Source organism: Raphanus sativus, chromosome 9, assembly GCF_000801105.2.
Source record: "Raphanus sativus cultivar WK10039 chromosome 9, ASM80110v3, whole genome shotgun sequence".
Classification (NCBI taxonomy): Eukaryota; Viridiplantae; Streptophyta; class Magnoliopsida; order Brassicales; family Brassicaceae; genus Raphanus; species Raphanus sativus.
This window is the reverse complement of record NC_079519.1, coordinates 29641388-29780677: the sequence shown is the minus strand read 5'-3', so window position 1 is coordinate 29780677 and position 139290 is coordinate 29641388. Positions and strand designations below refer to the sequence as shown.

The following is a 139290-nucleotide window of genomic DNA, read 5'->3' as shown; positions in this document are numbered from 1 at the left end:
TCTGTGATGAAAACAAAGAGATGATTCTTGTCTACGAGTACATGTCAAACGGTCCTCTACGTGACCATTTATACGGCTCTAAAGAAAACGACCCTAACCCTATACCTACCTTGTCTTGGAAGCAACGCCTAGAGATCTGCATTGGCTCAGCGCGTGGACTCCACTATCTCCACACGGGTGCAGCACAGGGGATCATTCACCGTGACGTCAAAACCACAAACATCCTCTTGGACGAGAATCTAGTCGCTAAAGTCTCAGATTTTGGACTTTCCAAAGATGCCCCTATGGAACAAGGGCATGTAAGTACAGCTGTGAAGGGTAGTTTCGGGTATTTAGACCCCGAGTACTTCAGAAGACAGCAACTCACTGACAAGTCAGATGTTTATTCGTTTGGTGTGGTTTTATTCGAGGTTTTATGTGCTAGGCCGGTTATAAACCCACAGTTACCTAGAGAGCAAGTTAACTTAGCAGAGTATGCTATGAACTTGCATAGAAAAGGTAACTTGGAGAAGATCATTGACCCTAAAATTGTGGGAACGATTAGTAAAGGGTCGTTGAGGAAGTTTGTGGAGGCTGCAGAGAAGTGTTTGGCTGAGTATGGTGTTGATAGGCCTGGGATGGGAGATGTGTTGTGGAATCTTGAGTATGCTTTGCAGCTTCAAGAAGCTTCAGCTCAAGTTGATTTGTCTGAAGATAAGACTACAATGAATATCCAGATGGAGTTTTCCGGCGAGGAGATGCAATCTCCGCCGCATCCTTTGCTGTGAGATCGCCGGTTTTAAGTGTGATTCTTTGTTTGTTTAGCTTGGCTTTCATAAAGATGTAGGATTCAAGAAAGCCTTTGGTTTGTTTGTTTTTTTTTCATTTTTATCTTATTTTCTTAATGGCAGTTTCAGTTTAATTCTCTCCTTGATTTAAAGGAAATGAGACTTTTTTATTTGTGATATTTCTTTTAAAAGACATGGGGTTGTCTTGTAGGTTATGTTGTGTTACTTGTGTATAATTTTATTTTTATCTTTCTGATAAGTTTTTATGTCCTTGTCTGTGAGTTTCGACAATTTGTGTTGTGTTCAAGTATATATTTGATTTTGATATGCAACTGACTTCATTAAGGATGTTGCTAAGCTCTCTTGGAATCACTGTTATATTATAATCTAATGTGATCAGTGAATGTTTTATATGATTGGCTAATTTCTTTTGGGAAGCAATGTATTCTATATGATTGCAGAACTCTAGAGAATAAATACATTTTGCATATCAAGGTGATTTTAATTTCTGAACCCTCACCTACAAGACTTAAATTTGAATTCATATTCACATATACAATTGAATTGGAATTCATATCCACATATAGCAAATTTGATGGTAGACTTAGGAGAGTCTTCTGTATTAAAATCAAAACTCAGCAAATATATATATGAACCTTATAAAAAAATGCATACATATATGTGCATGCATCATTTGAAAAAGAATCAAGCTGTTTGTAGTTCGTTAATGAGAAAAAATAAAATCGTCTAATAACATGCTTATGAAAGAATTATAAATTTTCAGCATTTTTATAAATCTCTCTATGATTTTTATGATGATTTTGCTTCAAAATGTCTTCTTGTTCCTATAAATTTCAAGTCCATTTATAAACTAGATTATTCATTTTTCTTCAAGGTTGACTCAATTTTACCTTTTAAAATGGTTATTCTTAATTTAGGAGGAACTTTAACAAGGGTGTTAAACATTTCTCTAGCAAAAACCGTTAGATAAAGCTGAGAATCATAACTAGAAAATGGATTAATAAATAATGATCTTTATAAAAAGTTGAAGTTCTCATGTCTTTTTGTAAGCATTCACGTACTGAAATCGCACACACTGTCGAATAATTAAAATTATAATAAAACATAATGAAAGTTGGATGAGAGGTGTCTGCTATGAATAAATTTGATATATATATTTTTTATATCTTACTGGCCAACTTGTTCAAACCGAATTCTCATCTTATATAGACCCAATAATGAATGAAAATATATTATAGCTCGTCGGTTAGTACCCCTGTTCTAAAACGCGGGCGCCTAGCCGCGTAATCGGCCGCTTAGGCACTCTACTGAAAGTTACCGTGGCGAATAACACCTAATCGGGTCAAATAATCGTTTACCGTATAGTTTACCGCTTAAATCAATTAATCGGATCTTTTCGGAGTTTTAACCGATTTTTGGCCGACTAATTTTAAAACTTTTGACATATTTTGGGCTTTAGTAATCAAAGCCCACAATGCAATTAGATACCTAGAAGAAATAGTCTATTTATAGACAATCTGATTTGTCACTTGTGTTCTCTTTATCGATGTGGGAGAAGGTAATTCTCAACTTTTTGTGTTTTCTTTTATTTTTATTTTTTGTTTGACTTTTTAAAACAAATCAAACTCGTCTCTTTCTCAAAAACAAAAGTGTACCGGTTACTTCTTTTTTTTCTGCATGACTAAACTAATGGCATTTGTTTTATTTTATTTTTGAGAAAAATTAAATGGCATACAATAAAACTGATGGCATTTATCAAACAAAAAGTATTAGTTTATATGATCTAAAATGGTATTTGATGAATCTTGTATATATTTAAAATTAAAACTAGACCCTGCGTATACCCCGAATTTATCCCGATTTTTCAACAACTCGCTAGGTCCAGAGTAGCCGCACGGATAGCGCCTAGCGCGATTCCGAACAGGGGTTAGTACTATAGAAAAAATTGTTTGTTTTATAAGAGTTTAACCTCGTAAATATTTTTATGATTATGACAATTTTTTTTTTACATTATCACTATGACTGAGTTTTCTTTTGTGTCACAAATCTCACATTCATTATTTAAATCCTCAATATTTATGATATGCTTGCATAAGAAGAAGAAAATATATACGTTTTGCTATAAGTTATGGCTTGTGGTTTTAATGTTTTGAAAAAAATAACGAAAGTCTTTTATGTTCCTAAGTTTCTCAGTGGATTTTGACAAATTAATTGTGTGGATTATGGGAATTATGATGGATGCAACCTATATTTAATCACGTTTTATGTATCTCAAATCCTATATCAAATCTACAAACTTCGAGATAGATAGATCTGATGCTCTGATAACTTTTTCTCGAAGGTTTATAAAGGGACACGCATTATACCATCCTTTTGCAAAAACTAACTCACACATTCGAGGATTCGTCTATTTTTCAAGTTGATTGAATTACAATGTCTACATCATCTAGATCTAGCATGATAGAAGTGTCATGTTTTTTTTGTTGAAAAGAAGTATCTACTTCAAATATGAAACATTTTATAATCATCTACATCTACATCTAGCATTACAAAATGGCATACTTCAAATAGAATGTCTACATCATTTGTCCATGGCCGATTCTGGAGTAAAGCTGGTAATATTCATACTTTAGGCGTCAAAATATGTTACATATTTAAAAAGACAAAAGTTTACAAAATGACAATGGTGCAATGGTTTAAACCTCGCTTAGTATCTCAATGTTGCATGATTCTATATCCGCTTTATAATTTTTAAAACAAGATATCTGATAGTTGGACTTCAAAATATTTGGGTTGCAGGCACCAAATAGTAACTGGACCAACTTCAAAATATTTGGGTTGCAGGCACCAAATAGTAACTGGACCAGCCATGCATGTACATATAGCATGAGAGGAGTGTGATATTTCAAAATGAATGTAAGTCATCTGTATCTAGCATGATATATTGATATGGATGTCATGTATACTTTCAGGTATGAATGTGTTTCATCCAATTCATTTTTGGGATTACATTTAACAAGTGTATTATACATTCATTTTTTTAAGAAGAAACTGGACACATTCAAGATTTAGAAAAAGTAAAAGTACTGATTACAAATTCATATAAAGTCATATGGAGTTTCATCTGTTTTTATTCCAGGAAAAAAAAACAAGCCAAAATGGGAAACCATCCTAATGTTTGGCATTTAGTTTGGTCACAGATATTTATTTTTGTCAACCAAAAATCTCTTCCTATAATAAATGATTTTGATATGGAGATGCATCTTATCTGCAAATATCCACCATCAAAAATATCTTCAAAGATATTTCTCAAAAAGTGACGTGGCCTTTTCTCTATCTCTACCAAACTATCCATCCACACAACTTTTTCTCCTGCACTTTTTCCCGCCACGTCACCTCCTTCGTCGCCTAAAAATATCTCCCGAGAGGGCCCCACCATTATAGCTCGACGCGCACAATCGAAGTAACTTTCAATCTCCACCGTCCATTTTCATCTCTTTTCAACGCCTCAGATTACCATCTCACATTGTCTTCTTTTCGCGTCTCATAATCTGACCACCACTGGTCGTGTTTTTCTTTTCTCACTCCTCTTGTCGGAAATTCTCCTCTCTCTCTCTCTCTCTCATTTTTTCTTCATCTCATCGCCGGTGATTCTTTTTGAGCTGCCAACGACTCTTGAGTTAGCTTTGTTGCTTAGATTTAGTTTTTTTTTTTGACGTTTTCAATGGCTAAACGATTAGGTTTGGGGATTGAAAGAGTAAACCTTTGGCTTGTTGTGTGACAATAAGTGACTTTGAAGAGAGAAAGTAGGCGTCTTTGTGTAGGGACACTTGTACCGGAACCCTTGTTCTGTTTTTTTTTGGCCATGGAAGTGTCTTAGCACTTGTCTATTGTCTGGTTTATTTTTGTAATTTTGTATTAACTTTTATTTTTTTGGTAGGGAAAATTAGTTTCTTATTTTAGTGGGGTTTTTTTTTTTCTTGTGGTGAGTTTTATCTGTAAATCTGATGATGGATTTGAAGGGGGAGTGTAAGGGAGGAGGAGGAGATGGGTTTATTGACAGAAGCAAAGTCAGGATTTTGCTCTGTGACAATGATTCCAAGAGCTTAGGAGATGTTTTCACACTCCTTTCACAGTGTTCTTATCAAGGTATGCTTTAGAACTGATGGTTTATTCTTTTGTTCTTGTTGTCAAAATGATTCCAAGAGCTTGGGAGATGTTGCTGAGAATTTGTGGATGGATGTTTTTCTTCTGTTTGGAGCGCAGTGACTTCAGTGAAGTCAGCAAGGCAGGTGATTGATGCACTAAACGCAGAGGGACCTGATATAGATATAATACTTGCTGAAATTGATCTCCCAATGGCCAAGGGTATGAAGATGCTGAGGTACATCACTCGTGACAAAGATCTTCGGAGAATCCCCGTCATAAGTAAGCTTTGCTGTTCCTATTCTCCTTTTTTTTTTGTCCAGTTATGGGCTCCTTATGATGCATTTGCTTTATGCTAACGAATCTTATAATATGCCAAGTGATGTCGAGGCAAGACGAGGTACCTGTTGTGGTGAAATGCTTGAAGCTAGGTGCAGCTGACTACCTTGTCAAGCCTCTTCGGACCAACGAGCTTCTCAATTTGTGGACACACATGTGGAGAAGAAGACGCATGGTTTGTCTTGCTCCTATACTTTAAGTTAAAGGACCACTTTATGCGTTTTGATAGTGTGTTTGCTTTTGCAGCTAGGACTTGCTGAGAAGAATATGTTGAGCTATGAGTTCGATCTCGTGGCATCTGATCCAAGTGATCCAAACACAAACAGTAACAACCTCTTCTCTGATGACACAGATGACAGAAGTATTAGGTCCACCAACCCTCAGAGAGGCCATCAGGAAAAAGAGGTGAGAAAGTATTATGGAAGTTTTAAAGTCATCTGAAAAAAATGGCAAAGAGCTAATTTCTCATGCTTTTGCTGGTAGTGTCCTGTTGCTATGGGTTCTGTTTGTGCTGGTAATGGTGCTGATGCCACAGCCACTTCAGCTCCTCCTGCTGTTGCAATTATAGAGCCTCCACTGAATCATCATGAACCTACGGAAAGACGTACTAATCCAGGTGATTGGTTCGCTTTGATGTAGCAAAGAAAATAGCTTTGTTTCTGTGATTTCTTATATAGTTACTGACAGTAATTAACTTCCTGTTTTTGCAGCGCAACTTTCTTCAGTGCCAAAGAAAAGTAGATTGAAGATTGGAGAGTCCTCAGCTTTCTTCACGTATGTCAAGTCTACTGTCCTGGCTACCAACTGTCAAGATCCTCCCCATGTCAATGGGAATGGCTCACTTCATCCAGTTGTGGCGGAGAAGCTTCAAGTAGTGCCCAGTGAGGTGATCAACAAGACCAGACAAACACGCAGAGGTAGAGAGACCGAGAAAAACTATCCTCAAGGAGAGAACTTACAGAATGGTGGCGCCAGCTATCCAAGTTCCCTTGAGCGGCCTTCTCAAACGCTTCCCACGTCAATGGAACTTCATGGTAGGAGTTACAAAGAAGGAAATGTGAGTACTGGACAGGTTGCTGTGAACGGAAGTAAGGATTCATCTCAAGTTGCTTCCCAAAATGCCTATCCTTACTATATGCATGGGGTCATGAACCAAGTTATGATGCAATCAGCAGCCATGATGCCTCAGTATGGTCATCAACATCCTCATTATCCTCCGAATCATCTGAATGGAATGACAGGAGTTCCTTATTACCACCTTCCCATGAACACATCGTTACAGCACAATCAAATGTCACAGAATGGTCAGATGTCTATGGTTCATTATCACCCGTCTTCAAACGAGGTGAGAGTGAATAAACTTGACAGAAGAGAGGAAGCTTTGCTCAAATTTAGACGTAAAAGGAACCAAAGGTGTTTTGATAAGAAGATTAGGTATGTGAATAGAAAGAAGCTTGCTGAGAGGAGGCCGCGTGTTAAGGGTCAGTTTGTTAGGAAAATGAACGGCGTTAATGTTGACTTAAACGGGCAGCCTGAGCCTGACTCTGCTGACTATGATGACGAGGAAGATGAGGATGAAGAAGAAGATGAGAATAGGGACTCATCTCCTCAGGATGATGCTCAGGGAACTTAAGAAAAGAAACATCAAGAACTGAAAACCGCTGTGTGTGTGGCTTAGTTAGTTGATAAACATAAGATGTGTTTGATCATGTTAACTCGGATTCAATGAGTAATATGTATAAACTTTATCATTTTGCTCGGACGACAGAAGATTGCAAATTCAGACAAAGAAACCATTTGCATGTAAATCTGAGTTGCAAGTAATTTAAAACTGAAACCATAATCAGCTATTTATTTCTACTGTCATGAACATCAGTTCTGTGGTGTATGTGCTACTTTGTAATATTTACTAATGTATAACAAGCTTTCTAGCAACTAAACGGATCCCAGCTCTTTGCTGATAATCATATGGCTCCAGGGACAAGAAAGCGTCAAGGACAGTTCCTGGTTTCACCAAAGACTCGAGCTCCTCACCACTTGGGTTGCTTGAGATGAGTTTCTGAGTAGTAGTAGTAGTAGCTCCAGAGAACTCTCTCTGGTGTATCTCAGCTGCATAACGGTCCACATCTCCATTTAACCCTATCGGTATACTGCAACAAACAATACAAGAACAAATAATCACACATGGTTTTTAGATGAAACCAGTAGAAGAGAGACATAGGCAAAAAACTTACTGTATCCTTGCGGTAGGGCTGAGGAACCCTTTCATAGGAATGATCACTGGATTCCAGTCAGAACCGCTCCCTGAATCAACAGATATTGTCTTTGCAGCACTGTCACATTCTTGCAATACGTTGCAGAGACTTGGACTCAGATCAATCATAAAGTTCAGCTTCCTCCTCCCAAAACTATCCATAAATTTGCCACTGATTCCATACCGTACTTTCAGGTCAGGACAACGGAGCTGAAGAGGTTTGTTGTCTCCATGTAAGAGCTGAGGCTTCGTTATTTGACTCCCCTGATAAAGCGGGACCTGAACGGCTTTGATGCATGGACTAGATATCTCTCCAGGCTCCAAGAACCCTTCCTGGTCACCGGTTGCTTCAGGGGTAATAGCCATAGATGGCTGGTTTTGTTCTTCTTCCATGGGACTATCTGGTGGTAGAGTCTCGGAGGTTATCTCCTTGCTTAGAGTGCTCATATCAAAGGGATTCGTTTGAGATCCTGCTGGTGAAACAAATGATAGAATAGGTATAGCTGTAGTGCTCTCCGCTGTTTGCTCACTAACCGGAGATGTTCTTGTATTCCTGCGTCTTCTTGAACTTGTTTCTGGCGTAGTAGTAGTAACCGAGTTCTCTATAAGTTCATCTGGTAGACTTGACTCCTATTGAGAGAAACATACCAAGTTTCTGAATTAGCTATGGGATTTTGGGACGAAGAATAAACCATCTACAAGAGGTAGAGAGACCGTACCAAGAACAAAACAGTGGCACAATACTTGAGAACCTCAAAATTCATCCTGACATCATCCAGGCTCCTAAAGAGATACAAATCATTAGAACACAAACCACTGTAACGCATAAAAGCTTGCGTATTTATATACCTATGCGTTTGATTTCCAATACCAAAGTATGAAGCCAGTGTTGCCATCTGTCCAAACAAAGTCCACAGGAAAAAAACAGAATAAGCATCTAACCAATCTTTTAAAAATAGGGCTGCAAATTGGATTAAAACACCTAATTAGTAATTAGCGGTTTCTTCAACATTGCATAGAGCTAATCTCCATCAAGTAAAGAACTTTTAAATCAGTGTTACCTTCATATCACCAGCTCTCCTCCCAAACTTTTGAGTAAGTAACACCAAGGAGTCAATGGTTCCCTTTGGCTCTGGTGGATCCCTTCCAATCTCTGCAAAAGCTTCTCTTATCCTTGGAATATCAAACCTCAATATGTTGTGACCTGCCCATACCCTTCCTACATATATATACAAACCACTAAAACATCAACACAAAAAGAACAGAACTTTGTGGACTCAGAAAACAGAGCAAACAGAGACAAAAGAACATAGACAGTATCATCTCCTTTGTGGACTCAGAAACCCAAAAGAGTCAAAACTTTCATATCATTTAGCAACTCAACAACATTAGAGAAGAAATAAAGACCGACAGTACAAAACCATTCAAACATAAACACATCTAAACACAAAGAAGAACAAAACAGAGAGAGAGACAAACAGAGACAATTAGAAAAAAAAACAGAGCAAACAGAGACAAAAGAACAGAGACAGTATCATCATCTCCTTTGTGGACTCAGAAAACCCAAAAGAACAGAACTTTCATATCAATTAGCAATTCAACAACATAGAGAAGAAATAAAGACGACAGTACAAACCATTCAAACATCAACACAACTGAAACATAAAGAACAAAACAGAGACAGCCATCAACAACGACAAAAGCTCAAAACTTTGACAGTGTCTCATCTCCTTTGTGGACTAAGAAACACAAAAAGAACAAAACTTTCGTATCAAGTAACAATTCAACAACACAGAGACGTAAGAAAGACGAAAGTTTCAAACCGTGGAGGATCTCGTAGACGTCGTCAGCGATATCTGCAAAGGAGGGTTTCGACTTGACGTCTTCCCTCTTGATGCCGTTGCAATTCACGGAGCGTTCCGTGATGCGGCTGAGATTCGCGGGTCGGACGAGCTGTGTGTAGCTTCGGAGCTCGACTAGCTTCTTGGGGCAGACGAGGATGGAACCGAACTCGAGGATCTCGTGCTTCTGGCCAGCTCGAAACGGAATTGTCGTCTCTAAGTCGAAGAAGGCGATCTCTGAGCGGTTGTCCTCGGAGGGAGTTAGACCAACCATTGTTAACGCGGGTCGGGTTGAAATGAGAGGAAGGTGTGTAAAGTATCGAACTTTTGTCTTTTTGGATTTGGGTTTGGGTATTGAGAGTGGAGATTTATTATATACGGAGGAGGAGACTTAGGAAGGTGGGTTTTGTTATTTTATTCGACCAATTCTGTAGGTAAAGGCCATTTGTGTGATTTGGGTTTGCGTTCTTGGTCGGTGTCCTAAGAAACAAACCAAGGTTTTGTGTTAAATAAAGTTTTTTTTTTAACAATTTTGAAACTAAAGACTAAAGTTTTAGGAAACATATTCAAAGTTAAAGTTCAAAGATTCTGGAAGAAGAACATTATAAAGTACATGCTTGCTATCTGTCAAAAACAATAAGAAATAATATTGAGGATTAAAATGGGAACAAGATTATGAAAATCAAGTTTTTTTTTGTCAGCATGCATGTATGCTTGGGTTTCATTGGTATATTACTGGTCAAACAATCAAATTTAAGAGGGACTTTATAAAACTGAAAATGGAAAACAAAACTCAAGCTGTATTAGCACATTGTTAATAGAGATGGAACTAAGTTTATGTAATTGTTATAACGTCCTAGAACATTTAGAATTAGATTAGTTGTTGATATTATCCAGTGTTCCTAAAATCTAGGCACTATCTGTTCGACAAATTGGACCTAAATGAAATAAGTTTTTTTCCGAACAATCTTTGAAAAATTCAGTCTGAGCACCTATATAATCGGCGTTTAACTAGCATCTAACAATTTTTAAAACATTGATATTATCTACTTTGGAAGATTAGTCGGCCTTCGGCATAAATATCTCACTCTAGTAAATCCAAACAGTAACCAAAATAAACCGATGAAAGTATTGTACCATACAAAGCTGAGAAGATAGTTCTTACGTTGACCAGAATGGATGAATGGCTTGGGTATTCATTGTGTCATTGACTTTTAAGAAGGGAAAACTCTATTACTAGTCAAACAAAATCGAATTTAAGAGGGATTTTATAATAGGAACTGAAAATGGAAAACAAAAAGTCATGCTATGTTAGCAGCATATGTTAATAGAGTGGATGGTGTTTTCAGGATATATTTAGTATGATTCTTAAGCTTTTCCCATTTTAATCTTGTGATAACAAAATTTCGTTCAAGAGTTTGGACAGTGTGAATATGTTGATCCTACAGTTAACTTCTTCAAAATACTAAGTTAATTTAATAAAGTGAAGTCTTAGACTTTGTTTAAAAATTTAGAATTAGATTATTGTTGGTGTTATCTAGGTGTAGATATTTGGATATCTATTTGAGTTTGGTTTGATTTTTTTTCGAGTTTCAAAACTTTGAGGCTAGAAATTTTAGTTATGTTCTTTGGGTTTGTTTTGGAATTCTTTGGGTTTGTTTTGGTTTTGGATACTTATTTAAGTTAGGTAAAATTTCAAAAATATAAATATATTTTAAAATTTTTAATTTCAAAAATGAAATAATATAGAAGTATAATTTTGAATAATATATGACAAAATAACTAATCAGTTTAGATATTTGGACAAAGAATTGATAGTCGTTTCAAATTTTTAAATATTTTAAGTATCTTTGATTATCTTGGCTGTTTGAATACTTTTAATATTATCATGCATTTTGAATAATTCTGAATATTTTATAATATATAATTTTTTTGGATATATAAGATTTAAAATAATTAACATTTTTAAATATATAATTGTGATTCAAATATTTCTAGGTTTTCATAATATTTTAGTTTGGTAGGATTTAGTTTTGGTTTTTCAGATATCAAAATTTTAAATTTATTCAGGATTAGTGCAATTCGAGTTGGATTTGATTTGTTTTTCAAGTTCGAAGAACCTTTTACTGATACTAACCTCAGTGTAACATCAGATTTTCTTACCACAGTGGATTTGATCATCGTGGAAGCTATGCTCCTCGCAACGTCAAATGAGGGGGCAGCAGCCAGCAGGAGAAGATGTCGCGGCATCCGGAAAATTTTTGTCGCTGGTGCGTCTCTAAAATATAATATTTATTTTTCTACATTTATTAATTAAAAAAATTTAAATGATGGTGTTCGCCAATTTTTTAAAACAACAATGACGTTTTCGGAATTATTAATACGAATGGAAACTAAGGAGAATGAATACTTTGTCGTTATTTTCATGATTGTAAAGGAAAACTTCGAAAAATTAATACTTTGCAGTTATTTTCATGTTACTATCGCTTTTCACTGATCAGTGATTATATCTGACTTTTATGTTTACTTCTCATTGGCCTACTAATCTTTATCAAACAACTGACAATTACAAGCATTTCTACTCCATTTTCTCAATACAAGAATTATGACCAGAGAACAAACAAATTGAGTTTTTTATACATAAAATCCCAACAATTTCAAGGCAGAGATTCTACGGGCATCAACAATTTTCACCCATTTATTCACCAACACCCACACAATAAGGCATACATAGTCGTTACATGTACATTTGAAATATGCCGCAACATCAGAGTTGGTTGAATTTCAGTTTTTTTTCACTGATCAGTAGTGATTTTCCTGTTTTTATCATCTTTTAGAAACTTATTGATAGAGTCTAAAAAATGCATTGAAGGAAAAAGAAGAAGATTAAAGTTTAAACAAACTAGTCACACGTCATGGATTACCTTGTATCTTTAGAAGATTCATGGATAAGTCTGACATCTTCAAGCACGAACAGAACAGATGCATCAGAGCTTGTGTGCTTCTTTACTCACCGACAAACATTTATTTATTTGCCTAGTCCTCATGTATTCCAACAGATATATCGGCATGCAATTAATGTCCTGTAAGAAAAGAATTTGTCAAAAGTGTAAAATACTTTCTGCAAGTTCACAAGAAGTGAGTTTTGTCAACAGAAAATGTATAGTTTGCGGTTTACCATAACTACTTGACGCCCAATTCATCGATCGAACATTACGTTGCATTTGTCATAATCCTGTAAAAATATCAAATTTAGTCCCAAAGTTATATAAAGAGTATCTGATATAGAAAGAGATGTTTAACTTTAATTAGTACGAGACATTTTGGAAAGAAGTCCAAAAATAAATTTATACGAACTTATCTTCTAAATATAAAGTGGACAATATCATACTAATCGGATAATAAAGAGTTGGACATGGATTTTCACAAATCCAACAATTGGTATCATAATGTTAACGAGAAATCTGTCAAAAAAAAACAAAATATCTTTCGAGATATGAATATGAGATATGTGTGACAGAAATTAAGTTAAAAATCCCGCAAAGTCAATTGGAACACGAGATAAATATGATCTTTAGTTTAAGAAGGAGAATATGAAATATCAAACTAAATGCACATTGAAAAATTGGACAAAAAATATGATAAAAAAAAGATGTTCAGTTCTAATTAGAACTTAGTACTATGTCTTGTGAGAAGAAGTTCAAAAAATAAATTTATGCAAATTACTTCTTAAATCTAAAAATAGAATTTGCACATGAATTTTCACAAACCCAACATATCCACAGTATGAATTTGCCATCACGAATTTCCCGTGTTTTAGGATGGATGGCAAATTGGCAATGACTCTATCCCCTTACTGATCAATCAAAAATAAAATTGATTTTAAGAACTTATCTTTTTTTTTGTCAGCTTTTAAGAACTTATCTAATAAACCCTGCACAAAAAAAAAAATTCAAACGTTAACCGGAATAAACCGATGTAAGTATTGTACGGTACCAATCAATTACAAACCAACCTGAGAAGATAGTTCACAGTTTGACCAGAATCCAATCACCTCCTCTCCTCCTCCAGATGCTGAAGTTTCTTCATAGACCATCAACTCACATCTCCAAGCTCCAATCTTTCACCTTCAGATCGTTATCTCAACCTCCTTCTCCCTCAAAGTCACCACCTTTGTTCCCTTCTCTGTCTTCTTCTTCGAGTCTAGCAGAATCAATACTAAAATGCAGATCAGCAGAAGAAGCGCTCAAACTCTTCCACACATCTCCAAGACTCAACAACACATCGAACTCCAACGATCTCAGATCTCTCTCCGCATTAATCCACGTCCTAACCGGAGCTCAGAGGTACACGCACGCAAGGTGTTCGATGAAACGCCTCATAGAAACTCTCAAGCGCCGCCCTCACAGAGTTTTCAACGCCCTTGAGGATGTTAACAGCTCGAAGCTCGGTAACGGCGTGTTTAGTCTACTGATTATGGAGTTTGCTGAGATGGGTTTGTTCGAAGAAGCTCTCTGGGTGAGCCGTGAGATGAGAACTTCCCCTGATGTGAAAGCTTGTCTCACGGTTTTGAATGGTTTGGTTAGAAGGAGAAGGTTTGAGTCTGTGTGGGTTGATTATGAATCTATGGTCTCTCGTGGGTTGGTTCCTGATGTGTACATTTACTCTGTTTTGTTTCAATGCTGTTTCAAACAAGGCTTGTCCTCCAAGTTAAAGGTGCTTTTTGAGGAAATGGCATCTAGAGGGATCAAGGCGAATGTTTATGTTTTTACTATATACATCCGTGATCTGTGTAGGGAGAGTAAGATGGAGGAAGCGGGGAAAGTGTTCGACTTGATGAAGAGGAAACATGGTGTTGCTCCGAACTTGTTTACTTACAGTGCAATGATTGGTGGGTACTGCAAAACCGGTGGGTTAAGACAGGCTTACACGTTGTATAAGGAGATTCTGGTGCCAAACGTTGTGGTTTTCGGAGCGTTGGTTGATGGTTTCTGCAAAGCTAACGAATTGGTAGCTGCTAGGAGTCTTTTAGTGCATATGGTGAAGTTTGGGGTTGATCCTAATTTGCATGTTTATAACTGTCTAATCTATGGGGAGTGCAGATCAGGGAGCTTGTCAGAAGCAGTGAGATTGTGTTCTGAGATGGAAAGGTTGAGTCTTTGGCCTGATGTGTTTACTTATACTATACTTATCAACGGGCTATGTAGTGAAGATCGGTTAACAGAAGCAGATGGATTGTTTCAGAAGATGAAGAGTGAGAGGATCTTTCCTAGCTCTGTGACTTACAATTCGTTGATTCATGGGTATTGTAAAGAGGACAATATGGAGAAAGCTTTGGAGTTGTGCTCAGAGATGACAGCAAATGGTGTAGAACCGGACATCATAACGTTTTCTACTTTGATCGATGGTTACTGCAAGTTGAGAAACATGAAAGCTGCAATGGGATTGTACTCTGAGATGAGCATCAAAGGCATAGTTCCTGACGTTGTGACGTACACAGCTTTGATCGATGGGCAGTTCAAAGAAGCTAACGTGAAAGAAGCACTAAAGCTGTACAGTGATATGTTAGAAGCTGGAGTCCACCCCAATGAGCACACATTCGCTTGCCTCGTTGATGGTTTCTGGAAAGAAGGGAGAGTCTCTGATGCCATCGAGTTTTATCTGGAGAACAATCAAGCTAATAGGGCATGCTGGAATCATGTGGGTTTCACTTGTTTGATTCAAGGGTTATGTCAGAACGGCTACATTCTTAGAGCTACCAGGTTGTTTTCAGACATGAGATCTGGTGGGGTAACCCCGGACTTACAGAGTTATGTATCAATGCTAAAAGGTCATCTTCAAGAAAAGCGTGTTATTGATACAATGATGTTGCACTGTGATATGATCAAAACTGGTATTTTGCCAAACCTTGTGGTGAATCAGTTCCTAGCCATGCTTTACCAAGAGAATGGATATCAAAGATCAGCTTGTTTCTTGACCAACTTGAATCATTTAGGAACTATAAGGTAATCTGCAAGTAGATCTCTGTTATCTCAAGAGAAATTGTGATTTATTTTTGGTTCTATCTCTTGGCTGTAATTAGTGTGTCTTTTTTTTTAAATAACATTTGGTGGAGTCTTGACTTATTATTATTTAAACTGTGTTAAGGCTTGTTATCTTGTTGGCCATGTTTACATATTTGAACTAATCACACATTTCATCATTGGTGACGAGATTGAGCAATAACACAATTTATAAATCTAAGAATCTCATTTTATTCAATACTTATTTAAACTTCATTGCAGTTTATTTAATTAGAGAGATGGATGCTTCATGCCACACACACAGACAAAATCACTTCTTGCTCTGTCCACTGCCATGCAAGTTACTAAAGTAGCCTTGAGGGTTACTCTCGAATCCACCTCTTGAGATGAAAGCACTACCTTTGGACCCCGGTGCTACCATATTATTACCTCCTCCACCGCCTCCGCTCTTTCCACCACCGCTGCTACCGCTACCGCCACTGCTCTTTCCTCCACCGCCACCGCTCTTTCCTCCACCGCTGCTGCCGTTTTTTCCACTCATATTTCAAAATTTTGGTTATGTTCAAGAACTTAGAGATATGAGACTGTGCAAGTTTGTGACTTGAACATTGCCTATTTATAGTGGTACATAGCGGATTCAAACCGTTGGTCAAAGAAAAATGACACTTCCCAAGATTATTGTAATCACTGCCTGCGTTGTCTAATTACTTCATATCACCTCGTGAAAGGGATTAGTATCGAATTACATTTTACAAAGTAGTTACCATTTATTAGCGGGTTGAATTTATCAAACGGCTCTTTTGAATTCGTTTTCAGGCTTTACGGTACAGAGCCCACAAAAGTATTGTGCCTAACTAGTTTTGTATATTAGCCCATTGTCGCTCATCTATAACTGAGCTGTTGTTTCTTCCAACGATTAACATATATGAATATGATTGGTTAGAGAGTAACCCCAAGTTGAAAGCATAAAAGAGTATTGTAAGTTTGTAATATTTCCTTTTTGAACACTGGGTAGCGCACATTACACCATCACGTAATCTTTAACTCTATTACTTGTGATGATGAATTATCTGCAACATATGCGATATTGATGAAGCTTTATTACATATGAAGATTAACTATCCACATATAATGATTTTACCACTTAGATCGACGAATAATTTTGCATATTTGACATTCTCGATAAACATATTCTTTCCGCAACAACAAACAACCATAACGAACAGCTCTATCTACATTGAAACACCCCAAAAATTTAATTTGCAAGAAATTGTATAGTATGAAATCAAAACTCTAGATATAGATGTATAAACCTTTAAACTTTAACTAATACGCTAATGTGCCTCCACCCTTAAATGCTTCCTTAGCTAATGGATTTACACAACCATTACACTCACAATTGTTGCAGTCACCAACCCTCCTAGCCAACATTTAACTGTGTTTTTTATTGTTTGAAGTTATCAATGGGCAACAATAGTGATAGCAAAAGTAAACCGGTATAATGAAAAGTGCTACTAATTAAGTGCCCACACAAAAAGAAGTGCTTCCACAAATGTCATAAACGTGCTTACGATGAAGAAAACTATAATTAATTATTCACCTAAACACTGGGTTGGCTTTAGTTGTTCTAAGTTTGTTTGTTTTGTTAATGAGTATTGCATTACTAAAAAGCTAGCTTTTGCCCTCTTATTTGCAACAACAAAGGAAAGGCTAAATCATAAATGTATCACGTGGATGCACGTGTTTCAAATATTATGAATTTTGCTTATTTAAGAAGTATCAAGCCAGGTAATCATCTAATAACACAGTATTTTACACGATGTCACGGTATTTGGTTAAGGTAATCGGCAAAGAAAAATTTGTAGCCAATTAATCATGTTATATTAATAATTATTATATTTTATCATAATATTATGTCTTATATTTTTATAATATTATAATATATTAACACTGATAATTTATTATTGAATCATCATAATATCTCATAATCAACCAATCATAAATATTTTTTAAGTGCACCAAATTATAATTGTTGTACTTATTGTACAAATTGTTTAATAACGTTAGAAACTATAGTTATACACAATCGCAAATTCAGGCAGCCACAGCCGCAACGGTCATGTTTCAACGGGTAAGCTTAAATCAATAATTGTAACCAGAACGTAAAAGAATAAAGAATACTAACCAATCATTCGTGAACGATGGTACAATTCTCATATGGAGGGTGGGATAAGAAAGTGTAGAGATCATGGAAAGAGGCGAACGAAGATGCAAGATACCCATGGCACGAATGGGGTCAAATGAGTTATGATTTGGTCTTGTAAATTGCATTGATTTGTGCCTCTTTGTAAGATCATAGAGGCATTTTTACTATTCATTAAGAAAACAAAAAAAAAATGATTGATGGATGGCTGAGTGGGTCAAAAAGCCATTTACAAAAAAAACAAAGAACTCTAAGAAAATATTATCGCCTTTTTTTCTTTATTGGGAATTAGTAAGCGAATTTAGAAATCTAAGAGCATGATTATTGCATAGATTCTTAGTAAAAGTCCTTAATACACATATATGTATATGTATATATTATATATGCGTATATAATTGTTTGTTAAGGACTTTACGGAAACCGAAATCGAAAGTTCCTTAATTAAGAAACTTTCGGTTTCGGTTTCCGTAAAATTCTTACCAAACAATTATATACACATATATAATATATACATATACATATATATACATATATGTGTATTAAGGACTTTTGTTAAGAATCTATGCAATAATCATGTTCTAAAGGTTATCATGAGGAGATGAAAAGTAGTATTTATTAAATTATCAGGGTTAACACTGTGCCGTAATGGTAGTCTTCCATTTTTGGCACATAAATACTTTGATATTACTTTATACTCTCTCCGTTTCACAAAGAATGTCACTTAGACACTTTTCACACATATACTCCCTATGTTTCATTATAAGTGTCGTTTTAGACTTGTGCACACGGATTAAGAAAGCATTTAATTTTGCATATTTTCAACATAAAAACATCATTGCCGATACAATTCAACCAATAGAAAAATAGAATGGAGAATAAAGTTAATAAATTTTGCATTGAAACTCTAAAACGACACTTATTTTGCAACGAAAAAAATTCTCTAAAACGACACTTAATATAAAACAGAGGGAGTATTAAGAAACTCATTAAAATACATTTATGTTTTAATTAATATCACATATTTAACCAATAGTATTTTAGATAAATAATTTTATTTATAAGATCAATGCATTTTGCAATTAATTTTGAACTGAAATGTTGTATAAATTGCATTGGTATTGTAGAATGACATTCTTTGTGAAACAAAAAAAATATGTCAAAATGACACTTAAGCCGTTGGGTTACCGTTCTAATTATCTGTTTCCCCTCTTGATCTCTAGCTCTCATCTAAATTGTTTATGGACCACACAGACACACTTTACTTGGAACGTCTTTTTCGTTGGAGTTTTCTCAATCATTACTTTGAAATTTAATTCTTTATTCTACAACAGTACTGGAAAGAAAAAGAATGATGTGGTCGGTTCAAATACAACGAAAGATACCACCACCTTCATGCCATATAAAGTTGGAAACACTATATGGTCGAATCATAAAGAAGATCATGCATGATGAAAACCACAAAAGAGTATGATTGATGATTATAATGGACTTTAACTTTTAACGGAAAAAAAGACTATAATGATTGTAACATTGAAGTAAACATACGATAAACTTTACAAGCTTTATTAAAAAAAAGCATCGTGGCCGGAGACTCAATTATCAATTGGTCCGCCAGGTTACCATGCATGATAGAGAAACCCTAATTTTTAGCGGAAACCTGAGATAACCCTTATTTCACATCATATGTACAATCCCTACACTTGGGACTAACAACCATAATCTTGGACATATACTAAACAACCCATATAATAAAATACATACATAACTTCTTGTTCTGACAAGTTTCAATAGTTTTTGAAACCTTTCTGCTTGGGAATCGAAGATTCATATGAAATGGTTTCCGAGGGAATCAGAATCCGTGTCATATATAAAATCCGCATGGTCAAGAAGATAATTTGACCAACCCTCAATAGGATTGTCTTGATCATCAACGCTAGTTGATGAGACTTCTTGAGACACATCGGACATAAGAAGATCATGACCATAGTTATGATTCATGTTGTGCTCCTCATTGTGGTCATCTCTCCCGAAATTTTCGAGAAAATGTGAGAAGCAGTCCTGATCTATACCGAGATCAGAAGTAGTATTCATCTCATGCTCAGGGTAAAACGTTGTTTGGAGGAAGGGATCGAACTCGACGATAGTGTTTATGAGGGATGCGTTAGAATTATCCTCTTCATTGCGCACCTGCTCAAAGAAACCATTGGAAAAGCTTGTATTAGCACTCAAGCTACCTTCCATGGAAGCAGACAAAACTTCTTTCATGGAAGTGGCCTTAGCCGCAACTTTGTTCAAAAGCCTTGATGTAGAACACGATTTCTTCAAACGTTTCTTGGGAGTCAAGGAACCGTCCTCATGAACTGGTGTCCCATCTTTGCTGGTAGTCTCGGAAACCGTGTTTAAACCGGAGGAAGGAGGACGAGACATTGAAGGCATTGAGCTTGACCGGGAGTATTGCTTGTCGGAACTAGATGCATCGAGGGAATGCAAATTCTCAGGTACAGTAGGGTTGGTATTAGAAGCTAGTGGCTTGTGAGTCACGGGATCAATACCCTGTTCGATCAAACGTTTTTTGAGATGTGTGTTCCAGTAGTTCTTGATCTCATTGTCTGTTCTTCTAGGTAAATGTCTCGCTATGACCGACCACCTAAAGACATGAACAAATGAGTTAATATAAGATCGAAGACCGAAAGTAAAATTATTATATTTTAAGAAACTTTGTTATGGAAGAAACAGAATCAGAATGATAATCATTGGAGGACCCATACACACATGTACTTACTTGTTTCCACGAGAAGCATGAAGCATGATGATGATCTGTTCCTCCTCTGAACTAAACTCACCTCTTTTGACCTCAGGTTTTAGGTAGTTAGTCCATCTCAGTCTACAACTCTTTCCACACCTTTTCAACCCTAGTTAAAATTCAACATAAAACTTTCATTTTTTACCAAATATATATATATATATATATATATATATATATATATATATATATATGTGTGTGTTTTAATAGATATTAACCAGCTTTTTGAGGAATGTCGCGCCAGCCTCCTTCTCCATGTTCATGGATGTAAGAGATGAGTTTCTTATCTTCCTCGGTGGTCCACGCCCCTTTCTTCAGCGCTTCTCCGACACAACATGGCTTTCTTGACATTTTTCGATATATATATGAACACTATTACAATTTAATAACCTCTCAAAAACACTCAAGAAAATGAAAATGTAAAGAAAAATATACTGGAGGAAAATAAAATTTGATAGGATTTTTTTGTTTCTAAGATAAGAAAGAAATAGATCGGTTGATGAGAACTCTGATGCATCTGTATATGAAACTAATCGAGAAACGCTCTTGGGTCTCGCCCACAGAGCAGCTAGTTGTTTTCATGTTTTTCACTTAGACTCCAAATTTTGCTTTCTATTTGTTTTTGAAATATTACAACACTATGATCAGAATAAAGAAGCTCATGAAGGAGTAAGAGCGCGTGAACTGTGATGGTGGTGAACTTACGAGCTATAACCCTCTATATATATAGACACGTACATACTCAGGAGGCAGGATGTTATTATATATTTTTTGGTAAGTAAATTATAGATTATTAAATTGATCAAATTGATCAAATTGATCAAGTTGTTAAAGCCAGCTCGTAGTTACTTTTAACAAGAATAATTAATTTTTGCAAATTAATAATGTAGTATTTACTATATTTTGGTATGCATATTAATTTTGATATATTTTGGTTAAGAAATTATCGCTTTGGTTCTTGAAGAAATATCTATACTATTAAAAAGGAAGTACTTTTGAAAAGTCGACTTATGCAAGGTTGTTGGACCTATTCATCAGACTTAAAAAACTTTTGGTCCATTCCTTATATAATTTAAATATACACGCTAGCTAAACATTTTAAATTGTTTGGCCATATAATAAATTAACCTAACTATACAATACCAAATACGTCTATATTTTCTCCTACAATCAAGCGGAAGTTATAAGAAAACAAATTAAATTTGTATTAATCATATGTCCACGGTTTCCAATTTGCTATATCCACTTTCTTCCATTTTTTTGTAACATCCACTTTTTTTTTTATTATTTACACTTGCCATATACAAAAATTGTTCTAGACACTTTAATATCTATTCTACTAATTTAGCAATTGATAATAGTTGAGTCCAATTTAAAAATACATGGAACCTATAAATATAATTGCAACAATATATATATATATATATATATATAACTGTTTATATGCCGAGATATAACTGCAACAATAACAAAGAAGTTTCATAATGATAAATTCTATTTTTTAAGACTGGCATATTTTTGGTATATCGAATTCCTTATCATGGAACTTAAACTTCTATTTTAAAGGCCAATCTATATCAAACTCCTTATCATACTAATCTCAATTTCAAATTTTGTATATTTTTGTAGCTATTTTTATAGGTTCAGAGATGTGAGAGAAATATTAAATATATCCTCGAGAAAAATTAAATATTCAGAGATATAATTGGTTACATCTTTGATTTTATAAAAATCATAATTTCTTAAAAGATATAAAACAAAAAATATATTCATCCTTTTAAAGGCGGATCACAAGATTTGGTTCAACTAATTGAAAAAATCAATTTGCGGATGCGGGTTATGAGTATTTTATTCTGGGTGGGTGCGGATTAGTAGATTTTGGATTACGGGTATCCACCGACTCGAAAAGTATTTAAAAAATGTAAACACTTTTTAAAAAATATGGTAATTTAAAAAAATTTAAATATAGAATTTTTATAATAAATACATTTTTATATTTTTATAATAATTAAATTAAATAATTATTTTTAAAAATTTATAACCCACGGATAACCGTAAAATTAAATGGGAAAGGTGCCGGTACAAATTATTTGTTTGCGGATTGTGCGGATCATATTTTTGACCAAAACAAAATTGAATCCCACGGGTTACCGGGTTCGACTGGCAATATACATGATCAATTTTAAAATTGCTATTATTTAATAAAATGTATTTTGATTAAGATTCGTACACAAATATGATTATAAAGAAAAATACAAATATAATCACAAAAAAAAATTTACACAATCTAAATTAAAACAAAAATATACCCGCCCTTTAAAGGTCGGGTCATAATCTAGTACTACAGTTATATCACCTAAATGTAATAGATTCTCGCATATTCGTTATCATATGGCAAAACAAACTGGAGTTGGCTCAGTGACATAAATGTAATTTCTAAATATAGAAGAAGAACTAAAAATAGCACCAAGATCCAACTGTATTTTCTAATATCCTATTGTATTATGTGCAAATATTTATGTAAGCTTAAATATTTGGTTTATATCAAATATAACAATTGATTATTATATATATCAGACATTTAAAACTTAAATCTAATTTTACAAACGCAAATGCCAAAAAACAAACGTGTCAATAGTACTGTAGAAATAGTGAAGCGAGAAAGCGATAGACATTATTGTTTTTTTTGTAACGATAGAGACATTTGAAAAAACTAAAAAAAAAAAGCAATTTCGATGGCATTATTGTTGATCATAGAGAATTGAAGGTATATTGTAACATCACGTGTTATTTTCGACGTAGGTCCTATTTGTTTGCCACTCTTGTCATTATTCTATTATTGTTCGTCTCTTACCACCTCACGATATTCCCATTTCCTTTTTTTTTTTTTATCAGCAGCATTACAGATTCATATAGATTATGTGAACCAAACCAAAAGATCCGCATCCATGTGAATGACGTAAAACGATTGCTTCCTTTCACTACGTGCTAGACTGTCCGCATTTTTATTATTCGTTATGGGTACATGGATCACCTCTGAAGTAGTGAAACTACTCCTCAGACTTCGTATATCTTTAAAATAATTTGCAAAGGCTGACCACTCTTCTGGTTCCGAAACCATCTTCACCAAATGTGAACAATCCGTTGCAAACGTCACGTTAAACTGTCTTAAATTTCTCATACATTCCATTAACCAGATATTCCCATTTCCCTTCTCTATAATTCAATTTCTTGAACTAAAGTTAATTATCTTCATGCCTCTTGGGGTTCTCAACGTAACCTTCACCTGGTGAAACCCACCTTGATAGTCGTTTTCTAAGAGCATGACCAGTGAGTGTATCTTGGAAAAGAGTATCTAATTGTTAAAATGTTATTACTTGTAAACTAAATGAATTTATAGTCAAATTTAAATCATAAAAACAGAACAGATCAATGATAGAGTATTAAACATTTGTTGAGGTTCGCCTGCCAGAACTTTTCATTCTTCTTTTTCCCTCCACTCTTTTTATATTTTCTTCGGTTTATTTAATACTCCATCTAGATACTTTTCTAGATACACCAAAAAGGGTGATCTAAAGCTTAAATTTGTGATTGGAATAGTAGTGGGTGTTTTTAGTTATGTAACTACACATCCTTTCTATCATTTTAATTAGTGTTTAGAAAAAAGTTGTTTCAAAATAATTGATGTTTTCGTTATTCTAGATAGAATCTAATATTATCTGCATTTTGTAATTTAAATTTTGCGATCAATTACAAAATGCTATGTTTTTAATTGGTCGAATTAATTTTATTTAGTGATATTTTTATATAACTAAGATAAATTGTATAAAAGTTTAAATTTTCTAATTTATGTGCAAAAACTTTTAAAACTACTTATATTGAAACAAAAAGAATACTTTAGGTTTTTTATACCAGATCAGCCCTAAAACTTAGAAGGGACATATGCATTTATTAAGAATTTAATAATTAAAAAAAAAACAATTTCGTGGATCTATCATAAATTACATTTTGAAATTTTGAAAACAAATTATATATTGTTTCATTGAAATGTGTCTAAACTGCTACTATCCCTGTATTTTTTTTTTTTTACTTTTGACTAAAAGCATATTCAAAAAAACTATTTATTTTAAAGTTTACAAAACTCTAAATTTGAAGGTTTAAGATATTCTTCTCTAACAGTAAAACTTTAAATCTAAATTTAAAATTATTTGTATTTTACACTATAATCTTTATATTTTGTTACAATTAATATAAATTCATAAAAACTTTATAACACATATATAAAAATATTAGTAATATTAAGTAATAAAATCTTACATTAAACATATAAAATTATAAATAGAAATACATAACAATTATTAAACTAAAAGTAAAATACCATTATTCCATAATTATTTCCATAATACTCCATCTTTGGCTACACAAAATTGTTTCGGACAATATTTTAAAAAGTTTTGGAGGTTCCAGAGCAGATTTACCAGACCATTAATGTTGTTGTAATATTTAACTTTGTCTAATAATTATGTCTTCATATATCTTAGTTAAGATTTTTTTAAAGTTTATTTAGTAATATTCTTGTTTTCTAATTGTAGTCTTAAATTATTCTAAATCTTAATTAAAATTTTTGTTTAATTTTATGTGTATCATTTGAATTTATAAAAACAAAGTTGAAATATTTATGATACAGAAAAAAATTAAGGATTAAAACTATAAATGAAAAAATACTTAAAATTATAAAATGATGTATGTTAGTTATAAAGATTAAAATATAAATAAAAAGATGAAACTTCAAATTTGAAGTTTTGAATAGTGAAACTTCAAATTTGAAGTTTCATTTCTTAAAACTCTAAATTTAAAATTTTGAAATTGATTTTTGAAAACAAAAAAATTATATTTTAAGTTATATAGTTTCTTTTGAAGATGCTCTAAGAAATATGCTCTAAGAATATTACAACATAAGCTTACCTAATATGTTTTTTAGATGTTTTTAAGAAAACATCTAATACAACATATGGTGTTTTATCACACTAATTTATAGTTTAATATAATATCTATGTATCCCTCTATTATTAAAAGAGAAGCAAATAAAAAAATAATCTTTAATTGATAATTTATTTACATCTATGCCATTTTATATATGTCTCAGCTTGAGAATACATTTGAGAAGTCAAATTATTTTTTTGTATCTAGAATAATTACAAAGAAATGACATTGGACTTCCATATTTACAATTATTTTGGCTACATACATTTATTTCGTATGGTTTCAACGTTTGCTTTCCCCGTAAACTCTTCCGCATATGATCACAAAGATAATTTCCTATGGGCCTACAAACAAAAATTATTACATAGTTGTAAAAAACTAATACCCATTATGGACACATGATCTTGCTTTTTTTTTTTTTTGTTGTTGTCGGGTTTACACATGATCTTGCTAACAAATAACTTTTGTATATTCTCAATTCTTTAGGATTCATGCGTCAGTTAGTATAAAGTATCAGTAGTGACCTTGAAAAGCGAATATATATGATATGGTAATGTTTACCTTTTAACACATGAACCTGCTAAATGCTAATGAATATACTTTCTAATTTCCCAAATCTTAGAATGCTACGGTCAAAATTTAAAATACAAAGAATCAATAATGACCTTGAAATTGAACACATTTTTGGAAAATTTTTAGATGTTGTGAACACATGAACTTGATGTCACTTACGAAATAGAATAACATACAAATTCCAAAATGTTTCTTCATTCTACATTTTTCATATCGTTTTTAGTGTTTGTAAATAGAATGATAGCACATGAGAACATTCAATATGCTAATATTTAATAATTTTTAATATAATCTAGAACACAACTATATACATAACATATTATGGCACATACATACCATTTATTTGTATTTTATAGTATTTCAGTTTACATTTGTGTGCATTGTATCGAAAAACTGACGCATATATTTCATTCTTAAGATATATTTTATATATATTTATAATTCATCACTTTGATATAATGTTTTTGGTGTATATGAAACAAAACTATATGCATATATAGTCAAAACTAAACGTGCTCTATCATCGTTTTTTATCTTTTATGTAAAGAAATACTTTTTTATGTAAAGAAATACTTTTTCTCACCTTAACATTATTTACCAAAAAAAAAATACTTTTTCTCACTATATAAAGACATGTAATAATTAATAGAATAGTGTTATGCTAAAATAAAAACTATAATACTGCAATGAAAATGGTATGGATGGTCCTTTGCAAATTTAAGTTTTGTGGTGCACAATAAAACTTAATAAAGTTGTCGTACTGCAAATTTAAATTTCCATAATACCAAATATATGTTCACCTCATAAAAATCATATGATTTATTGCTTGATTTCGTGCTGTGTGATGCAAATCTTTGACATTAATTTAGGATTTGATTACAGTTATTTTCCAAAGTAATTTTCGACCCTTAAAGAAACTAAGTAATCCATTCATAAATTCATAATGTGTTTTAGTTAGGCTCTTTGACTACCTAATATTTAACATGGTCAAAAGCCAATTTGTAAAAATTAAATTGTGTCAAGAAAAACCATAGTCCGGTTAGTTAATCCAATTGAGTCTTTTAGTTATGAAATTCACGTTTTAATTTGAATTTTTTCAAGTTATGATGTATTTTTTATGTAACATAATTTTATTTTATGTGATGATATTTAATATTTATAATATAAAAATAGTTTTATCCCGTGCATGGCACAGATCTTCACCTAATATAATGTAAAATTCTCTCACTAATATATAAGTTACTATAATTTCTTACATATCTATCTTATTAAAACAGAAACATTACAACTTCTTTTAGGTGGATTTTAAAGTTGGACCTTATGTAATTAATGCTATATTAATATACTTATTATTAGACATGCCTTTTTATCAATAATTAATATCAACCATTACCATAGTTTTTCACTTCTTACCTTATTATTATATATATTCACTACGCATATTTCCTTATATTGCATATATTTTATTATAAGCTAGATACATCCACTAGCATATCTATAAGATAGATTATTAATAATACATCTACTAACATATAATATTATACGACAGATTACTAATAATACAATATATTATATGTATTCATTAACTTGCATCTATCAATATTAGCAATACTATGAAGACGACTAACTCTGCACTTTGAACCTATAAACCATGATATACTAATTTATAACAAAAATGATATTACTGTCACAAATTAGTTTTTATAAAAATTATTTATAACATCAATTTGTTATATAAGATAAATTTAATCAAGACCCAAATCTTTTTTTCCTGTTCAGAAAAAAAAAACCTACGAATATATACCATTAAGTTAGCCAAAAATCTTCCGAATAAATAGTAAATCTCACCAACCCAAAAAATGAATTGAAAATATAACAAAGATATTATGTTTGAAATTTAGCTCACTGGATCGGGTATAAATCTGTTCATTTCAGGTATGAATTCTTCGAGTTCTCAACATTTGGATCTAAGTAGGTATTTGATTTTTTTTGTCCGGGTCGATTTTTTTTGTTTTGGATCATTCTAACTTTTTATATTATAAATCTTAAATAATATATAACATGTATATAAAATATGTGAATCAAAAGATAAATCCGCGCAGACGCGCGGATCATGATCTAGTATAATGTAAAATTACATCTGCTGCGATCGATAGTTTTTCTGGAGACACGTTATTTTTGGCGTTAGGCTAGATGAGAAATTTCCAGGCGATAGTAATTAGTTAATTACACCATATATTTATTTGGAAAACCACCAAGCATGCCAAGACATATTTTTTTATTCACATTGATTCATACCTACTAAAAGGCTTACACCAATCGGACCATATCTTTCGAAACAGATTCATACCTACTATTGAGTAAGGACAAGTCTGGATTGTAACATAGAGGAGGGTGTCCTTTTTTCTTCTTTTATCATTTACTAGACCTTGATCCGCCCGACCAGGCGGGTATTTATTTTCTATTTTTAGTTTTGTGTTTATATTAAATGATGAATTTGTAATATTTGCACATAAATCCAGATTAAAAATTAATTTTTGCAGTTATAATAAAACTTAAAATTAAAAGCTTAATAAAATACTCTGATACAAAATTTAAATTTCTTAATAAAAATAATATAGAGGTGGATCATAATTTTTTCCAATTCCAAAATCTTAGCATCCCAATAAAACTAATTTATAAATACATAAAATATATAAACATATTTGTAACTATAATTTCTATCAAAATAGATTTGTTAAAGAAAAATAATTTAGCGCTGTTGTTGTTTATTTCTAGAGTTTGATCTGTGACCGTATAAATATTTGCTTTCATTTTTATTTTTTTTATTTGTACTAATGGTATAATATATATATTTGTATATTAAATGTATTACATAATTATTAATAGAACATTTTAAAACATAAAATTTTTATTTATTACGTTGAATAATGTATCACAATGTATAGACATGTGATTTTGATCGTCTATTATATCACAATGTATCATATAAACAAATCCAACATTTGTAACTAATTAGGCTTATATTATGAAACCATTATACTAATAATATATGAATAAATTATTTTATATTTTATTTATATATTATATAAATTGATTATGATGTGTGATTTTTATTATTATTTATACCAATAAATATTAAAAATATTTAACATGTTAAAATGAAGTATATTGGGAAATCTATTTTCATAAATATTTGATTAAAAAATCTATTATCTATATTATTAAAAAATACATTCAATGCTTAAATCTATTATTTAAATTAAAAAAAGACAAGCATACTTAAATATAGGTTCAATAAAAACAAACTTACTTAAATATAGGAAAAGACAAGCATACTTAAATATAGGTTCAATAAAGACAACTATAACTAAGGAAAATGCATTTACAAATCAGAAAAAGCAACTATAATTAAGGAAAATTAATTTATTATTTCAGTGGCATTCTAATGTAAATAACTTCAAAAACTTAGGGGTATTTTCAAAGTGTACTTCTATTTTAATAATATAGATAGATTTGTTATGGAGGGTGTCCTTGTTTCTTCTTTCTTAAACACTGATTTGTTCTCCGAAAATTTTATTGAATTATGAGAATTCACATTTGATTGCATCGCCTTGAATTATTTTACAAAAATTCACGTTTGACCAATTTTACTTGTACCATAATTCTCATGTAAATTTTTTCGTTAGTCATCATAATTGTTCAATGAACCATTTTTCTAATCCTAAAATCTGGATCTCTCTTGATGTAGAATTATCAAAAAATATTATTTCATGAAAAGGTCTATAACCTTATCGGTGGTGTTACAGGAGTATGTGCTTCACTACTTTCACGGTGATATCAATCTGAGAGGCAGCATTTCCCAGTGTCATGAGCTCTTTGTGGTTTGTTCATGGCAGTGTCTCCTTTCTATCTCCATTTTGCAAATTATACGAGTTTTGTCGGGTTTGATTGCAACAGTCTATTTGGATCCATTTTTAGGTTCTGGTTCGGTGGCGGCAGTAGCGAGTGCTTGCTCATTTAAGGTGGTGTTTCAAGCGTTATGTGGTGTTAACTACAATCCCGGCTTTGGTGCATCTTCAAAGCTTTGTGGTAAGTATTTGGAACTATCCTCTATTACTCGTCTTGCGCTTAATAAATGGTGACAGTTATGAGTTTTGTAGAGTTTATCGGGAGCTACTATTTCGAAGACGACATAGGAATTCACAACAACCGAGGCAATAAGGCGAACCTCAATTTTCCGTGATTCATCGTCTATGGTTGAGAGCAGTAACCAATTCCAAATAGTTTCAAAAAAATGGACTAGAGGATTATGCCGTGTTTAGTGGACGGGTAAAACTAGTTTATGATAGTTTGAATTTGGAGATTTTGTTAAAAGCGACCTTGTAATTAGATCTAATTTTCTGATTATTCGGACTGAAGGAATTTTATATATATATATAAATTATTAATGCAAACTAAATCAAACGATTAACCTAGAATGACTTCCAAAGAGTTAGGAGTATAGTCTACCAAATTATATCCCTAAGATCTATTCTCGTTAAAGACGATTGTCCCACAAAATTTTTCACTGACACTTAGAGCATCTCCAATAGTATTACCTCCATTGGAGTCCTTAAGAATAATTTTTTTATTATTTTTTTCAGGTTTAAAAAAAATATCAACCAATCTCATGTCGCCACATGTTAATGATTGATCCTTGTTTATTTTTTTTAGAAATAAATCCTTAATTTTTGGTGGATCCTACAAATTATTATAATAATTTAATGGTAAGGATTCACCCGCAATGACTTCCATCGCGGGTGTTCTTAGTCTTGATTCGTACTTGTAGTAATCTTAATGTCCATTGGGACAGAACCATTTGATGCAAGCATGCCTTTCCGAATATGTATCTCTGCCTCTTGGTCACTTAAGATTTTTTAATAAACATCTGGTTGATCTCTATGAACAATGCAAACCTTTAAGACTCAAAACTCATTTGAGAAAGTTTTTCGTTGGGTCTTATAAGCACCCATCTATTATGTATATTTAAAAGCAAAATAAAAATAATATCTGAGCGTTCAACGTTCAAGTGGCCTCAACATTTCCTCTATATATTATTAGAAGTTTATCTCGCTAACTAAAACTCATCACAATCCTTTCACAAACCACATAACTCGTGTGAATTTGTAACTTTTTGCTGTTGTTTAATCATATTCTTAACTACATATATTTTCTCAAAACAATTCGTTTCACATCAAGTTCAAAAAAAAAAAATCGTTTCACATTGCTTTTTTTCTTCGTTAATTTTTTGTGACGTTTCTTATTTTATATTTGGACATGTTGCCTTTTGGGGATTCATTTGTCTGTCATCCACTCACTACCTCAGTTATGTGTCTAGCATTTTCGACAGTTTATTTGTTTATTTGTTCCTTAATACGAACTAGATCTTGACCCGTGCGACCGCACGGGTATTTATTTTCTGTTTTTAGTTTTTTGTTTGTATTAAATGATGTATTTGTAATAATTGATCATAAATTTAGATCCAAAACTATTCTTTGCAGTTATAACAAAAATTTAAATTTAAATTTTAATAAAATATTCTAATATAAATTAAATTGTCCTAATTAAAATAGTATAAGTGTGGGTCATAATGCTTTTAAATTCCAAATATTTGGAATTTTTATTAATATAAATTTGTTAAAAAATAATCTCACTGGATATTTAATTATAAATTTTAATTTGTTTGTGTACTAATGTTATATTTGTAAATGTAATCATATTAAATTAAGTAATTTTATATTTTTGCGTTTAACGTAAAATGTATCACCGACACTGGAGATCACCTAAACAAATCTAACATTTATATGATTAGATGTATGTGTAAATATATAGCAAACAAAGTTTTTGAATGATAAATATTAAAGTATAAAATATGGTTAATATGCTATTAAACATGATACATTAATTATAAAATTTGTAAGAAAAAATTAATTGTTAGATTTTTAACAAATTTGTGACATATAAAAATTAAGATTAAAATTTATAAAAAAATTAAATGTAATATAATATATATTTGATCTAACTGCTAATTTATTATAAATGGGCTTACGTGTTCAATAATTTTCAGAATGGATTTTGACAATTAGTTTTCATAATTATTGTAGACTGATGAGAAAGTCAATAGAAAATAATTTTTCGAAAATAAATAAGGTGATTCAGTTTCTATATCTTGTAGTAGGGATGGGCGTTCGGATATCCATTCGGGTTTGATTCAGGAATCTTTGGGTTTTAGGTTTTTGGGATGAAAGGTTTTAGCCTCATTCGGATATTTATAATTTCGGTTCATGTTCTGGTTCGGATAAATCATTTAAATTTTTTTAAAAAAAATAAAATTTTTAAAATATAAAAGTAAAAATATATATAACAAATGAATTTGAATAATGTATGCCAAAAACTTAAACTTAACATAAAAAATGGTTTGGTTCGAATACTAAAAGATAGTGACGGCACAATAATTTTCCTACCATACCATATGCGATTTTTATTATCATTAAATGTGGTAAATTTAGAATTAGTAAATGTATTTATTAAACTGAAAAGACAGCATTAATAAAACTATAAATAATTTTGAAATTGATTTAATAGAGAAGGAAAGTTAAATTTTATATTAAGACAACATATTAACTCAACTAAAAAAGACAAACATTAAAATAGGTAACTTAATTTATATTAGGACAACACATTAACTCAACTAAAAAGATAAACATTAAATTAGGTAGTTTAATTTAATTCTCAGTGGCATAATAGTGTAAATAACTTTGAAAACTTAGGGACAATTTATATGGGTACTTCTCTTTTAATAATATAGATATACATTTTGTTATACTAGCAGCCTCATCGGTTGTCATCTAAAAAAGAGGTTCTTGATAAAAAACTGTTATTTTAATTAATTTTGTTTAATCAATTAAATTTAAATGTACATTAAATACAAGAGGTATTTATATATTGACAAGTGGCATGAAGGGTTTTAATATGATTCCCATATGGTGTTAGGGAATCTCCAACCCTACTCCATATTTTACTCCAAATTTGAGAATGGAGTTGGAAATGGAGTGGAAAATGGAGTGATGACCAAAAAATAAAAGCATTACTCCATTTATAGAATAATGCTTTTATTTTTTGATCATTCCTCCATTTTCCACTCCATTTTTAACTCCATTCTCAATTTTGGAGTAAATTATGGAGTGGAGTTGAGATGCTCTTAGACCATAATTATCTCAGAGTCCTTAGAAAGTTTTACAAAAAAAAATTATGTGAGCTCCACATTTTACCCAAAAATCGGTAATAGAAGTTACCAATTAAGGATCAATTTCGGTGGGTTTTTTTACAGTGCACAGATCTCACTTGGTTCATTATTTATTTATTTTTTTTCAGACAAAAAGAAATTGATTTTTTTTTCTATCTACTTACCGATAATCATGTTTTTCCTAATTTCTTTTGTTTTCCGATTTCCTTTAATAGTTAGAACCCCATAAAAACTTAGCAATGAAGGTGCTCTAAAAAAAAAAAAAAAATGAAGGTGCTCTAAGTAAGCACCACATCACATGAAGTTGATCTTTTGTTTACCTTTATATCGTAATTAAAAACACTTCTTCACGATATGTAGTATAGTTTCTTTCTCAAAGCTACTACTGATTCTTAATCCGGGCGTAAATTTTAGGCCTCATTAATGACGTTATAAAATTGCAATTATCGGAATTTGATTAGTATTCTGAGTTACGGTACGCTTAAACTCTCTGTATTGAGAACTGAAATCTTATACTTATACAGTACGTATATTATATAGGCTGATATCGTTACTTTATTAATCATTTTAATATCTGAGGTAATTAAGTAATGTTATAATACCACTTCTAGTGGCTATTATAAATTTCATTTTAATATCAAAATGAGAAGTTTGAGTTACAATTTTCTAAACAACAACCTTGGACTATCACATCGTATCATCGTCGTGTATGTATCTAATATAAAAATATTGTTTGTAATTTGTTTCGCTCATCATTCATTTGTCAATGAACTAATTTGATAAGATAAGACGTAAGAAATGAATTTTGTTTTTGCAAGTTGAGCTAAAGCCCAAAACGTGGGAAACAACCACTCACCCCATATTAAAATCGAAGACGCTTTTGTTTTGGATTGTACCTTTTCATATTAAATTTTTTAAAGTAAAAACGAATATTTTCTACTTTTTATTTTGAAAGGATTTTTTTTTTGTCAACTTTTGAAAGGAATTTAATGACCAAGGATCACTGGTTTCTGTTGTGCTGTCAGTGGTCACAATTATTTTTCTTTCTTTCATAACTGGTATTAGATAATGTTTTGGAACCATGCGCAGATTAGATATCACTCTGAAAAATAAAAATAAAAGATCAAAATAATTATTATATATAAATAATTGAATTAGAACATATCTTATGTATTCTCAATATATTATAGAAGACATATTGGAATTTATGAATTTTTATTGTGCACTTCATTCTTCTCATCAATATTTTGATTAATATATATATATATATAGGGATTTGTATTATATATATATATATATATATAACAAACATATAGTGATTGTATTATTATTTATATCGAAAATAATTATTTTTTTTATTCCAGGTTAAATTATGTCGATAATACCACACATCTTTTTGTTAATTCCACTGGTCAAAATATTTGTTTTTTAGATGTAAATAGAATAGAAGTAGAACTCGAAATGAACAATTTGATATTTTTATTTAAGATTTTAAAATTTTTTTTTTTTTTTTGTAACTTGGGCTTTCGATTTTAAAATTTGTTTGCAGATAAAATGTTTTAATAAATTTTTATTTGACACATTTCGATGTGTTTCTTCACATTTAGTTTTTTTTCATGCAATACCAAAATCTTTCACGTCAAATAAACTTACGAATGAACTTACAAGCACATCACAAAAACTTTTTGAAAATACCTCATGTTCAGATACATCAGTTTCCATATTCAACTATGGTTCTAACTGGTGACCAGAAAGGAATAATAGGAACAACCAGGAAATGAATGGAGAGGAAAAAAATAATAGGAATATTGTTCTCTATTGTTCTTTCCCGAATTTCATAAGGAATATATTTTTTCTTTGATTCCTTAAATTAAAAAAGGAATGATAAAAAATACTGAAGAAAAGATATTCCTTATAAATAATGTCGAATTTAAGGAATGAAAATGAATTAATTATTCTCATTCCTTATAAATGGTGTCAAGTTTAAGGAATAAACATGAATTACTCATTCTCACTCATTTCTTTGATCACCAGTTAGAGCCTATGAATGAAAATCCTTTTCACAAATAGTAACGAAAGAAACGAACAGATAGATAAATTTACCACTAATTTACGGAATCCCCTAATCACTTTTCTTTATTCAGTCAAAGAATATGCTCGCTTAATACTGTCATTTGTTAGAGATAAACTTCAACATCACTAAAAAGGAAGACATGAAAAAAAGAAATTATCCTTTAAAAAATTAAGATAACTAGAAAAATAAATTATCCTTAAAAGAATTAGGATAATTAGTTAAAGTTATTAGTATTAGGAAAAAGAAAATTTCTAAATAGGAATTGAAAATGAAATCTAATTCCTTTTATATAGATATCATCTTGGGTGATGAATCCATAACATATAATAACACAAAAACATATAATAAGAGATACAATAGCTTGTTTAATTTTTAAGAAGTTTTTTAAACGTTAATAAAGGAAGAACTCTTTATAATTAAAGCTATCACATGTTTAAATACTCGCTTGAACAGTTTCGTGTTTTCAAGTCACTTTATTTGGTATCAAAACACTTTGACAAAGATCTGCAAAAATACCAAATACACTTCGAATAAGAAAGGGATCCTTTAAGGTGGAAGAGGAGGTTATGGCGACACTAATCAGAAAGATCATGGAATCAGTGATGTTGTGGGCGAACATTCTCAAATGAACGAGATGTTATAGAAAACACATTTTCAAAAGAAACCTTACGATTACTAGTATAAGATGGTGCCAAGATGATCTGTTAAAGGAAAAACACACGAGATGAGTATGGTCCTTAATTTGAAGAAGATAATGTGAGATATCAAACTAAGTCTTACATTGGAAAATTAAACAAGAAATGTCTAATATATAAAGAAAAGTCCAACTTTAATTAGCACGAGACTTTTTTGAGTGAAACCCAAAAGTAAATTTATACGGGCTTGTCTATCAAACCCAAAATGGACAATATATATCGTACTAATCAGATAATATAAAGTTGGACATGGACTCACACACTTTCAACGATATCATTTTCCTGTGTATTACGACCTGAACTAGCTATTTCGTGATCCATGAACAGAAAACGGAAAAACATCAGAAAGAGGAACCCGTCATTTGATAAAAAAACTCTATGATATCAACTACGCCACCTTTCACAGGTAGGTATAGTTTTCAGGAAAAAATGATTTAATTAACCCAAGTTTGGTTTATGCTACTTGTCTTCATTAACTTTTTACAACTCTTAGTTACACAAACATGAAATACCAAAATAATAATTGGTTATGTGCTACTGTGCTACAAAAATGTTATATATCAGTGACACAATACGAACTGTCGATATTATAGGCACATTTGGTGAATTGGATTGGCTAAAGAGCAGACCATCAAGATCTCTTTTTGAGACGAAAACAAAATATGAAAAGCAACGAAATGATGGAAAGTGGTAATGATAGGTGCTCTCTATGCTAACATCATGTGGTTCTGTACTCTTTGCATTGTTTAATAAATGTATAATTGTTTATGATACACTAAAGTTCAGGGTGACCCATGCACACCATGTCCAAAGTGAAAAACAATTCCAATTCAAGCTCATTTTAGCATTTTGAAGTTTAAGTTGTAATTTAGCCTAATTTTTGTTTAATATAAAAATATCCCTTTATAAAAAGTTAGATGAAGCTGATCATCTCTTTGATAATTATAGAAGATTTATCTATCTTACTCTAGTTAGGTCCTTCTGATCTGTGTATACTTTACAACTAGATCTTGACCCGTGCTTTGGAAGCACAGAATATTTTACGATGAAAAATTTCACTAATAACTTAACAAATATTTTGGTAATTTTTAAAAGTGTATATTTAAAATATTTTTGCATTTAAATCAGTGTTTTTTAATTCAACCCGATTGTGATTATACCGGTTAATTCGGAGATCTGACAATTCAATTTAAGTTTTTAAAATATTCATATTAAAAGAATTACTAAAACCCGAACTTAACCGATTGAACTGTTGGATGACCGATGTGTAATCTAATTTGATTTAAATTGTAACAATTTCATAATTTGTAATCTTATACTCCAAATTTTAAAGTTCATTATTTTAAAATTTATGAAATTATGACGTTTCTACAAAATTTTAAAAAGAAAATGATAGATATAACATAACTAAGATTAATTATTGTATTGTTTGGAAACATTGATAGTAGTATAAAAAATATATTGTTTGGAAACATTGATAGTAGTATATAGAAATAAATATATTGTTTGGAAATGTAGATAGTAATATAAAGAAAGAAACATTAATGATTTAATGTAAGTTTAACTATAAAGTATAAAGGTGTATTTAATTTAAAAACTTACAAAATAAATGTTAGGTCCAACAGAATGTTTCTGTTTTAATAAGATAGATGTGTGAATAGTATCCAAATTGGATATTAGGACAATAAAAGAACTTGATAAAAAGTTGGTTACTAGATGGATGGTGATATTATCTAAAGATACCTTTATGCTATCAATAGTTTGATCACATTAGTTCTAGAGTAGAACCTTGTCCATTACAGATTCACGTTGTATTTATTTATTTTTTGCTAAACTCACTTTGTATTTCAAAGAGGTATCTTTTTTTTTCGGAACAATTTCAAAGAGGTATCTAAATGACTAAATCAATAAATCATTAGCTGAAAAGATAACAATAGATTCAAAACAAAAACTCAGATAACAACTCGAAACACAGAGATTATCAAAAATGCATGACTCATGAAAATCAAAAGCACGTACATAAAAGATCTACAAAAACAAAGAGGTAAAGTGGGCTTTGAGATTTTCATCTGGATGACCAAATCCATCACCCTCCTTGTAGAACAAATTGATCACTCGTGCAGTATTGAAGACTCGCATTACAATCTGGCGTGGCACAGTAGATAAGGCTTTAAAGAACTCGTCCATCATCATCTCATGGTGATCCTTAATTATCTTCTTCAATTCTATAACCGCCTCTTCTTGGCTTACACCATGTTGCTTCATGTAACAGTTGACTCCATTTGCCACCTCTCCTCTCTCCAACTCTTCTTCGAATGTGGTTATGTCGTTAATCAGACGAAAAACAACATTAAAATCCAGGATGACTTTAGGTCTAGAGGCAAACCACTCGTACATTATCTTCTCATCACAATCTTCCATCCCAAGAAAGCTGTAGACTGCCATATCATCCATTGCGCCTGTGACGATTCCAACCTCCATGTACTCTTCAAAGCTTGATACGTGACCTGTGCGTGCCCATTTTGCTATCTCTAGGTACCCTTTCTTTGTCAAGCTCTTTATCTATATTGTGTTTTCAAAATAAACATACAATGTTTACTATTGTTGGGTTAGTTATACAAACGACATTGTTTTAAGCCATCATCTGATACATCGTTGTTCCATTTGGAGACAAATGCTGACTCACCCATTGTTAACTAATGACTAACATTTAATTAGTCAAAATAAATAGATTTTTGTGTTACAGACTTACAGTAGAAGTTCAGATAAAATTCAAACAATTTCATGGAGTGCGCATAAAATCGCATTTACTGGATGTGAAATGACATGATCGAAATTATATGGGTTGAAATATGTTGTTTTCCCGTTAGTACCATACCTCCTTATTGTTTCCTAATAAGTAATAACACTAACGTACCTCATCTATAGTCGGCTGCACCCCACAAGGTCTTCCTAGCGAGCTCATCTGATGTTCGATGTCTTGCATAACCTCCCACAAAGTTCGGAAAATAATTTGCATATAGCTTGGTAGATCTTCAATGGTTCCAATATCCCATCTAGCCATTAACTCTATATAAGACCATATGACAAGAACGAGCTCAAAATATAACATTAAACAGGTTATACCTTTGCAAGGCATCAGTGAAACTTATAACTTCGGAAAGAGTGCCATATGCGTCATATGTGTCATCAACAACTGTCATGATCATGGAAATTTTGGTGCCTATTACTCTCGCAAGGGAGTATCGTGGCTCGAAGTATATACCCATCATGCCGAAATAGATCTCCACGTTTCTGTCCCGAAAGGTGTTAGGTAGTTTTGACGCAAGATCTAGCTCTTTCCACCATCTACAAGAAGCACAAGTCACATATAACAAGATTAATATAATACATATATATATGATTTGAGAAAATAGCTACAATGACGTTACTTGGTGACATATTTGAGCTCTTTGACGTAATGCAACTGGCAGTAACTGAAGTTGAGTTTCGCAAACTTGAGTAGATTCTCCTCGTGATCTTCTTCTTGTTCGTAGAAAGAGATATATTCTCTTGCAACTGCTATTTCTACGCAATGATATCTAGGTATGTACAATGCGTTTTGTATATGCTTAGAGAGATGTGGTTTAGTAGTAATAGTCACTGCCGCCAAGTGATTCCTAGTGAAACTCCGTGCTTCCTCCATTATATCCTCATCTTTTGTCTTGAGATATGATGCTTGGTACAACTGCAACATCCCTCTAACATCTCCAACTACACTTTCCTCGAACTTTCCATCATCTCCTTTGAATCTTTCAAACACATCTATAATAAATTCGATTTATATGTATAAATATAGTCAAAATAAAAAATATATCCATGTATGAGAATCAATAAAACTGATATAACCATATATATTAAGTTGTTACCACAAGGCATTTTGTGACCGTACAATCTGAAAACCTCAAACATAGTAGAGATTGTTTCCAGATCATCTTCCTTGGCAATCAAGCCTTCTAACTTCCCAAAAGCTTTGTTTAGAATCACTTCGATTTCGTCTTCGAAATAATGGGAGATCGCTAGACTGATAAGCAAGTGAATGAGACGAATCTTCTCCTTGTCACAGGTGTAGGGAGACATGAGCATATCTCGCACATACGGTTTCATAACCGATTCAATCTCATGCTCAATTGCGTTAAACTCCTACAAAGATGTGATAATATAAAATGCATGTGAATTGTGAAACATAGTTAAGTTATCACATCTCAATATCTCATGTATCTTAGCTACCATAAATAGTGTCACATGGGGTCATTATGTCTATGTACTTACAGAGCCGTCGACGGGAACAGAGAAGAAGTGATCTCCTAGAAAGGTGGGAGTAAACTGAGCCAAGGGACGAGTACTCTCAAGATCGCCACTAGTAGCCATTACAGAGAACGAATCTTGTTTTGTGGGTTGTCGAGAAACATTTTGGTTTCTAAGCAAACGGCTAGGTACAATAGAAAGTTTGGGCTTGTAACAGAGAGGAACTTTTTGAGCGTGAGGGAGGTTTTTAGGAGCAAAACTCATCATCATTCTTGAAGCTTGCATTTTTAGACACTGTCAATAAAAAGATAGAAACGAGACCGAAACAAAAAAAAATCTACTCTGCTCTATGTTCTGATGATGGAATAGATGGTTCACTTTGCTTTCACATCTCTAGAGTTCCTTAAATGGATCCAGGATCTAGTGTCATATTTTTAATACCAAAAGAAGTAATGATTTTGTTTTTGGTCACAGCTGTATTTTTTTTTTTTGCAACTTTGAGTACTTTTGACTTAGGGTAGATCTATGATCCTCTGCTCCTCAAAGGAGTGTTTTGCACTATGTATAAATATTTTATATACTACTAATTAATGCCAGATAGCTTTTGTTAACCATTTTGACATGCAACATGTTATAGAAAAACTTTAATGCAACATGTCTTTGTCCCCATCTATACTAGAATAATCCATACTTTACACTCTTTAACTTTGCATGAAGACTTGGTGAGTCTTTTCTAATTCTACCCCATATGCACATTTCTGAAGCGTGACAAGGGTTTTCATAACATTAGACATGTTCCGGGAAATAATCAGATGATCATTAATGCTCTTATTATATATCCATCCACTAACTTTCTTCCCATGTGTAACCCTTCCCGATATTGACATTAATTAAGTCAACAACACTTACTTCCGTTCTGCCCGGTGATGAATTTGACCCACACACCAAAATCTGGTGATGATTAGAGCAACTCCAACAGTAAATCTCTCCAATCTCAATGCCCGGGAGTATTATTTTAATTTTCTTTTTTCGTTTGACTTTTCCTTTTTCTGAAAAAAAAAAAAAATACCCAAACCTATCACGGACCGACACCTGTCGTAGAACCCACGGAACAGTTAAAGATTGAATTCATCCCACTGAACTCCCAAGGTTCAGATTCACTAACAAATACATATTATATTTTTTTTTTTGGAAACGTGTGAGCCTCCCCCCCTCCCCACAATCCTTCACAATCATTCAATGGAGATGCTCTTATGGGATATGAATTCTTCATACATCGAGATGTGTCAGATGACCACACCATAAGTGATCGTGCTCATCTCTTTACCACCAATGCTCAAATATACAACATGATCATAAGCTGTGTCTTTTTTTTTCTTCGAAAAAGGAAAACATCGTAATGGATTGTACAAAGAAAACATAATAAAAACCGTACTGCTCTTACTGGAAGATAAATAGTACACAGATTTGGTATCTTTCCACACCTACTACAAAGGAATCTTATTGCTCTTATTGGAAGACTAAAAAAAGAAACAACATTACACGTTTTCACGGCAAGAGTACAACGGAGCCAGATGTTATCCTATTCTCAAGGTCTGCGTGAGCATCAGCGACCCGGGACAACGGGTACTTGTGGTTCACACGAGCCTTTATAACCCCTGAAGCAACATTGGCGAAAACCTCACCCGCACACTCCAACAGCTCTTCTCGAGTCTCGTTGTATTGCATCATGGAAGGTCTCGTCAAGAAGAGCGACTTGGGAGCAAGATCGGACAACGGAACCGGGTCCGGAGTTCCCGAGGACTGTCCGAAGCTCACCATGTATCCTCTGCTCTTTAAACACGCTAAAGATCCCTTGAAGGTGTCTTTCCCCACAGAGTCGTAAACAACATCGACTCCTTTGCCTGATGTAATGTCCTTGACCCGTGAGACAAAGTCCTCGTTCTTGTACATGATAACATGGTGGCACCCGTCTTCTTTGGCTTGAGCTGCTTTCTCGTTGGTGGAGACGGTTCCAATAACAGCGGCTCCGAGCGCATTAGCCCATTGACACAGCAGAGATCCAACTCCACCTGCTGCAGCGTGGACAAGGATCGTGTGTCCACGTTCGACCTTTTACAAATACAGATAGAACTTGAGTCAAATACAGTGAAGAAGTCTTTATATTGGAAGCAAACTGACTTTGGTTTTCGGTTCGGTAATCGGTTAGTTGTTTAGATTAGATGCAGACTGACCTTGGTTTTCGGTTCGGTGATCGGTTAGTTCGGTTGTAATATTTCAAAAAAAAAAAATTTAAAACCAAGTTTCTAAGTGAATTAACCAAAATTTCAAACTGAACTAACCGAAAGTATTCAAATTAAACCGAATTTAACCAATATATTAATTGAAACCAAAAACTTCGGTTAGTTTCAGTACTACTTATAAAATCCAAACTACCTGAATACTGAACCGAAATTTTTGGTTCGGTTCGGTGAAATTTTGGCAGAACCAAACTACTGAACTACCCGAACCTGCAGGCCTAGTGACTAACCTTGAAACAACGGCGAAGGAGAAACTGTGCAGTCATACCCTTGAGCATGATTGATGCTGCAACGATAGGATCAACAGATGAAGGAACAGGAACCACTTTATCAGCAGGAAGTACTTGTTCTTCAGCATATGCACCCATTGGACTTCCAGCATAAGCAACGAGATCACCGATCTTTCTGCCAGTCAATCCTGAACCCACAGCTACCACTTCTCCAACAGCCTCCATACCTATGATCAGAAACGGCATATAATATAGGTTAAGAGATAGATAAACTTATGTTTGTGTAAAAAAGTTAGGTTGTAGAGAGCAGAACCTGGTGTGAAGGGCATAGAGTCTGGCTTGTAAACGCCTTTCCTGTAGTAAACATCAATGAAGTTAAGCCCAATGGCCTTGTTCTTCACGCGTATCTCACCTTCCTTTGGCTCCCCTACTTCCACATCTTCCCATTTCAGAACCTTTCAATTGCAAACAGAACCCACAGTGAAATACTGAGAATACAGAACAGGCAAAAATGCTAAAACCAATCACAAGCTTCTTTATCAAAAGATGTAACTTTCAAAACAGTGCCTACCACAACTATCCTGTATCTTATGCTACAAAGTAACCAAAGCCATGTCTGAAAAACACATCATTGATTCAGAAAAGCTAAATCAATCTTTTACTCAAGCTAATGGTTTAACAATTTGTTGAGTATTTAACTATTATTTTAAACAAGAGATTTTAAATGTATTACTAGGTTCCCTTGTGTAATAAGAACTATGGATTTTGAAGCTTATAGTAAATCCCAAATCAATCTCAAACCTAATTTGATTACAATGATCCCAAATCAGACACAGAAGTTAAAAATCGAAACTTTTAACTCACCTCAGGACCTCCGTGCTCGTAAACTCTGATACCTTTCACCATCTTCTTCTTCTCCGGCGAACCCTCCACCGCGACTGGACTAAGAGATTTTACAGCAACCGTGGACAACTGAAAGCTCGATGATTCGGCAAGGCTTTGACGAAAGTTGAGATTTTTAACGGGATTTCGTGGATAACCCGAGCGCGTTTGGTGAGGAAGTGACAGATGTCGTGACGACGCTTGAAGGCACAAGTGATTAAGAAGAGTCAAAGCTGCCATGTTCAAGTCTTCCTTCTTAACTTAATTTGTCTTTTCTCATCTTTATCCTTTAACTTTCAGCAAATACATTGTCACCCTATCAGTTAATTTGTCTTTTCTCATCTTTATCCTTTAACTCTCAGCAATTACATTGTCACCCTATCAATTTTAATACATTACAAAACGCACCTCAGAAGTCTTCCACATAGGCTAGCAAACATCTAAACCACATCCACATGTGCATGTGTGAAATAATCAGTAAACATTTTGTTTTTTTTCTTTCTCTGTAACAACATCAGTAAACATTTTGTTATTGGATTCAGTTCTGATAATTTAGATTTTGATTGTTTGTTACTTTTAAACTAATTATCTTTTTTTTCTAAAACTATTTTTTTCTAGCAATCATGATTTAAAAAAATTCCCATAAAGTCAAAAATTAACTAAATTAAAATTAAAATATAAATTAAAATATATAAGAATAAATCAAAATTAATATTTTAAAACAAAATCTGAATAAAATATTTTAAACATAAATTATGCCACATAACAAAAGGAAACACAAATTCACTAATTACCCAAAATCATTTTATTTCTCCTACTTTTTCTTTCTGTCTCTCTTTATTCTTTTTTTACAAATCTAATTTTTTTTTGGTTATCTGGAAAATAAATCTTATTAGAAAAATCGAAAATCAAAAACTACTAAACTAAGACGTTAATTTGTCAATTTATAAGCTTAGGTCTCAATTGCAATAATTAAATAAGAGGAAGGACAACTAAACAATTTGGAAATAGTTAGATTTGATACATCTCCGGAACTCTTACACGTGGCACAACAGAACATACGAGATTATCTGTATTTGTCTTTTTTTTTTTTGTCAATAACATTTTTTCTTCTCTGTTCCAGGGGGGGGGGGGATTATAAAGGTGAAACCTTTTGATCTCCTGGGGGAGGAAGCGATCAATTACTCTTCTTTCATCAATCCGCGGACTCCTTTGACCCTCCTCGTAGTCTTTGATCGTCTCCAACGAATCGGGTTTCGTTAGATTCGATCAAAGCTAAGGACTTTTAAAAGGTTTGATTATGATCGATTGCTCTGTTCTTCTGATCGTCTTTGTTTTGATTAGATGATATGGGTTTAGGGTTTTTGTTCCTAAAGTCATCTCCTTTTTGCTGTTAAAGACTTTGGTTTTTGGGCTTTTGCGTTTTAGTCTTTCTGTAATAGAAAGATGAAAAGGATTCTAGGGTTTGTTTCTTCTGTAGAACTTGTATATGATTGGGTTAAAGGTGATGATGTTAGATGGATTATACCTTATGAAATTGATTACCACGGATTGTAGTTGTGTCAGAATCAAAAGAGTCAAAAACACATGTCTTGTCTTCTCATATATGTCGTGATCTAGACAGGTTTGAAGTGGGGTTGCTTGAAGTAATTGATCAAATAGAAAATGTCTTCTCTCATCTCACAGCAATGGCAGGAGAGAACTAGTGGATTCTTTTCTTCATCTGGTTAGTTGATTTTTTATCTTTGTGTGTTTGTGGTTGAAAGGACTTACTCTGTTTTTTTTTATTGAAATTAGGAACGAAGCTAAGGGAAGCGAGGCAATCAGCTGGTAGTTTTGTCGGAGAAGTCGCCAAAGATGCGAAAGTGAACGTTGCTGATGTTGCAGAAAGAGTTGGATCATTGTTCAAAAGCAGGTGGGCGATTCTTCAGCAGCCTGCAACTAGACACGCCGTGCAAGAACACCTGATAACAGCTGCTGCCACCACCGGGACGTTGGTCAGGAAGGGTTTAACTGAGACCAAGGAGGTGGTCTCCGTTGGAAAGATCAAAGTGGAAGAGGTCTATTTAGTCGTAGCCAAGAACAGACTTAGTTTTATTTTTCTAAAATTTTCTAACAGCTAACTTCTTTGATCTTCTGTCTTCTTTTTTAGGCTGCAAAAAAGACTGCGCAAAAGAGCAAGACTCTTTTGACAGATATAGAAAGATGGCAGAAGGTATGTTTGAGCCTTAGATCACATTCTAGCCGTTGATTTGAGTTTGGTCTCTAACTTTTTGTTTGTTTATAAACCTGCAGGGAGTTGCCAGCTCAGATGGTAAGATAGTCGCCATTTAATGGTTCATTGAAAACATTGAGATAACTATCAATGATTAAGATTCTACTTGCCTTGTTGGAACAATGTGGTAACTTTCACTAAATAACAATTTGTTTATGATCAGTGTTCGGTGTTGCGATTGAGATCACTGTCCAGCGTCAGGAGTCAAGCAGGCCTATTCCATTTATACTGATGAAATGCGCAGATTATCTCATTTTAACAGGTGACAACTAATCCCCTCTCCTGTAATGCTCTGCTATAGCTCAAACCTTCTTCTCATACTTGCTATTGTTGTGGTAATCTCTTCTTCTCAGGACTTAACTCACCAAACTTGTTCAAAGCCGAAGGAGACAAGAAGTTGATCCAACAATTGGTTTCTGCTTACAATCAAGGTACCAACAAACATTCTAACAAGTTATCTTCTCTGACTCTGATGATGGCTTCTCTGTGCTAAACTAATCACTTGTTTGAACAGATCCCAGCGCGTCAATACCTGAAGGGTGAATCCAGTTGATGTAGCTGCACTCATGAAATACTATCTCGCTAGCCTTCCCACACCACTAACTACTTTTGAGCTTTACAACGAAATCAAAGACGCAAGGTCGAGCGTATCCAGACTGAGAAAGTCACTCCAGAAGCTTTCTAGTGTCAACTACAACACGCTTGAGTTCATAACAGCGTTGTTGCTTCGTGTGAGCCATAAAGCACAACTCAACAAGGTATATGAATAATCACTTAAACATTAGTTTTGTACAAGTGGGACTAGTCGTTTTTATTGCATTTTTGGATCAGATGGATTCACACAGCCTAGCTATGGAGATGGCTCCGGTGATCATATGGCGAGAGGAGAAGAGACCTGAGTCTTATAGGGAATATTGGAGACGGCCAACGAGGAGTCCTAAGAAAAGCATTGACTTTGAAACTGCTTCTCCATGGGACTTGCTCTCAGGTAAGAATAGCTCTTTATTACCAATTGAAGCAGAGTTTCATTATGGTCACATTTTTGCATCTTTTAATGGTTTTTACAGATGAAGGAGAAGGTGTTGATGCATCTTCATCGATCTCTCTGGATGATATCGTTCAAGTTGATTTTGGTGCGGTGGACGTTGTGCAGTGCCTGATTGAACATCACAATGCGATTTTCACTGATGCAGGGGAAACTGTGTGGAGGTGAAAAAAAACAATAACTGCTTAACTGATCTTTCTCTGATGATTCGAGATTCAAGTGTTGTGTGGCTTCTCATTTTCCGGACCAAACCAGAAGAAACGTATGCATTTTTGATATGGAAGAATGATGATGACTTAACTGGTGGCTTTCAGTAAATAAGCTTTGTTTCATATGGTTCTTCTCTAAACATTGTTTAGACCTGAGATGCTGTTCAAAAATAAGTTTGTTGGCTTTACAAGTAATCTACATTTGAATTGTTTCCTTATATATATATATCAAATAAAGCAATCACTAGCTAAAATGCAGAACCGGTCCAGGACATAAGAGCAACCTCAACCTTATTAGTAAGAGCATCTTTAATGGGATAAGTGGAGAGATATATATTAAATGTGAAAAGTTAATAAAATAAAGTAAAAGGTGAAATTTAGTGCCATGTCACTCTAATAATTTCACCAAAACACTTTTTGTGAAAACACCTTGAAATACACATTTCTAATCACTATTTTAATTTTTTCCTTTTATTATATTGTTCTAAGATGTGTTGAAATACACCAATAAAGATGCTCTAATGACTTTATTTAGTATTTTTCAAAGGGAAAATTCCATTAAAATACCCGAACTAAATTTTGTTAAGTTTTTTAATGCCCAAACTTTTTCACTATCCAGTTTAATACCCCAACTAATTATTTTGCTCATTTTAATATCCAAACTTTTAAAACTGTGCCCACTTTAATATCCGAACTTTATTTATTTTAATAAAAATACTAATAAGTTTCAAATAAAAGTTAAAAAACTCTAAAATTTACAAAATAAACTCAGAAAATTCTAAATTTTTTTGGTGTTTGAGAAATAAAAATAAATAAATAGTGTAAAATATATAATTTTGTAATAAAATTTCTAAGTTTTAAATATTGTATTTAGTTTGTTTTCTGAAATAAAAAAACGAAAATTATTTTTATCATTCAAATTCATTTATTTTTTTAAAAAATAAAATTTTCATTGTTTATCTACCTTCTTTTCTAAATCTTAAAATAAAATTAGAATTTTTAATATTTTTTTCTTAGATTTTTGAGATTTTATTAAGTTTTGTTTGAAATTTATTAGTATTTTTATTTAAATAAATAAAGTTTGGGTATTAAAGTGGGTACAGTGTTAAAAGTTTGGGTATTAAAATGAGTAAAATAATTAGTTGGAGTATTAAACTGGGTAGTGAAAAAGTTTGAGTATTAAAAAGCTTAACAAAATTTAGTTCGGGTATTTTTATGAAATTTTCCTTTTTTCAAACAAGAAAATATTAATATTTTGAGATGGTTTTGTTACATAATTAAATTTTAATTTAGAAAAGAAAAATAAACAAATAAAAAAAGACAAGTGTTTGAAGTTTTTATTACACTATTTGAGAACTCATTTTCATTCTCTTACTTAATTTCCTATTATTTTTGTTATTTTTATTATGAGAATCTCTGAGTAGTTTCAAAGGACATGTTCTAAGCAATTGAAACGTTAGCCAATGGTTCCTAAAACTTCAAATTTATCAAGAAAATGGTATTAAAATTCTTTATGATCTATGAAATCTCATAACGGATTCTGTAAGAGTTACTTGGAACTTTATGACAGAACCTTTGGTGGGTTCTCTTATCAAACCAATTATACCGGTAGCTTTCTCGACTTAAGAATCGTACAAATGTCAATATGAAACGAGTTTCCTGCTATTTTTTGTATGTTATTTTGAAGGTTTTTCTACAAGTGGCTGTAGCTTGTAGATAAAGAAACAGCAGTTCATCTGTTCATGTCTGGAAATACAGACGGCAAGCTGGTTCCCGATTGGCCAATCTAGTTTCTTTTCGGATTTGTCTGAATTGATCAGACAAAGAGACTGAGAATCATTTTCCTAGTAAACAACAGAACATATAAACAAAGTTGACTTTCTGTGATTTTAGTGATTATACTATATTATTTTATTGTGAAGACACGAGCACAGAAAGTTATGGGAATCCTAGCTTGGTATATCCTCTACGATTCCATAAGGACTAGTTGTTGCAAGTTTTTTTCATTTTTAAAAGCATGATTTGATAATATAATACATGTTATAAAGTATAGTAAGAAAATGGCAAAAAAAATAGACGTCACAAAATGGATGAGAATGTCATGCAGGCAACTATATGAATCATAAGAATGTTAGAGCATTATTATTGGTGGGCAGAGCCCTTAACTTTTTTTTTTTTGGTCATCAAACACTTAAGGGCACATAAGGGCAGCCCTTATCTAAGGGCTGCCCTTATGTGCCCTTAAGTGTTTGATGACCAAAAAAAAAAAAAAAAAAAAAAGAAGTTAAGGGCTCTGCCCACCAATAATGATGCTCTTATATACTATACTTTCAGGCTTGATCTCATTACGTACATATGGTATAGAATATAATAAAACCTATGTCCGTTATCATGCTCACAGAGAATCAAATCGTTAATGAAACAATAATGGACTGGATTCTAACATCTAAACATACATACATTACTTTGAGAAACCATTTTTCTGATTTTATTTCGATGTAATTTAAAGGTTTGACAGGCTGTTTCTTTTTCTCCTGATATGCTGACATAAAAACTGGATATTTTTATTTGTTTGACTTTGTTTATTTAAAACAAATAAAAACTGCAACATGAGGGATATACCAACGTAGATACTTTAATAGAAACAAAAAAGAATTCCAACTTGTGAAGAAAATTAATTAACTAGTGAGCTGACTATAACAGTATAAATGGGAGGGGGCTTATGGCGGCAGTAACGTGCTTTCTTGTGTCAATTCTTTGGTCTTGAAATAATGTCATTAACTCAACAAACCTAGGATTTGTCTTCTTCTTTTTTTCCTCATTGTTCTCTGCTCGAACAGAACTACTTGGTACGTTCTGGATTGCATGATATCTTGATCGCTCTGGTAACCTAGACTGGTCTTGAGAATAATACAATGAAACGTTTATCTTTAAGAAGCCGATACTCCCTTCCCTCCATTTCAATATACTTGATGTTTTAGAAAAGTTTTGTTATTTCATAATAGATGATATTTATATAAATCTATGTAAATTTAACTTTATCAAAAACTGTGTAACCAATTAAATTATTTTTATTTCTATTTATAATTAAATAAACTATTTTTAAATTGTAATTTAGTAATATTTTTAATAAAAAATAGGTTTCTTTAATATTTGTGCATTGTGGTAAAATATAAAGTAATATGGAACGGAGGAAGTATATATCAGTCACTGGTACATTTGCATCTTGGTTGAAAACTGCCATTGAATTCTCAATTTTCCTGTAACTTCTTCTGCAAGTTAAGTTTAATTTTCTTGCTAGAGTTTGAAACACATTGCACTTTTCTATTTTTTTAAGTTATAGGTAAAGCAATGGAAGAGAAAAAAGCAGCAAGAACATTAAGTGAACACCTATCTCTACCTCGTCCTCCACCTCATGCTGTAGCTGTAGCCATTAATGGAAAGAAGAAGAGCAAATACTCCGTCCTTTGGGCTCTTGATAAGTTCATCCCCGAAGGCTTCTCTGATTTCAAGTTGCTCTATGTTCGTCCTCCTGTCACTTACGTCCCTACCCCAAGTAAGCTGTGTGTGACTTCAGAATCTTGTAACTTGACGCACAAGCTATGTGTTTTGGCTTACAATAATCGAGTCTTTTCTTATTTGGTTTCAGTGGGGAATGCGATATCGATCACAGAGCTTAGAGATGATGTAGTATCAGCTTACAAACAAGAAGTAGACTGGAACACAAACGAGATGCTTTGTCCTTACAAGAAAATGTTCGAAAGGAAAAAGGTTTGTGTGACTTGCGTCTTAAGTCTCCTTTTCTTTGTTCTGTTCCCCCCACCCCCACAATCTAAAATCCCAAATGATATAAAATAGGTGCAAGTAGAGATCCTGGTGCTGGAATCACACGATCCTGCAGCTGCTATAGCAGAAGAGATTGCTCGCACTAGAGTCACTAAACTCGTTATAGGAATGTCTCTTCTTGGATTCTTCTCAAGAAAGATCGATATGTCTTCCATGATCGCAACCGCGGTTCCAAGATTCTGCACAGTCTATGTTGTCTCAAAGGAGAAGCTAGCTTCTGTTCGTCCTTCCGATTCAGAAGCCAGCACAAGATTCGAGAGAAGCAGTACCACTAGTGTCTCCACTGATAGTCATACAGTCCCTTCTGGTAAACGTTATTTAAAACAGAATCAATATGAATCTTTTAAAAAAACGTCAGTTATTAAACTTGCTCTGGCTGAAACAGAGCACTCTGTTTCGGAAGCGCAATCAAGATTCTCTCATTTATCGGAAATGAGCAGAAGCACGGTGGTTCAAATGGATAGGAGTTCAAGCGAGACGGAGCAGAGCGGTAATGAAGGGAAGAAGAGTATCAATAGCAGTGAGATATCTAGTGCATCGTATCACGCAATGAGCTGGACTTCTAAGTGGAGGGATCTTGAGGACAGGAGAGAGATCGTGAGCTCGTCTTCGAGCAACAACCACGAGCTGGCCAATATGGATTGGGGAGCAGTGGTTCCTGAGAACTATTCTTTTGTTTCTCATCAAGCTTCTAACATGTCTGATGGACTCCTCAGTGTCCATTCCTTGACCGATAATCAGGTAAGTTCATTGTCTTAGAAACTGTTATATTTAGAGAAATGTGAGCCAGAGTCCAAGTCTAGCATCATCAAACTTTCCTTTAAAATTGATTCTGTTTTTTTTTTCCGGAGAGACAGAACATGTTTTTGTTTGGTTCTGTCAAGTACTCTCTACACCATTAGTGGGACTAGTCCAAGTACATTTGGTATCTTTAAATTTCTGGTGTGTGATCTCAAACTGAATTCCACTTTAGAACTGGTAATAAAACCATTTTTGGGTCATTCTACTTAGGTAAACAAACAAGACTTTTATATCATGTCAAGTTTTCAAAACTTTTAACTTAAAATCAATTATGGATAGGTAGATTAGCCTAAATTTTTTTATTAGTGTTGGTCAATTTAAACTCTCCATTTAAGATTCTGAAACTAGAATCTAAATGTGTAGGTGGATATGAGCTTTGAGATTGAGAAGCTGAGAGCCAAACTGAAACATGTTCAGGAGATGTATGCCATGGCTCAAACTGAGACTGTTGATGCCTCTAAAAAGGTTTGATCTGATTTCTATAAACCGCATAGACTGTTTCCTTCTGCTACATTTTGTGTTCTCATTTTAGTTTCGGTTTTAGCTTACTGAGCTAAACCAGCAAAGATCCGAAGAATCGGAGAATCTTGTGGAGCTGAAAGAGAAGGAAGAAGAACTCATGATGGAAGAGGCTTTACATAGAAGAGAAGCCGAGATCAAAGCAGAACGCGATGCTAAAGAGAAGGATAATCTCCAGGCTTCTCTCGTCTCTCCAGGGATCCAGTACCAACATTACTCATGGGAGGAACTCGCAGCCGCCACTTCTGACTTCTCTGAAGATCTCAAGATAGGAGTTGGAGCCTATGGAACCGTCTACAAATGCAATCTGCATCACACCACCGGTGCTGTCAAGGTCCTTCACGCAGGAGAAACTCAGCTCTCTAAACAGTTTGATCAAGAGGTGAGAAAATCCTCTAAACGATCAAAACTGTTAAGTTCTTTTTAGACTTCCAACTTAAAACTAATTGACGATTAATATTTATATATATTATTATTTAGTGTCTTTTTAAGTTTTTAATGTGAGATTTTTTCTCCAACAAAAACCGACCAGTCTAAATGTTTTGTTTCTCTGTTTTGACAGCTTAATATATTGAGCAAGATCCGTCATCCTCACCTAGTCCTCCTGCTCGGAGCATGCCCTGAACGAGGCTGCCTCGTCTATGAGTACATGAACAATGGAAGCTTAGATGACCGTTTGATGCTAGTCAACGACACGCCTCCTATCGCTTGGTTCGAGCGTTTCAGGATTGCTTTAGAAGTAGCTTCAGCGCTCGTCTTCCTCCACAAATGCAAGCCTAGACCCATCATTCACCGCGACCTCAAACCAGGAAACATCTTGCTTGATCACAACTTCGTCAGCAAACTAGGGGACGTTGGTCTCTCCACAATGGTTAACCAAGACGACGCCGCTTCTAAACTAACGGTCCTCAAGAAAACCAGTCCTGTTGGAACACTATGTTACATAGACCCTGAGTATCAGAGGACAGGGATCATCTCACCTAAGTCAGATGTGTATTCTCTAGGTGTTGTGATTCTTCAGCTGATAACCGCGAAACCCGCGATAGCCATTACTCATATGGTGGAAGAAGTGATTGGTGACGATGCTGAGTTCATGGAACTGTTGGATGTGAAAGCTGGAGCTTGGCCTATTAGTGAGACTCGTGAGTTAGCTGCTTTGGGACTGTGTTGTACGGAGATGAGACGTAGAGACAGGCCAGACCTCAGAGATCAGATCATACCGGCTTTGGAGCGGCTTTGGAGAGTCGTCGACAAAGCTCAGAACTCGATCTCCAGAACTCCGTCGTCTGGTCCTCCATCTCACTTCATCTGTCCACTTCTCAAGGTTTAAACCTAATTTCTTGTACTGCAAGAAACCTAAATGCTTACTTGCTTATCAAGAAACCTAAATGCTTACTTGCGTGTCAAGAAACCTTGATTTATTCATGATTTAACCTAATATTTTGGTATTGGTTACAGGGAGTGATGAACCAGCCGTGTGTAGCTGCGGATGGGTATACATACGATCGTGAAGCCATAGAAGAGTGGCTGATAGAGAAGGATGTGTCTCCGGTGACTAAACTTCCATTGCCTAACAAGAACCTTCTTGCTAATTACACTCTTTACTCAGCGATCATGGAGTGGAAATCCAATAAACAATAGTGAGAGAGAGAGAGAGAGATATTTGACACTAAGCACGATAAATTCTATCAATGTGTTTACTATGTTTTTTTGTGTGTTTTACTCTGTTCTTCCTTTGTCTCTGTTCCGACAATTTACCTTGTGTGCAGAGATGTAAGAATTACAACAATAGAGATGGACAGAAAGTGTGTTTTTAATTATGATCCGTCTTGAAACTTGTTCATCTACTCAATTTCTTTGATTCATACTTTTTGGACATCTCAACTAATTAATCCACAATCCGGTTTCACCCTCCCAATCTAACCATAAAGTTTGTTGATTCTAGAATGATTTAAATCTTGGTGTACTATAATTTATAAAGGACACATTCGCAGAAGCGGTATGGTATATATCCTCTAGGATTAGGAAAAGTTTTCCTAGAAAAAAAATATCGAGTTTTAAAGCCAATATAAATACAGTTTACATAACCAATATACAATATACAGTTTTAGTGGTGGTTTCTGGTCATGCAAGTTTCACATGGATAGCAGCTACTAGAGTTGGTGTAGATTTGACCTCTCGATTGTTACTGATGTTGCTGGTTCTAATATGACTTGGTGATATTTACTTCAAAGTTGGGACTGCTCAAGACATTTTGTTTTTTAAGTCAGCTCCATTGATATTGAATTCTTCTGGAAAGGTGATAGGAATAGACTTGTGGACATATATGAGTTTTATACTATGTTTATGTCTTTGTTTTATTTTGTTTTATTTTGTTTGGTTTATGTTCTTTGTCTTTGGTTTCTTATCGACACTATGTATCTCAACTTTCTTCGAGTTAAAAAAAAAAACCAATATACAAATTTTTAAAATGGATATTTGCCTCTATCATATTTTTCAATAGGTATTCTTGCTTTTTTTTTGCTTTATTCGCCTTTTGTTCACAACAAAGTTAAACTCTGAAAGCAGAAACTTGAAACCATTCTTGGACAAGAACTTGTTTTGAGAACCTGATTATCTGTAAGACATGGGACAACACATAAGTTCCATTGTTACAGGAACTCTTTAGTACATATTTTGCAACACTTATTCACTACACTAATCTAATATTATCTTGGCTCTATACATGATGCTTCACATACTTAAGATATTTATCTACATTAGTCAAAGTTAAGCATGACTAGTTACATTAGTCTGATGAAGATGATGAATTACTGGTAGTTGTTCCTTGAGGCTCCGGTACATCGTTTCTTCTCCTCTTCCGGCAAGAATTGATCGGAGCATCATACTTACCTGCATCCAAAGGGAAGTTGAGCACAGCTTTTCTTCCCCTGAGCTTAAAAGCTGCGTAGTCATAAGCTCTTGCAGCATCAATATCACTCTCAAATGTCCCTAGCCAAAGCCTAGATCCTTTCTTGGCCGGATCTCGAATCTCTGCTGCAAATTTTCCCCATGGCCTCCTTCTCACGCCTCTGTAGTGTCTAGTCTCTTCGACCCTCTTTGGTCTTTTCCGGTTTGAGACAGTCTCAACCTCAGGTGATGTAGTAGTTGTTGTTGTTGATGATGATGATGATGATGATGCTTCCATTTGAAGAAACTCTCGGACATAGGAATCTGGATCAAGAACCGGTGAACTAGGCTCTAGTTTAGGAATTGGGTTAAAGGATTCTAGAGACAAGAGTCCTGAGACAAAAGCGGCATCATCAAAGAGAAAGTCTTCCATGAAACCATCAGTAATCATCAAGTCCTCAAAGAGATGCTTGTGTATAACCTCCGAATCAGAGCTTTCCTCAAAAGTTGTCATGTTTATGTTTATTTTCTTTAAGAAAACTCTGCAAGTGATATGTTTTGATCTTTCTTCTGTGTATATAAAGAGGAAAATCATAAACATGTATTTGGCAGCCATGGGTGTAAGGTGTCACAAGTCTTTCTCTGTCTCTATGGTTTACTCTGTGGACCCAAGCCTTATCCATTTATCATTTATGGAGACAAGTTAAGATCTTTTGTCAGGACTCATTCAAGTTGTGCCAACTTGATTTTGTCACTGATGATGAATAGTTCCACTAATATCTAATTTGAATCTTATAGAGTATATCCCATTAGATACCCCATGGTTAAATCTTAAGTTATTTGCATAAAATGTGGTGGTTTTAAGCTTTTCGGTGGTGACTATTTGTCTTAATTATCACTTCATTTGCTTTTTTTTTTTATTGTTTCGAACACAATCTATGTGTTTGCATTTACACGATATACATTTTTATAAACATTTCTAGTTTTGATAAATTCTTTTGTGAGTTATAAACGCAAACGTAAAATTTGTTTGTATTTAACGTTTACATTTACCATTAACAAATAATTTTGATTAAATTGGTTGAGGTTGATTCTTTTTAAATAAAAAATGAATAACATACATGACTTCTTCTTTTTTTACATACATGACTTTTGGCTGATACAATATACATGAGTTTTTTTTTTGTAAACTCAATATACATGAGTTTTGCAGTAGTAATGACTCGCAAGTTAAACTATAAATAACGAAAGATATTGTGTATTTTATTATTCGAGCAAAACATTTAGATATTATGTACGTAGATAACTTTCACCCAAAGAGGAGAGACAAATTCGTCAAATTCCTTTTCTTGTAGGGTTATCTTGCTAGGATATGATTTGAAGCAACATGATTTTTCATTCGTTCTACTTAATTATCTAGGGCTCCACATATATAACCAAACCTTACCCTTTTGCTCAGTTGCTTGACAATTATACTCGTAATCTAATATTATTAAAATTCCTCTTTTTAACGAATATGTTAAGTAATCCTTGATTTTATTTAATATGCAAGATATTATTGATTATATAATTTTATGGATGCGTTGTAGATAATCTTAGGCGGCATTATCCATTGATTAGTGTGTTCTACTATTGAAGTTTTGAAATCTAACTTTACGTCCAGATTTGTGTGTACTTAACTACTTATTGTGTTTTTTTTCTTACATTACTTACGTAGCTCCGATTTATTTGTTTATTGTCCCAATTTTATACTCTATTAAGACTACTAGCAGATGGGGAGTAAGATAGGACTAAGTGAAAAAAAAATAGAAAATTGTATCAATCTTTTCAAAGAATCACCGGTTTAGGGGTATGGTTGTTGATGGTTCTTGGGCTTGTGTCTGAGTGAAAGTCGTGAACTAAGCTAGTAAACGGAGATGGGTTATCTTCGTGAAGAGTGAAATTGGAAAGTTTGGTTTCCATGAAAGAACAAGGTGTATAGGGCCAGCGCCGGTTTTGAACCCACTCTCAAGAAACAAATAATTATTTACATTTCATTTTACGCCCCATAATTTATAAATTTATAAGGACATCTCACTTTTTTAAGTTTTGAAGATCTGAGCATTTATGGGTTTATTAGAGATGTCCTTATAAATTTATAAGGACATCTCATTTTTTTAAGTTTTACGCCCCATAATTTATAAATTTATAAGGACATCTCAATTTTTTAAGAACATCTCACTTTTTTAAAGACATCTCATTTTTTTAAGTTTTACGCCACTAAATTTTTAAGGACATCTCACTTTTTTAAGTTTTACGCCTCAAAATTTATAAGGACATCTCACTTTTTTAAGGACATCTCACTTTTTTAAGGACATTTCACTTTTTTAAGTTTTACGCCACTAAATTTATAAGGACATCTCACTTTTTTAAGGACATCTCATTTTTTATAAGGACATCTCACTTTTTTAAGGACATCTCACTTTTTTAAGTTTTACGCCACTAAATTTATAAAGGACATCTCACTTTTTCTAAGTTTTACGCCACTAAATTTATAAGGACATCTCACTTTTTTAAGTTTTACGCCCCATAATTTATAAATTTATAAGGACATCTCACTTTTTTAAGTTTTGAAGATCTGAGAGTTTATGGGTTTATTAGAGATGCCCTTATAAATTTAGTGGCTATAAACACCGTAAACTTTTTCATAATAAAATTTTAAAAAATAATTGAAAACCAAGAAAAATTAGAGAGTTTTCTCATCGAAGATATTTTGCAATAGCTCAAATTACATTTGCTTATAATCAATTGATCCTAGTATTTTTATAATATTAAAAATAATGATATAATAAAATATTTAAATTTTTAAGTTTTTAGGAGGTTTTTTTTTAAAAAATGGTTTAAGAGGTTCACATGGGTCTTTTTTCTTGTTTAGTTGCCATTTTTGTAACTTTTTTTAATATAATACTTTCATCTTCTCTTCTCTTATTTTCCCATTACGAATTTAAGCGCAAAGAAGGACAGACATATTTGATCAAAAAAAAAAAAGAAGAAGGACAGACATACAAAAGCTCAGAAAGGAACACAAGTGAAGCAAGACATATACATATGAAAAGAGAGGTTAGAACTGAAAGTACTTGAACCAAGTATGTAGAAAATAGACGTTCGGGAAATAATAAGACTTGAGACTCGTGAAGATTTGAGATGAGATTCCTGGTCCAGCCCATATAATTTTGTCTTTAAAATAACTTGAATTTCCTTATCACAACACGAATTTGTTCTGCAAGTAGAATTGTGCAATCTACTAGTTTTTTTCTTTCCAGATGGCATACATTACTGATTGAACGTTGGGCAAACACATCGTCTTAATCTTGTCATTTGGAGCACAAACCTGAGCCCAAGAGATTGATCCCATCGAAATTCATGGACAGTCAAAACTTATATGCCGGAAAAAGGACAGCAAAACCTCCTTTGAGAAATCACACCCGAAAAAAATAAATATGGTCACAAGATTCATCACAACTGTCACATAACAGGTAAGTGGAAGAAACATTCAATCCCCAACAACGAAGGCGGTTTCGCGTTGGTAATCAGTTACCAACTGAAACCCTTCCAAAAAAGCATGTTTTGGAATCCTTCATTTAAAACAAATAGAGTTATACCATCCGCTCCTAAATAACCTTCTTGATCTTTGTTTCTATGTGTATGTGTGGAAGTGTGACGAAGACTATGATCAATAAGAACAGATCAAGAAGATAAATTGAAAAAAATAAAAAGATAAAAAATGCATGTCGAAGCTTGTTAATTAATGGTATGGAACACAAATACATAATTACGACAAATATCATTCTATTTTTTTCTATTACATAAGTTTGTTATCATATGTAAGTAGATTTAGGTAGATACGTGTGTGTGTATATATATATCCAAAGTAATAGTTTTTTTTCTTTCGAACACAAAAGAAATAGTTTATTAAAATCTTTATTTTATAATGTTATAACAATTTTATTGAAATATTTACATGAATATGTTCTAAATCCTTCAAAGTTTCTTAAGCCACTCAACGAGCTGTGAGCTTCTTGCAAGCAGCCATACATTCTTCTTTCTTAACCCAACATTTTAGTGTTTTCTCTCCTTGGACACAACAAGCACAATATCTTCCTACTCTTGGTAAGGAACATTCTACAGAGAGGCACCGTCTTGCTTTTGCTTCTAGACCATATGCATCTCCCGCTATAAGAAAAATAGCATTTTAAAAAATGAGAATTAATATAATATTATATGCATAGTTGCATGTTTTTGATGATAAATGATCGAAAGTAGAGTGTCTTTTATATATGAATCATTGTATTGTACATACATTGATATAAAAGAACGAGAAAAATCATGATGAAATACATGATAGCAAAATGTGATGATAACATTATCGTAATACTTTTCTATAAACGATGGTTTACTATCTGATTTTATATTTCCTACTTGTTTACTCTCTGATGGTTGTATTTCCTACTGATGTAAAATAGAGACTATATCATATATATATATGTGAGACCAACATTATTACTCTAGTATCTAAAAGGGGATTTTAATCATATATGATTATTATTTTAGTAAAAAACAACTAATTAATTTAATTTGAATGTTTAAGATAGATTAAGCAATCTATACATAATAAATTTAATTAAAATTCTTAAATAATATATCATAATATCTTGAATAAAATAATTTTTTGTCTCCCTCTTTTTTTTTTCTTAAATATTCATTGAATTTTATGGATTAAGTTTCTCTAATTACTTATGCATTCATTGTATGGTTTACTTATTTATTTTATTTTACACAGGATCAAATATTTTTTGTTAAAAAATATAAAAAGGTTTAAAAGCTATTAAAACTTTGCCTTCATGAGATACATAATCCCTTAAAATATTCTTCAAGAAGATAAAATATTATAATAAAAATCATTTTTATTTAAATTATTACTTATGGATAGGAAAACTAAAATAACTAAACTATATAATGAATGCATAGCCAATTAGAGAAATTTCATCCATAAAATTCAATGAATATCTATGTAATAAAAAATGAGAAGAGAGAAACAATATACTTTATTTAGGATATTATGAGATATTATTTTAAGACCTTTAATAACATTTGTTAATGTATAGATGCCTTACTCTATTTTAAAGATTTACAATAAATTTATTAATTATTTTTATTAAAATAATAATTTTATTTGATTTAGAACTAATTCTAGATACTATAGTAGTAATTAAAATTGTTCTTACATATTTTTTATATATGTACAATACATACAAGATATTCTATTTTCAATCATTTTATCATCATTGACATTGCAACTATGCACATACTGTTAAATTCTCGGTTTAATCATATTTCTTTATATAGTTAGAAATGCAGATGGTTTAGAATTCAAGAGAAAGTGCAGCAATTTCTTTCTCCGGGACCTGCATGTAAAAAACCTGGAATGGATTGTTTTTGCTGTAATGACGCACCGGGAAAAAAAGTTAACATGTTTTGTTACAGAAGCCGAATGTATGGCTCGTTATCCGAACCCAGCTATTTAAGTAGCTTAAGGCACTCTAATAAATTCGAACATATTCATGTGGAATATCTCATAAAATTATAAAATAAATTTATTTTCTAAAATAGAATATTTTATGACAAATAAAATTTACGTATGTTTCAATAAAATAGATAAATATGTCTCTAATTTTTTATAGGCCAGATATTTTTTTCTATATTTTTTTGAGGGAAATATAAAAATAAAATTTAATTATTTCATTCTTACAATTCAAATATATGTGTGAATAATATCAATCATTAAATTAGTTAGCTATTTGAAAAATAATTTATTCTTTAATAAAATATTTATAGTTTATATTTAGTATGTGATATAACATTTATAGTATGTCATTTTCGAATAAATCTGTTTAATTTTATTGTAAAAATTAATTAGAGAATAATAGCAAGTTTGGTTAGAGAATAAAGATAATTTTGGTTAGAGAATAATCTAACAAAATAAATATTTTGTAATTAATTAATTAATAATTATTAAGTGGTATAAGCTGTAATTATTATGTTAAATAAAAATTTGTTTTGAAAAAGTGTTTCGACTTTAATAATATAGATATCCATGCAGCAAATAATTAATTGTCATTCCTCTCTTTAAATGACCATCTGATAGGTTAAAGACTCTCAATGATAACATGCAGAATACATTAAATTCCCATTCGAATACAAAAACTGTTAAAACCGGTGCAAGTTTCTAACCTAGAATATGTTTTCTTTTGATTATCTAAACACCCGTCTGGATACATACAAATACACTAAAGGATATCACACATGCAAAGACATTCATAAGATATGTCGACCACATAATCCATACCATATTTTAAGCATACAAGACAAAGGAAGTTACATTTAAAAAGGGTACCAAGCCTAATAACCTTGATATTTCAAACACTTAAACTACTCCGAAAACCTTTTAAGTTGGGAGAATTACAAGCTTATTATCATCACGGATGAGACTTACCACCGTGGCCCAAAGCGGCAACTTCACCATTATCACCACCACTACCACCACCACCACCTCCAGACCGACCATTTCCGCTTCCATAACCATACCCACCACCACGTGCTCCTCCACCTCCGGAACCGTACCCATATCCGCTACCTGATCCAGATCCAGACCCATACCCATATCCGGATCCTCTTCCCCAACCCGTGGGAGATCTACCTGAGCCTGACCCGTAACCCCATCCGGATCCAGGAGCAGAACCCCAACCCCAATTGTACTCCCAGTTAGGCCCACGGCCCGACCCACTTTCCCCTTGGGTGTTTTGGCCTGGTGACATGTTACCTTTTGACCATGCTAATGGACGAGAAACGGAAGTCTTGACAGTAATTAATAAGAACAAAACCAATAAGAGCCCTTTGATCATTTTCTAATTTTGTTGGTACGTTTTTTATATATGTTCTTTTACTTCTAAATCTTGTTTTGCTATGAAGTTATTGTAATAAAGCTTCTCGCACCATTTATATAGGCAACAATATGAAGCACTGCTGATAGACAACGGTCAGTGACAAGTGGGTTTCATAGTGTGGGATGCAGAGATGGGACAACCCACCCTTTCTGATATTTTTTTTAAAAGAACTTTTATTTTCAGAGGAAAAACAGGTAAAAAGAAGAAAAAATACATTGCAAATGTATCTCCTACACATGTTGAGCTTTACATTTTTGGTTATATAATATTTCACGTAAAGAGGTAGTTATCAACTGTAAATAGGCACCACCGCCCTAACAATATAATAAGATGATCAATCATGAAGCCACAAGCTGTGAATTTTCTTACCTTTTTGTTTTAAATATCAATTACCATAACTAATCATATAGATTATCTTTATTTTCTTAACTAAAGTCGGCATTAAAATATGTCAAAATATCAAAAGAAATGATTAGATGTTTGGTATTACTGAGCTACTTGAGTTTCTTTAAAGTAGAAAATGTTATCTTCAACAATTTAAGACGCGTTAACGCCATTTCCAGTTATGTTTTTTTTACCAATTACGGCTTGTGATTATGAAATGTTCTGCATTATCATCATCACTACAACAAAAATACATCCATAAAACAAAGCTATACACATCAACACCATTGATAATTGTAGAAAACCACTAGTTCATCATTATAATTAATTAGTCAAAGCGATCTATTGGATTTTTTTTTTTGAAAAAAAGGCTTTTGATCTATTGGATTTTTGTACGATACATCGTTTATTTATCCTCTATATTTTCTGATATCGAATTTTTCTTTGTACCACGAGAGGCCAATATATCCGCTGATTTAATTGATTAAATGGCCTCTTAAGTCTATATTGTAATGATTTGTGTGGTAAGTTCAGGTTTAATGAATGTTTTTTCGATCAAATTCTCAGAATAATCGAACAATGATGAGCGAACCAGATTACGATAAATTACCTAGGGTCTTATCGACTGACTCATCGAACTAAATTAGAAAACATCCAAACTAACATTTATTTGCTATATCAAGTTCAAATGGTCTATACTTTTTCTAAGACATAACTTAAATTCAAACACTAGAATCAAGAAACTATTCAAGCTTGTTCATGTATGACTTTATTATTTAACTATAATTATAGGACGTGATCTATTACATATGTAAGAGGTCATCATATGGCCCTACATCATTTAGGTTTATTCATAAAAATTGCTTATATTAAGCTCGGTGTTTTGTAAAGGTCTTTTTGTATGATATCACTTCGCAAGTATGAATTAAAACGTGTGTGTAGAAACTAGATAGTATTCAAGAAGTAAAACTTAGATGCAGAGGCAATAAAACATAAATTTGGTGACATGAAAACAGGCCAAATCAACTTTGTAGACCGATTCATTTGGTACGTGCAGCAAAAATATAGTATACTAACTTAGTAAATGGAACACACATATAAATTGTTAATTTCAGTGATCTGAAAAAATACATTTATAGAAAAGAACAATTTATTTCGTATTTTCTGTAATTGATATCTACGGTAGTTTTGTTATTTTTTCTGATGCTTATGGTTTTACACTAACTGTATTTATAATATAGTGATTGTATCAACCTATCCATTCTACAATTTTACACTAATCCACAAGTTTTACACTAATTTTATCATCCCATGCAACGATTTAATTAAGTGCTACTCGAAATTTTTGGATCTAAGAAATATCTAAAGGATCCTTTTTTTATGATGGAAACTTTTTTTTGTTGAACACCTAATGATGGAAACTTTTGTTCTGCAAAAAAGAATGATGGAAACTTTTAACATAATTTCAACGGTGAAGCGGTCCACACGCACAACTTCCTACGGTGGAGCAACTCTACCATATGTTATGTCTCTTTTAGGATATGATCGAATATTCATATTCATAATCTATATTGTTATACATATACATACATATAACGGACCCAAAAATATCTGAAAGCTCACTACCTAGATTCAAACTACTGGATACTAATACGGGTTCACATAGTGTTTCTTACAACATTCCTCCAGTTTGTTTCAAAATATCTAGAAAGTGGATTACGTATATGTGATGTGAATGGATCAACTTGTGTAGTGGAGTGAGCAGGTTGGCAAATCCGGACCGATCCATCCAATCCATGTAATTTTCTTACAAAAAAATGTCTCATATATATAAGCTTATGTGCCGACAAACAATATATAACATAGTTACATAAGTAGTATTTATATATGCATATAAATATATTCATGAGCATTATAAACTTTCAATATTTTTAATAAGTTAGTCATTTTAAATTAATTTATACTCAGCTATAACAACATTTTTATTAAAGTTGTGCAATATTTTATATGATGCAGTTCTCTCTTCTTTAATTTTCGTTGGATTCATCACCTACATCAACAATATTACAGTTATTATTTAAACTTTTCAATAATTTATATTAATTAAGTATTATGCATATAATTTGTTAAATAATAAGTGTACATTTTAAAGTCTCGATTGGGTGCATAGGTTCCTAACAAAACAACATTATGTGAGCCTTACCTTTTGTCACGTGCTGGACCTCACTAGACACTACTGTTTCCACTCAAATCCCCCAATATTACATACATAGTTAGAACTACGTGTGAATGCCTATATGAAACTTGTCATGTTGCAGTTTTAAGTTTTATTGGACAATTTATGTGATTTATATATACCATCTTAAAACAGATCATCTGTTGCAGATGTATTTGGACAATATTTTTGATTAGTTGAAATAGGCACAATAACAATTTAAAATAAAACTGAAAAGTATATTATGCATGTGTTTTCATTTTTCTCATATAGACGCCTAGTTTTCTTTTTCTTGAAACATTATTGTAAGTTGTAACTGTGAAGTAGATAATATTGGCATTGTTTCCTATAAAAATAGTACAAGTTTTTTTGGGGGATCAACAACATATGATCATCTTATATCGAAAAGAGCATTTGACAATAGGCCTTATAAGGATGTCAAAAGAAAACAAGGCTTTCTAAGCTAGAAAAAATGTTTACAACCCACTAAAACAGGTAGTATAATTCGACCCGGCCCACTTCTGTTTTTAATCCTCGCATAAGATAATCAAAGGAGCTCATTGTAGGCACGGACATTCGGATGGCCCGATCGGGTTCGGATAGGATATCTAGAGTCTCAGATATTTCAGATATGTAAAATAGTATCGATTGGGTATTTATAAAATTTGGATCAGATTCGGTTCGGTACTTGTTGGATCTGAATAATTCCAGATATATCTAAAGAAACCTAGAAAAATCGATTTTGGTTCAGATTTAGTTGTTTTTATCTGAATAAAATGGGTGTTTTTTATCCGACTTATCCAAATATCGAATCAATTAGACAAACAAGGCTCGTTTACAACACTTCCAGTTACTTATCCAAATATCGAATCAATTATAAAAGAATAAGATCTATATATATCAGAACTCTGAAATTAAATAAAACATACTTAGAATGAATTCACAAAAAATAAAATCAGTCTTGAAGCAATTAAAACCTACATTTATTTAATAAGTCTATAAATTAAAATTAGGATATGTCGAGTAGTCATTCGGATCTCGAGTAATATCCGATCCAATCTAGTACCTAAAACACAAATGAAAGCACACCTAATCGGATATCATATTAAGATCCGACTCGAAACCCGATTTTCAGATTGGCACCGGTTCGAAATTTCAGATTTCGGAAATATGTTCAGGCCTAGCTCATTGATTGACCGGTAGAGTTAATATGCATGGATTATCCATAACAACAAAAACATTTTATTTATTTATTTGGACCTACTAAAAATAATAAAACAAGTGCAAAAATATCCTGGCACCACAAGTTTTCTGAAAACAAAGTTTATATGTTTATCTAAACCTACCAAAAATAAAACAAGTGTCAAATAAACAAATACAACAGCCACTAATACCTCGCCACGTACCAAAAACCCTTGTCAACACACAGTTCATGAACAGAGTAATCTCTCTCTCTCTCTCGGTCTCGATTTCTGATTTCTCACTGTACGACCAAAACGATCACCACACACACATAAAAGAACAGGCAAACTGATTGAACTTCTGCTGAAGACTTGGAAACCATGTCTTGTTTGGGTAGGATCTTGTCTGTTTCCTACCCACCTGATCCGTACGGCTCCCGTTTTTCAGTGTCGAAGCTATCTTCACTTAGGCCAAATCGAAGGCTGAGATGGCGTTTCACGGCCTTGGACTCAGACTCTTCCTCTCTCGATTCTGACTCCTCCGACAAATTCGCTGCCGGGTAATCCTTTAAATCGATGTTTTTGGTCTGCCCACGAGAGTTGAATCCGTAAAGCTACAGACTTTGGAGTTCAATCGTTCCGTTCTGTTCTGTTCTGTTCTATGAGCTCGTTGAAGTTTCTATTTTTTGGAATATGATCGTTTTAAAGTTTCTAAATTTGTTTAATTTTGGTGCAGCTTTTGTATCATAGAAGGACCTGAAACAGTACAGGACTTTGCCAAAATGCAATTGCAAGAGATTCAAGATAACATTAGAAGCCGACGAAACAAGATCTTCTTGCACATGGAAGAGGTTTTAAGTTTCTTTAAAGTGGGAAACCTTTTAGTTTATTAATTAGTTTCTATAACTGTCTTCTCCTTATCTATCTATAGGTACGGAGGCTAAGAATACAACAAAGGATTAGAAACACAGAGCTTGGCATCGTAGACGAAGAGCAAGAACACGAGTTACCTAACTTCCCGTCCTTTATCCCATTCTTGCCTCCATTGGTAAAGTATTTAAACAGTTTCTTTAGAGGGTTTTGTGTGTTTTGTATTGATCATAAACACATTTTCATTTTGCTGCTAGACTGCTGCCAATTTGAGAGTGTATTACGCAACTTGCTTCTCACTCATCGCTGGGATCATCCTATTTGGTGGCCTACTAGCTCCTACTGTAAGCCCCTTTGCTTCAAGATTGGCATATACTCCCTCCTTTTCGAAAAGATCCATGTATTAAAAGAAAATTTTGTTTCAAATATATATATTTTTTACATTTTCAATGTATTATTTAATGGTAAATTATAAACTTCAAAAAAGATATTTGTGTTTATTGAATGTTATAGGTAAATAGTCAATAACAAAAAAAACAATTACCTGATTATTAATAAATCTTCTTTAATATGTGTGAAAATTCTAAAACTCATATCTTTTTGAAACCGAGGGAGTATGAGTATTACTTTTGATTTATGTAATATAGTTTTGATTTGTAACTTCTGCAGCTAGAGCTGAAGCTAGGTATAGGAGGCACGTCATATAAAGATTTCATTCAAAGCCTTCATCTACCTATGCAATTGAGGTTTAATAACATCTCTTCATATATATGCATGTTGCGGCTTTATAGAAAAAGATGCTTAACTCTTCTTGTGTGTGTTTCTCACTTGAATGATGACCAGTCAAGTAGACCCAATAGTAGCGTCCTTCTCCGGAGGAGCTGTTGGTGTGATCTCAGCTTTGATGGTAGTTGAAGTCAACAACGTGAAGCAGCAAGAGCACAAGAGATGCAAATACTGTCTAGGAACTGGTTATTAATGCTTCTTCCCACTCTGCTTGTGTGTTCATAAAGAGATTTAGATTTTTTTTTTGGTTTTTTTAATAACTTTTCTTTATGTAATAACGCAGGGTATCTAGCATGTGCTCGTTGCTCTAGCACAGGTGCTCTTATTGTAGCTGAACCGGTCTCAGCTATTGCTGGAGGGAATCATTCTGTGTCAACATCCAAAACCGAAAGATGTTCAAACTGTTCTGGTGCTGGAAAGGTATATATAACCATAAAACCTAAAGGCCCAAAGGCCAAAAACCAAAGATGTGGATGATAAGTTGTGTATGTGTTTGCTGTTGTTCAGGTGATGTGTCCGACATGTCTGTGCACAGGGATGGCTATGGCTAGCGAGCACGACCCTCGTATCGATCCTTTCCTTTGATTCCACTTCTCCAAGAAACCTATTTGTCATTGTAACTTAAACATTGTATGTACTGATGAATAATGAGAACTGTATCCTTTCATCTGTATATACACACAAAATGAAGTTGTTATATAATTGTTATTAGATAAAACACTCTCCATATACTACTTAGTAGCTTTTTGAGTAATACTTTTCACTGATCAGTGATTCTTCAACTTACTGGTGTTTAACATTGTTACTCCTTCAAGCTTTTACTTCCATGGAAACTTCATTAAAACTCATATGAAGAAGTACAGTACAATGGTTTGGTTTAGTAGGGCATAACCAAATTATACAATTCAAAGGAGACACAACAAATCTTATGTCCAAACACAGTTAGCCCCAAGGAAGGAAGAACCGGACATTTATTTAAAGAAAAAACATACAAGTCCCTTAGTGCCCATTTTCACAGCAATTCTCTGAGCTCTCAACTATATCTTTGATGAACTTAATGAAAGAGCAGAGTCCACCGAAGAAGTTATGATCAATAACACCGTTTCCATCAAGAACATGCGCGAAATCCACCAGCTTCACTCGCGCCCTCCTTGGCGCATCATCAACTGATTCATCATTCTCATAAACCATCAAGATCGAGCAAGAGTTGAAATGGTAAAGCGTCTGCGTCTCAAACCAAGCCTTGAGCTCCAACAGCTGCGTCAAGATCCCGTTAGAACCTCCATAAACTTCTGACGCAAATGCACAGTCAGGTACCACCGAGTCAGCGAGCGGGTTCGACGAGACAAACTTCCTTAGAGCCGTTCTAGCACCATCAACCTTGTAGGCCAGAACGACCCTCTTGTCCGGTCTCCAGAACCCGGACTCCTCGTGGTCGAAAACCTTTAAACCCGAAACCCTAAACCCCAAAGAAACCGTGGTGGTCTCTCTATCTTTCTTTATACACTTGTTGAAATACTCTTCCGACACATCAGGGTACCACGTCCTAGACCCGATCTTAACGTCCATAACAGAAGGCTTCACGTAACCGGAGACGACGTCTTCGAGAGCCAAATGCGGAAGCTGGCCTGATCCGTCAGACGCTTCAACCAGCTGAACGCCGTGGTACGCAGGGAAGTAGCCACGGATGTTGTCTGGAACGTTCTTGTTGGAGGAGAAGGACTCGTAGAACTTGGCCTCGTTTTCGCCGCGTGCGTCGCCTTGAAGGGGCTTGTAGAAGATGCCTTGGTCGTCTACGAGGGGACCTAGCTTCCCGTCTTTGGCGATGTGACCGGCGACTTGGTGTTCAGGGACCTTGAGCATCTTTTTCTGCAACACTGGAGAATAAACAAGAGAGGACTTGTAAAAGTTTCTCAGCCTTTTGGTTTAATCAGAAGGAGGGAAACACATATAAAGCAAACGCAGAGTCAAGATACGGCGTCGTTTGAGAGAGATCATCGTTTCATATATATAACAGAGTTCCTCGAGTTCATCGAAGAAGAAAGAGAAAATGGAACAAACACAGAATCACACGATCATAAATAAATAAATTGAAATCTTTGAAAAGTGAGAAAAAAAGCGTATCGAAAAGTTAAAAACTTTCGATTAAAATATGCACTGAATCGGAAAGCACGATCTTTTGTTAATCGAGTAGGTGCAAGACGAAGAACATCATCAATGCTTAAGAGATTGATCGAAAGAACATTGAGGAAGAAAACATTACCAAAGAAATCTCCACGGAGAGAGAGAGAGAGAGAGAAGAGAATCAAACAATGAATGAGCAAAGACGGAACAACAAGTTGTGTGTGGTTGTAATGAAGAAAAAAAATGCTAAGCTATCTTGTCGGGAAGACAAATAATAACTGAATCTATTCTCTTTTTGCAAATGGTTTTAATACTAAACCGGGTCTTAGAGAACCGGTTTTGATTTTTTTTTTTGAAATTGTTGTAATGAAAAAAAAAATGCTAAGCTATGCTGTCTTGTCGGGAAGACGAATAAATGAATCAATTCGTTTATGCAAATGGTCGGAATATTAAACCAGATTCGTGACGAGAAAATTAATGTAAACCGGGTTCTACAGAAACCCGGTTTGATTATTCTTTTAATTTGGAAATCGGTTGGAGTATATATAGGGTTGATCATCTGATGATCTTTTCAAATTTGCCGTCATCTTCTACCTCGGGCTGTCGAATTTAGGGTTTAGGTAATGACTTTTAATTCAACTGTTTTCTTTGATTATCGTTTTAATTCAATCATCCATGGTTCTGGGTTTTTGTTAAAAACCCTAACTTTAGAGCTCACTGTGCTTAAATGTTATCTTCCTTGTATTCCAGAATCTGAGAACGAAGCAAAGTAGAAACACGTCTCTCTGTTTGAGTTTCTTTACCAAGTGATAATGTTTATTTACTGTGTGTTTTGGGTGATGATATATTTAAGAAGGGTAGGGTCAATGTGAAGCCTATTGTGATGAAGAAGAACAACAATCAAGCCAACGTTGATCACGTGACTGGTGACAAGATCCCAAAAAGCTTCGTCTTTTCGAGGACCAAGCTCCCCGGCTCTGTCAAACAGCTTCAGATGGATTTGAGGAAGCTCATGCTTCCCTACACTGCTCTCAGTCTTAAGGTAAAAGTGTTGTTCTAAATAGAGGGTTGTGATTTGAGTGACACCATTGCTTATGATGCATATGTTGTTGTTACCTTGGCAGGAGAAGAAGAGGAACACTTTAAGAGACTTTTTGAATGTATCAGGACCGATGGGTGTTACTCATTTCCTTATGCTGAAGAAAACAGCCTCTGCTTTGTCTCTAAGAGTAGCGAGATCACCTCAGGGTCCTACTCTGACGTTCAAGATTCATCAGTATTCGTTAGCTTCGGATATAGCTCAGTCTCAGCTTCGGCCTAGATGTCCTCCTGATCTTTTCAAAAAAACCCCTTTGGTAAAATCAATCTTTATCTCTCTCTCTCTCTTTTACTCCCTCCCTGTTTGGTTTCATGCTAACACACTGAGAAGTGTTGTCTTGGTTTTAGATTGTACTTTATGGATTTGACCCTCAGGAGCCGCATCTGTTGCTAGCTACCAAAATGTTTCAGAAAATATTCCCAGATCTTGATGTCAAGACAGTAAGTTTGTTTGTGCTTTTTTTTTTTAATTACTAAGCTTGTTACTTTCAGCTTATTTGATTGTGAAATAATATTTGTGTCAGATCAAGCTCTCCACGTGTCAGAGATTAGTACTCATGAACTACAACAAAGACACAAAACTCATTGATTTCCGGCATTATTCCCTAAGGCTTCAGCCTGTAGGAGTGTCTCGAAGGCTCAGGAAGTTTGTGGAGAAGCATGAGGTTCCTGATCTTAGGAATCTTCAGGATGTTAGTGACTTTCTCACCAAGTAAGGATCTCATTTTGATTCCTCAACGTGAGATGAATCATTTTTGATTGTTTGGTGGGGTTTTTTATTTTTTTCAGGGCTGGGTATGGATTAGAGAGCGAAGGAGATGAGGAAGCGGCGACGGTGACACTGTCATCTGATCTACGCAGAGTGAACAGGGGGTCCACAAAGAGTGCGGTGAAGCTGCAAGAGATTGGACCGAGGATGACTATGCAGCTAGTTAAAGTGGAGGAAGGGTTGTGTTCGGGAGAAATCATGTTTGATGAATCTGGTAAATGCTCATCTTATCACCCCACATTGAGTATTTTTTTTTTCTTCAAAATGTTGTCTACCACATGACGAATCAACTGATTTTGTGTTGTTTACATCGGTTTGTTTCAGAAAATGTGGATGAAACTACAGCCAAGAAGACGCAAAATGAAGATGAAGATGAAGAGGGTGAGGAAGGTAGTGAAGAAGAAGGTGAGGAGGGTAATGAAGAAGACATGGATGAAGATGATGTTGAAGATTAAGAGACTTGAGATATAGCAAGTTTTGTTCTATTATAATTGTGTGTTATTAGTCACTCCTCTATAACTATGTGTCTTTAGATGAGACTTTGAGTTAAAGCAAGTTTTCTTCTTTGAATCTCTTAAATAGACATGTATTGTCTGGTTAAATATACACGGTTAGACTTGATCGTTTAAAACAATTTCTGCGACCGCTTCACATTTGGGGGCAATGAACAAACAAAACTAATAAATAGAATGATGCTGAAGAGGTCCAACGACAATAGTTACAACTTTTGCAAACTACAAACTTACAATTTCCCAAGTGTGTAAAGATGGGATGATGCTGCGTTGAATGTTCTCAGACAAGATGAATGAGCGAGTTAAGTGAACACTGAACAGTCTATTCAACTCGAATGAGTCTACAATATCAATCAAAAGTTTCCTCTCCAATTTAGTGGAAAAGTAAACGAACAAAGACAAGTTTTCAGCGATGAGCGATAACAGTTTGTCCAAAACATTACCATAATTCTCTATCTTAATATGCTACAGCAGAAAACACAAATAAAATCAAAAACAACATTTAGAAGAAAAAAAATCTTAATCTTTCTTTTCAAACAGCTTTGCTTCTCATTCTAAAACACCTTTTTTTCTTCTAATTATCACGTCTCGGTTGCCTTTTGCGGGGAGCAGCGGTTTCTTCCTTCTTCTCTGACTCATCTCCACTCTTTGAACTCTCTCCTACTTCTGGTTTCTTCTTCTTCTCCACAGTTGCCGCCGGCGCCACCTGTAACAAACCCTTTTTTTTTAGCTTCTTCACTTGCTTACATATTAAAAATGCCATGAAAGTTACAGAGGCAATATTACCTTTTTGCCACCGAAGATAAGCTTGATGAAGAGCGAGAAGAATACTACGACAATGGAGACTAGGACACCAATGGTTAAGTTTGGTTGTTCCTCGGCTTTCTCAATCAGTTCCTACAAAAACGACACCATTTTCAAAATCTCTTTTTGGTCTGAGTCATCCTCATAAGTCATAACATGCAAAACATGGTTTAAATGAAGGAGAGCTTACCGTGATCTTAGACTTGTATGCACTTAGGAAAGATAGGTCTGCAACCTTGTTCAACAGATCGAACACTACCTTCTGCAAAACATCATTCACATATGTAACTATTTATACCATAAAGCCATATGTGTATAATTCTGTTGGAAAATCAGTTATTACCTGGTAGCTCTTGAGACCATCTGCAGATTCAGCAGCCTTCTCTTCCGCCTGTTGTTTCTCTTTCTCAACATCGAACTTAGGCTTCCACGTCGTCTGTCTGTAACTCTCAGCGACCTTCTCGTCTTTCGCTATCAAAATGTTGTCAAACAGGATACCGTCTTGCATTGTCCAGATCTCAATACCGATGGCTGCAATGGGCTCGTAATCAGGTCTGTCTAGCTCGAAGTAGTCAGGGTTAGGGATGTCTCTGGGCTTCCAGATTCCCTTGTAAGCAGGGTTATCTATCATAGGCGCACTCCACTTGCCCTTGTAAGCAGGGTTCTTCTTCATCGGTCTCTTCCATTCACCGCATCCTGGTGCTGACTCGCACTTGGGGTTGTCAATCTTTGGAGCCTCCCACATACCATCTTCCTCATCGTCCCAGTCTTCGGGTTTGGTCGCCTCTGGGTCGTCAACCTCTTCAGGCTCATCATCTAACCATCCTTCCGGTTTCTCAGCTTCCTCGTCTTCGATCTCCATGGGCGCTTCCTCGTCCCAGTCCTCAGGCTTCACGGCGTTAGGATCAGGAATCTTGGCTCTCTCATCCCAGTCTTCTGGTTTCTTGTCTTCAGGGTCAGGGATGGTCTTGTCAGGGATCAAAGCGGGCTCAAAGTCCTCTCCAGAGAGTAAGTTTGCCTTCTTCTTCTCCTCTCCATCAACCAAAATTCTGACCTCGTTGTCTGGCTTCAAGATGGCGGTGTAGACATGGGAAAGCTTGTCATAAGGAACAGAGGGAGGGAACTTGAGATGATGCTCAACGTACTCCCCGCTCTTGGGGTTCTTGTGCTTCAAGATGAAATGAACTTTGTTCGTAGCTCCACACTTGTCAGGCCCAAACATGATAGAGTAAGGAGACTCACTATCAAATCCCTCAGGTGTCCATCCAGCTTCCTGAGGACGGAGGTACTTCAAGTAAGCACCACCACACTCGAGCCCTTCCTGGAAACGAACCTCGTACTGAAGAACAATCGTTCCTTCCTTAAGGTTTAGCGGCTCGTCAAGAACCTTCACTATACCGTACTTACGAGCCTTCTCGCTCACGAGAAGTCCGTAATCATCATGTCCCTCACTCTTCTCATGCTTCCACACACCTGAAAAACGGATAAATTAGTCTTAACAAAGAAGCTTCTATGCAAAAATGGGAGAATCATCAACAGCAAGAGCAAGATTCAAGTGTTAAACACACAAAACAATAACATGCATGCTCTAATGCCTTGAGCAAATCAGTCTATAAAGAGCAAAGCTATTGCATTATAAGATCAACCATTCAACATCATAACGTGAGATGATGAATTATACTACTACTAAGCAAGATTTGATTCATCTACATGATGAGTGCAACACATTACAACTCAGATTGATTCAAAATTTCGCATCAACATTCTCAGATTCGACTCCTCTATATGTACAGATAATTCAAATTCCTAACCAATACGCAGATCGGAACAACAACACAGTGAGAGTGTACAGATCTACAACAATACCTTCGTAATCGCCATTCTTCGAAACGATCCAGCGACCATCAAACGCCTCGTCGAACGATTCATACAACACCTGAACAATTAAAAAAAAACGAAAACTCAGATCTAAATCTTCAGATCTATAAACCGAGAAAAACCGAAATTTACCGTTTGATCGTCGTCACAGTAGCAAAGCTTCTGGAGCGAAACGAAAACTAAGATAAGCAAAACGGCGGAGAATAGCTGCCGGTCTCTCATCATCGGGAATCTTAACGGTTGTTCACCGGAGAGTGAATCGGAGAGAGAGTATAGAGAGGATGTGATTTTCCGGAGAGTTATGAGTTTCTATGAATAATTTATATATTCAATCCCGTAGAGTCTGTTGAGTGTGTCAATCTGTTGTTTCAACCAATGAAATGGTTCGCCACGCGATGGTGACCAATTATAAGGCGCCACGTCGATTAAAATGAGCTCGCTTACGTGCGTAGTTACACGTGCACGTTACGGCTAGTTTAAGATAGTTATTGGGCTAGGCCTACTAAAGAACCTAAGAGTCTCGGAGAGTTTCTTCTAACTCTGTCTGTATATGCAATTCAAAATTTTCTAATCAGCAGCCTATTAAATTGGACTTTTGTTTAGTAGTTTAATTTTGTTTATGTTTACTTATCTATTACAAACTATGAAAATTATTTGGTCGTCAATTCTACTACCTCGTAGGAGTTCACTTCTCTGCTTTGTGTATATTAATCACTTTTTTGTATTAATCACTTATTCATCAGTTCATTATAAGAGCTATTCCCCCCACAAAAAGATAGCTAGAGGTCTTTTCTTCCCATTCACTTGCCTGGTCGTTATGTTGCTCTTACCAATCTCGCCATACATAAAATTTGCACGTCACATAGTTCACGAGAATTGAGCTTGTCCACTTCATTGTTTCTCCATGCATAAAACATAACGTACATCATTCTCTCTACATAACGTTCAGTTATTTTAATACTAAACGTCATTTACTATTGCTACTATTAGTTTTCGTGAGGCTTAACTTTCGAACAGAAAATGGGTGTATTCCCTGGGTTTGGTAGCTGGATCAATCAGAACAGTCAACAGCCTCTTAAAGTCAGCTTCATATCCATCAATCATAGGACCCGATGATGTCAAATATAAATACAAAAACACATTATCTCGTTTTAAGTTTCTTTTTGTCCAAGATAACTCAGACTTAAGATACTACTTTGTAAAATATTTTCTTCATTTATATGATATTTAGCAAAACATATATAAACACATTTCATTCTGTTTGTTGTACGTAGGCAGAGGCCAAGAGATCTGAAAATGTGGACTCAGAGGAAGACGATTTTAAATATCCTGATAAGATCTATTTTGATCTAAATGACGAGCAGAAGCAACTAGATCTTTGGCATGAAGCAGAGAAGAAGCATCCATGGCATAATGCATCTCCTAAGATCAAGGTATAATATAAATATCACCCCACACAAAATACAATACCCATATCGTTTTTTCTTTCGCCTTGGTAGAATCAAGAACAAAGATCCTGAAAAAAATCTTATGTTTTTGATGTTTGAAGGTGACACATGAAAATGGTTTTTACCATATGAACATAGAAATGACCGTAGGGCTGCATCCAGAATTGCTCTACGGCTATTTGATTGATCCAGGAAGTGGTACATTTCACGATTTGCGCAAACGGCGCCAACTTATGGTTTCTTTTCTAATCATTAAAAAAAAAATCAATGTGATATATATTACGTACAGAAATAATACTTGAGACTATGAATTTTTTTTATGAAGCAAAACAAATCAAGAAAGGTTTTGTTTGAGAAAGGTCCGAGGCAAATGATGAGGGTGGAAAAATCTGTGGCTTGTAATGTATTTGGGGTGTATTTCCCTATCTCTATGGATCTAATCATCGATGAAAACAGAAAAGATCTTATGGTAAGTGGAGCTTCTCTCACAAGAAATAACCACTATTGTTTTTGTATTGGTGGAAACCTATAACTCAGGTAATTTCTCTTTTGCTTATTGTGGACAGACGCAATATAAGAAAGAGAAAGTACGATTTATGAAAGCATTCGAGGGTAACTTAAAAGTGGAGCCTGTATTTGTAGATAAAGAACGTTTATGCAAAAAGAAGATACCAATGACTCGAGAAGAGTATAAAAAATGTAGTGGTGGCCAAGGAAAGATTGCGTCAAAACTGACAATAGACCAATACTATAAGCCATATCCTCCTTTTAATCTACCGCCGCTTTCTTGGTTCATCCGTGGGATGACCATCAAAACCTCCAAAATTCTGCTTGCACGGATTCAGGACACGTCTATTGCAATGAGAACGGCTATACAATTTCCAAAGGAGACAGCAAGTAACAAACATGAAAAACACTAGAACCTCAATGAACATACACAAATACTCTTAAAAGTTAATAATATTCTCAAAGTTATAAGAATACAATCAACAAAGCAAAATATGTAAATCTGTTTATTAAGAAAATACATAATAATAAAATTCAAATTCAGTTTAAAAAATATAAATATATATTTTACCATATAAAAACATATCCAATATTAAGCCAGATTTCGAAAAAATAATATGTATGTATGTATGTGTATGTATATATATATATATCAAATATTATGTTTTATTAAATTTTTAAAAAATATTTATCTTCGCTAATTCAGAAGATATTGACCACTAATCTCAATTAGGATGGCTTTTTATTATTATTTTCTCCCGATTAGAATAAATATAAAAATAAAAATTCTCCGTCCGGTCATAGGTTTTTGTGGTCTGCTTGTATTGTTCTTGGGTTGCTTAGTGTTTCATCTGAGTTTTATGTTCGTAATGTTGTTTTCTTTTTGGATTAAGATCTATTTTTCTTTGTGTCTTATTAGAACTCAGTGTAAGTTTGGTTTGTTTCTCTTGTTTAGTGTCTGGGATTGTCTGTCCTATCATTCTCCATTTATGTGATCCACAAATAAGCAAAAATCAATTAAATGATTTTTATTTTAATAAATAGTAGAATAATTATAAATAAATCGTTTTTATGGAATTCAAAACATAGATTGCATGATATAAAAGTATTAGTAAATTTTTTGATCAAACTAATGGAGTAAAATGGATTCCACAATCTTGTTTTGTTTATATGAAAGGAAGAAGAGATCTCCTATAACTTTTTATGAAGTTACATAACATTTTCACTTTAATGGTACAAACTGGTGGATGGACCAAAAAAATTGCATTAACCTCACCGGAAATGATTAAACTGCAATAACTTCAAAGCCATTGGGCTGGGTTTATTAAAGAACAGGAAAGTCTTCTAACTCTACATGCAATTCAAAATTTTCTAATGAACCTATTAACAGTTAAACTGGACTTTTGTTTAGTAATTTAATTTAGTTTATCCCTTTTTTATTAATAGAGAAACATTTTAGGAGAGTAACTTTTAATTTATAATTTATTTACAATCATACTATTTTGCTTATGTGTCAAGTTCACAATCTTTCTCAACCAAGCTATTTAAAAACCCTTTCATTACTAGAAGATTTACAACTAATGCCACTGGTCTAAATAGTTTTGTCCGGCATAATTTACTTAGATATAATGATTGTTCTATCTATTAATAACCGACAGTTTATTAGAACATACCAAATTAGTTTTCACTTTATTTGATCAGACCTAACACCATTGTCAACCGGGCATCCCTTATTACATTTGTACCAACAATACGACAATTTGATTTATTATTCTGCTCAAAGCCACTTTACATAATAGAGCTGTTTAATAATAGCAACCATGTTAGAAAGCTTTACCGATTTTTTTTGCAAAACACAATCCAATAGTGAAAAGAGTCTTATGTACCAGAGCTCCACCATCTCTCACATACGGTTTCAGCCATTTATATTTGGTGTACAAGATTAAATTAATTGATGCATTACAATGGTGAAACTTGGGGTAATTTCAGGCATCATACATTTCCAGGCAGCACCAATGGTGTAACTATATATATCACCATCTGTTTCAACCATTAAGATTTGTGGTTAAATAAAGATTTAGGATTTAAGAAAATTATTGATGCGTTGTGTTTGATAAATAACCCTTTTAATATCATTGGTTTAGTGTACTATTGTATTGCATGGTTTACTTGAAAGTTAAAACCAATTTGACCCGATGTTTGATTTTGTTTTCAAAACAAGGCATCAAAGGTAACTTGAATCATGTAATTTATTTGCTCAATGTTTGAATTCTTCGAAATACTAAAAAAAATATTAATAATAATAATCAAACTTGGTTCCCAAGCTCATCAGTTTTACGTATGCAAGTAAATAGAGATAACGTTTTCTCAAAAAAAACAAGAGTAAATAAGAAAATAATGATGCAATTTTATTGTCTGTTCATTAGACATTATTGTCTTAGGTGAAAGTTTCATATATTGCTATTGCTAATTATGAATCATTTACGCAAAATTTACTCATTAATATAATAACATATAGCTTTCTCATCAAGGCTTATGAATACTATATATACACTCTGTTTACAGGTGAAAATTAAATTTATATACTCAAATAAGGCTAATATTGATGCGTAGTTTGATTATGTCAATATTCTAATTTAATGTAATTGATAATCTATGTTTACAGATTGATTCCATATTATTTTGTAATTAATTCTAGATTCACTTTCTACATTCTATATAATAGAAAGAGGAACGACCAGATTAATCATATATTAATTCCAAACAGAAAATAAACTATTTCTCTAACACATGTAATTGGCGATGGCTGCGATTAATTTAATTTGTTATTTGAAGCCTTTCAAATCCATGTGGAAGATAGTGAAATTATTGTCTCTAGAAATAATATTCTGTTTCTGGTGGTGAGAATATTTAAATGGTTTTAGTCGATAGTAGAGTAAGTTTTATATTGTCTTATTTTCCTGAACTTTAGTCTTATGTGTTGCTATACATGCTTTGGTTTCTTACTATTATGTTTGTTTTTTTGTTTGACACAGCATAACAAGATTCATGCAACCGTGAAAAAGACTAGGTGGGACAAACTTTAGTAAGTATCCTTGAATCAGTACCAAAACTATTACACAACTACTTAGAAAGTATGAATCTAACCTTTGGATCGTCAGCCATATATTTCTTTGAAACAGAAGAAGGCATGGCCACATATTTATGAGAAGCTCTTTATTCTAAATTCATGTCCAGATAGAATACATCTGAAAATAATCTTAGTAAATATCTTGCTTATTATATAAAAACAGAAAGCAGTGATGGTTACAATAACTTACTGATCCCTTTATAAGAGAAATTATTATAATCACTGGTTTGTTTTTGTCATAAAGGATTTTTGTATATTATTAAGTATACTTGGAGAAAATTTGTTTAAAAAATTGTTTGCTACCTTCACTAATAGCGAGTATTGTTTGGTGAAACTATTAGTTCTGCTATGCATGTCGTACTCATACTTTTTCTCCTCTTATGTGTTTCACCGAAAGCAATATGTCATTGTTCAATATTAGAGACTGCCGGTTTGAAATCATCAGTTATTATAAAATATCTGTCCACCACCTGGATAAAAACGGAGATGAAAGGCAATTGAGTAACAATAATTTAAGAAAGATCAGTAAGTATTGAATCGCAAATTATTTTTTGTTTATTGAAATATAACAGTTCTTTTACCCTTTCTGGTTATGAAATAAGTAAGGAGCAATGGAAAAAGGACATGCACCCACTGTAGCACATAAATCCAGCAAATTTACATGAACTTCAATGACTGTCGGAAACACATGATGTAGGGAAACGAGAAAGAAACAGAAACTGAAGGTGAGAGTACGAGCTTGAAGAAGAATCATGTGTGCAAGAATCTCAGACGATTGTGTGTAAAGCGATTGTGTTGATTTCGTCAAAGGAAAGCTAATCCCCTCTTTAGTAGATTTTTTGGAAATGTGCGATTGATTTGTTCGACAAATTAGTTGTCGGTAGATTAGATTCACTAACTGTTTTTTCATTATAAATAGTATAGGGCCAATAATTTGTTGTCCAATACAATAGCCCATCAATTATTCTTAGCCCATGTAATTTTTCACGGTCCTGATTCATAACAAATAAATCAGGTCCAACCATTTGCAATGAAAATATTAGGGAAAAATTTGTAAATACCATAACTTAATTTTGTTAAACTTTTTAATACTCAAATTTTTTACTATACAATTTAATACATCAACTAATATTTTGATCATTTTAATACACAAACACTTAAAACTGTGTCTACTATAATACATAAACTTAATTTATTTTAATAAAAATACTAATAAGTTTGAAATGATTTTTAAAAAAAATCTTTAAAATTTACAAATCAAATCTCAGAAAATTCTAATTTTATTTTGTGCTTGAGAAATAAAAGTAAATTGTATGTAATCTTAAATTTTGTAAAAAAAAATTTAAGTTTTAAATATTGAATTTAGTTGTTTCTGAACTTTAAAAAAAATTATTTAACTTCAAAATTAAACTTTCAAAAATTTAAAGACTCGCCATAGATTATTTACATTATTTTCTAAATCTTAAAGTAAAAATATATTTTTTATATTTTAAGGATTTTCTAAATTTGTTCAATTTTCTTTTGAAAAATATATTAAACTGGGTAGGAAACTATTATACATATCAACCTCTTTTTCTTACGCCCTACATAATATGATTGTTTTTTTGAAACACATATGCGTTTGATTGTTTTATATTACAGATTAACCATTTTTCTATAATGGAATTTGTAAACTATGCACAAAATATAAATTATATTATTATATTATTTTCACGACTCTCTTACCCCGCGCAAGACGCAGGTCTCTATCTAATCAATACTATTAAAAGGGAAAATGAGTCTTAAAATTTAGTTATGCAAAGTTGTTTGACCTATTTACAAACTATTAATTATTTTGGTCCTACCGAAACTTATAATCTAATTTATAACCATATCAATTAAATACACTACACTTTTTCCATCAGTTAAACATAAAAATATAACTAACTAAAATCAAATTTGGTAACTAAAATCAGCATATCTTTTCAAATTAATACAAAATCTTTGTTAATCCACATTAAATAATTTACATCAAACGATTTATATGTCGTATTTGTCAATGTCATACTATTCCACACGTAAGTTACAAACAAAACACAATGAAATTTTAACGATTCAATCACAATAATATTTAAGCATAATAAAAAGCAAAACGCACGTATTTTTTGTTTAATTCTTTTCAGCTATATAAATACCTATGAGATATGATATCTTTATGCAGAAAATCTAGATTAGACCGACATGTGTTAGATACAGTTCAAAAATCAACTGCTGATTCAATTAATCCAAATAAGTAGATAACGATATTATAAAATTAACATCTAATTATCAAATAGAAATAGACAAATTTATAAAAGACTATCAATAATAAAAATAAACTAAGTTATATCAATAAAATTTATTTTTTCCTGCAACATTTTTCTTCATTTTTAAATGATCTAGTACGAGTATTATTAAAATTTAAAGAATCGAAAATCATATAGATTATTCAAATCTATGCACTATTAAAAAATATAAAAAGTTAACCTATTTTTAAAAAACAATACCATCAAATTTATATAGGTTTTTATCAGGTCAACCAGTGTACGGATCGCAGGTCAATGATAGACTTTATTTTTTTAAAAGTTTATATGTTTTTAAATATTGGATTTTAACTAAATCTTAACTAAATTATATAGAATCATTCAGATTTACTGATTCAACTGTAAGTATGGATCAAATAAAAAACATTGGTAAAAATATACTAATAACTCTACAAATATATATTATTAAATTAGTCTAAAATATGAAAAGTAAATTTTATGTATCCCTAAGTCAACAAATTTTTTAAAAAAATGCACACAAAATATAAAGATGTTTGTAGCATAGTAGTGTACATACAAAGTTTTGAATAAAAGAATTGATTAAATTATATATTTTAACAAAAGGTAATTTTCTTTTTTGACAAAATGCAACGTTATGACTTAATAATGTATATCATAATCAAAACACTAATTCATGTCACATTTTTATTGATCGAAAAACGCTTCGAAAGCTAGTGTTTACTTAATACTGTATTTATTACAAAACTATGAAAATGGTTTAATCGACAATTCTTCTACTACCACGATTCTATATGTTTTATAAGAATTTACGTGTATATAATTATCACTTATTCATCAATTCAATATAAGAGCGTTATCCCCCCCCCCCCTCCCCCCACCACCCAAAGGCCACAACTAGATAGGTAGAGGTCTTTTCTGATTCATTTGCGTGGTCGTTACGTTGCTCTTACCAATCTCGCCATATATAAAATTTGTACGTCACATAATTCACGAGAATTGAGCTTGCCCACTTCATTATTTCTCCATGCATAAATCGTAACGTATATCATTCTCTCAACATGCAGTTATTTTAATACTAAACGTCATTTACTCTTGCTCCTATTAGTTTTCGTGAGGCTAAACTATCGAATAGAAGATGGGTGTATTCCCTGGGTTTGGTAGCTGGATCAATAAGAACAGTCAACCTCAACCGCCTCTTAAGGTCCGCTTCATATCCATCAATCATAGGACTCGAAGATGTCAAATATAAATACATAAACATATTATCTCGTTTTTAGTTTTTTTTTGCCAAAATGACTCAGACTTAAAATACTACTTTGTAAAAAAATTTCTATATGATATTTACAGTTTAACAAAAACATATATAAACATATTTTATTCTGTTTGTTGTATGCAGGCCAAGGCCAAGAGTTCTAAAAATATCGATTCAGAGAAAGACGATTTTAAATATCCTGATAAGGCCTATCATGATTTAAATGAGGAGCAGAAGCAATTAGATCTTTGGCATGAAGCAGAGATGAAGCATCCATGGCATAATGCATCTCCTAAGATCAAGGTATAATAGAAATATCACCCTAACGAAATAGAATATATATACCCATATCTCTTTTTCTTTTGCCTTGGTAGAATCAAGAACAAAGACCCTTAGAAAATTCTTATGTTTTTGATGTTTGAAGGTGACACATGAAAATGGTTTTTACCATATGAACATAGAATTGACCGTAGGGTTGCCTCCAGAAGTGCTCTACAGCTTTTTGATTGAACCAGGAAGTGGTATGTTTCACGATTTGCGCAAACGGCGCCAACTTATGGTTTCTTTTCTAATCATTAAAAAAATCAATGCGATACATATTACGTACAGAAATAATACTTGAGACTACGAATTTTTTTTCTGAAGGAAAACAAATCAAGAAAGGTTTTGTTTGAGAAAGGTCCGAGGCAAATGACGAGGGTGGGAAAATCTGTGGCTTGTAATGTATTTGGGGTGTATATACCTATCTCGATTAATCTAGTCATCGATGAAAACAGAAAAGATTTTATGGTAAGTGGAGCTTCTCTCACAAGAAACAACCACTATTGTTTTTGTACTGGTGGAAACCTAACTCGGGTAATTTCTCTTTTGCTTATTGTGGACAGACACAATATAAGAAAGAGAAAGTGAGATTTATGAAAGCATTCGAGGGTAACTTAAAAGTGGACCCTATATTTGTAGATAAAGAACGTTTATGCAAAAAGAAGATACCAATGACTCGAGAAGAGTATAAAAAATGTAGTGGTGGCCAAGGAAAGGTTGCGTCAAAACTGACAATAGACCAATACTATAAGCCATATCCTCCTTTTAATCTACCGCCGCTTTCTTGGTTCATCCGTGGGATGACCATCAAAACCTCCAAAGCTCTGCTTGCACTGGTTCAGGACACGTCTATTGCAATGCGAACGGCTACACATATGCCAGAGGAGACAGCAAGTAACAAACATGAAAAACACTAGAGCCTCAATGAACATACACAAACACATGTTTTATAAGTTAATAATATCTCAAAAGTATAAGAATACAATCAATCAAACAAAATATGTAAATCATATAAATATATATATATATATATATATATATTTACCGTATAAAAACATATCCAATATTAAGCCAGTTTTCGAAAACAAAAAATATAAATATATATATCAAATATTATGTTGTATTAAATTTTAAAAATTATTTATCTTCGTTAATTCGGAAGATATTGACCACTAATCTCAATGAAGATGGCATTTTATTTATTTACACAAAAAGAAAGATGGCATTTTTATTATTTTTCTCTTGATTAGAATAAATATAAAAACAAAAATTATCCGTCCAGTTGTAGGTTTTTGTGGTCTGCTTGTATTGTTCTTGGGTTGCTTAGTGTTTCATCTGAGTTTTTTTTTTGCTTAGTGTTTCATCTGAGTTTTATGCTCGTAATGTTGTTTTCTTTTTGGATTAAGATCTTTTTCTTTCTGTCTTATTAGAAGTCAGTGTAAGTTTAGTTTGTTTCTCTTGTTTAGTGTCTGGGATTGTCTGTCCTTTCATTCTCCATTTATGTGATCCACAAATAAGCAAAAATCAATTAAATGATTTTTATTTTAATATATAGTAGAATAATTATAAATAAATCGTTTTTATGGAATTCAAAACCTAGATTGCATGATATAAAAGTATTAGTAAAAATTTTGATCAAACTAATGGAGTAAAATGGATTCCACAATCTTGTTTTGTTTATATGAAAGGAAGAAGAGATCTTCTATAACTTGTTATGAAGTTACATAACATTTTCGCTTTAATGGTACAAACTGGTCGATGGACAAAAAGAAATGCATTAACCTCACCGGAAATGTTGAAACTGCACTAACCTCAAAGCCATTGGGCTGGGCTTATTAAAGAACATGAAAGTCTTCTAACTCTATATGCAATTCAAAATTTTCCAATGGGTCTATTGACAATTAAACTGGGCTTTTGTTTAGTAATTTAAAATTTTGTTTTTGTTTATTTAATACTGTATTTATTACAAAACTATGAAAATTATTCTTTAATCGACAATTCTTTTTTTTTTTGCTAAAAGGTAAATATCATATATGAAGAGAAGAAGTTAGAAGGTAAAATCTTATGATTGCATCAAACTTGGCAAAAAGAAAGAAAAAACAAGATGATGCATATGAAAAAACAATTTGCTAGAGGCCTAAGTCAGTCACTTGGACATAAGGTTTCTGAAACTTTTAAAGTCCTTCCTAGAGGAGATGATGTTCCTCAGCTCTCTATCAATGTTTCTGAAAACAGTCGTCGCCAGGATGGAAACAAGGTTGTGTGTCACGTTGTTACGCTGTTTCCATATGTGAAACACCAGTGCTTGTGTTGCTAGTCTCCTCAGCAGTGAGGCGCTCTTAGAACGCGGAGCTCATATCCATGATAAAAGCTCTGCCCAGTCTGTTAGAAGCCTGGTTGGCGGTAAGCATCTTCCAAAAATATAACTCCACACCTCTCGGCGGTAATCGACAATTCTTCTGCTGCCGCAATTCTATATGCTTTATAAGAAATTACGTGTATATCATCACTTACAAGAGCGTTATCCCCCCCCCCCCCACCCTTCCCCCTCCCCACCCCCCCCACCCACAAGGCCACAACAAGATAGGTAGAGGTCTTTTCTAATTCTCATTCACTTGCGTGGTCGTTGCGTTGCTCTTACCAATCTCGCCATACATAAAATTTGTACGTCACATAATTCACGAGAGTTGAGCTTGCCCACTTCATTATTTCGTCATGCATAAATCGTAACGTACATCATTCTCTCAACATGCATGCAGTTATTTAATACTAAACTTCATTTACTCTTGCTCCTATTAGTTTTCGTGAGGCTAAACTATCGAATAGAAGATGGGTGTATTCCCTGGGTTTGGTAGCTGGATCAATCAGAACAGTCAACAGCCTCTTAAGGTCAGCTTCATATCCATCAATCATAGGACCCGAAGATGTCAAATATAAATACATAAACACATTATCTCGTTTTTAGTTTCCTTTTTGCCAAGATGACTCAGACTTAAAATGCTACTTTGTAAAATATTTTCTTCTGATATATACAGTTTAGAAAAAAATATATATATATAAACACATTTCATTCTGTTTGTTGTTTGTAGGCCGAGTCCAAGAGTTCTAAAAATATGGACTCAGAGAAAGACGATTTTGAATATCCTGATAAGGTCTATTATGATTTAAATGACGCGCTGAAACAATCAAATCTTTGGCATGAAGCAGAAAAGAAACATCCATGGCATAATGCATCTCCTAAGATCAAGGTATAATAGAAACTAGGTTAAGATATGCGCCTTACACGGAATGAATATTATACAAAAGTTACTTTTATGTATTACATGTTTTTGACATATTATGAAATAATAAATATATATTGAATAATTAAAAATTCAGTAACTGTTACATATATAATTAAAGGTATGTAAATACATAAATAAATTTTCTTAATCCAAACAAACACTTTTTATTTTTGATCATTTGTATTTTTTATAACAAAATTTAAAATCACTGATAACAAAAAAAAAGTTTTGTGGGTTGTTTAATAGTCTTAGTAATTTATAATTTTAAAACATTCAATGCAAATTTTAAAATATATATATATATATATTAAGTTGTCAATATTTGTTCAAAATTTTCTCAAAAAAACAAATTTCAAATTAAATAATTATGTATTTTATATGGTATATAATATATTTCAAACAGTATCAAATATTATATATTATATTGATATTTAATAAATAAGGCTTCCTAGTTATATAATTTTGTAATCATTTGTATTTTGTTATAAGAGAAATTTTAAACTATAGATCATAAAAATTTCAATGTGAGACTTTTAACAACTTTAGTTATTTATAGTCGTTTTAAAAAAATTTTAAATATATCATACACAGAAAAAAAATTAAAGTTTTTTATTATATAGTTTATGTAGTTGTTTTTAATTTATTTTAATAAATTATAATTTTAAGAAATGATAGAGAATATATTTTATTAAATTTTTATGATTCAAAATCATTAATTATCATATATATATTTAAGTCATAATAAGCAATTACGTGATTTTATATAAAGAAACAATGAAAAACATTAATAGTTAATTTATGGTTAATTTAATCAAAAGTTTATTGTACATTTAGATGAACCAGCATATTTTCCAAAGATTATAAAAATAATTTTAGCGATAACACGTAACTACAAAAAAATATTGCAATGCTTATTTTTAATATATAAAGGATAGCACCCTAAACAAAATACAATCTTTTTTCTTGCCGTGGTAGAATCAAGAACAAAGATCCTTACAAAAAAAATTATGTTTTTGATGTTTGAAGGTGACACATGAAAATGGTTTTTACCATATGAACATAGAATTGACCGTGGGGCTGGCTCCTCGTTCGGTCTACGACCTATTGTTCGATCCAAATGGCGGTACATTTTATGATTTGCGCAAACGGCGCAAACTTATGGTTTCTTTTCTAATTATAAATGATTTCAAATGTTGTATATATTAAATGCAGTAATAAAATCTGAGACTATGATTCTTTTTTCTAATGAAGGAAAACAAATCAAGAAAGGTTTTGTTCGAGAAAGGTCCGAGGCTAATGACGAGGGTGGAGAAATCTGTGGCTTGTAATGTATTTGGGGTGTATATACCTATCTCCATGAATCTAATCATCGATGAAAACAGAAAAGATTTTACAGTAAGTGGAGCTTCTCTCACAAGAAACAACCACTATTGTTTTTGTACTGGTGGAAACCTATAACTCAGGTAATTTCTCTTTTGCTTGTTGTGGACAGACACAATATAAGAAAGAGAAAGTGAGATTTATGAAAGCATTCGAGGGTAACTTAAAAGTGGAGCCTATATTTGTAGATAAAGAACGTTTATGCAAAAAGAAGACACCAATGACTGGAGAAGAGTATAAAAAATGTAGTGGTGGTCAAGGAAAGATTGCGTCAAAACTGACAATAGACCAATACTATAAGCCATATCCTCCTTTCAATCTACCGCCGTTTTCTTGGTTCATCCGTGGGATGAGCATCGAAACCTCCAAAGCTCTGCTTGTAAAGCTTCAGGACTCGTCTATTGTAATTCGAACGGTATCACCAGTGCCTGAGGACTGAGGAGACAGCAAGTAACAAACATGAAAAACACTAGTAGAGCCTCAGTGAACATACACAAATACATGTTTAAAAGAATAATATTCTCAAAAAAGTATAAGAATACAATCAGACACAAAAAAACAATCAAAATATGTAAAATCTGTTTATTAAGAAAATATATAATAATAAAATTCAAATTCAGTTTGAAAAATATAAAAAATATTTTAGCGTGTAAAAACATATCAAATATTATATTATACTATTAAATTAAAAAAAATATTTACCTTCTCGAAGTCGGAAGCAAACACTAAGCTCAATGAACATAGCTTTTTAATTACTTCTTCTCTTGATTAAGCACCAAACACGTTAACTATGTTTCCTAATATATAGGGAGTTTCGTTTAATCATATCAATTGTTTCTTGATGCTGAATCACCTTGAAAGGTCAAGCGACTAGATCGACTTCATCACGTTGAGGGTAAACCACATCGAGTCTCATCATACTCTTGTACTGGTCAGGCACAGGTGCACCACCTTGCACACACAGCTCCACAACCGCAGGAGCTTTCCCGTAAAACCTCTGCAAGCTATTGTCGAGAGCAGAATCATCATCTGGATCCCGAACGTGCCACACGTAGTTCGGACCCACCACATCGTCAATAGTCGCTTCTTGCCACGCGTGCATCCCGTCTCGCATCTGATGCTTCGTAGCTCTACACATCTTCACTTTGTGTCCCTTTGGCCCCACTTGAATCTCCGGACAGTAACCGCAAGTCCACACTTTGTACCTCCCCATCAGCTCCTTGACCCCTGTGACCATTTCAAACCACGAATCCATCGTCTCGATGCTTAGCTCCTTCAAGCTCTTCTCCTCTGCACTGCTGACACAACGTTCATCTTCTTGTAAAGGTGTAGTAGTAACTGCGGTCTCTGAGTCCCCGTTGTTGACGACTTCCTCGAAATCTACGATCCTTCCTTCGATGCTGTAAACAGGTTTGGTTCTTCGCTTTGATGGGAACTTCTCGAGGTCTACGCCTGCCTGTATGCATAACTCGAGAACCGCAGAGATTCTTGGGACGGTGAACCTCTCGTCGTGGAGAACTCTGGTTTGAGAGCACGGTCGTAGAGGTGGAAACATTTCGGGAACAAAACGACGTCGCTGGGTCTTCCTCTTTTCCATACATGAGTGGCGCTTCTTGAACCGCTCCCGGACCTGTGCAAGTCCTGATCCCATGACCTTCCTTGCCAATGTGAACCTCAGAGCAGAATCTGAGAACAAACAACACAAATATTATAATCACATTGTAACCAACAACTAGTCATTGTTTTTCATCATATTTTTTTGTGCATTTTTGACCTATAATAATAGAAACTTTGATTAAAAACACTAAATTTTGTGATTTTAATTTGAAAGAAGACATTACTAATAACATAAAACATGAAAAATGCAACAAATGTCTTCACATAAACCTCTAAAAGATTCAGCATATGCCTCTCTGCACAACTCTCATCTCACCTCTAAAAGAAAACACTCTGCGTGAAACAGAGACTTCGCTGCTTATTCTCCTCCTCCACACCTATCAGAGTTTCAGCTCGATTACAACTAGCAATAACGATATCATCAAACTGTATCTATCTCCAAATGCTTTAAGTGGATCAAATCGAGAAATCATCCATATGAACTCCAGAATCTAATCTAAAACCGATTGCAATCTCTCTCGGAGATGATGATGATACATATTAGTGTATAGAACAGTGAGAACGAAGGAGATAGTTAACCTGCAGCGATGAACAGAGACGTGACGATGGACGATTCTAGAGAGCCCGGAGAGCAGCGAGGCGCGGCAACGGTGAACTCCGTGAGCCACGTGGACGAGCTCCGGGACGAGCAGACCGTTATCCGGCGGATCTTCGAGTACGCGGCAGGGCTGCGATCTTCTCAGCTCTTTCTCCTCCTTGGCGCGACGGATCAGCTCCTTCATCGGAGTGGGGTAAGGCTTCCTCTCGGATTTATCCTTCCGTGGCTTGGGCACGTCGGCGTAGAGAGGATCTTCGACGTCGTCGTCGTCGTCATCGTAGGGGAAGTCGAGACTGGTGGTTAGGGGTTTGATGGAGGAAGAAGAAGATGAGAAAGGGGTTTTGGTGATTGCGAAGAGTGAGATTTGAGTGATCAGCTTTCTTCTCTGCAGCATGTGTACAAATCTCTCAGTGGATACAAAATGCACACAAGGTGTTCGGTGAAATTTCTCAATTTTGGAGCATGAGCATTTAGTGATAACATTTAATATATCAGAGACCAAATTATATTGAATCTACTACTATACATATATTCAATAGGCCCATACTGTTTTGGGCTTTCGAGCCGAACACTTACGGGCACGTATCAAACTTTTCATAGACAAAATGTCTATCAAGATTGTTTAGAGTTTTAGATAATTGGTAAGTTTCATTTTGCCTTTTCGGGACCGGGAGATTCTTCGTTCCACGTGATTCACGATTTTTCCAGAAAAGAAGAGTTAAAATGTTATCTCCTCAGCGAAGTGCTACGTTATTATTTATCGAAGAGACATTGAGTTAAATAATATTGTGTAGGTCACAAGAAATTCATATGGAGCGGTTATGATGAAGATCCCCACTAGAGTCTGAAGTTTTCAAATGATGCATGAATGTTTACCCAAATACGTAGTGTGTGAAATGTATGGTTTGACCAAGTTTCTTTCTTATTTTGTTTTTTTTTTTTTTGCTAAAATTTGGTTCTTATTTTGTTTTTACAAGGTCCAAACAAAGGGTTGGAAAAGTCGACGAGTGTGGGTAAACATAAACAAACAATAACAAAAATCATTTGTTTGAAATTATAAAACATGTGCAAAAATCAAAATATAGTCTAGCTATTTCAAGTTTAACAAAATATACAATTGAAAAGAATGTATATATACACACAATTATATATAATCCAGGATTAATATCTTTTGATGTTAATTTCGAGTTTCAGATTAAATCTTAATCATCAATGTTTTGTTTCACTCAGATTTAGATCAAATGAGACCTTAATCATTAAAATGGTAAATATAATGTATTAATCATGGCTAACATGATACTCTATCGATGAAGCTTGCGTTATAAATCTTTAAATACGATAACGTGGAGAAGTAATCATAGTCTAGTTTGGAGTATAATTGTATTTTAGATGTAACTCCAGTTCAAGTTTATGGCGACTATTTAAATAACATAAGCCGACAACATTGACGCACTGTCGGTGGGGAAGTGTCCGTATTTAAAATATGATTGATACAGATAATTAATAAAATTACTTTTGTATATTTTTATAATTTGACCCGATCAAAATGCACATGATTGATATATCAAATCAAAATGCTGATGGATGCAACACTATAATCAAATATGTTATTACTAATTGACTTGGTAGTGGAAGTTATCTTCTATGGTGGAGCCAGCTGATTAGTTTAACACTGAAGATAATCTATATTTTAATTATCCTATGATTTTGAGTCTATTTGACGTACATGGTCGGCTAAAATTACGTCTTTTGTCTGTCTTTATGTGGAAATTTCTGAATCTTTCGAAAAGCTATATATAATGGTATTGGTATTATGTTTGAATCGCATAATTATGGTATTACGTTTGAATCGCGTAATCTATTTTATTAAAACAGAAGTACAAGATTATATTAACCCTTAGTTTTTCATTATATTTACATTGTCATGCCACTGAAGTATTAAATGAAACTATATTTAAGTATGATTGTCTTTTCCTAATTTAAATAATAGATTTAAACATTTAATATTTTTTCCTAATTTAAATAATAGATTTCCTTAACAAAATCTTAGCCAAAATATATTTCCTAATATATAACATATAATCAATTTATATAACATAAAAATAAAATATAATTTTTATATATTATTAGCATAATACTTCCTATATAAGTCCAATTAGTTATAAATATAAGATTTGTTTATATGATACACTATGATCTAATAGATGATTAAATCACAAAATATAATTATTTAAAACTAATAAATAAAATCGTTATGTTTTAAAATGTTATATTAATAATTATGTAATACATTTTAATTTACAAATATATATAGTATACCATTAGTACATAGAAAAAATTTAAAGTGAAATAAAATATTTATACGGTCACGGGTCAAGCTCTAGAAATAAACAAAAACAGCGCAACATTATTTTTCTTTAACAAATTTATTTTAGTAGAAAGTATAGTCCCAAATATGGTTATATGTTTTATGTATTTATAATTTTATTTTCTTTGTTTTTGAGGGATGCTAGGATTTTTGAATTGGAAAAAATTATGACTCAACTCTATATTATTTTAATTAGGAAATTTAACATTTATATCAGAATATTTTATTAAAATTTTAATTTTAATTTTTATTATAACTGCAAAGATAAATTTCCAATCTAAATTTATATTTAAATATTACAAATATATCATTTAATATTAAAAAAAATTAAAAACATAAAATAAATATCCGCCCGGTCGGGCGGGTCAAGATCTAGTTATATGTTTTATATGATAAAAAGTACGGTAATTTACAAGTATTAAATAATTTAACAAAAAATAACACAATGCTTTTACAGTGACAACAATCAAAAGATGACAGTGTACTTTATTTCTTTAATATTCTAGACAACCAGTTTACAAAAACAATTAAATTAACTAATTGCAATTCATTGCAAGCGATAATACATGTGATTAAAGATGCAGGTAGGTTGGGTGCTTTATATGGCTGGACAGTTTTAAAGTTAGTGTTGGCGTTTAATTCTTCCAGCTTTAAGATATGATACTCACTTTTTCTTCGATAAAGATAGAAGATACTTTTTTCTCATTTTGCAGATTAAAAACTAAAGAGCCTGAGTTTTTTGATTAAAGATTTTTTTAAAATCCTGATTAAAGTTAGTTAAATCATTTAGAAAAATTAGATCACAACACTTAAGAGGTGAAATAATTTTTATATGTCTTCCAATCAAAAATACAATACGTTCCAGTTTTCAGGACTGGCTGTGAAAAAAATAATAGAAATAGTTTAATAAATCAATTAAGCAACGAATATTAATATTTTTTTTACCAAAAAAATTAAGCAACGAATATTAATATTTTAGAATAAGCAGAGAAAGTTAGGGCTGGTCTGTAGGTTAGGGTTCAAAGAGGGGAGAGATTAGGAGAAAGGAGTGTGACCCATTATTAAATTAGTGCTCCTTAATATGGCGACACGTTTAGGTCCCATGTGTAATCACTTCACATCATCTTAAACTAGGTACAACAAAACTCAGTCCACCATTTATTAAATTATCCCGTATTGCGATATTATATGCTCTCCTCCCCTTTACTATGCAATTCAACAACTCTGTTTTAAAATCAATCATGCGTAAAGGGAGTAAAGGTTAACCCGAGAACAGTGGCGGATCCAGAAACAATTTATGTTGGGGGCACAATACTAAAAATTAAGGCTGGGCAAAAAAAAATTAGAATTCCAAGAACTGAACCGAATATGATCCAAAAAGTAGTATCTAGTCCGAATCAAAATTGATTAAATATCCGAATGCGTTTAAAATTTTGGTATATAGAGAACCGAAACCGAATTTGACCTAAACCAATCCAACCGAACCAAAATATTTTGGGTATTCGAATGTATCTGAAATAGATTTATATACCTAAATATATTAATTATTTTTAGATTTAATGTATATTAAAAATACATCCAAAATATATAAGATATTTTTAAGTTATCCAAAATATTTGAAAATATATACGAATAGTCAAAAGTAAATGTTTAAAATAGCTAAAGTATACTCAAAACACTAAAAATTTAAAATATCTATTGATTCTTTATCTAAATATTCAAACAATATTAATTTATATGTTGCTTTTATGTATTTTAACATATGTTATTCAAATTTATATGAAATATATTATTTTTTAAAGATTTTGAGAAATTTAAAGTATATAATGAATTTTTTAAAAATTAAAATAATTTAAATGGTTATCCAAACCCGAACCGAACCTTTAAAAATCTGAAACCCAAACCAAAATTTAGAAATATCAGAATGAAACTGGAATCTTTAACCCTGAAGATCCGAAGAAATCTGAATCCAAATGAGTATATGAATGCCAATCTCTACTAAAAAATGTTATGAGTTGAGGACACTTTATCTGTTTATTCACTAATGCAATAACAATTTAATCACATAAGCATAGAATTTTCCAAAAAAAAAAAAAAAGAGTAGGGGGCACGTGCCCCCGTACCCCTTAACCTACAACCGCCCCTGCCCGAGAACATCTTGTCGTTGGTTGGTAACGACTGACTAACAGTGTTAGCGAATGATTCCTTTTTTTGCCAGCAAAAATATTCAATATTTGTTGTTGGTTTCTACAGTGGAAAGTGACATGATTTTTAAAAAAAACTTTGATATTAGTCTACCGCATACGGAAAAAACTCAAATAATTAGGCAGTAAAATTTCGATAATTGAGGAATGCAGTTTGACATGGATATTAGAGGTGGCAAAATATTTCTAAAGTTTGGTTAAATCTGTTGTCCATTCGAATTAAAAAATTCAGATATTTGTAATTTTACGAAACAAAACAAATATCAATAAATAATATCCACAAGAAACGAAGAAAATTATATATATTAATATTTTAAGAAACAGAAATCTGATATGATTCATTGTATGCGTATATGTACATATACCTAAAACACTATATAAATAAGTTATATAAATGTTAAATTGTATATAAGTTTTATAGTACTTTTATTTACTAAATTTATTAAATTATTTATTAGATTTTTTGTAATAAAATATTATTATTTTATATTATTAAAAGTATTTTTTACAGATTAAATCAAATATTCAATCTAAATTTTGAAAAAATCAGATATCCAATACACAATATTTTAGCGACTACGAATTGAATCACAAATATCTATAATAATCCATATATCTGATTAGTAACCATCCTAGATACGTGGTTATGGTCCTATGGATACCAAAAAAAAATTAGTTAGAAAGACGACATCGAAAATATACCACATTTTTCTCGTTTTCCATCAACCATATTTCTCCAACTTGCAATATGGACCGATCATCAAGAATACATGAACAAAAAAATAAATAAGTATTTTAGCAAAAAAAATAAAAAATAAATAAATAAGTAAAAATAAATAAGTATATGCCTATATAGATTTACTTTAGTCATCAGTGTCAGAAATTGACGATAAAGGAAACATTCACGTGTATGTGTTACATATGCTACAATTACACACATCTCGATAGTTGCTAAATCCGGTAATGTCAGCTGCAAAGAATTATAATATTACTTGTATTTTAACTCCGAATTTGTGTATTACTCCATCGGTTTCATAAGCATACACATTATAGAAAAAATTGTTTCAAAAATATATATTTTATTTAATACATTTTTATCAATTAATAATTAATTGCATTTATTAAATTTTTATTGGTTTATAATCATGAAAATAGATAATCAAAGAAAACTATGCATTTAATACATATATTTAATGTGTTTTATTAATATGTGTGAAAAAACTAAAACATATAATATTTTAAAATGGATTGAGTATTAGCTTATCTTTTTTAACCAGTTTGATAATGTAATTTCTTTTGTCAAATTTTTTATTAGCCTCTCAGTTACTAACTTGTAAGAACGAAGAGGTAATTCACAGATTACACATTTCCGTGATCACATAATAAAATATACTAGTAAATTACTTTCAATTCATATTGCTTAACAATTAGTTTACAAAAAAAAAAAATATTGCTTAACAATCCAAAACTCCATGCCACTACACTGATACCACCCGGTTCTTGTTTTGCCAACCTTTATATTTAATATTGCACTGGTAGCTTCAATTATATAGGTCTTTATTTTATCGGACAAAGATTCCCACCACGGTTGCGTTCATACCACACATCTAGCAAGTCCCATATCAACACGTGAATTTTGTCCTCCTAATTTCTCGTACGTGTTGTTAACATATCGTCTCCTAGACGACATATTACCTGTGAAAACTTGTTTAAAGAAACACTGTTTCAATTCCATATTTATCTTGGATTAATAGTGTATATATATATATATATATATATATATATATATATATATATATATATATATATATCTTTTGGTCAATTCCAACTGTTATTCATGCTTTACGTGATGTTAACAATAAAAATAAAAGAAAGAAAGATTTACACCAAATAAAAAATAAAAGAAAGATAGTTCATAGTTTGCAGTGCCTTGATCGCTAATCATAACAAACAACAAAAGACAACGTGATTTAGCTTTCCAGGTCATACATTTCAGAATGTAATGATTTTGTTAAGTTTTCGAAGTGATGAATGTTTTTAAAAAGACTATGGCACTTATACACTGAATGCAGGAGAAAAAAGGGTGAGGTTACATGTTTCATTTATAGATGAGCATGTCAGCATATGCAAGAATAGTATAGATCATAGAAATTGAGTAACCCCTCAGCATGAAAACAAGGGCATATTTAATGTTTATACGAGAGTTACCACTCAGTTACATAGTTAAATAACTAGGTGAAATATAAATATGGCATGCCTGATATGTCGGCAAACCGCATGCATGACTGATGGTCCGTTCCATATTTTGCTTAAGCTAATTCTATTAGTGTTTTTTGTGGTTTTGTATTCTATAGCAAACTTCAAATGAACTTGGACCACAACAACCAAATATCAATAACGTTTAATTATTGTTTCAAACTAGAAATCGGTTATATATAATTGCAGTTCATATAAGTCAATCCTTTTTATTTTGGTATTATCTAACTTTCAACCTAATTAAGAAAAAACACAATAACGAAACGTCTTTGTTTTTCCATTTAAAGGTAAACAGGGCAAAATTAAATACGAGAGATCCATGGCACGAAAATTCCTCACAGCGCACGATAGCCAGAAGAGAGTGGAAAATGATACCGGAATATATTAAAAATGCTAAAATGCACATATTACGCCACGTAGCTATTAACTTCTCTCTACGTCCACCCAGACCTGCCTGTTCACAGCAAGACAAAGCCACTTCCCAATAAAAACACAACACCTTTCTTATTGACGCTATCTTTCACAAACACCGTTATCTTTTCTCACCAATCAAAATTTATCGTGTGCTCGCGACGTGTTGACGCCGTTAGTCCATCTATCTAACAAACTAAATCAGCCTTTATTTCGTGCAAATCTAATAAATTACTACCATCTTTTTTTTTCTTTGATCAAATAAATTACTACCATCTGGGTATTAATTTCACTTTTAATTTTCTTTCCTCAAGTTTTAACCGATGGTTTAGTAGTTTTTTTTCTGGGGGTCAAAAGAGATGATTAATTTTTTGGGTAAAAAGAGATGATTAATTTTCTACTACGTGTTCTAAAAGTTATGCTTATGGTAATGATTCCAATACAATTAACCTACTAAAGTAAGTAATTAGGTTTTCCTTCGATTTATTTTACAAAATAAATTTATTTTCATTAAAGGACTATATTAATATTTAGGTGTGATGTTCACAATAAACTGTTTTTTTTTACTGAAAAACTTGTATTCGCAATAAACTTGAACAGATGAATATTGATATTTGATTTTTTAAAGATTTTTTTGGGCACTGTAGTTTCTTAAAAATTGAATTTTGTAATTTTTTTACAATTTTTCGTGCGCTGTGAATTTAATAGCAACTTTTATCTAGTTGAACCTATTTAAATAGTTGAACATATTACCTGTAAAAACTTGTTTATCTAGTAATAGAAAAAAATCAATAAGTGTATTAAATTAATAACAACAAGGGAGGAAAGACAATAATAATATCGTGACTAGTCTAGTCTATAGCCTAGTGAGGTCGCGGACCCTGGTCCCCCGGAAAGGGTTACAACCGGAAATAGCCGGTGCGAAAGGGAGAATGGTAACCGGTGAAAGCCGGTTTTGACTACTCTTGGTTTTTAAGCCTTTGGTCGCCTCAGACCCAGAAAAAGAAAAAGATAAGAAATCACAAAGAAAAAAAAAAGGAGAGAGAGAGAGGGAGAAGAAAGGTAGCTTGTCTCCGGTAGCGTCTGTAACCTCCGATAACAGCCAGAAGCGAGTAAAGGAAGACGAAGACGAGTGAAAGGAGAGAGAGAGCTCACGGTAGCTGTTGAAATCGAGCTAATTCGAGGTGAAATTTGGTGGTTTACTTAACTCGTTTGATTCTAGGGTTTAGTCTCTCTGCTAGGTTTATTAGGTAAAATGTAACGAAGCTAAAACGAGTGGCGATTGTGTGTTGTAAACAGAGATAGAGACGAAGGATCGGAATCGAAATCGAGATTTGGAGATTTTACTGTTGATTTCGTTTTGCTTAGAGGCTTGTTCGTCGCCAGATGAAACAGATCTGAGGTTTTATGGCGAGTTCCGAGGTCTCTATGAGAGGAAATCGTGGAGGAGATAACTTTAACGGTGACTCAACGACGGAGACTAGAAACGTCTCAGTGACCGGGGAGGGGCAAAAAGGTCATTCTAACCGTGTTGGTGAGAACTCCGTTTCTGACTTTTTTTTCTTTTTTTTTCTTAGGTTTGTGGACGCTGACTGACTTTTTCTTCTTGTTGGTGGTGTTCATAGTGGACGCTGAAGCTGCTTTATACAGAGAGCTGTGGCACGCTTGTGCTGGTCCTCTTGTGACTGTGCCTAAGCAAGATGACCGTGTCTTCTACTTCCCTCAGGGACACATCGAGCAGGTGTGTTATTCTTCTCTCAGTTTTTTTTTGTGATATCTTTTGTTATGTTTTGGTTTAATTTTTTGTCGTTTTGTTGATGATTTAGGTTGAGGCGTCGACAAACCAGGCAGCTGAGCAGCAGATGCCTCTCTATGATCTTCCATCTAAGCTCCTTTGTCGAGTCATTAATGTTGATTTAAAGGTATTCTTCTTCTCTCATTTTCTGTTTGGGAATTTTTTTTTTTTTTCGAGTCTTGAATTGTCAGCTAATGATGGCTTTGTGTTATGGTTTTACAGGCAGAGGTAGACAGTGACGAAGTGTATGCGCAGATCACTCTTCTTCCCGAGGCTATTGTGAGTTGTGTGTCTTCTAATTTTTTCGTTTGAGCTGAGTATCGGACGATGTTCTTGAAGAAACTGATTTTTTTCTTCTTCTTACAGCAAGACGAGAATGCTATTGAGAAAGAGACGCCTCCTCCTCCACCTCCCAAGTTCCAGGTGCACTCGTTCTGCAAAACCTTGACTGCGTCCGACACAAGTACACATGGCGGGTTTTCTGTGCTTAGGCGGCATGCGGACGAGTGTCTCCCACCCCTGGTTGGTGTTTCAGTTGCTTTTTATCTCCTTTGAAACATATTTTAACTGTATTTTTGTCTTTAACCCACCCCTTTTGTCTCTTCTCTCAGGATATGTCACGTCAACCTCCTACTCAAGAGTTGGTTGCAAAAGATTTGCATGCAAACGAGTGGCGTTTCAGACATATTTTCAGAGGTATAGGGGGGATCTATTGGAAATGTATTATGAGTATCTTGTTTAATTTATGTTTCTTGATTCTTGTGTGATCACCGTTCTGTGGTGGTTGATGTTTTATTAACAGGTCAACCACGAAGGCATTTGCTTCAGAGTGGATGGAGCGTGTTTGTTAGCTCCAAGAGGCTGGTTGCAGGAGATGCATTTATATTTCTAAGGTTTGTTGATTTTTTATGTTCATGATGCTCTTGGCTACAGTTGTATTTGTTTGTTTCATTGATGTTAAATATCTAATTCTTCTTTAGGGGTGAGAACGGAGAATTACGTGTGGGTGTAAGACGTGCAATGCGACAACAAGGAAATGTGCCTTCGTCTGTTATATCGAGCCACAGCATGCATCTTGGAGTACTGGCCACCGCATGGCACGCCATTTCAACAGGAACCATGTTTTCAGTCTATTATAAACCAAGGTTTGTTTTGGTTAAGCTAACATGATAGCTTTGATCCTTTGCTGTTTTGTTTATGTTCAATGTCTGCGAGTTACTTACTAATGTTCATGCATTGTGCAGGACAAGCCCATCGGAGTTTATTGTTCCGTTTGATCAGTATATGGAGTCTGTGAAAAATAACTACTCCATAGGCATGAGATTTAAAATGAGATTTGAAGGCGAAGAGGCTCCGGAGCAGAGGTAAAGAAAATACTGTTTTTGAGTATCTATATCTGATTATGTTGAAGGAGAACCTCACAGATTGTATTGATTTCTATTAGGTTTACTGGCACTATTGTTGGGATTGAAGACTCTGACCCCACGAGGTGGGCAAAATCAAAGTGGAGATCCCTCAAGGTAGATGACCTATATTGTAGGCAAGATCTAGACACTATTCTTATCAGTGAACGAAGGCTAAATGTTTAGTTTTCTTGCAGGTAAGATGGGATGAGACTTCTAGTATTCCTCGACCTGATAGGGTATCTCCGTGGAAGCTAGAGCCAGCACTTGCTCCTCCGGCTCTGAGTCCTGTTCCCATGTCCAGGCCTAAGAGGCCCAGATCCAACATAGCTCCTTCATCTCCCGACTCTTCCAAGCTCATAAGAGAAGGTAAACTCTCCCTTGCAGTGCGTCTGACTATATTAGTGTGTGAAAATTACTAATACATTGTCCACTTAACAGGCTCATCTATGGCAAGCAAGGACCCTTTACCGGCAAGTGGACTTACAAGGGTCTTTCAAGGTCAAGAATACCCGACCTTGAGAACGAAACATTCTGAGAGTGTAGAGTGCGATGCTCCTGAGAGCTCTGTTGTGTGGCAATCCTCAGCGGATGATGACAAGGTTGATGTGGCTTCCGCTTCTAAAAGATATGAGAACTGGATGTCCTCAGGCAGGCATGAACCTAGTTACACGGATTTGCTTTCTGGCTTTGGGGCGAACATAGATCCATCGCGCGGTCATCAGATACCTTTCTATGACCATTCATCATTACCTTCTGTGGCGGCAAATAAATTCCTTGGTGATCGGGATGGCAAGTTTGATTATTTTGCTAACCAGTGGCAGATGATGCAGTCTGGTCTCTCCCTGAAGTTACACGAATCTCCAAAGGTCCCTGCAGCATCTGATTCCTCTTTCCAAGGGCGAGGCAGTGCCAAATATGGCGAATATCCAGTGCTTCATTCTCTGACGACTGAGAACGCTGGTGGCAATTGGCCAATACGTCCACGTGCGTTGAATTATTATGAGGAAGCGGTTCACGCTCAGGCGCAAGCGCAAGCTCAGGCTAGGGAGCATGTAACACAACGACCTGCGATGGTAGAAGAGGAGACAGCAAAGTCAAGAGACGGGAACTGCAGGCTTTTTGGCATTGCTCTGGTCAACAACGTGAATGGGACAGATTCACCGAGAAACAATTTCAATGGTACTGCGGGGCTTACGCAGGTAGCATCTCCAAAGGTTCAGGATCTTTCTGATCAGTCAAAATCGACAACTGATCATCGTGAGCAGGGAAGACCATTCCAGGTTAAGAATCCTCATCTGAAGGACGTTCATACTAAATCAAACTCAAGTAGGAGTTGTACAAAGGTGAGTTTATTTTGCTATTGTTTCACACAGATTGTATGAGCTTGTAGGGACCAAACCCTTGAAGCCATTCTTGACTAACAACACTACACCATTGGTTTTATTTGTAAAGGTTCACAAGCAGGGCATTGCACTCGGCCGGTCAGTGGATCTCTCAAAGTTCCAGAACTACGAGGAGTTGATAGCTGAACTGGATAGCATGTTTGAGTTCAACGGAGAGTTGATGGCTCCTAAAAAGGATTGGCTGATAGTTTACACAGATGCCGAGGATGATATGATGCTTGTTGGTGACGATCCCTGGCAGTAAGATTTTGCAGTTTTTTCTTTCCATCTTCTGACGCCAATATATATCAATTTTAACACTGACTTGATGATTTATTCACAGGGAGTTTTGTGGGATGGTTCGAAAAATCTCCATATACACGAAAGAGGAAGTGAGGAAGATGAACCCGGGAACTCTAAGCTGTAGGAGCGAGGAAGAAGCAGTTGTTGGGGAAGGATCAGATCCAAAGGACGCCAAGTCTGCTTCGAATCCTTCACTGTCCAGCGCCTGAAACTCTTACACCAAGAAAAAAACAGCACCCTTTTGCTACAAGCTGAGGTATGTATAATGTTTTACATATGTATGCTTCTGAATTAATAACTTGACAAGTCGCTAGAGAGAGTTCATATCATATCATTACCATACAAATAACATTTGGTAGCTTTGTAACGCAGGGGAAGAGAAGTAGGAACAGAAATCAAGAAGAGTTTGATATGGTGGAGACTGGAGAGTAAGAAAAAGGGATTATGGAGGGTTATTAAGTAATGGTATTAAAAATGCAATTTTTGAAGTATTTTGTTGGGCACTTAGGTTATAAGCATCTTCCACCATCCTAATATCTAATAATAATCAAATATAAATATATATTATTAAGTAAACAAAAATGGTTAGAGGTATTATATGGTAGAATATGGAAAGGGTCTTTTTATAAGTAGAAAAAGATGGTGAGGAGTTGTAGATGGAGGCTTGGTTTCGTTTCCTTGCTTATATGTAATTTCTTCTTCTTTCACCAAATGATCACTTGAAAAGTCTTTTATTGTTTATATATTAATCTCAATGTACATAAGTTTTTAATATTGTACCTTTTGAATAGTATTCGAATCTACATTCCTCTCTACCTGTTTAAATAGTATTATGAGTGTTTTAACCTTTAAGTTTAAACTAGATCTTGACCCGCCCGACCGGGTATTTATTTTATGTTTTTATTTTTTAATATTAATTGATGTATTTGTAATATTTAAATATAAATTTAGATTAAAATTAATCTTTGCAGTTATAATAAAAATTAAAATTAAAATTTTAATAAAACATTCTGATATAAAATTTAATTTTCCTAATTAAAATAATATAGAGGTGGGTCTTAATTTTTTCAATTCAAAAATTTTAACATCCCTCAAAAACAAAGAAATAAATTTATAAATACATAAAATATACTAATATATTGGGAATTATAATTTCTATTAAAATATTTTTTTAAAAAAAAATAATGTTGAGCTGTTTTTGTTTATTTTTAGAGCTTGACCCGTAATCGTATAAATATTTTGCTTTCACTTTTAAATTTTTCTCTGTACTAATAGTATACTATATACATATATGTAAATTAAAATGTATTACATAATTGTTATATAACATTTTAAAATATAATAATTTTATTTATTACTTTAAAATAATTATATTTTGTTATTTAATATTTTATTATATCACAGTGTATCATATCAATAAATCTTATATTTATAACTAAATGGACTTATATTATGAAAGCATTATGCTAATAATATATGAATTAACTATTTTATATTTTATTATATGTTGTATAAATTGATTATGATGTGTGATTTTTTATTTTATTATTTATTACTAATAAATATAAAAAATATTTATTAAGTTAATAAGAAATATATTAGAAAATCTATTTTGTTTAAGATTTTATTAAAGAAATCTATTATTTAAATTAAAAAAGACATTAAATGCTTAAATCTATTATTATTTAAATTAGGAAAGGACAAACATACTTAAATATAGCTTCATTTAATAACTCAATGGTATGATAATGTAAATAAGTAGTAAATCTTAGGGTAAATCAATATTTGTACTTCTCTTTTAATAATATAGATTAGTTCAACAGAGAACTATAACTGAATCTGGGTTCCTTCTTTGGCAAGCAATTGACACCGGTTAGGTAACAAGTGTATTTTACACATTCAGAGATATATCTTTTTCTCCTGGACAAGAAATGAGAAACGCATCCTTTGATTTCTCGCTTTGGTTCCTATTCAATCGATTAGAAGCTCCTCCGTAATGGAGTACTGTTGTAGCATATTCGAAGTAGGCTAGTTTAGCCTCTTGGTATGAATACTCACCAATTTGACTCAGATTAATACGTTTTTCTTATTTCATTTGTTTAGTTATCGTTGGTCACTGCTCACCAGGATGCAGTTTAGAAAGTAAGTCTATAAAAAGGAACATAACATGGATTACTAGCTCTGATAACGATCCTAACCACATGACTGTAAACAAGCTATAACTGGAACTTTTGCATTTGCCGCTGAGGAGGCAGATGGGAAGAAACACCCCTGATTGAAGGGCTCCTCACAAAACCAGCAACAAAGGACTAGTTCCTTTATATCTTGGTGATGCGTTCATGTTTCTTAATGGATTGTGGCGTTGGTTAGCTCTGAATCCGTGTGGTTCTGCTTCGTTAGCATAGTCGTGTTGTTGGCTTGTGCAGCATAGACAGGAAGAGATCCTTTTGCCGCTCGTATTGTTCACAGGTATGTTTATCCCCGAATTGCCTAAAGCCTTTAGCCTGTGGAGACTGTTCTGATCAGGTGGAAGTCCACGAGCAGCATTTGCTAGCTGTTCCATCTCCTGCATCTGCAGTTTCCCTGTTTTCATTTGATATGGATAACTCTTCAATGCCTCTGCAGATGTTCGTAATTCGGTTTTGCCGCTTAAAAAAATGGTCGAACGTCCGTCTAATTTGTAATCCCTGGGATTTAGTTATTGGCATATTAGGTTTTACCATTTAATAAAAAAAATTGAATTTCAAAAACTTAATTGAGTTTATTAAATTTCTATCTATTTAAACGCAAAAATCATAATAAAATTGTAATGTGGAAAATTTTAAAAATCCATTATTGAACATTAAAAACTTTGTTGTGTTTTGCTAGAAGTACATTAAAAAATTTTAATGTACCAATTATCAAAGCTTTCCCGTTGAAATTCATTTATGGATCGTGGTTAATTGGTTAACTGTATAAAACTTATATCAAATGGATATACAGTTGATACTAATTTTTTTGTACAGTTGATACTAAGAGATATACTTTAGTTGGAAATTTGCTGTATGGATAATTTAGAAAATCATGTGATAATGATAAAATTCTAAATAATTCCTGCAAACGATATTACTATAAGATTTGCGTTTGCGCGACAAACACCTTGACACACCATTGGACAACTTGGCCGAAAGCCCTTTTTATTTGGTCATGCAATACATGTTTTCAAGTGAGTTTCTCTCCACTATCCCGCATCCACTCAAACTCACAATTATGTTTTATATTACAAAACCTATCTAGAAAATAATATCACACTATAAGATATATAATGATGTATATAACATGTGTAGATCTATCAACCAAGTTAGCCATCTTAAAATATTTTAAATATATATTTTTAAAGTTGTAAAACATGACGAAGTTATTCACTTTGGCATTGTTCACGTTTGGACGACTAAGAACTAAAAAACCCACCAAATTGTATTAAATGAGAGGCAACATAATGGGTTGTTGGATTATAAAATCATCTTAACTCTTAATAAGAGCCACAACCATTTTAAAACAATATATTTTAATTTTGTGTTATTGATACTTTTATAACGTTTCATGCGCCACTATGTGCGTATGAAACACTTAATGGATGATGCTTATCAGCTTATATAATAAACGTTGAGACTTTCTGCCGTTCTTGACAATTTAAGCCTCTAGAATTGGGACTGCTTTTGTAGAATATGGACCGATCGACGTGACTTTGCAAAATTTCATTTTAACCGTTGGTCCTCTCTCCTATCGATTACTCATTTTCCGCACGCCATTGACAATAAAGATTCCCACTATTTTCATCGTCAATTATTTTCTAATCTCACATCATATTTCCTAATCTCACATCATATTTCCTATAGCCAAATCTTAATAATCTAACTAAGAGGAAAAGGATTAATGATTTTTTTTTAAATAGTTATTGGATGATGTGATATCAGTTATCACCGTGTCAAGCCACCTTAAAAAATAAAAAGAGGCTTTTTATGCGAAACTCAAAATATTATCATCATTATCGCATTTTGTGTCAATAGTCACATTTAGTAGTTTACATCCTTCGTAAATGGTTCGTTATCTTTTTGGTTAAAGTACATATCATCGGTTTGATGATGAGATGAATCAGATCCACCATCTGCTATGTGTATATTTGGCTAGATGTTTCCTTTTCACTTTTATTTTTCAAGGTTTTTACAACGTACTTCTTACGTTATTACTTAAAGGATCAAGAGTGGGAATAAGAGAGTTTGCTACGTATTTACCACTATATGGAAATTCAATAAGATGCTATTTATAGGAGAAATACATCTTTCTTTGATATAAGTTTCTTTCTTCAAATTATCACAACGTATGGGCTTGCTCTCCCGTCTTCATCGATTCCTAATAAACTGTATATTTAATATGCAAAATAGATAGTTGAACAGTATTGATTAGTTACTTAAATTCCTAAATCATATGCTTTCCTCAAATGTTATGACAAGTATATATTTACACGACATGATAGGACCAAACAACCGATAAAGCGACAACTGATTTTTTTTTTTGACATCGAAAAGCGACAACTGATTAGATTTCTTAAAATCCGAAATATGAATAATAGAGTCGAAAAGACGTTGACAAAAACAAAAAAATTGGTAACACTGGTGAACCACTTGTTTTAAATGAAGAGAGTATAGCTAATTAAGTAATCAAAAAAGTAGTTGGAGCGTTGGCTTTTGTGGAAGTGAAATACTTAAAACTTACGTGACATTCAACGACGGGCTACTTTGGAAGGCTACGTTCCATGACCTTCAAGTCGCTAATCACACTACACATCATAACCTGTTAACGTACATTTAATTTTCTAGCAATAACATATACGAATATATTCAATATCTTCCACCAATAGTGTTGGCTGATATAAAAACAAAACTATTCTAAAAGAACAAAACAGATAAACTCATTAGAATCAGTGATAATGATATATGACTCATAGGGCATACTCATTACGTTTCACAAATATAAAATTTTGGGAATTTTTTTTTTCCGTTTCAAAAATATATAAGTTCTGTGTTTGTAATACAATTTAAAGATTATTTCATTTATTTTATCTATATTAATTAAGATAATTACTATAAAAGCAAATTATTTTTTAATAATTATGGTATTAGAAAAATGTTATTTTTGATATTATGAGTTCATTTTTAAAGTGTGGAAAAACCTAAAATTTCCATATTCATGAAACGGAAAGATTAGTTAAAAAGTGGCATACATGTATAATCTCCTTTATGAGTCACGACCGTTGACCTGCACCACAAGAGACCAATTTTCTCTTTTTTTTTTTTTTTTGTCACTAGAGACCAATTCTCTAACCCCAACCAATACAACACAACACAGAACCTCCTTAGCAGTAAAGACGAAAGTACCCTCACCTATGTCCAATATAAATAAACCCACTCGATCGCATGTCAAACATACCCAATAATATATTCTCAAAACTGATAGACAATTCCAACAGCTTTATAGAAATTAAAAGACATGGGAGGTTCAAGAACAGCCTCTTCAGACATCACTGCTTGGTGTTCTGCTGTTGTGTTGTTGTCTCTAATACTTCTGTTATCCGTTCGAGAGAACAACGCTTCTAATGATTCGGTCAGAGGGTTTCAATTCTCAGAGAAACCTTGTGAAGAGATTTACGTCGTCGGAGAGGGAGAAACGCTTCACACCATCGGAGATAAATGCGGCGACCCGTTTATTGTGGAGCGAAACCCGCATATCCATGACCCGGATGATGTCTTTCCCGGTCTTGTTCTCAGGATCGCACCTTTTTACTTCTCTAGAAAAGTTGAAAATATTTGAAAAACGTTTCTTCTTTTCTTGTAGATTTGTCTAAAGCATACTCTTCCCTCTGTCTGTATGTATTTATGTATATACTAAAGGAGTTTTAAAGCAAATACAGAGATCTGGACGAAACAGAGCAAAAATAGAGTATACCATCATGTTATTAGGACTTACATGATCATTTAGAAATGATTTAGGTGAAAATGATATTAGTGATCATTGTCGGGTTTCAAAAAAAAAAAAGTGTTTCAAAAAAAAAAAAGATCATTTTCGGGCTTTGGATTGTAAAATACAACAAAAAGAAAGTCGCAGTTTTTATTTTGTCAACTGGTTTAGGTTAATCGGCGGGTGGTTATTATCTTCAACATGGCCAAGCAATTAGATTTATTCGGTTCCGAGTAAGCTTCTGGTCATCGATTTATTTCGGTTAAGTGAATCGAATTGTTTTATGGGTTTGTAGGAGCCGAGGCTGCCGAGCCCATTAAGAAACCTTGGGATGGACTTTTTTCTTTCAATTGACTGTAATATAAAAACAAAACCCAAAATAATTTTGAATGGTAAAATCAGAAAGCGTTTTTGTGTTCATGAGATGTTTTTCTTAAGTCACTTGGGCTTGAAAATGTGTGTAGTTCTTTTGTTTCTTGATATTTCTAGAACAAAGAAATATTGGATACAATGATATATCGATCCGTTCCTTATAAGATGTTATCAGCTCTCAAGGGCAAAATCTCTTGAAGAAGTTATGATGAAATAGGTTGTAAAACGAAACCATGAGCATAGGATGTCTCATGACGTAGCTTAAATGGAACATGAGCAGCAACAACACTGATAGACAGAAGCAAATCACCTCCACAACACCGTATAGAGAAAGAATTGTAAGAATGAGATTTGGCTCTTCATAAAAGCATATATCAAGATATCATATTCTTATCGAAACGATACGTTTTAATTAGTCGTATGGATATTCATGGAATAAGCCCTTGAAAAAGGATATGTCATTATCAATTGTTATTCCAAAATTTCCACTTTCACAATCACATGATTCTTCATATATTGATTGTCAAGGAAAACAAAATTCATTCTAGTACTCGCTACACATGAAACCATGAATAGGTTACATGTTTGTGTGTGTGAATGATGCTTCATTAGTAAAAAAAATACCTTCGAACCTTGGTTGGTTTAAATATACCTCCCCTTGAATGGCTTCATCACGAAGCAACATAGTGATAGACATGAGAAGCATCATCATCAAAAGGCAACACTTCGAGAAAAGGAAAATGGGGATGGATATCCATGGAATAACCCATCAAAGCATCTCTTCTATTCTCTTAATCACTTATATATAATATTCGGAGCCCATGAGTCCATATGTAACCAAGCAACCATCTCTCATAGCACAAAAAGAAGAAGAAAGAAGTCAAAATGGAGGATGAGAAAGTTAACAATAAGAGGAGCAGTAATAGGGCATCTTTCTATTGGCACGAGACAGTGAGATATGTGCTCTTTTCGTGTGTGTGTTCATGGCTACTTGGCTCTGTCACTTGCCAAAGGAGAGTTGCCCTGTCACTGCTTCCGCTTAAATACTATCTGCAAAACTTTTTTTTTACATGTCCAAGAACTCAGATTAATAGATGCAGCGAGTAAGTTTTCTACGAGTAAGTACAAAAGCATACAGAAAGAGAAAGGCTATGGAACTTCTCCTAATCTTGATTAGTGAGGTTTTTAAAAGTATAGTAAATATGTATATTGATTGATTGTTACAGATGGTTGGCCTCCAGCTACATATATGTGAGTCACTCTCCCTATTTTAGTGGCACATTGCATATTTCACATAAATATTCCTTTTAATCAACGATCTAAAACCATTATTCTCTTTTTTTTTTTGAATGAATGTTAAATTTTATTCATCAAAAAGCCTTATTACAACTAGTGCAAACTGTTTTTCTTGAGTAACAAGCAACCAAGCTAAAAAAACACAAAACTAAAGGAAACCAACTCAAACACTACTACAAGGAAAAACACTTCAAGAGTTCTATCCCACCAAGAATCCCTCAAACTCCCCCTAATGATGCCATGAGATTCTCCTCATTAAAACCATCATTAGAGAAAACCCAAATGGGACAAAACTCTAATGATGGAAAAAGAGTAAGAAAACTCATAGCAAGGAGAGCTTAAGACCTTGATTCAAACCAGAAAATAAGAACACCCTCCATACCCTTACTTCTATTCTTCTCAATCAAACTCAGCTTGTTCCTAATACTCTTCTCCACCAGCTTCTTAAGAATTGTCACAGGCGTGGCTCTCTCTCCATGATTTATTTTGTTTCTTTCCCTCCAAATAGCATAGAGACATGCTTGAAATGCATATCTGATACAGAAAGACCACTTCCTCCCCTTATCATCTTGACACAGCAACGGAACGATGCTCGACCAGTCGTTAGAGTAGGAACTCCGAAGAAGACCATAAGAAAGATATTCCCAGAGCTGTGAAGAATAGGAACATCCAAAGAAAATATGATTTCTAGACTCAGGCGAAGCATTGCAGAGCACACAAGTTGCATCCACATTAGGATCCCAAACAGAAACTCTATCCATAGTCGATAACCTGTTCAGCATAGCAAGCCAGGACATGAATGCAAATTTCGGAGTGGCCATTGGAAACCATACACATTTGATCCAATCACATCTTGCAAAATTCCTCCGAGTCAACAGCCACGTCTCCTGCGTCAAAAAACTTGTTTTGAATCCTGATCTCCTCTTCCAAAGATAAACATCCTCCACATTCTCATTCAGCTTCTCCTTAACTTTATTTATCTCTTCTTCAATAGAGTTGAGGATATCAGTACGGTGCCTTCTCCTCCTTCTATGACTCAAACAAGCATCCTCTACGGTGGCCTCTCTCTTAACTCCCAGATCAATTAAACCTCTGTCTCCTAAAAGATCAAACAACACGCCAAGATCCGACCAATTATCAAACCAAAACGAGACATGTCTTCCATTTCCTATCCTCTGCTTAATAAAAAGCTTCGCTGTCTCTCTAAGTTTCAAAAGCTTCTTCCACATCCAAGATCCCACTTGAGTTTTCTCACTCATCTCCCAAAAACTCTTTCTCTTCAATAGATAAACTCTTATCCATCTCCCCCATAGAGACTCTCCTGATAACAACCTCCATATAATTTTTAAACCATAAACCATGTTCACTTCTTTAAGAGCCCTAATACCCAGACCACCTTCATTATATTGCTTGCAAACATCATGCCAAGCTACTTTAGCACCAGAGGATTTAAGAGCTGGACCCGACCATAGAAAAGAAGCACACAGCCTTTCAACTTCTTTCATACATTGGCTTGGAAGTCTGAACACTGATGCCCAAAAGTTTACAATACTCATCAAGACGGCCTTAATCAACTGCAAACGACCTGCAAAAGACAGAAACCTACAAGTCCAAGTACCAATCTTGTTTCTGATTTTCTCCAACAGAGGCATATAATGTTGCTTTCTCATCCCTTGAGTCATAAGAGGAAGACCCAGATTAATAAACAGTAATAAATATATTCAGACAGCATGCGTCCATTATCTACTCCATCAATGCTCAAGTTCCAAGAGTAAAACCCCCCTCTTGCGTCGGATATCAATTAATGTTCATATAATTGATTCACTCAACACTAAAGCTCACCTCTCTACTCAAGATATCCATCGGGGGATGGGTTCACTTCCTCCAATTCTCTGTTTGGTTGAAAATTGGTTCAAAAATGATCTTTGGTATGTAATATGGGCTGTATTTAGATACTTTGGGCAAGACCCAAACCACTAAAGCTTGACTGGGTTTATATATCTCTCATGCAATTCAATAGAAAGCCTTTGTTCTAGAAAAGGACTGTAGCAAAAACTCCAGATTTTTTATAAACTAACAGCATAAATACCCAAACTAGAAAGCAGAAACTAAATTGACGAAAAATATTATTTAATTCTCCACGTGCGTAATTCAGTAAGGAACAGTTGTCGAACAGGTTAACCCAACAAGTACACGACACGTGCGACGCACCGACACTGTACGATGATGTAGATGGCCATTTTGATACTGATTCTTTTTGGCGTGCTCCATCCTTTCAATACTGTTCTTCCTTTTCTTACTGTCCTAAGATCAATAATTAAAAGAGGCTAAAATGTACTAATTTTTAAAAACAAGAACCATTGAGATAGTGGTTGAACAAAAAAAAACAATTGAGATAGTGACAAATCGCAGCTATGTAGTTCCTAGGCGTCTTCTGTTTATGATCAGTTCATTAGAAACTCGTCACAATGCTCACACAGTCACACCATGGTCAGGATATCAATTTCATTTCAATATTTAATGAGAATATCTCAAGGTATTGTAAAATTTATCATGTATAAGTTAACGCCTTTGGATTAAGTTTGTATAAAGATTTCAATTGCGTTCTTCTCTACATCGATGTGCTGTTTCTTTTGTATACATATTTATCTTTTTGTGACTTCCTGTATTTTACATTGAATCTGAGACTATACATGTTTATGTTTGGTACATTCTTAAAAATCTGCACCCCATTAAACCCAAAAAAGAAGAGGTAACTCAACCACTTTAACTAGTGTCTTTAGAGTAAACTAAAAGAATTTTGTACCAATTATCCATTATTGTAGGGGTCCTGCAACACTAAAAACCATAGCAGGGCCGATTCAGAGGGGAAGCCACCCAAACCATCGATTGAGGCATCCAATTTAAAAGGGCATATTTCAAATTAATTTTTTATTAATGTTTATAAATAAAGAAAATTTATAAAGTTTTTTACTTAATATAATACTAACATTTTTAGTTATAATAATTTGAAATCATAATGTTTAAACTTGAAAACTTCAAAATGATATGCATTAAGAAATAATTGATGATAATATGTTTACAAGACTAAAATTTTATGAGAATCAATATCAAAAAATTACAAAGCCTAAAAAAGTATTTTTTTTGTTGAAAAATAGAAGATTGTTATCAAACACATAAATTGCTTAATGTGTATTGCTAACTATTTTAATATCGAATATCATAGCTAAACATTTGCTGAGATTAAAATTGATATATATATTTATTTGTGGTTTACTATATTACACATGAGATTAGATGGATTAATTAAGACTGATATGATTAAAGATTTATTAAATTAGTAGATGATTTTGCAAGAAAAATGCAATTATATTTTTAGTTTGTTTATTGTTTTTAATAAAATTTTGATGTGATTTGATTGTTTTATGAAAGATTTAGTTATTTTATATTAATATTTATAATTTTAGATAAAATATTAAAAGGCATAATTTAAAAGTTGGATTAGGGTAGTATAAAATGTTGGACCGGCACTGAACCATAGGAATAAAAAACTTATGTTCAAAGATGCTGCAAGCAAGTCTTGTATACTTTGAAGAGAATGGCATTGGTTTTGGATTTTCCTATAACAAGCAAACCTAGTAGAAGTAATCTAATTTACTAAGGTTTTTAACAGATGGAATTGCTATTTGTCTAGGCTAGAATGCTCATGCAAGAAATTAAATATGCAAGAAACCTTAGAAGCTAGCACATCAAAAAAAGGAATCGTATATATGCTTCATATATTTTCACTCGTCCTTCATTTCTAAGTGCTTTGTTCTCTAGTAACCATGACATATATAGTAAGTGTTCAAACACAAACCTTTATTTATTTATAATATTTCTCACAGTTCCTCACCCTCTCCCAAAATTTTCTGTATTAATTAGTGGAAACTTTTCAGACATTCGTCTTCTTTCTTTCCTCGTATTTTTTGCCAAAACAGGGTAAATAATACGTTTCTGTGACTATAAGGCACAGGCCATCTTTTCTAATGCTTAATATAATGTATATTTAATAGTTATATATTTCGTACGGACATTATTCTAATGTAACCTATTGAACCTGCTAGGATCGTCTTTTTCTGAAGTATATTTATCAGTAGTTGAAATACTATAACAGCTGGTACACAACTATAATTGTTATGATTTTATTATTATCTCTTTACTTCAACCATAATTTTTTTCTCAAACATATTGTTAATCTTTTTTTTTAAACACAGTGACATATTTATTGTTAATCATCATAGTTTTTTTTCTGAGTAGCTTGAGGGAGAAATACATGATATAAAGTTTCTTAACATTTCGTAATTTCCTTAAAAGGCATGAAGATATTAGACGGTGTTACATATAATATATCATAGATTTATTTGAACATTAATTTTCTGCTGACAATAATATGAATTACTCAAAAGAAAATCTGGCTGGTTGTATTTAAGAAATAGAAAACAAGAATTATCACGTTTCTTTTTGTGGCATCCATTTATCCTGCTATGTGGTGAGGAGAAGATATGGACAGAATATAGATATATTCTATACAATTTTATTATTATCAAGAATACAAATATAGAAAAAGAATAACATCATTTTATTGTGGCCCATACCAAAAGAAAATAAATAAAATATCAAGAAACATGCCCTTTCCTTCCCTCACAGACCATCCTAGGGTTCCTAAAAGTCCACACTTACCTTTTTCTCTTTCCATTTTTGTCGAATTTCAGCTCTTTCTTCTCTTCATCAGCTTTGATTCTCCTTTGAATCTAACTACAAATCTCTCACAATGATCATTCCTAAGAAATGTTTGATTTAACGTTAATTTTTCTTCACTACTAGCTTACCCAGCTCTTCTTTAGCTTCTCTGCCGACAATTAATTAAACTTTCTCTTGGGTGAGATCTCTCTATCTCTCTTCTATGACTATGTTAATCGGTCACTGGCTGGTTTAGGTTTCAATCTTTACAGATCTTGTGGCCGAACAAAAAAAGTTAAAAGAGGAAAAATGGTGAGAGGAAAGATAGAGATGAAAAAAATAGAAAACGCGACAAGTAGACAAGTGACTTTCTCAAAAAGAAGAAATGGTTTGTTGAAGAAAGCTTATGAGCTCTCCGTACTCTGCGATGCTCAAGTCTCTCTCATCGTCTTCTCTCAGAGAGGAAGGCTCTACGAATTCTCTAGCTCTGGGTATGCTTCTTTAATTTTCTTCTCAATTCTTCAATTTACTTCTATTTTACTGTTTTGTACAATTATTTTGTCAATTAGGCATGTGTCTGGTCTGAATTTTTCTGAATCATAGCAATTGACTAAAGATACTATCTTAGATTTTGTTACTTGATGAGACTAGATCCTTGTCTGAATCCTAAAGATTTCTTTCTTAATTACCTCCCCCTATTAATACAACTTCATATTTTCTATATTCAAATATTCAGTTGGTGAGGGATCTAGACAAACTCCTTTTGCCTGATCTACACTTTTCTTATAAACTATGAGTGTGTCTAGGGTTTCAAAATTTTCTTGAGAGTTTCAACATAGGAACTAGGTTTACATGGAATCAGACTATAACTTTGATGATCATTTAGTATGATCCGTACCAACTTGCACAATTTTTTATATTGATAAAAAAAACTTGCACAATTTTTTACCCATTGGTCCATTGATAATGCAAATAAGTTTACTTTTTCTTTCCCCTAGTTAGGTTTGTGTACTACCGTTTTTGGTTTTCGTTATGTCTTTATTTGGGCTCCACTTCTGTAGGCATACTAATTATGTGTTTATGTGTGATCTTTTCCATTTGATTAAGGTGTTCTTGCATACTATTTCGCAGTCTGTGCATAGAGCATGTAGTGTGGAGTAATACTTTATAATCAAGAAGAAACCAATCAAAGCTTGACCAAAAGAAAATAATCAAAACTTGTACTGTAATCAAAGATAGATCCAAGTAGATAAGGCATGTGATCGTTTGTCTATGATAGTATATTTTGCTAATTATAGGTTAGCAAATGGATAATATGGTTCTAAATTCAATGATTTTATTTTGGGAAAATTTTGCAAAAAACAGCTGGGTTTACCTAATAAAGGAGAAATTAGAAGAATAGTCATGATGCATTCATTTGGCATGGTTTTAGAAGTTACCTGTATGTAGAGTATTATTACTAACATCAAAAAGACATTGTAGTACAACTTGTAGGAGATAGGGCGTTAGGTGATCTTTACTAGCAGAAAAGCTAGATTTTCAAGTTTCGTTGCTAGAGCACGTGTTATCTTAAAATCAGATGTAGTAGATTTAGTTAAAGATTAAACACAGAACAATGAAGATACAGATACATTAGTTTACAAAAAAAAGATAAAGATACATGAATTCTAATTTCTAAAAAGATATGTCTATGTTTTGATCATCAGCATGCAGAATACTATCGAACGTTACCGCAAGTACAAAAACGATTATGAAACCAGCTACCAGGACTCAGAAATTTACATCCAGGTTTGTTACCAAAATTTTCTTCTTTTATTTTATCTAGATATTATTTTTAACTTCACTTTACGTAGATGGTATATTCTGGCTGACGTCCTAGAGTAATCCATGATTTCACGATGTTGATTCTTTTCTGACTTTTTCTTGCCTACCAAACCAAAATCTTGAAAGATATGTTAGCACTAGGTACAATGTGTAACACTTGATACTATTTGTAAACGATGATGTTCAACAGTTTGTATTCCATACTCAAAGATGTTTTTACTTCTTTTTTCGTCCTATAATTTCGCTTTGTGTGCGTAATATAGCAATTGAAGCAAGAAGCAAGCCACATGATCGCAAAGATTGAACTCCTTGAGTTTCACAAGCGGTATGATGCCTTAGCCTTTCTTCTTCTTTCTTTTTTTCACCATCTCTTAGATTTAACTTTAAATTTAAACATCAAATAAAACAGAAAGAAATCAAAGCTTGCGTTTGTGGTTAACGTTTGCATTTACATGTAAGTTTACAAAAGTATTTTATGAAAACACTACAAAATGTTTTATGTAAAAAAATTGATGTTTATCCCTTATACAATATATAAAAATCATGGAAAAGCAAATGCAACAAATTCTTTAGAAACAATCATGAAAACCTAGCCTTAATAGCGGCCATTAATGTATTTTATTTGTTAACGAAGTTGTCTTGTTAATGTATTATATTTGTTAACGAAGTTGTCTTGTTGGCGAATTTAAAAATTAAGAGCTCTTTACTAAATGCCGCAATAGTTACTATTATTGGTACAAAACCATATACATATATATATATATATATATATTATATGTTGAGTTGAATTAATATACAGTATTTAGACATAACTGATGGTAACATATTTCAAAGGGATTACTCTGGATTTTACTAGAAATCTAAATTTCTATTGGAAAAAATACTCATCATACCACGCAAGTTACAATCTGCAGTGGGGGAATATGAATCAAAGAAAAGCTATATGTGATATCATATACAAGAACTACTAAGGAGTGTTTAACAAAATTATGAAGTCGTTAACTCCCTTTTGCGTGTGTATAGGAAGCTATTGGGTCAAGAACTTTCTTCTTGTTCTCTACAAGAACTTCAAGAAATTGATTGTCAACTTCAAAGAAGTTTGGGCGAGGTTCGAGCAAGAAAGGTATATACTTCATCTATCTTAGTATGTATGACGATGTTATCTTGCAAATATATACACGTACAATTTGAGATTAATATTTTCCCATCTCAACTGTCTAGGAAGTTATTGTCTTCATTTAGATACGAACTTGAACACGGATTTTTTTTCAGTGGTTTGGCGACATATGTTAATAAATTTATTAACATCGACCCAGCAGACTTGAGTGTAATTTATTATCAGTGTTTATATCATGGAAATGAAAATAGTTGGAATTTTTGTAGGCTCAGTTGTTCAAGGAGCAGTTAGAGAAGCTAAAAGCAAAGGTACAATACAATTTACTATGTTAATAATGTGTATATATAGTTTTGTCTATTAGCATTATATATTAATGGTGAGATCATGTGGCTTCGTTTCAGGAAAAACAACTGTTAGAAGAGAATGTCCAGTTACATCAAAAGGTAATTCATCTCCTTTCCCTCTAGACATAGTGTTGGATACTGATTATACAATCATACAATCTAACTTAAAATTACATATATTATGAATTAAAATGCTGAAAATATTATCTAAATACCTCTAGTATTTGGGAGAAAAATTAGTTTCAAGTTGTTTTTGTGAAATTTTTATTTTATTTCTAATTGATTATTTTTCTTAAGCTTATCATGCGATGGAGTATTTTTTTTTGTTTTAAAGGATTTCAAGGAAAAGTGAGTTTTTTTCACTTAGTTTTGCTTACAATTTGTTCAAATGTAGAAATTGATATATATTGTTTTGGATACCAAAATCAATAATTTCATCATCTTTTTCCTTGAGACAAATGCATATCATACGATTTTTGTGTAGTTGATGAAATTGCAATCTATGTTATGAACAGAATGTTATAGATTCATGGAGAGGGTCGATTGATCAACAAAAGAAATTCAGAGTTATAGACCTGAATTTGTAAGTAGCCAGAAAATACCGCCAACAACATCATATTGTATGTTTATTCAATCATGCAAACCTTAAAGTTCTTCGTAAATCATGTGGAATGATTTGTAATATTATCTTATGATTGTAGTTCTTACACAGTTAATAAGAGAATAATACCTATAATCGATTTTTTCTTACTTTAAAATATAGTTAATTTAACCATGCCTTACTGTTTTTTATTAGGGTGCATTAATGGAGTTAGATTTATCTTTGAAATAAAATGATTTATCAAATTTTAAAAAAGATTTTTTTCAAAAAAAATCAAAATTTTAAAAAGCGTTGTCTGATTTTTTTTATAAATCTTAAGTTTTTGTATAAAGTTTAAAATCTTATTGATTTCATGTTATTCTCAAAGTTGTGTTTGATATAAAAATTACAAAACAAATATTTCCCAATAACCAAAATTTAGTCTATAATAAATAAAAGAAATAATATATGTAATTTTAAGTTAGATTGTATGATTTTATCCACCTCAACTAAAAAAACTGTTCTAAAATAGGGCTATTTGATTATGCTAACTGAATTTTCCTAAGATCGTCTGCATTAGATGTATTTAAAAAAACTTTAGACGTGAGTTTTTTTTTACATTTTGAGAAATTTTTATTAATATATATTATTATATAATTAAAAATATTCTAACTTTCTATCGTAATTTGCTACGTCAACTTTCGATTTTTCAATGCGGAGTTCACATGCAAATCGAAAAAAAAGTATTATAAAAATCAACAGCAAAGACTTCTGTCTCGTCCCGTTCCTTCCGCATGAATCCGGATCGTAACTGTTTAGCGGGTTTCATGTCATGTGACGGTCTGCAATAGATTCATTCACTATTATTATTATTTTTTTTAAGTCAAACGAAAAATTAAAATAATCAAAAAAAAAATGCATAGGGAATCGAGAACAGGTTTACTACCTTAACAACCTACTGTTATTAAGTTCGGCCTTATCAATGGGCTCCATCTAAACAGGCCCAATCGATGTGTGTTTAAGTTCTGCCTGTTTCACAAAGCCGAGGTTTTAATGTGGGAGAAACCGCAATTAAAAACCTACTCGAAAGATTCTACACCTCCCTTCAAATTGTCTAACGTTTGTTCAGACTTCAGATTTTAACATCTGGCGCTAGGTGATTTTCTGCCATATGTCAAATCTTCATATAATGTGCATACCATACACGCTTGAATCACAGTCTTTATTCTAACCTTCAATTTTGACGCTACAAATCTGGAAAATAAATATCAAAATGTAAGGATTTTTTTCGTCAGACGTAAGGATAATCCCAAAGTATACTAAGCTACGTAACTTATTTAATGTATATCTCGATCGAGTATTATCATAGCTTTACCAACAGAACATTTAATCCCTACAAACTGGGCAATCAATTAATATTATGAACATCATTTAATAGATTTTTGGTCAACCCTATCAACATCTTGATTTTATTATAATGGTAGCAAAGGTAGATCATATAGTGTCCTCAGTCCTCACCATGTGAATTGCTCTTATCTTATACCTTTGCTGCTTATTTTGAATTTTCCACCCAACGGTCGATAGTTTAGCTGGACAATCGACACACAAGCTATGACAAGTATAATATGCTCATATGTAAATAAAGCGACATTTAATGTACGCACGTAAACCTTTTGTGACGATAGCTTATTTATACATACATGTAAATATAATTCAGAAGATTAGAGCTGAGATATCCCTTTTTGGTTAATTATGATAAATAATTAGTCTGAAGTAGTAAGTTACATATCTATACTATTAAAGCAGGATCTTATTGAATTTTTTACTAAAAATACCCTTTCATTTACTAACATTGCATATTTCATTAAGGGCAATCAAGTAATATTAATAACACATGTATATTGGGTCATTTTTTTTAAATCCAGCCCATTGCCCACATCATCTCTTTTGGGCCATTTGGGCCGATTAACAAATCAGATTCAGTTTTTTTTTCTTCAAATTCAAATAATTTATTTTCAATCATTTTTAATATTTTGTGTTGTGAAAAAAAAATAATCACATAATTATTATGTTTTTTCTTTTTAATATAATTTAAGCATTCATAAAAAAATTTGAATTTTTTCGTTGAAAAGTATAAATATTTATTAAAAGTATATAACTTTTTATTTAAAAAATTAGCCACATAATGAAATTAATTTTATCAGAGTTATACCAACTTAATTTATTAAAAATAAATTTCAATTTTCTAAACATAAATACTCATTAGACCTGGACGTTCGGATACTCATTCGGGTATGGATCTGTTTTTCGGGTATCGGGTTTTTAGAGTTTTGAAATTAAATCCCATTCGGGTATTATAAAATTTCGGGTCGGGTTCGAGTTGGGTATTTCTGGATCCGGGGGGATTCGGTTTCATGCATAAGAACCTGAAAAATAACCAAATAACCAAAGTATCTAAAACGGGTTCGGTTATTTGTACTCAAAGTAACCAAAGTATCCGATTTGATTCAAATTTTTGTATCCAAATTACTCAAAAGTAACCGAAAGTAACCAAAATATTCATTCTATATAGTTTTTTGGGTAAACTTTTATCCAAATTATCATATTTTATCCAAAAATACCCAAAAGTACCGAAAATAACTACTATAGTTAACTTATAATATTAATTTAAAATATTAACATAAATATAATTAATAACATATATTTTTAGATATATATTCACACTTTGGATATCTTCGGGTACTCATTCAGTTCTCGGTTCGGGTCAGGTTCGGGACCGGTTCTCTGGATATAGCAATTTAGAACTCATTCGGATATTTACCCCGGGTCTGATCGGTTCGGGACCCTGATTTTCGGGTCGGTTTCGGGTTGATTCTTCGGATCCGGATATTGTGCTCAGCATATACTCATTTAAAGTGAAACACGATAAAGAAAAATAAAAAGTTTAAGTCTTTTATAAAAAAACAAATATATGAAAATATGACATTTACTAAATATTTTTCAATTTAAAGAAAAAAGAAATAAACCCGCGCTTTGAAAGCGCGGATCAAAATCTAGTCTATATTATTAAAGTACAAGCACATTTAGATTTTTACTCTGTTTACCCCTATTAAAGAGGCTTTCTTTTGTATTCATTAATGACATTTTAGACATTTTGCATTGGTTTCCTTTTTAATTGTTTTTGGTTTGTCATTAACCACCGGTTTCCTAATTCAATTTTGGTATGTGATTATTCCGTGTTTGATACTGCATCATTTTAATATTTTTCTAACCGGACATGTTTGAAACTGCATCGTTTTTTCTCAAACTATTTAATGGTTTGGTTTTAAACCGCTTTTTCCTAAATATAATCCCAAATATCTAACAAAAATTATTTATAAAAAATAAAAATTGTTTATTGGTTCAACCAGTGGTTCAACCGGTAACTGGATTTCGATTTTAGTAGTTTTTATTAGATTTTTAAATTTTTTTTTTCTCAAACCTGAACTGATTTTATCTTTGATCAACCGGTAATCCGTTCAACCGCAGGTCTCAATCGAATTTCAAAACACCGATCAAAACTATAAAACTGCTATATTGATTTATATTTAAAATATCTAATTCAAAATTAAAAACCTAAAAATACATGTATAATATAGTTTTACCGAACATAAATCTGGATATAAAATACATATGTGAGACGGATTATATAAATACATATACAAGACGGATTATATAAATGTGATTATATAAAATTTTCACCAAACATAAACCCGCGCTTTGAAAACGCGGATCAAAATCTAGTCTATCTTATTAAATCAGAAACCTTGGGTTGGACCCAAATTTTTTTTTGTAAGTTTTAAATTAAATTTACCATTCAACTATATAGTTAATTCTACCGATCTCTTTTAATATTATCTCCCTTATTAATACATTTAGACCTCATCCCCGTTACATTCCTAAATTACTAGATCCTATTAAATTACCTACCGATTTCATTCAATAACAAAGACACCTAAAATAATTAATTTCGCTACGCGCCGGGTTCGTATGTTATACTTTTACATAAATTTATAAATTATTATATGGTTTTAAAAATAAAATATATTAAATATGAAAATTAAAATATATTAAAATGATATTTTCTGATATTTTTTATAGTGGTTAGTGACTGTAGTGCATTACTTTGTTTGAAATTGTTTAGTTCAAAGTGTAATAGCATAAGTGGTCGTTACTAATCGATTAAATAAAAATAGAATAAAAAACCGATAGTCATAACAAAATTAATTTAGTTGGAATTTAAACATAACACATAGTTGATGTTTTATATAGAGAACATACTTATATTATTAATTATTAAAATAACTATATATGAACTATAAAACTTTTACTAATATATTTAGTTCAAATAATAGAAAGATGGAATACATTTCAAATTTTATAAATTTTATAAAAAATAAGGGTGAAGTGTCAATTTTTGGTAAAATAATTGGTGAGTATCTAATATATATTTTTAAAATTACCATGTTGACTTTTAAAATATAGAGATGCGAGTTATGTGTGTTACTTTAGTTTTAAGGTCTCTTCAAAAGATGTATCTTCAAATAATAAACATAAAATTATCTTCTATATTAGTTTTGTTATAATGGAAGATTTTGTGTGTGTTCATAACGAAATTCTTGTTTGTCCACCCTTATTTAGAAATATCAACAAATCTTAATATGAATCTAAATATGTTTTTTATCTAAAAACTATAAATGGTTCCTAAACTCATCTATTTAATGGACAATTTCTATTTTAACCGGAATGGAACAATTTCACCAAATTTTTCTAGTAAAAAGTCAATTTGTTAATTAGTAAATGAGATGTTAGCATCTATAACGATCATGAGAAAGACAATTTCTAACTATCTGTGATATTCGGGCTTGCTGACTTGTTGCATGTAGTATTGGTTTTGACAATAAATGGTTAGTGTGGTGCAAAGGATTAATGGTGATTGTGGTGTGTGGTTTACATCAATTTTAAATAATTTTAGCAACCAGGCAACGTTTTTAAATTTCTTTCAGATTGGAAGTAATGATTCTTTCTTTTAGTTAAATTTTAAAATATATTAGTCATGTTTCACGGTTTTTAAAATGTAAACACGGATAGCATGCATCATGAAAGTTATTGGTTTCCTTACACATTGTAACATGAAAATATACCATAGAGTTTATGTGTCAATACCAATAGACCAAATGTTAGTCTTTTGGACTTGAATCGCCATCGATTACTAAACATTTTTAGAGTGTGATTAGTGGAATTTCTAGATTGATTATATGAAAGTTACGTCGATTGCGTTAAAGAAGGAAAATTGTAGAGGCTCCATTCTCCATCGTCAGCATCAAATACAAAGAAACCCTATAAACCAGTGTTTTGACACCCGATTCGGACATTGAACTGGACGATTTATTGGGTTTTTGGATCTTTGGTTCAACCGTGGATGAACCACGGTTTAGTAAATGAATTAGTTTTATTATATAATAATATATTAGCTATGAAAATAAATATATAAAATCTAAAGTTAATATTTTAAATGTTTTCAAACATAAAGTAATAGTTTGGATATGTATTTATTTTATGTTTAATTTTTCGAAAATACTCAACTTCAGTTTCCATTTTTGTATTTTTTATTTGACATACAAAATATTAAGAAATAGTTTAAAGTATTTAAAAAAATATGTAACATAAGAGTTTATGAAATTAAAGAAAATCAAGACATAAAATTCATAATAAATTAAATTTCTTATCCAAAATTAAAACATCATTGTAATAAATTGTCAATAACAAAAATAAACTAATATCTAATCACAATTAAGACTAAAACACATTAAATAAAGTTGAGAAAATTTTTAATTATTAAAAGGAGAATGCCACATGGCATTTTTTCCCCCAAGAAGATAAAAAACTCAACTTTATTAGTATATAGATATCATTTTAGAATTTTTTTTTTAGAAACTTACCTTTGTGTTCACACTATCCAAACAATTGATAAATAAACAAATTTCGCACTAGATGTCATGAGATCCCATGCCATTTCAAAAATACGTACTTATTGTTTTCTTAAGATAATTTAAAAGATTAAGTTACTTATTTTTGTAACGTTTTGTGTCACGCATATAATAAAAATAAAATAAAACTAATATTAATAAGCATTTCAATATTTAATAAAAACAATGAAATTAAATTTTAAATATAGAAATAACATCAAATTAGATTTCATATTGATCATCCATCAGTTCAATCGGTAATCTCGAGGTTTAGTATTTATTGTGAGTTTAATCGGATTTTAAATAATAGATATTTTTTTTAAACTCAAACTGGAATACATATCGGATTAGCGGGTTTACCGTCTCAATTGAAGGTCTAAGTCGGATTTAAAAATGGTGATTTAATGAAATGTTTTAAATAGACAAATTCTTATAAATTAAAAAATATTTGTAATATTATTAATATAATTTTGAATCATAAATATTCCGCGCTTCCGAAGCGCGGGTCATGATCTAGTGTCAATTAAAGATGCTAAAAGAAAAATTTGTTGATAATATGGGTTTATAACTGTCATACGAGTTCTGCAATAATGATTTAAATTCCACAATGAAGTTTGTATGTCTAAATGAAAGTAGATTTATAACATTAGCAAAAATGATTTAATTGTTGGCTTTGTTTGATTCTATGGTTGTACTTTATATTCTATTCCACTTAAAACGTGCATAAATAAAATATTTTTCTCTCTCTAGAAGAAAAATCTCCGATCTCTTTTTAGAAAAAGAAAGTTCCGACGCGACTTCCGTCACCGGCCGACGGGACGGGCTACCTTAGCCACCGTCGGCCAGGTCTTCCGTTTGCTTTCTCAAACTTTCTCTTTAGCTTAGTAATAATATCGGTCGTTTTTCCGACTTTTTGATTCCGGCGGCGCGCTTCAACTATGGTGATCATCCGGTTTTCTCTGGCGTCGTCACTTTCTCTTTGGTGTTGACGGCCGGTTCTCGGTGGCCTGGCGTCTTCGAAGAATCGTATCCAAGAAGAGCTATCGAGTTCAATCGATGATGCTCTTCGTTGGAAGTAATGGTGGTGATGAAGTTGGATGCGTGATTGATGCATGCCAAACGAGTGGTCTGGTGAAGCATCGTTTCTTTAGCGGCGGTCTTTAGGCGGAATTAGCGAGCTGAGGAAATCCTAACCTCCGATACTGTTATTGGAAGTGGGTTGTCGTCAGCACTGATGACGGAGAAGAATCTCCGATTTAGATCTAGTGGGAAGATGGGAATCGGCGATCGGAAGTCTTCACCGGTTTTTCTGGTTTCGATGTGAAGATGGAATGACGCGTGTGCTGTGGAGAGGTGGAGGCGGACACGTGGGCAGTTCTCTGCATCGATTTCGGATGCGTGGAAAGCATGGTGCCGCTTTTTTTCGGGTGAATTTTTTAGGCTTAAAATATTTAAATGGTTTTTGAATGGGCTTGTACTTTATTTTTGGTTTGCGTTGTGTTTGTTTCGGTTATGGGATTATTCCAGTTGGGTCTGACCCGCATAATAAAATATATAGATGGCAAAAAAAAACTTTATACTCTGTTCCACTTTCTCTTAACGAATTTCAGATGATAAAGAAAAAACATTAGCTTTTTCAAAAACAAAAAGAAAAAACATTAGCGAAAATTAAATATATATATCAAACTATTCAAACAATGCATTATACATTGCATGAGACTGCCACTGGTGTCTTCATTGCGACAGATGTAGCTTCAGTCTTAACGTAAAAGGTCTCGGGTCCATGCAAACTACATCTTTCGTATCGTCTTTTTACAACTTTGCAAGGTTCTCTTCTCCTTTCCACTTTTCTTTTATCTCTTTCCCCTTTAAAAATAAACATTTTTTTTACTTAAAAAAAATATTGCTTCTTCTTCTATTTTTTTTTTTTGAAAATATCTTTCTTTCTTTCTTTACCTAATTATTTTGGACAATCGTTAGAATTATTTAAGGTGTCTGAGATGCACGAACTCTCATGGCAAGATAACAAAGATACATGAGATTCCTCTTGAAATATTCGTACGTTTTTGTACTCATCGTCAACGTCATAATCGTCGAAGGCTTTTTGAAAAGTTGTTGCTTCATGGGTGTATGTTAAATTTTTTATTATTAATTTGGATGCTTTCGAATTTACCATATAGTGTCAATAGATTTAACAAATTAAGACACATTATCAGGTCGAACAAAAGATAAGATAACTAAAAAAAGATAATTCGACTCAAATATATATATCCAGACTGGCCCTTTTTCTAAATTAACTTTTCGTCAAGATGGGTATACTGTATAATTATACTGTCATATACTATTTAATTACAAAAATGGAGAATCCTGTCACATCACCATATAACTATATGTCATATTTCTTATGGGGGAATATTTCGTTCAGCAGAAAGTGTGACTGTGAGCTTTGTCACATCGTCAGAGTCAGAGAGTTGCTTAAAAGCCTTTAACTGTTGTTTGCTAATTTGCTCCAATCCCGTAACTGTGTACATTGTCTCTGAATAATCCTTTTAGCTTTTTGTTTGCCTGTTTCATTTATATTTTGGTGTATATTTATGTGAACATAATAAAGATCTTTGGTTTCACTAAAAATGGACCAGAATATATATTTCTCTTGTTTGGTCTTATGGCACAAAACATATAACTATATGCAGTACATGTAGTTATGAGGAGTGCGAGACGAAAATATACATAGTTCTAACTTCTATCTACATCACATTTGTGATGAGAAAATTTCACGTGTCAAGTATGAGATTCAGACGAACAAGCTAAATATACAAAACATGCTGAAACTTCTAGCTTATATGAACACGTTTGATTATGTTCACGATCTGTCAAGATGTAAATTATATGAAATAAACCAATTGATTCAGCTAAACACAAGTTATGTAATGTTATAATTTAAATTCTTGTAAAATTATAATCAGAACTTTTTGTTGGAACTCGTTTTTTGACAAAGTGGTGTGGACCATTTTCCGATGAGTTTTTCGACGGAGACGTCTGTCGGAAAGACCGGAACTTGGGCACGATGTAATTGTCACCGTGAACACTATGAGTAAGTGTATTTGTTGGTCAAAGTCGGAGTTGTGTTGAATGAGAAATAGAGGTCCAAAGTGAGTGTTATGCAAAGCTTATAAAGCTTTAAATTTAGCTAAGTATAAAATATTTAGGAAATGGATCACTTTGGATATTTGGGTTTAGATTTAAAATTGATTTTCTTGAGTCTGAGAGTATACACAAAACTAGTTTCGCCAGACTTCTGATAGAGTGACGCAAATTCAGAAGATTGTTTGCAGTTGTATCCTGGGACTCATTACGTTATCGAACTGTCGTACTACGAGACATATTTTGAGTTAAGGAAAGAGATAATATCTCGTCCCTGCAGTTGAATCATCCTCCTTTTCTTAAATCTTTAGTATAATCTTATCAATTTTTATTTACAATATTCAGTTCTCCGTGGTTTATAAAATACGGTTCTATCACTTTCCAAACAAGACGTAATGCTGATGTTGCATAAACAAAATTCAAACAACAAATAGTTCTATGCCATTTTTCTTGTCACAAGAGTCAAGACCCTAATAAATAGGACTATAAGCTGCTTTAGGATAGGTCTATGGTAGTTTTAAACGAATACGACTATCCGAGTCTAGCTCGATATTAATTCTTATATTTTCCATAGACTTCTTGATTGTTATCTCTGTGTCATCATAACTTATACTAATTTTTAAAAAATTTCAAGGTTCAAAAACATAAAATCAAAAATATTCAAAACACTCACAAATACTACTATTCTTTAGTCGTCTACCATACCATATGCAAGATGTTGGAATACACGGGGGACAAAACACATCTGAAATTGACAGATCTATCCAACAAGCACCATACCGCTCCTCAATTTTAGAAAATATTATTTTATTTTAGGTTATTAACGGCAACAAAGTTATTTGAAAATCAATATAAATCAAAATCTATACAAATAAAAGCCAATCGATAATTTACCCACGTGGACACCTCAATCTCCTTTCGCGAAACAAAGAGGACGAGTCGTGGTGGGTCCCCACCTTTGAATGGCATCTCGTCACGTGAACTCCCCACGTGCCACTTACATCATCGTTTCTCTTAAACGGCGCCGGTTTGCTCCACGTGTCGTAGTAGTACGCCGTCGTTTCGGCCACGAGGGCTTCGAAGATTCCTCTCTCGAGCTCCGTCACGATTCCTTCGCCTTCAGACGCCACCAGCTCCGACTGTGTCGCCGTCGCCGGGAATTCTCCGGCCACCATTTCATCAACATCTTTGAGAACCAATGTGCGTTTTGTGATCGGTGCAATCTGCGTTTGCGATTGGCTCCGAAAAGTAGTGAACTCTGTTGTTGATGCTCTGTTTCTTGATGATCGCGTTTCTCTGAGATTCGATGAATCTTTTCTGTTCCTCGTTTCTGGTGACCGGACAAACAGCTCCTCCTTCATTGTCTGTGGCGGCTTCACTAATCTCGACTTAAAGTTCTCAGCTTTCTTACGTTTCGTTGCAGAGTTGCTCTGTTTTTTGTCTTGCTCTGTTCCTTGTGGCTCTGTTTTCACTGTTTGTAACCTGGGCTCGTCTCGAACCTTGGGAGCTTTCTTGGGCTCATGAGCCTCTCGTGCTTGTTGTTCTCTGTTTGTAATATCAGTCCCCATCCTTCTTCTCCTGCTCACGTTCTCCTTAATCTGCATCACTATCTTCCTGGCGTAGTCTCTAGGACTCCGGTTCTCTCTATCCTCCACGTGTATCTTCATCTCCCTGAGATGAAGCGAAGAACGTTGGTGTTGGTGAGAGATGACGTCGACGGATCTTCTTCCGAGTGAAATCCTCGGTGTCTCGGGAAGAGAGCGTGTTCCTCCGTCGACGGAGTTTCGTTGGAGAGAGTAGTGTCTGTGTTTGTTGGTGTGCGAAGAAGAAGAAGAAGATGGTGTGGGAGATGAGATGTAGTTGTCTGGAACAAGATCAAGACCCATGAGCCTAGCGACCAAAGTTGGTGTCTTTACACTCGGAGAGTAAGATTCAGTGGCTGCAAGAGACGATGATGATGGTTTGGTCTTGATTTTAATACCCATCTGCAGTTTATGTGTAAAGGAAGAGACTTTTAAGGAACTCAAGAAGATAACAATTTTTTTTTAATAATAGTCACTTACAGATATATTGAGGTTTCCATCTTTTCTGGTAGGTGAAGATGGAGTCTCTTCAACATCTACACCTTGAGTTTGATTTTAAAGAAAGAGTCTAAGTAATGTATGTAGAGATTTTAGAAGTTAAAAGTGGAGAAAAGATGGTGTACCTTTGGGGAGATGGAGATGGTGATGGTTGATAGGGAAATGTAAATGTTGCAAGTCGAAAATGTTAATGACGGCACTCATGCATCCCGCCGCCGTCGTTGCAGTGTTTCCGGCGGGGGAGGAAGGCGGTGGAGTTGCTTTGATGTCTTTCTTTGACTTGCTTGTGGATTTCTTCTTCCCTCCTCCGAGCCAAGACCAGTCTCTTCCCATTGTTTCCGGTTTAAGAGGGTTTGGCTTTGTTGTTTGTTTGTTTGTTGGTATGGTTTGTGACTTGAGGAAGAAGGAGCACTATGGAGTGGGGGAAATGTTATTTTTATATATATATGAGATTAATAAGATTAAAATATTACAGAGCTGAGAGAAAGTGGATCCATGAAACTGTATAAATAAATATTATCTCTCTGTTCGTATACATTTTGATAGGGTGCGTTCTTCTTTTCCCCTTCGTAGGCTTTTTTAATTAGAACAAGTTTGTCAAATGTAAAATCAATTAAAATTTTGAAAAAGATGAAGAAATGGCTCTTTGTAATTAAAACAAGGATAACGTTTTTGGTTAGGAAAGGGCAAGTAAGAGGGGCCCTGCTGGTTTTGGCTTCTCTAGAATATATATACCTCTGGTATGATGTCGACATCGCACAATGTAATACATGGGGGATAAGCAGAAGCTTGTAAATGTCCTTGTTAATGTAAATGTCCTTGTTCTTTTTTTTTCTATAAATATATCATGGGGGATAAGCAGAAGCTTGCCTGAATAGTGAATGCAACCTAGAATGGTTTTTGGAATACAAGATAGGGTTTAATGTGGTAGTATACTTATTCTATAGAGAAAACTTTGTCCCCCGAATATTCAAGAAGAGATTAGTGTTATTATAATTATCTGGTTCTGGAGGGAGATGCTTTAAGCACACTTTTGTATAGCTTAATTTGAAAGAGAATCTAAACCTTATGTTTGTTTTCTGTTGACACGACAATGACAACGATTTGTATGTTGCATCAGTGTCGAAGTTTGAAAAAAAAAAATCAGTGTTGAGAAACAAACAAAATTTGTTATTATTATAGGAAAATCAAAAGATAATAATATATCACTCGTTGTTATCGCTCTCACTATCACATGTTAGTATGATGTTACTATCCTAATGAAACAAACAAGACCCCAGAAAAGAACAAAACAAACAAGACCCTCATTTACAACAACTTGCATATTTTGGAGCTTATGTTTTCTAATGTGTACCGTGTTTTTACATCCATTTGATAAAAGTATTCTTTCATAAGATAGAGTTTAATACCTATAAATATAACGGTATCATGGAGAATATTCGAATAATATACGAATTAGTCATACTATACTGTATACACTCTGTGTATGACACATAATAACACTACTTGTATATCTAAACAAGTAGTAATTTAGAAAATAACTACTGAAAATCTCAGATTACAGTATGATTCGTACACATGCTCCGTGGCGGTGTTACCGAACAACGAGGGGATCTTCAACCGTGATGACCCTTGTGTTTCAAACCATGACGTCTTGATCCTCCTTTCAAATTTTATCCTAAACTTTTATTTGACTTCCTTTCTCACACTTTATGTCTTTAATACTATCCAGCAACTATTAGTATTAACCAAGTACGATCTGATATTCCTTAGATTGTATATACATAAAGAATTTCAGCTAGCAGTGAAAGTTGAATAATGTTTAACCTATATTAGGTAAAGACCTGCGCTTTGCGCAGGGTGAGAATACAAAAAATAAATAATTTGTATTTGTATTTTCTATCATTATTTAAATTTTACATGTGGTTTTTAAGCCTTTTTAATTGTAAGTTTGTATTATTTAAGTTGTAAATTAGTTATATACAACAATTATTGGGATGTACATAAGATAAAAATGATGATGTTGTATATGGAAATTTGTATAAATATTATCTTGAAAAATGTTGAACTTTTTGTTTGGACATTCCTAAATATAAAAAGAACACATACTTGTGTGTCCATTAAAATCATCTCGATTGTCTTTCCCCGGCCATGAAATATTGTTTTCAGAATCAATCTTAACCCTTATGTTCCAGGTTTCAAATCACACCAATCATGTTGAGGGCTGCCATGACGAATTTGACGTATTAGCTAACGATTTATCGTGTGTCGAGAGTATATTAAAAAGGACTGATGGTGAGATTTGTTTAAATAGTAGTCCTAAGAAGTTTTAAATTAATAGAAATTATAATCAAATCTATTAATTTCGGATCCTATTTTTTATCTACTATTAAAAATTTGTTATTAGATTTTGGACACATTAAAATTTTTCATTAACATTATAAGTACTGTTACAAAAAAAGACATTATAAGTACATATAACCGAATTACTTAATTTAAACCAAGGTCACATTAAACCATCATTCGGTTATTTACATATAAAAGAATAATACAAAACACTATTTTAATATATACTGTATACATTGACTATTTTAAACCATCATTTTAATAAATCATAGCTGCAAAATTAGATGAACCAAATCCAATTATAAAAACACTCAAGTCAAACAAATTCATAAATAACTGAAATATTACTCTTCTAAAACCGAAAACAAAATCCACAATCAAAATGGAAGCAAACCAAAACCAAAAAGTATAATTTGAACGTAAACCAAAATTTATAAAATACCATCAAGTAGTAGTAAAACTTTAGTTTAAAAATATAATTTATAAATATAAATAATTCCGTGCGAACGCGCAAATCAGAATCTAATATATAATACTCTCTCCGTTTTATTTTAATTGTCGTTCTATGTTTATACACACAGATTAATAAAACATATGATTTTGTATATTTCCAAGATAAAACCACAATTACCTACCAATATAACCACATTTCAACTAATAGAAAAATAATATATAAAATCTTTTTAATAAATTTTGCATTGAAACTCTAAAACGATACTTATTTTGAAACGAAATTTTTTTCCTACAACGACAGTTAAATCGAAACAGAGGGAGTAAATAAGAAGATTAATGAGGTGAGCGTAAGATCTGAAGAGAATATTGTGTTCCCCCAATTAAGCCATTAAATTTGATAACGGTAGCACATTAAACTTCTAACCTGATTCTCACTTATACGTCTTACCAAATTCGACCAAAAAATTTGACAAATTTTAATTAAACGTGATAACAAACTTTTAGCATTAAATGTTCTTCCTTAGTATTTGATATCATTCCACAATTTATAGTGTACGATAACAGTAAACGTTCATATATCCAATTTACCGCACGACTGGATCCTCTTTTAATATCCTTTTTATAAAATTAAATGCTAATGTCTGTGTTGAAATATGTACCCAGATTAAGTAAAAAACAAAGAATTTTCCCATTGACACAGAACATATACGAACATATTATTAAAAATTTGTATAATATATATACAGTGAAGATTTCTGTAGAAAGTTGAAATATAATAATGTTTTTGACAGAATCTTCTTGAGAAATGATATCAATGAAGATACCATGTGTCTGCCATTCAGTGAAGATATTATGCGTTTGCTGTTTTAGAAGAATGTTTTAATGGACTTTTGTAAGATCACTTTCAAACTGAAAAATATGATGAAACTAATCGGTTTATGGCACAGAAAAAAGGATTTTCACATGGACACATAAACATACGATGAAACAAATTTGTGCCTAGTCTGTTTATATTTAATCGAAGAGTTGAACAATGGAATACATAAGTTATTGGAGTAATCCAGAGAAAACCAAAAGATAAAGTGAGATGAGGTACATATGTTTTTTTCACTCCGCTAAGTTTCCTCTCTATTGCAAAGCTATTGTGTATTTTAAAACGATGTTGGATGTATTATTTGAATATATGAAATGTCGTATAATATAGTCACAGTGGCATATTATGTAATTCTTCTAATAAATGTTGATCAATTATAAATAGATGCTGAAAATGTATATGGTACTGACACATCAGTAATAATGGCAAAATTGTGAATATAATACCAATTAAAGGTTATTCTCCTAAAATGCTTCTCTATTAGTAAGAAAGAGATATGTAGCGCACATGTCACATATAATTAAAACGATCGCATTATGTACAATGCAAATTCTTAAATGAAAAAAAGAACTGGACCATAAGGTCCATAACATTATTATATAAGTAAATGTGACCAATACAAACCACATGAAAATTTTATGGTATGTTCATAGTACAATCCAAACTAAAGCTGTCCTAGTGTACTTATAACTTAAACAAAACTAAAAAAAGAAGAAGATAAGAACGAGTTTATAAGATTATGTTCAAACAAACAAAAAAGAGGAGATATAGAAGAACCAGCGCAGTGACTTGTGTCTCCAGTCTAGCTCATACTAATTAAGAAAGATCCCAGTTTACATTTCCGGACTTTTGTTCCATACAAACACCTTTCAAATTGGCTATCACCTATAATTAAAAGGGACCACATACACCTTTATATAATAGATATATGGACCAGTTTATGATATGGTTTTTGTCAAGATTCCAAGTACGTAGTAGTTACAATTCAAATCTCATCAGTAAATAGGTTTTATTTACTTTAAAATCCAACATAAATAGTTTTCAAATTTATCTACACTTTTCGGGACACCCAACTTTAATCCTAGAGTCACTTATTAAAATAGTAGTAGAACTTAACCCACGTCCTTGATATATGTTGTTTGGCACATTCTAACAATGTTTTCTAAAATGTTTTTGAGTATTTGTCGAGTCTTTGTAGTTTTTATGAATCATTACAGATTTAGAATTGGCATTGAGGGAAGATAAACCATTTATGAGCAATAATTTTTTTCTTCATTTCTTTTCATTCATTTGTTTGTAGAGAATTACATAACAAATGTGTTTTTATTAATTTTGATAATATATCATCATTTTCATTATTCCTAAAATTTTATTCCTAATTATTATTTTTCTATCCATTACTAGTGAATATGAAAATAATTTTACCTGTTGTATTATTAGGAATCAACCAAGACATAACTTGTTTATTACAGGGAAGAGCAATGTATGTGTCTAACATTATTACTGGCCTTCATTTTATCATTACCAACAAGATCAATAGTCTTCTTTTCTGGTTAAAGAAACTTAGCAGCGATTTATTAGCAGCAAGAAAGATCTCGTACCATGCATATATAGATATAAAAGGTACAATGAAAAATAATAAAACTAAAAGTCTCAAAGGGAACATACATCTTTCATCAAATGGCGGAACCAGAATTGTTTTGAACTCGGGTCAAAAAAAATATGGGGTCACAAAATTTGTTTATTGGGGTCAAAGAAAAAATTCTTAAACACAGGAAAACAAAATTTTAAAATTAGTGGGTCAGATCACTCCATTTCGAATGCATTCCCTTCGCCCCTGCTTTCACCTATGGTCGCAAGGTGGAATTGCAGAGAAGCGTATGAACTTTCTTAGGATCCTCTACTTTCCCTGAAGATTAGACCAAAAATATCAATATACCAAGAGTCAGTTGCTTCATATCAAGAAAAACAAAAACACTATTAGTTAACTAATAGTGTTTTCCTGCACCATGTGCAGTAAATAATTTTTTTAAATCTAACCTATATTTAAAAATAAATTTTATTAAATATTATAGATTTTACTATTTTCTTACTAATATTCAACATATATTTGATATATATTAAATCAATTTGTACACTAATAAAATGATACAAAATTGTATAACTATAAAAAATTTAGCCTAAATAATATTTATAAAATTTGTTGATATATAAGAAACTAATAATCTTACGATTAGATATTTAATTTTTTAAAACATTGTAGAAAGTTTTGAAAGTTTTAGTAATACAAAAATTGTTAATAATTACAGAAATCAAACATTAGTAACTACAGTACATGTGAATTTAAAACTGAAAAGATAAAAGAAAATAAAAACACCATATTATTAGATATTTTTACCATGTATTTTTGGTGTTTGGTATCTTACAGTTTTTTGCCATTCTTAGCTTATTATCCTCATCATCATCATCATCAAAAAGGGTAAATGTTTAGAATAAGAGATCCATACAAGTGAAAATTAAAAATGCCATTAGCAAAATATAAAATACAACGACTCATATTCAGAAATATAGAGAGAGAGAGAGGTTTGTAGTCTACAATTTGGAGATCATTTGGAGTGGGTCCGATGCATTTTTGGCGTGACCAGGGGTAGGAAGATTACAGAGGAGTGTTACTCTAGAGGAAGATATTAAGGTTTTGCTATCCGATTCTTTTCTTGCCTTCCAAAGCTTGACTTCCCAAACCTGAATGGTTTTGCCTGAGCTTACAGGAGATGCTTCGGCGAACACAGTGTCTCCAAGATCAAGTTTTAGTAAATAACTAGATTTTATACTCGCGCTACGCGCGAGTCTGTATTAATAATTTTGTTTACTTTTATAATAACTTTTAAACTGATAATTTATCTGATTTATATAATTTTCTTATCTAAAACATGATTCGTTGATTTTTTTATTTATGTTTATTTTATAACTATACCCTCTTATTAGCTATTTAGTTTTTTGAATTTTAAATGTAATAGTTATGTTTATAAACATATTCATAATTTTTGAAAAATGTTAATTTGTACTTTGAAATATTATATAAATTTCTTGATGCATGTAAACTGCCAATACATTACAATATTTTGTCAAACATTTTACATATATTTTACTTGACTACATAAACGATTAAAGTGTTTAAAAAAAACATAAACGATTAAACTATCTTGCATAATATCTAATTTTTCTTAATAGTCAAAAACTTTACTTGATCTAAAATAATATGTGAATTAATAAAATTTAGAATCTACAGTATTAGAGTTATCTACTTGATGTAATTAATAATTTGTATTTTAGTTAAGCTTGTATGATCATATAATGCAGGGACAATATATTATAATTTATTTTTGGTACAATAGTCAATATTTGATTTTTGGTGTTTACATGACGATTTTTGAGATACTTTGAAACTTTTACATAATTTTGATAATTGTTTTTCTTTTCTAGTTGCTAAATACTGACAATAAGATAGAAAAAATCTTAGATAGCGTATTCATTGTAATCTTGAGACTTTTTTTTTAAATGTTCAAAATCTGTAGTTTTGTATGTTTTTAGTTTGTTGATTATAATACTTAGATAGTATATTTATTTTCATAAAATCATACTGACCGTTCCTTCTATCATTCTTTTATGTTATCTTTCATGCTAATTTAATGTTATAAATTTTATTTAAAATCTTAAATAATTTATTTGACGTGTTTGCTTAGATTCTTTATTATTAATCTACCTTATAAACATTATGCTCTAAATATTTTTCTTCGACATAACTCAACAAAGAGCATCGTAAATTATATATGTTTTATGAGGTGAATCAGACTAATGAATCAATGATTATAAGAGTTCATCATGTAGTTTGCTTTAAAAATAATAATTTTTAAAAATCTTGTAAATCACACCATGTTAAATTGATTTCAGTATAGTTTATTTGGTTAGTTTCTATGAATATTTTGACTGTAACTGCCTAAAATATTATTTGTCAAAACATAAGATAATAGTGTTAATTAATATTAAAATATTAATGGATAAATAAATTTGTTAATTTCTTTTGATTGATCAAAAAAAATTTGAAATTCATAAATAAATTGTGGCTTGAGCCTCTCACTTTATTCTCTTAACATTTTTAGAGAGAGTAGTATATCCAATATTTTCTGGTGTGATATACTTTTATCTATCGGATTTTGTCTTCGGCTTGTATGATTTACTCTCCACTGCAGAGTTTTTCGTTTTCGTTCAAAGTTATTATTCATCCACTTCAAACCATATATTTCTTGATGTGTTCCTTGCTCATGAGGATTATGCGATTTTTGATTAGGATATTATTAAAGAAAATACATTTGATATTGATTTCTAATTTATTTTGAAAATACACTTTTTGAAATTTTATTTTCAAGAGTATATTTTCTTTTGTGTTCTTGCAAGTAAAAATCGTGTATTCTTTATATTTTATTTTAATTCTTCTTTTGTTAAATTTCCAAATATTTAGTATATATATGAGTCAATTCCATTTTAATGATTTATTTATTAGTTTGCCTTATTTGATGTTGAATTCTATTTATCAACTATATAAAAGTTGAGGCTATAAGCCATTGAAAACATCCACATAAAATTTAAAACCACCAATAAAAATATGAAAATTCAAAACATAAGATAATAGTGTTGATTAATATTAAAATATTAATGGATAAATAAATTTGTTAATTTCTTTTGATTGATCAAAAAAAAATTTGAAATTCATAAATAAATTGTGGCTTGGGCCTCTCACTTTATTCTCTTACTTAATATTTTTAGAGAGAGCAGTATATCCAGTATTTTCTGGTGTGATATACTTTTATCTATCGGATTTTGTCCTCGGCTTGTATGATTTACTCTCCACTGCAGAGTTTTTCGTTTTCGTTCAATGTTATTATTCATCCACTTCAAACCATATATTTCTTGATGTGTTCCTTGTTCATGAGGATTATGCAATTTTTGATTTGGATATTATTAAAGAAAATACATTTGGTATTGATTTCTAATTTATTTTGAAAATACACTTTTTGAAATTTTATTTTCAAGAGTATATTTTCTTTTGTGTTATTGCAAGTAAAAATCGTGTATTCTTTATATTTTATTTTAATTTTCTCTTGTTAAATTTCCAAATATTTAGCATATATATGAGTCAATTCCATTTTAATGATTTATTTATTAGTTTGCCTTATTTGATGTTGAATTCTATTTATCAACTATAATTTTCA

The 139290-nt window shown here is 32.7% G+C and overlaps 23 protein-coding genes and 1 pseudogene across 25 annotated transcripts in view; 13 read left to right on the top strand and 11 right to left on the bottom strand.

Moving 5' to 3' along the window:
* The window catches only part of LOC108825269 (probable receptor-like protein kinase At5g61350), a 2749-nt gene extending 1866 nt beyond the window's left edge, over positions 1–883 (top strand). Inside the window, exon 2 of the mRNA XM_018598581.2 lies at positions 1–883. This exon is cut by the window's left edge and continues 621 nt beyond it. Coding sequence (XP_018454083.1) covers positions 1–767 — 767 coding nt within the window. The 3' untranslated portion in view covers positions 768–883.
* Positions 884–4336: 3453 nt separating this feature from the next.
* LOC108827829 (two-component response regulator-like APRR1) lies at positions 4337–7035 on the top strand. Its single transcript, XM_018601327.2, has 6 exons — positions 4337–4937; positions 5055–5216; positions 5315–5448; positions 5520–5678; positions 5757–5889; positions 5984–7035. Exons 1-6 carry the CDS (start codon positions 4796–4798, stop codon positions 6904–6906), a joined length of 1653 nt encoding a protein of 550 aa, XP_018456829.1. The 5' UTR covers positions 4337–4795; the 3' UTR covers positions 6907–7035.
* A 17-nt stretch (positions 7036–7052) lies between these two features.
* Positions 7053–9735, bottom strand: LOC108827830 (protein NEN2). Its single transcript, XM_018601328.2, has 6 exons — positions 9351–9735; positions 8589–8746; positions 8377–8423; positions 8247–8310; positions 7508–8157; positions 7053–7423 (listed from the first exon to the last, which is right to left on the bottom strand). Exons 1-6 carry the CDS (start codon positions 9640–9642, stop codon positions 7183–7185), a joined length of 1452 nt encoding a protein of 483 aa, XP_018456830.1. The 5' UTR covers positions 9643–9735; the 3' UTR covers positions 7053–7182.
* A 3634-nt stretch (positions 9736–13369) lies between these two features.
* Positions 13370–16079, top strand: LOC108823606 (pentatricopeptide repeat-containing protein At5g61400). Its single transcript, XM_018596849.2, has 2 exons — positions 13370–15373; positions 15653–16079. Exons 1-2 carry the CDS (start codon positions 13440–13442, stop codon positions 15663–15665), a joined length of 1947 nt encoding a protein of 648 aa, XP_018452351.1. The 5' UTR covers positions 13370–13439; the 3' UTR covers positions 15666–16079.
* Positions 15702–15932, bottom strand: LOC108823607 (uncharacterized). Its single transcript, XM_018596850.2, has one exon. It carries the CDS (start codon positions 15930–15932, stop codon positions 15702–15704), a length of 231 nt encoding a protein of 76 aa, XP_018452352.1.
* Positions 16080–19105: 3026 nt separating the features above from the next.
* Positions 19106–21104, bottom strand: LOC108823593 (transcription factor MYB28). Its single transcript, XM_018596832.2, has 3 exons — positions 20616–21104; positions 20377–20506; positions 19106–20241 (listed from the first exon to the last, which is right to left on the bottom strand). Exons 1-3 carry the CDS (start codon positions 20746–20748, stop codon positions 19419–19421), a joined length of 1086 nt encoding a protein of 361 aa, XP_018452334.1. The 5' UTR covers positions 20749–21104; the 3' UTR covers positions 19106–19418.
* Positions 21105–37936: 16832 nt separating this feature from the next.
* Positions 37937–40649, bottom strand: LOC108825270 (terpenoid synthase 25-like). The gene is made up of 6 exons (XM_018598583.2): positions 40322–40649; positions 39919–40192; positions 39442–39814; positions 39137–39358; positions 38928–39066; positions 37937–38572 (listed from the first exon to the last, which is right to left on the bottom strand). The coding sequence occupies exons 1-6, from the start codon at positions 40580–40582 to the stop codon at positions 38039–38041; spliced, it is 1803 nt and encodes a 600-aa protein (XP_018454085.1). The 5' UTR covers positions 40583–40649; the 3' UTR covers positions 37937–38038.
* A 1068-nt stretch (positions 40650–41717) lies between these two features.
* LOC130500352 (uncharacterized) lies at positions 41718–43969 on the bottom strand. The gene is made up of 4 exons (XM_056995322.1): positions 43692–43969; positions 43141–43282; positions 42828–43054; positions 41718–42409 (listed from the first exon to the last, which is right to left on the bottom strand). The coding sequence occupies exons 1-4, from the start codon at positions 43947–43949 to the stop codon at positions 41846–41848; spliced, it is 1191 nt and encodes a 396-aa protein (XP_056851302.1). The 5' UTR covers positions 43950–43969; the 3' UTR covers positions 41718–41845.
* Positions 43970–44795: 826 nt separating this feature from the next.
* LOC130500358 (uncharacterized Rho GTPase-activating protein At5g61530-like) lies at positions 44796–47456 on the top strand (annotated as a pseudogene).
* Positions 47457–50589: 3133 nt separating this feature from the next.
* On the top strand, positions 50590–54045 carry LOC130499684 (U-box domain-containing protein 52-like). The gene is made up of 8 exons (XM_056994009.1): positions 50590–50794; positions 50888–51009; positions 51097–51391; positions 51470–51825; positions 52249–52350; positions 52430–52786; positions 52967–53728; positions 53863–54045. Exons 1-8 carry the CDS (start codon positions 50590–50592, stop codon positions 54043–54045), a joined length of 2382 nt encoding a protein of 793 aa, XP_056849989.1.
* Positions 54046–55000: 955 nt separating this feature from the next.
* Positions 55001–55908, bottom strand: LOC130500340 (ethylene-responsive transcription factor ERF107-like). Its single transcript, XM_056995294.1, has one exon. It carries the CDS (start codon positions 55892–55894, stop codon positions 55193–55195), a length of 702 nt encoding a protein of 233 aa, XP_056851274.1. The 5' UTR covers positions 55895–55908; the 3' UTR covers positions 55001–55192.
* A 5647-nt stretch (positions 55909–61555) lies between these two features.
* Positions 61556–62314, bottom strand: LOC108825783 (putative glycine-rich cell wall structural protein 1). Its single transcript, XM_018599131.2, has one exon. It carries the CDS (start codon positions 62232–62234, stop codon positions 61809–61811), a length of 426 nt encoding a protein of 141 aa, XP_018454633.1. The 5' UTR covers positions 62235–62314; the 3' UTR covers positions 61556–61808.
* A 3965-nt stretch (positions 62315–66279) lies between these two features.
* On the top strand, positions 66280–68441 carry LOC108823936 (protein ORANGE, chloroplastic). Its single transcript, XM_018597252.2, has 8 exons — positions 66280–66616; positions 66793–66907; positions 66988–67104; positions 67184–67270; positions 67596–67672; positions 67770–67897; positions 67996–68132; positions 68220–68441. Exons 1-8 carry the CDS (start codon positions 66438–66440, stop codon positions 68295–68297), a joined length of 918 nt encoding a protein of 305 aa, XP_018452754.1. The 5' UTR covers positions 66280–66437; the 3' UTR covers positions 68298–68441.
* Positions 68442–68528: 87 nt separating this feature from the next.
* Positions 68529–70131, bottom strand: LOC108823938 (inositol polyphosphate multikinase beta-like). Its single transcript, XM_018597253.2, has 2 exons — positions 69976–70131; positions 68529–69589 (listed from the first exon to the last, which is right to left on the bottom strand). The coding sequence occupies exon 2, from the start codon at positions 69573–69575 to the stop codon at positions 68712–68714; it is 864 nt and encodes a 287-aa protein (XP_018452755.1). The 5' UTR covers positions 69576–69589; positions 69976–70131; the 3' UTR covers positions 68529–68711.
* A 552-nt stretch (positions 70132–70683) lies between these two features.
* On the top strand, positions 70684–72282 carry LOC108825271 (peter Pan-like protein). The gene is made up of 6 exons (XM_018598584.2): positions 70684–70878; positions 70961–71191; positions 71283–71375; positions 71459–71646; positions 71724–71917; positions 72028–72282. Exons 1-6 carry the CDS (start codon positions 70720–70722, stop codon positions 72156–72158), a joined length of 996 nt encoding a protein of 331 aa, XP_018454086.2. The 5' UTR covers positions 70684–70719; the 3' UTR covers positions 72159–72282.
* Positions 72283–72564: 282 nt separating this feature from the next.
* Positions 72565–75201, bottom strand: LOC130499931 (calnexin homolog 1). The gene is made up of 6 exons (XM_056994468.1): positions 75030–75201; positions 74886–74955; positions 73363–74492; positions 73210–73281; positions 73002–73112; positions 72565–72921 (listed from the first exon to the last, which is right to left on the bottom strand). Exons 1-6 carry the CDS (start codon positions 75120–75122, stop codon positions 72790–72792), a joined length of 1608 nt encoding a protein of 535 aa, XP_056850448.1. The 5' UTR covers positions 75123–75201; the 3' UTR covers positions 72565–72789.
* Positions 75202–75844: 643 nt separating this feature from the next.
* Positions 75845–77405, top strand: LOC108826186 (uncharacterized). The gene is made up of 5 exons (XM_018599571.2): positions 75845–75977; positions 76172–76330; positions 76447–76581; positions 76671–76814; positions 76912–77405. The coding sequence occupies exons 1-5, from the start codon at positions 75918–75920 to the stop codon at positions 77263–77265; spliced, it is 852 nt and encodes a 283-aa protein (XP_018455073.1). The 5' UTR covers positions 75845–75917; the 3' UTR covers positions 77266–77405.
* Positions 77406–83376: 5971 nt separating this feature from the next.
* On the top strand, positions 83377–84926 carry LOC108825272 (uncharacterized). 2 transcript variants are annotated; one of them, XM_056993539.1, is made up of 5 exons: positions 83377–83486; positions 83682–83840; positions 83962–84096; positions 84183–84326; positions 84422–84926. In XM_056993539.1, the coding sequence occupies exons 1-5, from the start codon at positions 83421–83423 to the stop codon at positions 84773–84775; spliced, it is 858 nt and encodes a 285-aa protein (XP_056849519.1). In that variant the 5' UTR covers positions 83377–83420; the 3' UTR covers positions 84776–84926. The 2 variants fall into 2 exon arrangements, with proteins under 2 accessions (XP_056849519.1, XP_056849520.1); XM_056993540.1 differs by having other exon boundaries at positions 84498–84634.
* A 1668-nt stretch (positions 84927–86594) lies between these two features.
* Positions 86595–89150, top strand: LOC108827499 (uncharacterized). The gene is made up of 5 exons (XM_018600908.2): positions 86595–86747; positions 86948–87106; positions 88169–88303; positions 88394–88537; positions 88635–89150. The coding sequence occupies exons 1-5, from the start codon at positions 86688–86690 to the stop codon at positions 88959–88961; spliced, it is 825 nt and encodes a 274-aa protein (XP_018456410.1). The 5' UTR covers positions 86595–86687; the 3' UTR covers positions 88962–89150.
* LOC108827498 (APO protein 3, mitochondrial) lies at positions 88682–91232 on the bottom strand. Its single transcript, XM_056995380.1, is given in 5 exon segments — positions 88682–88957; positions 89376–90043; positions 90046–90144; positions 90147–90208; positions 90719–91232. Coding segments are annotated over 4 exon segments (1233 nt in total). The 5' UTR covers positions 91132–91232; the 3' UTR covers positions 88682–88957; positions 89376–89384.
* A 7744-nt stretch (positions 91233–98976) lies between these two features.
* On the top strand, positions 98977–103655 carry LOC108827497 (auxin response factor 2). Of its 2 annotated transcripts, none has more exons than XM_018600906.2 (16): positions 98977–99160; positions 99276–99510; positions 99602–99717; positions 99803–99898; positions 99994–100050; positions 100138–100293; positions 100383–100467; positions 100574–100664; positions 100752–100916; positions 101016–101135; positions 101216–101291; positions 101372–101543; positions 101616–102520; positions 102630–102820; positions 102903–103118; positions 103222–103655. In XM_018600906.2, exons 2-15 carry the CDS (start codon positions 99384–99386, stop codon positions 103069–103071), a joined length of 2526 nt encoding a protein of 841 aa, XP_018456408.1. In that variant the 5' UTR covers positions 98977–99160; positions 99276–99383; the 3' UTR covers positions 103072–103118; positions 103222–103655. The 2 variants fall into 2 exon arrangements, with proteins under 2 accessions (XP_018456408.1, XP_018456407.1); XM_018600905.2 differs by having other exon boundaries at positions 98978–99160; positions 103235–103655.
* Positions 103656–108333: 4678 nt separating this feature from the next.
* On the top strand, positions 108334–108837 carry LOC130499507 (uncharacterized). Its single transcript, XM_056993637.1, has one exon. The coding sequence runs from the start codon at positions 108392–108394 to the stop codon at positions 108710–108712; it is 321 nt and encodes a 106-aa protein (XP_056849617.1). The 5' UTR covers positions 108334–108391; the 3' UTR covers positions 108713–108837.
* Positions 108838–115237: 6400 nt separating this feature from the next.
* On the top strand, positions 115238–119284 carry LOC108826194 (MADS-box protein AGL42). The gene is made up of 7 exons (XM_018599577.2): positions 115238–115740; positions 116956–117037; positions 117337–117398; positions 118097–118196; positions 118457–118498; positions 118592–118633; positions 119050–119284. Exons 1-7 carry the CDS (start codon positions 115559–115561, stop codon positions 119119–119121), a joined length of 582 nt encoding a protein of 193 aa, XP_018455079.2. The 5' UTR covers positions 115238–115558; the 3' UTR covers positions 119122–119284.
* Positions 119285–128947: 9663 nt separating this feature from the next.
* LOC108825862 (uncharacterized) lies at positions 128948–130765 on the bottom strand. The gene is made up of 3 exons (XM_018599218.2): positions 130473–130765; positions 130330–130391; positions 128948–130251 (listed from the first exon to the last, which is right to left on the bottom strand). The coding sequence occupies exons 1-3, from the start codon at positions 130678–130680 to the stop codon at positions 129157–129159; spliced, it is 1365 nt and encodes a 454-aa protein (XP_018454720.1). The 5' UTR covers positions 130681–130765; the 3' UTR covers positions 128948–129156.
* Between the last annotated feature and the right edge of the window lie 8525 nt (positions 130766–139290).

What these genes read in the sequence shown, in the direction of transcription:
- LOC108827829 (XM_018601327.2), top strand. Translation starts at nt 4,796, where the DNA reads ATGATGGATTTGAAGGGGGAGTGTAAGGGAGGAGGAGGAGATGGGTTT. An exon ending in TTCACAGTGTTCTTATCAAG is followed by an intron (nt 4,938 to 5,054) that starts GTATGCTTTAGA and finishes TTTGGAGCGCAG; the next exon opens with TGACTTCAGTGAAGTCAGCA. An exon ending in TGTGGAGAAGAAGACGCATG is followed by an intron (nt 5,449 to 5,519) that starts GTTTGTCTTGCT and finishes TTGCTTTTGCAG; the next exon opens with CTAGGACTTGCTGAGAAGAA.
- LOC108827830 (XM_018601328.2), bottom strand. Translation starts at nt 9,642, where the DNA reads ATGGTTGGTCTAACTCCCTCCGAGGACAACCGCTCAGAGATCGCCTTC. An exon ending in CGTCTACGAGATCCTCCACG is followed by an intron (nt 8,747 to 9,350) that starts GTTTGAAACTTT and finishes ATATATATGTAG; the next exon opens with GAAGGGTATGGGCAGGTCAC. An exon ending in GTGCCACTGTTTTGTTCTTG is followed by an intron (nt 8,158 to 8,246) that starts GTACGGTCTCTC and finishes TTCTCTCAATAG; the next exon opens with GAGTCAAGTCTACCAGATGA.
- LOC108823606 (XM_018596849.2), top strand. Translation starts at nt 13,440, where the DNA reads ATGCTGAAGTTTCTTCATAGACCATCAACTCACATCTCCAAGCTCCAA.
- LOC108823607 (XM_018596850.2), bottom strand. Translation starts at nt 15,932, where the DNA reads ATGAGTGGAAAAAACGGCAGCAGCGGTGGAGGAAAGAGCGGTGGCGGT.
- LOC108823593 (XM_018596832.2), bottom strand. Translation starts at nt 20,748, where the DNA reads ATGTCAAGAAAGCCATGTTGTGTCGGAGAAGCGCTGAAGAAAGGGGCG. An exon ending in CGACATTCCTCAAAAAGCTG is followed by an intron (nt 20,507 to 20,615) that starts GTTAATATCTAT and finishes AATTTTAACTAG; the next exon opens with GGTTGAAAAGGTGTGGAAAG. An exon ending in CATGCTTCTCGTGGAAACAA is followed by an intron (nt 20,242 to 20,376) that starts GTAAGTACATGT and finishes TCATGTCTTTAG; the next exon opens with GTGGTCGGTCATAGCGAGAC.
- LOC108825270 (XM_018598583.2), bottom strand. Translation starts at nt 40,582, where the DNA reads ATGCAAGCTTCAAGAATGATGATGAGTTTTGCTCCTAAAAACCTCCCT. An exon ending in CTGTTCCCGTCGACGGCTCT is followed by an intron (nt 40,193 to 40,321) that starts GTAAGTACATAG and finishes ACATCTTTGTAG; the next exon opens with GAGTTTAACGCAATTGAGCA. An exon ending in GAGCTCAAATATGTCACCAA is followed by an intron (nt 39,359 to 39,441) that starts GTAACGTCATTG and finishes TGCTTCTTGTAG; the next exon opens with ATGGTGGAAAGAGCTAGATC.
- LOC130500352 (XM_056995322.1), bottom strand. Translation starts at nt 43,949, where the DNA reads ATGGCAGCTTTGACTCTTCTTAATCACTTGTGCCTTCAAGCGTCGTCA. An exon ending in ACGAGCACGGAGGTCCTGAG is followed by an intron (nt 43,283 to 43,691) that starts GTGAGTTAAAAG and finishes TGCAATTGAAAG; the next exon opens with GTTCTGAAATGGGAAGATGT. An exon ending in CTCTATGCCCTTCACACCAG is followed by an intron (nt 43,055 to 43,140) that starts GTTCTGCTCTCT and finishes TTCTGATCATAG; the next exon opens with GTATGGAGGCTGTTGGAGAA.
- LOC130499684 (XM_056994009.1), top strand. Translation starts at nt 50,590, where the DNA reads ATGGAAGAGAAAAAAGCAGCAAGAACATTAAGTGAACACCTATCTCTA. An exon ending in CACTTACGTCCCTACCCCAA is followed by an intron (nt 50,795 to 50,887) that starts GTAAGCTGTGTG and finishes ATTTGGTTTCAG; the next exon opens with TGGGGAATGCGATATCGATC. An exon ending in CTAAACAGTTTGATCAAGAG is followed by an intron (nt 52,787 to 52,966) that starts GTGAGAAAATCC and finishes CTGTTTTGACAG; the next exon opens with CTTAATATATTGAGCAAGAT.
- LOC130500340 (XM_056995294.1), bottom strand. Translation starts at nt 55,894, where the DNA reads ATGTTTATGATTTTCCTCTTTATATACACAGAAGAAAGATCAAAACAT.
- LOC108825783 (XM_018599131.2), bottom strand. Translation starts at nt 62,234, where the DNA reads ATGATCAAAGGGCTCTTATTGGTTTTGTTCTTATTAATTACTGTCAAG.
- LOC108823936 (XM_018597252.2), top strand. Translation starts at nt 66,438, where the DNA reads ATGTCTTGTTTGGGTAGGATCTTGTCTGTTTCCTACCCACCTGATCCG. An exon ending in TCCGACAAATTCGCTGCCGG is followed by an intron (nt 66,617 to 66,792) that starts GTAATCCTTTAA and finishes ATTTTGGTGCAG; the next exon opens with CTTTTGTATCATAGAAGGAC. An exon ending in TCTTCTTGCACATGGAAGAG is followed by an intron (nt 66,908 to 66,987) that starts GTTTTAAGTTTC and finishes ATCTATCTATAG; the next exon opens with GTACGGAGGCTAAGAATACA.
- LOC108823938 (XM_018597253.2), bottom strand. Translation starts at nt 69,575, where the DNA reads ATGCTCAAGGTCCCTGAACACCAAGTCGCCGGTCACATCGCCAAAGAC.
- LOC108825271 (XM_018598584.2), top strand. Translation starts at nt 70,720, where the DNA reads ATGAAGAAGAACAACAATCAAGCCAACGTTGATCACGTGACTGGTGAC. An exon ending in ACACTGCTCTCAGTCTTAAG is followed by an intron (nt 70,879 to 70,960) that starts GTAAAAGTGTTG and finishes TTACCTTGGCAG; the next exon opens with GAGAAGAAGAGGAACACTTT. An exon ending in GTTAGTGACTTTCTCACCAA is followed by an intron (nt 71,647 to 71,723) that starts GTAAGGATCTCA and finishes TATTTTTTTCAG; the next exon opens with GGCTGGGTATGGATTAGAGA.
- LOC130499931 (XM_056994468.1), bottom strand. Translation starts at nt 75,122, where the DNA reads ATGATGAGAGACCGGCAGCTATTCTCCGCCGTTTTGCTTATCTTAGTT. An exon ending in ACTGTGACGACGATCAAACG is followed by an intron (nt 74,956 to 75,029) that starts GTAAATTTCGGT and finishes TTAATTGTTCAG; the next exon opens with GTGTTGTATGAATCGTTCGA. An exon ending in ATGGTCTCAAGAGCTACCAG is followed by an intron (nt 73,282 to 73,362) that starts GTAATAACTGAT and finishes GATGTTTTGCAG; the next exon opens with AAGGTAGTGTTCGATCTGTT.
- LOC108826186 (XM_018599571.2), top strand. Translation starts at nt 75,918, where the DNA reads ATGGGTGTATTCCCTGGGTTTGGTAGCTGGATCAATCAGAACAGTCAA. An exon ending in ACAGTCAACAGCCTCTTAAA is followed by an intron (nt 75,978 to 76,171) that starts GTCAGCTTCATA and finishes TGTTGTACGTAG; the next exon opens with GCAGAGGCCAAGAGATCTGA. An exon ending in AAAACAGAAAAGATCTTATG is followed by an intron (nt 76,815 to 76,911) that starts GTAAGTGGAGCT and finishes TATTGTGGACAG; the next exon opens with ACGCAATATAAGAAAGAGAA.
- LOC108825272 (XM_056993539.1), top strand. Translation starts at nt 83,421, where the DNA reads ATGGGTGTATTCCCTGGGTTTGGTAGCTGGATCAATAAGAACAGTCAA. An exon ending in GCAAACGGCGCCAACTTATG is followed by an intron (nt 84,097 to 84,182) that starts GTTTCTTTTCTA and finishes TTTTTTCTGAAG; the next exon opens with GAAAACAAATCAAGAAAGGT. An exon ending in AAAACAGAAAAGATTTTATG is followed by an intron (nt 84,327 to 84,421) that starts GTAAGTGGAGCT and finishes TATTGTGGACAG; the next exon opens with ACACAATATAAGAAAGAGAA.
- LOC108827499 (XM_018600908.2), top strand. Translation starts at nt 86,688, where the DNA reads ATGGGTGTATTCCCTGGGTTTGGTAGCTGGATCAATCAGAACAGTCAA. An exon ending in ACAGTCAACAGCCTCTTAAG is followed by an intron (nt 86,748 to 86,947) that starts GTCAGCTTCATA and finishes TGTTGTTTGTAG; the next exon opens with GCCGAGTCCAAGAGTTCTAA. An exon ending in ATGCATCTCCTAAGATCAAG is followed by an intron (nt 87,107 to 88,168) that starts GTATAATAGAAA and finishes TGATGTTTGAAG; the next exon opens with GTGACACATGAAAATGGTTT.
- LOC108827497 (XM_018600906.2), top strand. Translation starts at nt 99,384, where the DNA reads ATGGCGAGTTCCGAGGTCTCTATGAGAGGAAATCGTGGAGGAGATAAC. An exon ending in TCATTAATGTTGATTTAAAG is followed by an intron (nt 99,899 to 99,993) that starts GTATTCTTCTTC and finishes ATGGTTTTACAG; the next exon opens with GCAGAGGTAGACAGTGACGA. An exon ending in CAAGTAGGAGTTGTACAAAG is followed by an intron (nt 102,521 to 102,629) that starts GTGAGTTTATTT and finishes TTATTTGTAAAG; the next exon opens with GTTCACAAGCAGGGCATTGC.
- LOC130499507 (XM_056993637.1), top strand. Translation starts at nt 108,392, where the DNA reads ATGGGAGGTTCAAGAACAGCCTCTTCAGACATCACTGCTTGGTGTTCT.
- LOC108826194 (XM_018599577.2), top strand. Translation starts at nt 115,559, where the DNA reads ATGGTGAGAGGAAAGATAGAGATGAAAAAAATAGAAAACGCGACAAGT. An exon ending in CTCCTTGAGTTTCACAAGCG is followed by an intron (nt 117,399 to 118,096) that starts GTATGATGCCTT and finishes GCGTGTGTATAG; the next exon opens with GAAGCTATTGGGTCAAGAAC. An exon ending in ATGTCCAGTTACATCAAAAG is followed by an intron (nt 118,634 to 119,049) that starts GTAATTCATCTC and finishes TGTTATGAACAG; the next exon opens with AATGTTATAGATTCATGGAG.
- LOC108825862 (XM_018599218.2), bottom strand. Translation starts at nt 130,680, where the DNA reads ATGGGAAGAGACTGGTCTTGGCTCGGAGGAGGGAAGAAGAAATCCACA. An exon ending in CCATCTCCATCTCCCCAAAG is followed by an intron (nt 130,392 to 130,472) that starts GTACACCATCTT and finishes ATCAAACTCAAG; the next exon opens with GTGTAGATGTTGAAGAGACT. An exon ending in ATGGAAACCTCAATATATCT is followed by an intron (nt 130,252 to 130,329) that starts GTAAGTGACTAT and finishes CATAAACTGCAG; the next exon opens with ATGGGTATTAAAATCAAGAC.